The sequence below is a fragment of the Pipistrellus kuhlii genome, unplaced genomic scaffold (assembly GCF_014108245.1).
Source record: "Pipistrellus kuhlii isolate mPipKuh1 unplaced genomic scaffold, mPipKuh1.p scaffold_m20_p_11, whole genome shotgun sequence".
NCBI lineage: Eukaryota > Metazoa > Chordata > Mammalia > Chiroptera > Vespertilionidae > Pipistrellus > Pipistrellus kuhlii.
This window is the reverse complement of record NW_023425416.1, coordinates 30,408,795-30,549,468: the sequence shown is the minus strand read 5'-3', so window position 1 is coordinate 30,549,468 and position 140,674 is coordinate 30,408,795. Positions and strand designations below refer to the sequence as shown.

Genomic DNA, 140,674 nt, shown 5'->3' with positions numbered 1-140,674 from the left:
TCAAATGAATTCTGAAACACAAATAAACCTCCCAATCCTAACATTTTTAAGGTTTCTGATAACTAACAAATGCGAAATAAATTTTGACTCTTAAATAAAAACTTTATATCCATGGTGTTAAGTCATTATTCTCAAATGCTTTCCCACACTCCTTATAAGCTTTCCCACACTCCGTATTTGTTTCTGTTTTACTATAGAAGTTTCAGATGTCAATTAACCTCTGAACCTTCCCACATCTTCATTCACTCCTCTGTCCTGTATGAATTCTTTGATGTTGACTAAGTTCTGAGCCACAACCACAGGCCTTTCACGTTCTTTATACTCTTAGGTTTTTTCACCATTGTGACTTCTCTTGTGATAAGCCTGACCTTCTCACATTCCTTACATGTATGGAGTCTCTCACCAGTGTGACTTTTTTGATATAGATAAGTTCTGTGCTACAAATAAAGGCCACTCCACATTCTCTCCATTAACAGGGATTCTCACCAGTGTAAGCTCTCTGATGTTGAGTACGGTCTGCCCCACATTCCTTATATTTAAATGATTTCTTACCAATATGAACACTCTGACATCAAATAAGATGTGAATCAGAGATAAAGGCCTTCCCACATTCCTTACATGTATGAGGTTTCCCACCTGGATGAATTCTTTGATGTAGACTTAGTTGTGAGGCACAACTGTATGCCTTCCCTTGTGCCTTACATTCATAGCATCTTTCACTAGCACGAATTACTCGATGAAGACAGTTGTGTATCATAATGAAAAGCCTGACCACATCCTTACATTTATGGGGTTTCTCACCAGTGTGGATTCTCTGATATTGAAAACGGTGCCAGGGACACATGAAGGATTATTCACACTCCTTTCATTCATGGTAATCCTCATCCGTATGAATTCTCGGGTTTAAATGAAGTTGGGAGGTAGCTAGAAAGGCCTGCTCACACTCCTTACATGAACAATGTTTCTCTGCTGAAACTGGTTTGGCTCAGTGGATAGAGCATCAGCCTGCGGACTGAAGGGTCCCGGATTTGATTCTGGTCGAGGGCATGTGCCATGGTTGTGGGCACATCCCCAGTGGGGGAAGTGCAGGAGGCAGCTGATTGATGTCTCTCTCTTATCAATGTTTCTAGCTCTCTATCTCTTTCCCTTCCTCTCTGTAAAAAATACATATATATATATATATATATATATATATATATATATATATATATATTTATTTTTTAAATGTTTCTCACCAATATGAATCTTTTGATGTTTAATGAGTTGTGAGCTAGAATGAAAAGCTTTCCCACATTTATTAGGTTTCACACTGGTATTAATGCTCTGATGTTTAGTCAGGTCAAAGTCACAGATAAAGGCATGTTTCTTCTGCTAATCTTTCTCTCATGAATTCTCTGAGGCCTAATGAAGCCTGTTAAAGGCTTTCCCACATTCTCCACATTTGGAGTCTTTTTCCTTATTATGGTTGCTTTCATGTTGAATTTGGAGTGATTGGTACCCGAAAGCATCCTTGCATTCACATAATTTCACTCCAGTATGAATTATTGAGGTGCTCTGTGAATTGTGCCCTGATGGAAGTGGACCTTTTTCCAGAGCTGGTCTGAAATGTCCACCCTGTTGTCTCTGACCCGAGTGCACTCAATTTTAGAACTTATTGGCCTCTTGGTCATTTCCAGTTGCAATGATTTAATTTTATACCTGTCTTCCTTTGGAGATAAATTCTTGATTTCTCTTCTGAACTCGCAATCTGTGCATCATTCTTTTGTCTTCTTCTTTTTAACAACCCAGGGCTCCTGCCCCTGCATCACTAAGGAGACCACATCTGGCTTAGAATCAGGAAGTCCCAATGAGATCAGGTTGCTATAATTCTCCATCATTATATCTTCGTACAAGTCCTTCTGAGCAGAGTGCAAGCAAACCCACTCCTTCTGAGAGACGTAAAGGGCCACATCTTTGAACTTCAAGCCCTGGGCTTTCTTATTTCCCCAGGACCGAGGAACCTACCCACAGAGGAGAAGGCAGTCTAGCTCCACCATGGAATCAGCGACAACTATGGGTTGTATATTTCAAAGCAGGGCCGGTCTCAGAGTAAGAAGTAATAGGTTGTAAACAAGAGGTCAGGGGATTAGTAGTTTGGGGCTCAGATCTGCCACCAGCTGCTGTATGACCTTGCACGCCCTCCCTGCATCTCCATTACTTCGGGTGGAAAAAGGAAGAGGTTGAATTTGATAAACTTAAAGATGTGTTGTTGTTTTTTAAGTTAATTATCTGTGATTCTGAGCACCACTATAGGAAAAGCTTCACTCTTGGAAACATGGAAATAATACCATGACTTATACTTCTGATGCTAATTAATATTGTCCCCTCTTAAATGATCCCCTCTTCAAAAAGTTAGCGTGAGAACCATGGATTTTCCCACCTTTGCATGATATTCCCTCAGCAACAATAGCAACAGAAACTGCTATGAACCTTAGTAGCGATAAATAAAGAGACACGCCTTAGAATTCTTTCTCACGGACAGAAAATGACTCCCAGCTTGGGATTCATGAGTCCACGCTTTCACCAGGAAAATGCAAGTATATCATTTCCTCCTCGCTCCCGAATTTTTAGCTTGAAGAGATCAGCTAAAAAGGTGAGAAGGACATAGTGTGTGTGTGGGAGGAGAATTCTGCAAGCAAATTCTGTTCCCAAGGAGGCTCTGCTGTCAGGAAAATGCCGACCAGATAAAACCCAAGCTTATGTCATAGGAGATAAATCTCTGAACCTTGGATGCATTTAATGAGTATCCATTCCCTTAGGAAATGTTTTTAAATTTTATTTTATTTATTTTATTTTATTCCATCACCATTTGTCCACTCTATGTTCTCTTACATGTAGAACTTTTTTTGTTTCATGCATGGCCATATTTTTTCCCCCCATCACTCCTGCCACTACTGTACAGAGGCATTCTGGATTTTGTCTCCAGAAACTGCAGCCTCAGCAAACTGGAAGAATGTATATATGAATCTCTGCATGGTGTGGGCGGACATGTAACGTGTGTCCGTGCGTGTGTATGAACATGTGTAATTCTGCACCGTGGATCCTAGGGGATAGATGATTAACAGCAATAAATCTAAAACTCTTCAAGGTTTTGAGAGAAAAGAGTGGGAGAAGAATACCATATTCAAGAACATTCTATCACACGTCGACCCAGGCACGCGATGCTTAGCAACGAAGTCCAAGACAAGAGATCTTGAAATAGAAATAATATCCAAGACAGAGTTCATTTTGTGAGATTTTTTGGGGGGGTGTGGTAGGGAGGTTTTACAAATTATTCCTTAAAAGGGCTTTCCTGAAATAAATAATATATTTACCCATATTTTTCAATAATCTTTCTTACAGAAAAAAAAAAATACCATTTGGAGTAAAGTTAATTACTCTTGCTTCCATAAAAAAGTTCAGTAAAGTTTTCAATTTATTTTTTTAAAGTATTGGAAATCTCTACATTGGCATCATTCATCTTTTATTTATTTTTTAAAGATATATTTTATTGATTATTTATTTATTTATTTTTTACAGAAAGGAAGGGAGGGGGATAGAGAGTTAAAAACATCGATGAGAGGGAAACATCGACCAGCTGCCTCTTGCACACACCCTACTGGGGATGTGCCCGCAACCAAGGTGCATGCCCTTGACCAGAATCAAACCTGGGACCCTTCAGTTCGCAGGTCTGCGCTCTATCCACTGAGCCAAACTGGTTAGGGCAAGTTTTCAATTGATTAACTTCCTTCTTGGTCTTATTCTGATCTATTACTAGAGTATTCAAAGCTGCTAAAAACATAGATTTGCTATTTATACTTTACACCAAAAGACTCAACATTTACACCAAAAGGCTGTAGCTAACTGCTCTTAAGAGGAAGAATCACTCTTCTGAAAATCCTGACTTACTGTATTTTTACAACAGAGACTGGCTGCTTCTCCAGATGCCTAAATAGGCTTTTGTTCAGGCAGTTGAAATAAGGGGCTCTGTTCTGGCTGAAGACAAGCTCAGTGTAGGGCTTCAGAGTAGGGTGTCCACCCCTGGTTCCATGAAAAAGAACAACACCAAGACAATGTTTTAGTAAACCTTATCTGAACTCTTTTTACTACCTACCTACCACAATAAGAGTCCTTCCAAATTTAACATTGTTCTTTAGATGCCTCTTTACAAAACGCATGGTGAGTGTGACTGGCCATGGGGACACAGCTTGCCAATACATCAGCAGTGCTGCCTACACCCCGTATTCCAGCCGCCGTCCTACCGTTCCCTTAAATTAGGGGTGTCGAACTCAATCAGAGAAGGGGCCAAAATCTAAAATCCAGCCTAAATCACGGGCCGAATGGTTTACTGAACAGTCATAAACTGTCATTGTGATGGAAACGCAGCGGAGTGCAGTGATGACAGCGCGGTGCGGGCCACATTGCAAGGCCTGGCGGGACGGATTTGGCCCGCGGGCCTTGTGTTTGACACATGTGCCTTAAATAATGGCTCAAAGGCATGCCTGCAGACTGAGAAATTGCGCTTCTGGGCTAGTCAGTATTTTAAGTCTGAACTTTAAAACTTATGACTGCTATGAAACCGTGGATGCATTTGAACTGGAATGCCTTGGAAAATTCAATATTTGAAACTGAGATTCAATATTTGAAATTCAACATTTGTGGCTCACTTTACAAAAACACAGCCTGCCTTAGCTTTAAACTCATGATTGAAAAGGGATAAGAAACATCACATGAAGTTTGCCTCCTAAGAGTATCATGCATCTTATGGAGGGATTTCTTCATAGACTGTTGAGGACCTCAAAATCCTGTCATAAAACTTAAATAGAACAAAATTATTGGTGTTTTCATTTCAAAACTGACAAACTTCGCCCAATGCACTAGGATAGATAACTAACTCTTTGGGGAAAGAAAATATATACATGTTAAGGTACTCAAAGTATGAGTTTATTTATTTAAAAATTTTTTTTTAATATTTTATTGATTTTTTTTCAAAGTATGAGTTTAGATCTTTCTCAAAGCTTTTAGGTAATTTCCAATATGGAGAGATTAGGCTACCAATTGAATTATTTTATACGTAGTAAAAAAAGAACAATTATTGTCAGATAAAGGGAAATCATATTATTATTAGCTTTAGATATGTGCTTTTCCTTTAAAAAAATGTTTTTTGCCCTAATTGGTTTGGCTCAGTGGATAGAGCATGGGCCTGCAGACCAAAGAGTCACAGGTTAGATTCCAGTCAAGGGCAAGTAACTAGATTGCAGGCTCCTCCCAGCCCAGGGCCCTGGTCAGGGCTTATGCAGGAGGCAACCAATCCATGTGTTTCTGTCACATCGATGTTTCTGCCTTTCCATTCTTTCTTCCACTCTCCCTAAAAATCAATAGAAACATATCCTTGGATGATGGTTAACAACAACATGAAAAGTTTTTTTTTTTTATTGATTTTTAGAGAGAGAGGAAGGGAGAGAGAATGGGATCATGGGTATGGCAGCATGCCTGCACACAACCTCAGAGGAGTTGACATTGTGTTTGAATTGGGTAACGTGAGCCTTCAACACAGCGTGATTTTCTTTGCTGTTGCTGTTCTTCTCTTTTCTGAGTTCATACGCTGATCTGGACACACAAACTCAAAAGGCCCCTCTGGGAAATGTCAGTGTCCCTCCCCTCGCTTCCCCTCTCTGCACTCAATCCATATGCTGACGGCTGTTCTGCCAATTCTGAAGGAGAGCCAGAGAGTTCATCTTCTGAGAGCACCTTTCAGCCAGTAAGACAGGGATTTGTGGGATAAATAACCGAGGCTGATCTGCACTGTTTCCCAGCATTTCCCTCTGGGACTGAGCCCCAGATGTCCACGGGGCCACTTGCTAGATAACATTCCTTTCATTGGCAGCCTTCCCTTTCCTGCCTCACTTCTTAGAAGTGTTTTCAAGGATCACCTCCCAAATAAGCTACTTGCACATGGATCTTTGTCTTGGGGGTCCGCTTGTGAGTGAGAGTGGGAGAGCACACTAGGAAACTTTCCATACTAGCCCAGAAAAGACAATGAAATCATGTGTAATCACATTGCAGGGACAGAAGCACGGGTCTTGCTATAAACGTTTTTAGAAATACATTCTAGCACCCTTACCTGTGTCAGATTGCTTGGTTGTTTGTGTATAACCCCACATTCACTGCATGGTTCATTTCCTGAGTTTTGATCTTGACATCAATAATTAGTAGCTTGGGCAGACTGCTTAAGTTTCTGGGCCTGTTCCCTCATTTGTGAAAGATACCTATCCTATGTGGCTAACTAATTTCTGTTGTTACTGCTACTGCTGCTGCTATTGTTATTATTACTTCTCTGTTATTTTTCCTGAATCTTTAGTCAGTTCATTAGGGCTACCTTGTCCTTTCGTGATGGCAAACAAAAAAAATTTTGAGGGAAAGCTTGAGAGCCTCCTCTGGGACCAAAGGGTTAAGGTGGTATTCTTGGGAGTGATAACAAGATCTATGAGGAACAGTTCCCACAAACAATATCAATCTTGGGGTTAGAGGTCAGATTCATAAAGTCCAGTTGCCCCTCCCTTGCCATCCTTGGAGGATTATGTGTTGGCTTGATTAGTGGGACTAGTGGATTTTCTTATGGAAGATGAAAGATATTTCATGCCATATGGGTTTCATTTGTTTTCTGTGCCTTTAAAGACAGTACATACCATTTAGTCTTCGGAAGAGGTTTTTGAAAATTTCTGCTAAATCCTAATTACACCCTAATGACCTATTAAGAGTGAATCAACCTCTCACAGAATTGTACCAGAGGAGTAAATCTCACAATGAGAAAATCTAGTTCAATGTATCCAGCTTCTCAACATGTATTTCACTGAATGAGGGTGGGGGTGAGGGGTCTTTCTCTACCCTGACTTCACAGCTGATTCAAAACCTGAGGGCTTAAAGAAAGATATCTCTTGATTTAATACATACCCTAAGAAAGTAATTGTACCAGTAAATGCCTGCCATAATATGGTAAGAGGGGTCTGAAAATCTATTCTGGGTTGTGTTATTGCAAGATTAATGAAAAGTAATATTTCTGGACATTCTTTAAGGTCTTAGAGGACACAAAAGCAAAGGCAGTGAAATTTACACTGTTTGCAACTGACCATGTAACTGACAAGTTCCCGAGTAACAACAAGATAGTCATTTCCCAACTGGCCTCTCCCTCCCTACCATCCATGGCAAGAACTTGAATCTGCCCTTGTCTGCAAATGAAAATGGGTGGGGGATAAGAGCCAAATTTACCTACCCAGCTTGGGGTTTTATATATATATACTAGAGGCCTGGTGCATAAAATTCATGCGGCCAGGAGTGGGGAGTGGGAAAGTTTCCCCTCAGCCCAGCCTGAAGCCTCTCCAATCCTGGACCCCTTGGGGGATGTCTGATTGCTCGTAGTCACACATCCCTCTCTCCCGGACCACTGATTCCAAACTGCTCACTTGTCTGCCTGCCTGATGGCCCCTAACTGCTCCCCCACTTTATCCTCTTCCCCCCTACCCCTTCCGCCCACCTACCTCTTTCCCTCCTTCCCCCCCATGGGCCTAGTCACTCCACTCAGCCTGCTGCTTGGTCATTTGATTGCTCCTCACAGACCCCCCTGCCAACCTCGTTGCCCCATGCAGCCTATTTGGTTGTCCATTCAGTTGCGATGGTTGCTTAGGGTTTTATATAGCTATAGATATATAGATATTTCAGAGAGAGAGAAACATCAGTTATTTCAGAGAGATAATCATGCCTCCTGCACACCCTAGTGGAGATTGAGTCTGCAACCAGGGCATGTGTCCTGACTGCGAATTGAACTGTGACTTCCTGATTCATAGGTTGACACTGAGCCTCTGAGACACACTGTACTACTTTAGAATACCTGAGGCACAATTAGAGATTGTCCTATAATTCTCCCCACTTCCCAACTGTTGTCTATAAGCCTATTTAGTGTGTCCTTGTAAAGTACAGACTTAGAACTCCTATAATACGGACATCTGCATGCTTCTTTTCCCATTTCTCATCTATCAGCACAAAAATTCACCTCTACTTGTCTCTAAGAAAAGAAAAAAAGCTCTGCTCTTCTATCATCAATGAGGTGAACATCTCCTCTCTTGGAGAAGTTATTTATCTACCATATTTCTTGAAAGAGCCTGCTCTCCTGTAATTCTTTTGTCTCCTATTCACTCAATGGGCCCCTAAGTTCTGGCTCCCAACCCCACCCACCCATTCCTCCAGCAGCCATCCCAGAGCTCTCTGCACTGCCAAATCCAAAAGATACTCTCCAAGCCTCATCCTTCCTGACTTTTCTGTGACCCGTGGCTTCATCCTCAAGTCTCTTCCTACACAGCTGTCCTCCCCTGGCTTCAAGACGGGGTTTTTCCCAGGTCTCCTCTTGCCTTGCTGGCCATTCTTTCACAACTAATCACCATGTCCTGGAGCGTCTTAAGTTCACCTGGTTATGACCCTTCAGCAATATTCCCACTGCCCCGAACAGCCCTTTCTTCTGCTCATCCCTTAAATGTCAGCTATTTACTACGACACTGCTCTCAATCTCTGTCCCCATATAGTTTTATTATCCTTTTAAACAGGAATCATATCATGTCACTCCTCGGCTCAAAACAAAACAAAAACCTTCATTGCTCTCACTAAAAATATAGAGATGGAACTGCCTTTTGACCCAGCAATCCGACTTCTGGGAATATACCCCGAGAATCCTGCACTACCAATCAGGAAGAATATATATACATCCTATGTTCATAGCAGCATTATTTACAATAGCCAAGAACATTAGCTACTTACCCTTCATTTCTCTGGTCCAGAAATGAAAAATTGCATAATGAGAAAAACTGGGGTCACTTTAGGCAACCATCTGTATTTATAAGATACTAGAGGCCTGGTGCATGAATTTGTGAATGGTTGGGATCTGGCCACCCACCCTGATGGGGGCCAATAAGGGCTGATGGGTGGGATGGGGGGGAGGGATGCAGGAGCTTGGCTGGCTGGCCCCGTTCCTGATTTGGGTCACAAAAGGGTGATGCAGGATGCTGAGCTGGCTGGGGGGAGGGGCCATGGGAGGTTGGTGGGGGCCTATCGAGGCTCTGATCAGGCTGGTTGGCCCTGTAGTGTGCGTCACTGTTCGTTCCGTCATTCCAGTCACTTGGCTTTATATGTATAGATAAGGACCCTTCTTTCTCTGCTTTTTTGCTTTAGTATAAGTGGAAGAAAGTCTTTTTTGAGCACTGGTCAAAGTTTGATCCAGTTGTGAAAAATGGTTTGAACAGCAAAAGATCCAGGTCATAAGATAGAGTGTTTTGAGATGCCTAAAACAATATGTCAAGGGGACTTGGCTTGTAGTTAAGGCCATGCTATCAAGCCTGCCAATAGAACTGACATGATTGTTGGTGCTGGCTGTTCCATGGATCACAGGCTTATGACTCCCAGAAACCCTCCTATCAGACTGGTATTTCCTATGGGACTGTGGAACAAATGGGCATTGTGAGTATGTGTGCTACATTTGTAAAGCTAGTTTTGGGTGAGCTAGAAACCCTGCTACCAGGAATCCAACTGCCTCTTTCAATAATGACCTGGGGATGAGGAAAGTATACTTGTGTTTTGTTTTTTTAATCTTTATTGTTCACAGTATTATATATGCTCCTTTTCTCCCCCCACTTTGTTCATTATTTTATTTTGTTAATTTATACTTATGTTTTAAAGTATTTTCTTTAAAATCCCGTACAGCCGAAAATGGTTTGGCTCAGTGGATAGAGCGTTGGCTTGGGAACTGAAAGGTCCCAGGTTCGATTCTGGACAAGGGCATGTACCTTGGTTGTGGGCACATCCCCAGTAGGGGGTGTGCAAGGGGCAGCTGATCAATGATTCTCTCTCATCGATGTTTCTAATTCTCTATCCCTCTATCTTCCTCTCTATATAAAATCAATAATATATATTTTTAAATTCTTGTACTATATGAAACTATGAAAACATGATTACTTCTTTTAATTATTTTAGGCAAAAGCAATAATAATTTGAGATGTTCCAGTGTTTGCTTTGTTATTGTTCCAATATTTTCCCAACCTCCCTTGCACCCAAACTGAAGGGCCTATGGAGATGTCACCATTTTGAAGCCACCTGTCCTGGGGCCGCTCTGCCAAGTCTATGAACATTAAATCTCATGATTCAAAACACTCAAAGAGGGATGTGAGAAAGTGGCTTTCTTAGTTACATTCCACTTGGGGAGGAACTGAGGAATCCCCATTCCATGGGAACCATCTCTGGTTTGAGTTTGTCCTATGCCAAGTTGACCTTCTGTGCTATAAAAGCGTGCTCCAGGGCTAACCTCTTGCATTTAATCCCAGCTCTACCACTTACAAGTTTGTCTTTCTTCATATTAAAAAAAATTTTTTTTCATTACTTAGGACGACAGTAAATAGCAAATTCTAAAAAAAAACAAAAACAAAAAAACACAAGCACGTTGGATTCCACTGAAAAGGGATAGTGCCACCTCTGACTTCTCAGACTTCGCAGCTACTGTTCCATGTGTCTGAAACCTTCCTTTTCCTGCTTTTATGCCTTGCTTATTCTTTAGATCTCAGTTTGGACTTCATTTCCTCTGGGACGCGTCTTTTGGAGTCCAAGTCCGAGTTAGAATCCCTTCCCTAATGTCCCCATCGCTGTGTTTACCCAGTCCAGCAGTGGCCACCTGTTTCCATCTGTCTCTCCCTAGTGAGACTGCAAGCGAGAGCCCGACTTGGTTTTGGATCTCAAGCATCTAATAGTACTAGTAGCACATAGTAGGTGCTCAAATATTTGTGAAAGGAATAAATGTATAGGTTTGTGAGTGGACAGGGAGAAAAATGTCAGTTAAAAAAAAAGAGTCAAGGATATTTCCCTAGGACCCCTGACCCCCATAGCGCTGGACAGCAGTCCTGGCGGCACGTAGTGGGTGGTCGCCTAGAGGAAGGAGTTCCCACCATCCCAAGACTATGGAGCTCCCTTGCTAGCCCCTGCCTTCCGCAGGAAGACCCTGGAGCACAGACAGAGCTGTTAAGCAGCAGCAGCAGTTCCAACCCTCCCTTTGGGTCGAGCATCCCCGAGAGTCTGCTGGACGCAAATCAGGTGCGCACCCGGAGCGCCCACAGTGTGCCAAATGCCCAGTGTCTGGAGGGTAGCCTCCTTGGTGGGAGCCTCCCGTGGTCTGGAGCTGAGGGTAGACGTTGGCGTAGGGGAGAAGCCAGCGGGGCAGTGACAGCCCGGTAATCCCTCCAACTCCCACTTGCATCGCCTCGCTGCTGCTGTGCTGCGCCCCCTTCCTGGGAGTGCACTGGGCCCAGGCCGCCAGGGCGCCAGGGCGGGGAGGGGTCGGGCTGGGGCGGGGAGAGCCGTTATATAGCTTCTAGGAGTGGCGTGGTTGCTGCGGCCAGCCCAGAGACACGGAGGAGCGAAAGGCTGCCCCCTTTTGCCTCGCAGCCTCCGGTCCCTTCCAGGCTCCGAGGTCCCCAAGGTCTGGGCGCAGTCCCTGCGTTCTGCGCCTCCAGCTGCGCGCTCTGTCACTCAGCGGGGGAGTCTGGAGGATACTGGTCCAGGGCTTGGGAAGCGCGGGTGGAAGTTTTCCCTAGGTAAGTCCTGCGCTAGAGTTTGCTGGCAAACTAGGCTTGCAAGTGGTCAGGAGTTGCATGAGTGGGACAGGCCAGATAGAGGGGGTTGTGTGAGGACTGCCAGGAAGGAAAGAAGGGAATTTCAGAAGTTCACAATCAACCCGTCTCTCACCTCCCAAGCTGTTAGCTGTCCTCACCCATCCATCCTTCTTTCCGTTTTCTGCATTCCTCTGTTGGAGAACCTATAGCACACTCTGTCTTCTCTCTGCTCCTGGCTCCTTGTCTCCCACTGCTCACATGAGTGCGTCCAAAACTGAGAGGAGGTGTCTTACCCAATAGTGTGTCACAGGGACTGATATATGGCAGGCACTCGGAAATAAGCAGGCAACAGAACAACAGAACGGATGAATGAATTGAACCAGCGTGGGTAAGGAAAAGTCACTCCCAAGTCTGTACAGACCAGCCTGTACTTTTTGCTCCTGCACCTCACCCAAATTTATTAAAGACAGATTGAGGTTTTTATTGTTGTCTGGAAGAAGGGAAGAAGACAAGGGGGGAAAATGCACCTTTTTATGAATGCCCAGTGACATTCTGCAATGAGTGGAACTCCAGCTACCTGGCTCAATATCAGCTGTGCAAATTATTTTGAAGAGGGGAGGAGGCAGGCTGGAAGAGGGGAAAATGTGGAAACTAGGAAGTGATTTCTTTTCTTCTGTGTCCTTTTGTGATATTTCTCCTTTCTCTTTTTAGAAGTCTACTGTATGATGATATTTAAAGATGACTTTTGCCAGTGTGTGTGTATGTGGGGGTGGGGTGGGGGGAGGAGTATTTAGATGCGAGAGATGGTGGCAATATTGATTAGGATTATCTGAGATGTCGGTGGAAAATCATAAGACTCGAGATAAAGGATATCAGAAGTCTTTTGTCAAGAATTTCTAAAGTTACAGAAGTAACAGTCACATTGCTGTTTCAAAACAGAGCTATTTGATGTATTTTTTAATATAAAAGTTTCAAGTATACCATTTTGAAGTTAAACTGTTCAACTTATTGTTTAGTGGCCCCATAGATGGGGTCACCTACATTAAAGTCCTGAAGAGTCTAAAGAAATTGTTTCAAAATACATGGCCTTAAAAGGTGTTTTTCTTTCCTAATGAAAAAAGTTGTTCACTTCCTCCCTCCTCCCTCATTTTATTTCAAAATAGTATAAATGCAGAGGAGGACCTGAACAGAAAGCTTATCTTCCACTGAAAAGTATTTGACGTGAAGTCCAATTTTATGATGTTCTTAAAGACTCTATATTAAGCACTCACTGAAGAATCATTACCTTAGTTTTTTAAAAAAGTAACAAAAACCTTTTAATTTTACTTCTTGTACAACAATTCTCAGAAAAGATGTTGTTAAACATAATATATGTGCCATTTCTACTTTTCCCATTCCCTTCAGATATTCTGAATTTCAGAAAAGTTTGAATAGTTGGAATGTTTATGAAGAAAATATCTATTTTTATAGAAAGTGTTAAGAGCAGTTAATTGGGTCACCAAATGAAGGTCGGTTCCAAGAATTGTGAATAAAAGTTGTTGGTTATTCATCTACATGCATAGTATTCTATGTAGTTCCACTAATATAGTGGTTTTTTAAATGACTGGGGCGGGGGGTGTGTGTGAGGATCCACTACCATTAGAATTTCTCAACAATATGCAACTGCTAGCTGCTTCTGCAAACAAATAAAAGTTGTCCAGACTAAGTGGATGTCTTTAAAAGCAAAGATCTCCACCGAAACCGGTTTGGCTCAGTGGATAGAGCGCTGGTCTGCAGACTGAAGGGTCCCAGGTTCGATTCCGGTCAAGGGCATGTACATTGGTTGTTTGCGTGCATATCCCCGGTGGGGGGTGTGCAAGAGGCAGCTGGTTGATGTTTCTCTCTCATCGACGTTTCTAGTTCTCTATCCCTCTTGCTTCCTCTCTGAGGAAAATCAATAAAATATTAAAAATAAAAATAAAAGCAAAGATCTCCTACAATCCCAAGAAATAAATATGAAGACTAGCTTTTCTATACTTCTACTTTTATAAGTAGCATGAATATAAGACCTTTGTATGGTGATCAAATGTTGGCCAGAATACTTTTCCTCTCTTCCTGACCTTTCTGCTGTTGTCATGTCATTTAAAGTAGAGAGTGGTTTAGCTTTGCTCTGAGATAGGTCTAGGTTCAAGTTATGTACTAGCTTGGGCATTCACTTAATCAGGTGGCTTCCAACATTTTTTGGTCATGCCCCACTTAAGCATCTCTAAAATTCTGAGCCCCCCCCCCCCCCGTGACATATAACTTTTATTATTCAAAAAGTAAACTCCAGTTCACATGGAGAAAGCCCCAAAGGCCATTAACTTGGTCTAAACAAGCTTCCATGAAAAATAAAAAGAAAAGAACAAAAAGACAGTTGAAGTACTGAGGAAGAAATCACTAAGAAATTGTTTTAAAATAATAACATGAAGTGATATGAAAAAATAGCAAATAGTTTCAAAACATAGTAGAGAACTAAAATGCATAAATATATCACAATATATATTTATATACTGTATATGAGGCCCCTAGAACCATAACAATGCAAAAAAATTCACTGTTAATAACTCATTCTTGAATTACACCTCCTTAAAAATCAAATTGCCCCCCTGTGGGGCATGTACCCCACATTGGGAACCACGGACTTAATCCCTCTGAATCTTTTCTCACCCGTCACATGGAGCAGTAATACCCCCCTACCTCACAGAGATGTGTGAGAAAGAATCAAAAGGTCCTTATAAAATGTGAGGCATAACTGCTCACTAAATGAGGGCAATGGTGATGATGGTGGTAAATTTTAAGCAGCAAGGCAAATAGAAGTATTCCCAAAGTTCAGTTAGTGTTGAGCCCAATTTTATTCTGTGTTTTGACCTCCCTAAGATACCTTCTTTCCATGCAGTATAACAGGTAATGCGTGACTCGCCAAACATTGTGATCTCCCTGTTTCCCTGGAAGTGCTCCACTTTGTAGAGAGCATTTAAGGAAAGACCCATCACTCAGGTGTCCTGCTGTTCTGGAAGAGATGTTTGGGAATTGTGGCTCTCCTGATTTCGCTATGCATTTCATATTTTACGCTTTACAGTTTGGGGCAACTCTTCCTAGAGAAGTCAAAAGTACACTGGATGGTTTTGTTTCTTCATATGATGGTTTTTGTGATACCAAAAGTGTCTATTTTCAGCAGAAAAGTATTATATTTGAATTTTCAGAATTTTAAAATAAATTCCCCCAAAGTAACCTTAAATTCTTCAAGGGAACAGAGAGTTAAAAAGTCAAACTAGATCCTTTACCAAACAATGACTAATTAAAGGCCAAACTTTTTAAATAAAGAAATCATCCTGAAAGAGACTTGGTCCAAACTTTTTCTTTTATTTCTTATTCCCCAAGGCCCTGGCAGGGAATTTGGAAGAGATTGCCATGAATAAAAATGGATTCTGTTGGGCTAACATAAACCATGTGCAGAAGAAATGATATCTGTGTCTCTCAGATCCCTGACACTTTCCCCAGTACCTGGTACTTAATAAAAAATTAAATTAATGAAAGACCTAAAATTTCAAATGTCTGGCTGAAGTATGCTTCTCATGTAAATTTGGAGCAGTTGCAATTAGAAAATCCACTAACATGCAAAATCTCAGGATGACAAAGAAGGCTGTATCACCTGTACTTGTGTCTCAGCTTCTGACCTTCACTTTTGCTTCTAAAGCAAGAAACAGCTGATCTACCATTACTGACCCCGAAGTCTTACCTTTATCTGTTGTCTTCATTGACTGGGGTAACCCTAAAAGCTAATACTTTTTATGGCTCCAAATAGCAAGTCCAAGGAAATGCGCTGATTTCATTTTGCCATGAACAGGAAGTTTCCCCCCACATGCTCTAACAATAGAGGGGATGTGAATGTAAACCTCAACATCCCCCTTAAGTCACAAAGACATAATAAATAGACATTTAACCATTCTTCAATCACTTAGAATTAAGGATTGGATATTGATTTGACTCTAAAATGTTTCTGTCACGCTCCAAATACCGTATCCTAGACTTTGGAGGGGAAAGATTTTGCCAGAGTTAGTTGGCAAAGGTATTTGCGTTGGCTTGAAAAACTATAAGCTAATCACTGAACAAGTCCTTAAAAACAACTTGATTAATGCTTGGAAAGAAATTCTGACTGAAAATCTCCAGTACATGAGTCCAAATACAATAAAAGTTTGAGGATCACGAGCAAGTCCTAGTCACTTTTGGCAATTATTGTTTGGTGGACAAGACCCCAGAGTGTCAAATGGTCCATGTGCTATCTTTTGGTACCCCCTACCCCACCGTAAACCAGCATATGTAGTTAAATCCATAATTACACATACTTCCACATTTCTCTGGGACAGTTAACATCTATAATACTAAGAAGATGACGTTATACATTGCAGCAGATTTCCCTAATGTCTAAGCTTTCCTCTTCTCTGCTGGCTAGCAGATGATGTCAGAGCCCTGCCCAAATTCCCTCTGAAATTACTTTTTAGTGCTGGTTGGAAGCTTCTTCCTTCAAGCACCTGTGAAGGTCACAGGACTTTCTCTGGCCTGAGTCATGTGAAGTGGGCCAGAAAGGTCTGGGAGTTAACCCCCCGCCCCCCAGGAGAAACCCACGCCCACTAAGAGATGAAAGTTGGTGGTTGAGAGGATTTTATGAAATTATGGATTTTTGGTTCCTAGCTCATAGTTGGTGCTCAATTCCTATGGATTCAGGAAGATAAGTACTATGCTTGATATGATACTTTAATATGGGGACTTTGGGTGGGACCCAGATAAAGGAAATTGTCATTTAGCTAAAAAGCATCCTGCTTTCCTAATGTCCTTTCAAACCGTGCAGAGGGCGTGTCTGGGGAGATGTAAGTGACATAATGACATATAACGGCATCTGATTCCCTCACACAGTTTCTCCCAAACAGTCCTTCTTTTTAAGCTTCAACATCTGCATTCTCTGGATTAGTGCCACCATTCTAGTTTCTCCACGGAGGTGCATTTTCCAAGAGTTTTTCCATAATGAATTATTCTCCAACTGCCATTCCTCCTTGACTTCTCCCTTCTTCCATGATTATGGCTGTCATCCTAAACCAGCAGCCTTAGCACCTAATCACTGGGTCTCCTGGGACCTGTCATGTAAATGCTCACAAACTCTGATGTACACTTGTTGATTTGACTGAGTAGAGTCAAGCATTGAGCAAATTAACAAACGTGCCTGGGTCAATGATTAAGGCAAGGAACGTTTCAGATGTTAGTGGTAGGGAGTGAGTTAAGTACATAATGGGATGGATATTAGGACATTACCATCTGAGAGAGCTGTATGAGACTTTAAAGACTTGTGGGTATTATTTGTTGAGTTACTGCCGTGGTCTCTTTACCTAAGTCGATGGCAATTCAGTTGTCAAGTTCGCAGAGCAGGGCTGCCCTGTCCCACTTCAACACACAACATTTTTTAATGTCCTTTTTTCCCCCTATATACCCCAACTATTTGGGCACATATAGTCATTTATGATCAACAGCCATTATGTAAAGAAAATTCTATAAGTAAGTTGATGGTTGATGGTATTGTCTGTGTTAGAGATCCACCTCGTAAGTCCACAAAAATGTATTATATTTAATCCTAGATGCAAAATACTTGATAGATGTCCATTTTCTCCTAAAGCATGAGGGTTTCATTTATTTGTTCCTTTATTTTATTTCTCAGTGCTCCATCATTTCCATTTCTTCATGGAGATCGTTGCAATTAGGCACAGATGTTCCATTGTCATCTTGATCCACAGCTGTGTATGTTATTGATTTGGGTAGGGCACTGGCCACTGAAAGAGGTGGTGATTACATCCATTGTGTGTCCGCTAAACTTCCCACTCTGAAAAAGGAGACGTGTACTCTGCTTTCAGAGCTGTGGCCATGCCACTAGCAACAGCCAGTGTACATGACCAGGCTGGAACCACCCCAGGCAGGAAATGGCTGACCCCCAGTTTAGTCTGTAAGTGTAGTGATCCCGGCAAGATCACTGGTGCAGGGACAAGAGTGGGAGATGGTGAGAAGTGATTGAATTTGAAATATATTTTGAAAGCACTGTTGACCAGACTTACTGACAGATTGGCTGTGGAGTCTTAGAAGAACCTCTTCTTTACAGTATAGAACATTTTAAAAATATATATTTTTATTGATTTCAGAGAGGAAGGAAGAGGGAGACAGATAGAAACATCAATGATGAGAGAGAATCATCGATTGGCTGCCTCCTGCATGCCCCCCACTGGGGATGTGCCCGAAACCAAGGTTCATGCCCTTGATGGGAATCGAACCTGGGACCCTTCAGTCCGCAGGCTGATGCTCTATCCACTGAGCCAAACTGGCTAAGGCAGAACATATTTGTTTTTATATAATTGTTTCAAAATATCTTGCTTCCTCAATGAAGACTGCCCTATCCAGTTTGGCTCTGTGGATAGATTCTGGTCAAGAGCATGTACCTTGGTTGTGGGCACATCCCCAGTAGGTCATGTGCAGGAGGCAGCTGATCGATGATTCTCTCTCATCAATGTTTCTAACTCTCTATTCCTCTCCCTTCCTCTCTGTAAAAAATCAATGAAATATATATTAAAAAAAAAAAAAGAAAAAGATCCATGAAGACCAAGGGCATAGTCTGGTTTTACTCTTCTATTGCCTGCCTGTTGCCTAGAACAAAGGAATGAGCAGAGTAGAAAGTACTAAAATCACCTCATTTTACAGATGAGGAAAATGAGTCATGGAGAGTTTAAGTTAAAGGATTGGCCTCAGGCCTCTCAGCTCAAACTAGATCCCATGTCTCCTCATTCCTCATTTCTCTTTGACAGTAGAGCCCCTTCCAAACACTGGGCTCTTTTATTTGAGGAGGTGGGGCTACCAATATGTGCTTTAAATATTCCTGATAGGTGGCTTGACTGTTTAGCTAGGTACCCACAAATGGCAGCAAGCATTATTCTAGTCACCTCGAGTCTGAGACATTTCTTCTTTTCTTCTCTGACCTTGTTTTCTTCTCCAGCAAAATTGTTGATCTCATCTCACTGTTGGTGAGGAGGTTGGCCTAAGCCAGTGGTTGGCAAACTCATTAGTCAACAGAGCCAAATATCAACACTACAATGATTTAAATTTTTTTTTAGAGCCAAATTTTTTAAACTTAAATTTCTTCTACTGCCACTTCTTCAAAATAGACTTGTCCAGGCCGTGGTATTTTGTGGAAGAGCCCCACTCAAGGGGCCAAAAAGTCCCATGTGGCTCTTGAGCCGCAATTTGCCGACAACAGGCCTAAGCCATCTGACTTGTATTCTGTTTTGAAAGACGCCACAGCTTTTGACAAGAGCAGCTGGTGTGTTTAATCTTCATATGAGAAGTTAGCTATTCAAACATGCTCCCTCCCCAAAGGCATTTTGAATAAAACAACAACACACAAAAAACAGTTGAGGCAAGCTGTGATTAAGAGGGGGGAAAAGAATAAAAGGCAATTAAGAGTTTCCTGGTTCTCTTGGAAGAGAAAAGAGAGGCCGACATGTAACTTTCTGAAGCAATATCACATCCTTGGACCTCTGCCTTTCTAATTAAATTCCTGGTTTATACATATGGATAGTCCGCTTAATGAACAGCTGGTAAAATTGGCTCTCTGTTCTGCAGAGGGTTACCAAAGCGCTTCTGCGTTTCTGTGGGATTGAATACTATTTAAGCCTGAAATGCAAAAAGAGGCAATTAAATCTCAGCTCGCTGCTCATCCTCTAGGCTGCACCCTCCCTGGTCTGCATAGTAATTGGTTCTGTTCTTTCCCATCAAGTGACATCCAAGCTAACCTTTCCTGTTTCCCTGGCCCTCTCTTGGAAGCGCGCCCAGTGTGCTTTATACCCTTCTCGGACCCTGAGACCTGGTCTCCACCCTCCCGAGGCTTCCAGTCTAGTGGGAAGACAGACAGTAATGAAATAAACGCTCCAGTGGAGGCTTCATCACAGATTTGAGATGAGGTAGGGAGAGAAAGAATAAGGTGTCCTGAGAAAAATCATAAAGGAGATCTGATTTGTGAGGACAGCAGAGGAACTCGCTGAGGAAGTGGCATTGCAGTGAAGCCCTGAGCCAGGGTTTGAGGGGCAAACACGTGGTGGAAGAGGGTGGCGGTAGTCAGAGGGACACAGGCCAGGGCCCCTCAAACTTTGCTGTATGCACACACACCTTCTGGGGATGACATTTCCCTGCAGACTGACTCACTAAGGCCGGGCTTCTAAATTTCCATCCGGCTTCCACAGGTGCTGAGACAAGAACTGCACTGTGAGTAGCAACGGTGTAGGGCAAGGGTGGGCAAAGCTTTTCTGGATAGAGCTAGATAAACATGTTAGAATACTTTCTCTGCTGCGACTAATCCACTATGCCACTGGGATGAAAAGGCAGCCTTCGATAGCAGGCGAATCAATGTGTGGGTGTGGCCGTGTTCCAGTAAAACCATACCAAGCAAAACAGGAATCAGGTTGGCTCCCAGGTGGTAATTTGCTGACTCCTGAGGTAGGATGAGATGGTACCAGTTCTCAGCCTTGACTGTGCAGTAGGATCACCTGGGTTTCAAAACAATACCACCAGGTCCCTACTCCAAATCAATAAAATCAGGATCTCAGGAATGGGGCCCAGGCATTGGTGCAATTGAAAAGCTCCCCAGGTGATGCTGAAGTGCAGCCTGGGCTAAGAGCCACGGTGGGTCTTGATTTCCTTTGATAGTCTCCTCTTCTCCTAGCCCCGTAGTCAGCAAACTGCTGCTCTAGTTTAGAGCCACATGCGGCTCTTAGGCCCCTGGAGTGTTCTAACGCCACTTCTTCAAAATAGACTCGCCCAGGCCGAAAACCGACTTCTGTGCCTGGGCCACGAAGTTTCAGTCGCACTGTACGTGTGCACCCACACGTGGTATTTTGTGGAAGAGCCACACTCAAGGAGCCAAAGAGCCGCAGTTTGCAGACCACTGTGAGATAGGTAAGGCTAAAACAACTCCACCTTTTTTTAATTCTGAGGCACCACCAGTTGCCCAATAGCTTAAAAAAAAAGCGGGGGGTGGAGGGGGGGGGGGGGGGGAGGGAAACCTAGCAGGAAATGTAACAAATCAATAGTAACACCCATCTTGATTTTATGAATGTTAAGATGGGGGGAGAAGGGAGCTTTAAATCCAGGAAATACGGTATTCTCATTCCTGCTTTACAAAGGAGGGAAAACGAGGCACAGGTTTATTATACAGATTGTATGATCATGTACCAAAGGAGATAGAAGGAGATATAAGCAAAATACAAGGACTTCCTTCCCCTCAGGGTGTCTGCAGATATATGCTAGTCTCCCTGCCATGGCCTCACCGTCTCCTTAGAATCCCCAGTCTGTTTCCTGCTTCTGTCTCTGGTCTCTGGTTAGCGTTCTGGGGTGTCCTCCCTGACCCCACACCCAGGGGAGGGGCCCCTGCAGGGGGTACCTCCTGCCCTTAGTGAGGTTCCCCATCCAAGCTTTTTCTGTAGACGCAGACTCATCCTCCAGGCACTAGAGAAGTTGTGAGGGTAGGGACCAGGACTGCCGTTCATCATTTTACCTCTCTCACCTGGTGTGTTATTAGGATTTATAATTTATAAAATCTTTTGGTCTTCCTCCAGAATTCCCGGCTCACAGCTCCCAAAACCATTGGAATTTCCTAAGCAGTCAGGGCAATGGGAGGATCTTTGGTTATATTTTGGCTCTTCAGTTCCTAAAATAGCTTCAAGGCCCTAAAGGTGAAATGGTGTCTTCTTATTCATAATGAGTTCCTTTCCACAGCACCTGGTTGTATGTTAATGAGGTGACTCTTGAAAACACCTAAGGATAGGGGCTGGTTAACAGGGGATCAACCATTTATAGAGGGTTGGAATGGTTAGTCCCACCCCCTGATTTCCGGGGGAGGGAAAAAGCTGGAGGTTGACTCAGTCTCCAATGGCCAAGGAGTTAATCAGTCATGCCCATTTAACAAAGCCTCCGTAAAAACCCAAAGGACAGGGTTTGGAGAGCTACCGATTGGTGAGTGCCTGGAGGTGCTGGGAGTGTGGTGTGCTGGGAGAGGTCATGGAAGCTCTGTGTCCTTTTCTCCTTGCCCAATGCATCTCTTCCATCTGGCTGTGCCTGAGTTGTATCCTTTTATAAAAAAGCCAGTAACAAGGTAAGTAAAACTTTTCTCTTGAGTTCTGTGAGCCACTCTGGTAAAACTACTAATTGAATCCAAGGAGAGGGCCGTGGAAACCTCTGGTTTACAGCCTGTAAGTTAGAAGCACAGGTGACCACCTGGACTTGTGATTGGTATCTGAAGTGGGGAGAGAGTGGGGCTATTGTGTGGCTGAGCCCTTAACCTGTGGGATTTGATGTCTCCAGGAAGCGCCAGAACTGAGTTGGATCCTAGGACACCCAGCTGGTGGTAGAGGATTTTTTGGAGGTGTGGCCTCCCCTAAACACTGTTCTCCCTCTCCTCCCATACATGAATTGATGACTAGACCCTCTACACTTGGTATACCACAAGGACTCAGGAATATTTGTGGAATGCATGCACTTTGGCCTAGATCTGCTTATTGTTACCTGTAGCAGAGTGATTTAGAGCTAGGGTTCTTACAGTGTGCTCCCAGGCCGGTCCCATTAGCATCACTTGGGAGATTGTTAGGAATGTAAATGTTTACCTCCAGCAACTCGTCTCAGCTAAGTCTCCTGGTGATTCTGTATGGGGACCACAGATTAGGGTGTGGGCTCTGGAGCTAAACCGCCTTGTTTTAAACCTTGGCTCTGTTCTTTAAAAAAACGTTCGGCATGGGTTAACTGTTAGTGGTATTAGCTGTGCAACAATGGGCAAATTCATTAATGTCTCTGAATTTAACTTCCTTTATCTTTAAAACAAGAATGAAATCTTGGCCTCACAGGGTTTTGCAGGTTACATGTGTGTGATGGTTAAATTTATGTGTCCCCTGGGCAAGGCTATAGTGCCTAGCTGTTTGGTCAAAGAGCAATCTAGATGTTGCTGTGAAGGAGTTTTTGGACATGACTAACTTTTAAATCAGAAGACCTTACATAAAGCAGATTGCCCTCTTTATGTGGATGGGCTCATCCATCAGTTGACTTTTAAAGAGATAAGACTAAGGCCTCTCAAGTCTTCAGGGAAAACTGCCTTCAGACTCAAAACTGCAACATCAGCTCCTGCTGGAATTTCTAGCCTGTCCTACAGAGTTGAGACTTGCCAGTTCTCACAACTCCTGCTCCTTACATCTATATAGATGCAGACAAAGATAGAGTTTATATAGAGATAGTATATATAGTATAGATCTCTATATATAGTTTAGATATAGTCTATACACAGATATAGTCTATAGATATATCTATATTTTGTTTATATATACAGAGACAAAGATATTGATATAGTCTATATATAGCTTCTATTTCACACCTCTAGAATATAGATACAGGTGTGTATATATAGTCTATATGTATAGGTATATCTATAGAAAAGTCTGTAGAGTATGTGTGTAGATATGGATATAGGCACACCCTGTTGGTTCTGTTTCTCTTGAGAGCCCTAATATAGTGTGTTAAAAATGTGCAGATCACTATTTCTCAACCTAATAGTTTCTCAACTATTGACATTTTAGCCAGATAATTCCTTGTTGTAGAGAACGGTCCTGTGTACTGTAGGGTGTTTAGCAGCATCTCTGGTCTCTACCCACTAGATGCCAGTAGTGCTGCCCTCTTCCCTCAGCAATAAAAATTAATTTTAAAAAATCTACTCAGGCATTGCCAAATGTCTCCTGGGAGAAAAAAATCTCCTCCAGTGAGAACTAGAGCCATCTCCCTAGTTCACTGCAGTTAAACCAGTGCTGCCCTCCTGTCCACACTTGCCTTCCCCCATCAAAATAAGTTTATCACTTTCTGCAGAATCTGGCTCAAAACCTACTGTCACCAAAGCTGGCCCCTAGAGTCCTCCCTCCTTCAGATCCCACTTCTCTGCCTGTGCCTATTTCACTGTTTTCCAGTGGGTTTTTTTTTTCCCCTCAGTTTCGTAGACATGAATTTTGTTTGCCCACTTCCACTGAACCTCCTTGAAGGAAAGGCAATCCTAGTAAGAACAGATCATTTTATTTGACTCTAAATTATTTTTACCAGCTTGTGACCTTAGGATAGTTACTCACTCCTCCTGAAATTCAGTATTAAAATCTATAAAATGGAAATAGTTGAATCTACTTCAGAGAGTAGTGATGAAGTACAAGCGCTTTTTAAACTATAAAAAATACAGGCTTTCCTCCCAAAAGCAAAGCCATGGCTTTTATATATTTTTGTGATAGGATAGCCAGTACAGGGGGTTTCGAATGAAATATAACCTTGAAAAATGCTAAACGAGCAAATGAATTTGCATATTCCATTTTGCATTTTGTTTTATTTTCTTGTGATAGCTTTTAAAGTAATGTAGGCAGGGTCCTTTCTAAGTTCTTCTGAGATTAATATATCAATTACCTAGTGGGGCAGTTGCCAAGGCAATGCAATTTGCTTAGCTATTGATTTCAGGTTCCCGGAAATGATGGCACTCATCCATGATTTTACCTACTCTCAGTGTCTATGCCTTTTATTTCCCTGGAAGCAGCCACGCTTGAGACTAAGCATTAGTCCTTCAAGTAGGTGAAGCAGTCCTCTTCCAGAAAAATGGTCTCTGATCACTTCCCCGCTGACACATCAAGACGCTGCTTTTCTGATTTCCTGCAGCCCTCTGGGTCCCATCACTGATCTTCCCTGCCCATTAGAGGAGTTCATGAGGTTGAGGGCTCTGTTTACTGGATTTTGTATTCCCAGGGGCTGGTGCACTATCTGGCGAAAGCAGGTGACGTCACTCATGAGGATGAGAATACATCAGTGGGCTCTAGTACCAGGTTTATCTGGCTGCAGGATGTTGCTACTTCCATGCCCTGTGGACACTTCAAACACAGCATTTCAAAAGATTAAGCCTGACCCTTCCTATACCAGTTATCTAATGTTGAAAAATAAGCTATTCTAAATGAGTGGCCTTAACACAGCAACTCATCTCTCATAGTTTTGTGGATTGTTTGAGTTTCTTTGGACAGTTCTTGGTCAAGATCTCAGTCACATGGTGGCCGGATGTGGAAGCTTCAGAAAGCTTTTCAGTCACATGTCTGGTACCTGGGCTGGGAAGGCAGGATCATCTGAAGGCTAGTCAGGCCTGCCCCCCCCCCTCCCCTCTCTCTCTGTGGGGCTATCTCTGGCTTTTTCATAACATGGAGGTCCTAGAATAGTGGAACTCATTATGTGGCGATTAGCTGCCACTGCTCATGCTCCAAGAGCTCCATGAGCCTGGGTGGAAACCACAAGGGCTTCTAATGACAACCTAAAGGTCTCAAAATATTGTTTCTGCAACATTCCATTGATCAAATAAGTCATAAGGCCAACCTGGGATCAAGGGAAAGGAAATTAGACCCCCCTCCCTCAGAATGGGAGCACTGGCAAAGAATTCCTGGCCATATTTGAACTACCACTTTTTCTAACAAGTTTCCTTCCTTCCTTCCTTCCTTCCTTCCTTCCTTCCTTCCTTCCTTCCTTCCTTCCTCCCTCCCTCCCTCCCTCCCTCCCTCCCTCCCTCCCTCCCTCCCTCCCCCCTCCCCCACCCCCCTCCCCCCCCCCTCTTTCTTTCTCTCTCTTTCTGTGTGATTCCAAAATAGAGATTTATTTATTAAGAATTATTTAGTGTTTGCATAAAAATCACCAATTGTTCCTCGTTGGGTTTTTAACACACATGAATTTTTTTTTTTTTGGGGGGGTCCCTCTATTCACCCCAACACTTTCAAACTACAGCTCTTGTTAGTGCCAGGAAGAATAGTTAAGGCAGTGAGGTGTTTCCTTGGGAAAGCCTATATTTTTATATTTTTATAAATGATGGCATTGGGAGGGCTTGTGACCTCCCCTCTGAGAGAACACACATGATAGGTTGTTTCTTAGGTGGGGTAGGCTGTATGCAAATTATTCAGAAGTATGCAAATTCAGTCCTTTGTAGTCAGTTACTCATACCTGATAGCTTTAAAACAAAGTCCCCTTGGTCAAGGTCATTAAGGGCTTGCTGGTTGTTTTCAACTATAAAAAACTGTGGAAAAAGACAGGAAAGTGCAGGGTCTATATGACAGCGCTGTGAGGCTGGGCTGTGCAATCACAGGAGAGCACACAACAGTCTGCTTTAAGCAGGTGTACTTCTTGACAGAGACAAGTTTGTATCTTTATATCTTAGGAATATTTTTGTAAAGAAAACGTATATTGGAATGAAATAGAAATTATTCACTTTTAAGTTACTTAATTTTCTTACCAGGTTGGTTTTCATTAGACATGAACATTCTCAGCTCAAGAGTTTCTGTTGGTTCCTCCTTTCTTCCTATTATACATTATATTGTCTAGCATTGTTTTGCCTTTCCTTATTCACGACTTCCTTGAATTATATAGAAAACCACAAAGAATAATGTAATAAATATCCCCTACCCAAATTGAACACTAATAACTTGCAATGTTTGTTTCAGAAATACATATTACAGATAGGGTTGAAGTCCCCTTTCTGATCTGATTTTCCATTTTGCCTTCCCAGAGGCGACCACTGTTCTTAGACTGATTTGTGTTATTCCCAGCTTTGCTTTAATATACTTATGCTTTAAAAAATAGTATCTTGGCCGAAACCGGTTTGGCTCTGAGGACTAAAGGGTCCCCGGTTCGATTCTGGTCAAGGGCATGTACCTTGATTGCGGGCACATCCCCAGTAGGGCATGTGCAAGAGGCAGCTGATTGATGATTCTCTCTCCTGATGTTTCTAACTCTATCCCTCTCTCTTCCTCTCTGTAAAAAAATCAATAAAATATATTTTAAAAAATAGTATCTTGGTATGTTTTAATAGTTTTATTGGTACATGGATGACGATATACCGTATTTTTTGGACCATAAGACACTCCGGACCGTAAGACGCACTAGTTTTTAGAGAAGGGAAATGAAGAAAAAAAGATTCTGAAACAAATAGTGTCCTAAAATATTTTATGTGCATTAAAACCCAACATCACAGTCATAAACACATGTAATCAACCCTGTAAAGTAAACAGCAGCATTTAGAACCATTTTAGAGCCGGGCAAGCACACAGAGACCACACAGAGCCGGGCAAGTAAAAAAACTTTTTTTTTAAAGTATATGTGTAGGCTATATTTGGACCATAAGACGCAGGGACTTTTTCCCCCCACTTCTGGGGGAAAAAGTGTGTCTTATGATCCGAAAAATACAGTACTTCTTCTGGAACATCCTCTCTGATCCTCTCATTCAGGGATGGGAGCACTAAGATGAATAAGTCATATCAATCTATAAGTAGTTTCCTCACTCTATTTTGAGATTTATTCCTGTTAAAGCAAGTAGAGCTAAATTATTCATATAATGCTTGAATAATATTCCAGTATATGAGTTTATGCCAGATTTAGTACTCCTATTTTTTCTCTTCAAGAACATTTAGGTGATTTGCAAGTTTATAAATGTCATAGAAGTCTTCTTACGCACATGTACCAGAGTTTCTCTGGGGCATTTACATTAGATGGAATTTCTGGGTCATCTTTAATTTTACTAGGTACTGCTAAATTGCTCTCCAAAGTGAATATATCAAATTATACTCCCACCAGCCATGTAGATGAGCTCTAATTTTCCTACATCCTTATCAACCATTGGCATCGTCAGTCTTTTTAAATTTGCCAGGCTAAGAAGAGGGAAATGGTATCATTGTTTTAATATGCATTTCCCTTCTTTACTGGTAATATTAGGGATCTTTTCCTATGTCTACTGACCATTCAGGTTATCTCTGCTATGTCTACTAACCATTCAGAATTGCCTGTCTGTATCCACTGTCCACTTTTCTATTGGGTTTAATAGTTTCTTATCGATCTGTATAAATACTTCACATATTCTGGGTGTTAATTTGTTGTTTGTTAAATATGTTTTACCTCTAGGCTATTTGCTTGTTTCTTATTTATGATGTCTTTTTCACAGCTAAGATTTTAATGCCCTTTATGGTTTGTACTTTATCCTATTTTCCTTAAGAATTTCTTCCAAAGTTACAATGATTTTGGTCTGTACATTTTTGGCATATTGCTTTTGGAGAGTCTTTTGTTTTATCAGAGTTTAACTTTAAGAAATACTATGTTTTCCTTAATATCTCCTTTCCATCTTCCATGTTGTTATTGAATAGTTTAGTTGCACTTTATCTTAAAACATCTCAAATTGTTTTCTTTTTTTTTCTCACAGCCAATATTTAATTGGGATGGGAGAAGTATGTAAGGTGAAATTATTTTTAACAGGGTATTAACCAAAGCCTAAGGAGGACGTGCTAGTTAAATAAACATCTAAGCAGAGTGAGGAAGCAGAAAACTCAAAGGAGCGTGCTTGTTCTAGTCAAGGAAAAGCAAGATGGGTGAAGTTGGAATGATTTGGGGAGAGGAGAGAGGAAAGAGATGAGGTCAGGGGGTTAATAGAAGCCAGACTATGTAGGGCCTTGATGCAGTTGGTAAGGAATTTTGAATAGATGTATGATATGACCTCATTTTTCAGTTTAAAATAAAGCCCTCTAGAATAATTTGTAGTTGGACGAGAGTGGGTGCAGGGAGTCCAATTAGTAAGCTTTGCTAAAATCCAGGTGAGATGATGGTGTCGTAGATTAGGGTAGAAGAAAAGAAGGTGCTGAGAAGTGGCTGGATCTGAAACCCACTTTTAAAAATAAAACCAACAGTATTTGCTCATGGTTGTGAAAAGCAAGAGAAGAGTCAATAATAACTCCTATGCCTCTAGCCTGGGCAACTTTGTACTAGTGGTACCATTGATTGAGATGGCAGCTATAGTTAGCTGTGCATAATTTAACAGTTGATTGCTCTTTCATTATTCGATACACAGGGGTTGGCAAAAGTATGTTTATAGTTGTGAATACACAAAACGGTTTATTCTTGTATTATTATTTATTAATCATTGTATTTACTTGTATTACTATTGTAAACCTACTTTTGCCCACCCATGTATGTGTTACAACTCAACAATTAGATAGTGGATCTGTGTTCCTCAATAGAGGCTAACATAGTTGGACACACTGCATGCACACTTGATTGATTAGTTGATTCCATGTCTATCAACTAATAGCTGTGTGACTTTTGGCAAGCTTCTTAACTCTTATGAATCAATCTCACTTGTAAATTGAGTTTAGTACTTATTGATACTTTCTGGGTTGTTGAGAAGATTACGTTTGCCCTTAGAACAATGCCTGGTACACCTGCTCAGCAAGTAACTCTTCTTATTGATTTCAGGAACTCTTCCTCCAAGCTACAGTCAGTCAAACCAGGGATCTTTATTTGGTTTGCTCAGTGCAAAGTTAGAATGTTTTTCAAAGATACCTAATATTTTTTCAAAGCTGATAGAGAAAACCCATGCCGACTTCATAATGCCACTCTGTGTCTGAATCTCTCTGCAACTTAGAAGATAAACAATTAGTATGTATTTGTTGCATGTCTACTTTGGGCTTAACTGCCAGGATATTGAAAAGAACCATTTAGATCTAATTCCTATTCCCTGTCATCCTAAGCCCTGTATGCTTTTTGGTTTAGCTGCAATAAATAAATATTTTATCAGCTACCCAACATATTTTATTACCATTCTGGTCCTTCTGGGTATTGCTGGACAGATCTCAGATTAGCTGAGGTCATTGTTGGCTTTGTAAATTGTGTCAGTATGGCTGTCTTCTTGTAGCTTTAGCCAAATAGAGAAAAACAGCATCTTGAAGATGAATTCAGACTTAATGGGGTCATCTGTAAGCAGCAATTCACATTTGATATTCATTGAAAAAGAAGACAATTTAAAGAAAATAATTTCCAATAAAAATAATTACAAATATAGATTATCTGTTAATTCTAACACATTAGGTCAGCGATTTTCAACCTTTTTCACTTCATGGTACACATAAGCTAATTACTAAAATTCTGTGGCACACTAAAAATATATATTTCTTTGCCGATTTGACCAAAGGATAAATAAAAGCATAATTTTGATTTATTCACACCGGATGGCTGTTGTGTTGGCTATTGTCCTTTTTCAATTTGACCACTTAAGGGAAAAGAGGTCAGTATCCCTGACTAAATAGGTGTATTGCCTGTTTTAAAAAATAAACACCAGTTGAAAATCATTGCATTAGATAAATCTCCATCTGTAGAGAACTGGATAACATGCAAGCCTTAACCTCACGGAAGGCAATATGATGTAGTTGAAAAAGAATGAACTCAGAACACTAGGGCTGGCTGTGCGCTGGAGAAATGCTTAACCTTGCTAAGCCTCAGATGTTTCCTTTCTAAGCTTCAGATGTTTCCTTTTGGAAAATGGGAATAATAATTCCTCCACAGAGGCACTATCAGAATTCATGGAGATAATGGCTATGAAAGGACTTATGGAAAGGTGCAAAATGTTATATCTAAGCAAAATGCTATACCTTGCTTCCCTATTTTTCAGCCCATTATTACAAAACTTATTAGAGATAAGTCTCAGGGGGACAAATTTCTCCCTGTAACTGTCCCATACCTGCCCTCAACATGTCATTGGGCTCTTAGGTTAATTGCCTAATTTTTTCTTTCCTCTAACTATACTTAATCAGAAAGTTGGTTATTCTTTTTCTATACATTTATTGGATCTCAAATACACAGAATTGGATTAATCATAATCCTTTATTCATTACACATTCTCATCCATGGCTCCTTGAAAGACTTTCCTAAATATGTATTTATATGCTTATTTATTAATAATAAACACATCAAACCGCCCATATGAGACTCAGAAGGTTAATAACATATCTATAATAGGTTCCCTCCTAATCCTATCCCCCTGCCTCCTACATCCTATGTAACCACTATCCTGGATCCTGTATTATTATTTCCTTGCTTTTTTTTTTTTTTTTTTAAAGACTATTTTTAGAGCAGTTCTGTCTTCACAGCAACACAGAGCAGAAAGTACAGAGATGTCCCATATACCCACTGCCCGTACACAAGTACAACCTCCTCCGTTATCAACATCTCCCAGTACAGTGGAACATTTATTACAATTGACATAGCATTACCCCCCAAAGTCTACAGGTTACATTAGGGTTCACTCTTGGTGTTGTACATTCAGTGGGTTTGGATAAATCTGTAATGACATGTATCCACCATTGCAGCATCATACGAAGTAGTTTCACTGCACACCAGTTGAAAATCATTGCATTAGATAAATCAATGCCCTCCAACTCATCTGTGCTCTGTCTGTTCATCCCTACTTCCCCCCAGCTCCTGGAAACCACAGATCTCTTCACTGTGTTTAGCTTTGCCTTTGCAGAATGATAAATGTTAGAATCATGTAGTAGAATCATATGGTAGCATCATAGAGCCTTTTCCGTTGGGCATCGTTTATTTGGTAATATGCACCTAAGTTTCCTCCATGTCTTTTCACGGTTTGATGCTCATTTTTTTCTGCTGAATATATCCCATTGTCTGGATGGCCTACCATTTATCCATCCACTAGCTGAAGGACATCTTGATAGCTCCCAGGTTTTGACAGTTATGAATAAAGCTGTTGAAAACACCTGTTTGCAGGTTTTTATGTAGACATAAGTTTTTAACTTTTTTTGGATAAGTACCAAGAAGCGTAGTTGTTAGTTCTGTCAGAAACCACCACACTGTTTTCCAACGTGACAGGCATTTTGCATTTCCACCAGCAATTTGTGAGAACTCTTGCTGCCGCACACGCTCACCATCATTTGGTAGTGCCAATATTTTGGCCATTCTAATAATATAAGTGTAGTGGTATCTAGTTGTTTTCATTTGCAATTCCACGATAACTTGTGATGTGGAATATGTTTTCATATGCTTATTTATCTGATGCAAATCTTATTTAAGTTGGCTATTAAGGTCTTTGGCCCGCTTTTGTTTATTTTTTTTAAATATATTTTTATTGATTTTTTACAGAAAGGAAGGGAGAGAGATAGAGAGTTAGAAACATCGATGAGAGAAAGTCATTGATCAGCTGCCTCTTGCACGCCCACCACTGGGGATGTGCCCACAGCCAAGGTACATGCCCTTGACGGGAATCGAACACGGGACCCTTCGGTCCACAGGCTGACTCTCTATCCACTGAGCCAAACGGCTTCAGCCTCTTTGGCCCACTTTTAAACCAGGCTATTGGTTTTCTTATTATTGAGTTTTCAGAGTTCTTTGTATATTTTAGATAACAGTCTTTTATCGGATGTTTCTTTTGCAAATATTTTCTAAGTCTGTGGCTTGTCTTTTCATCCTCTTGACATTGTCTTCACATATCACAAGTAGTAAATTTTAATGAAGTCCAGCTTATCCATTATTTCTTTCATTGATCAAGCCTTTGATGTTGTATCTAAAAAGTCATAAAACCCCAAAGTCATCTAGTTTTATGTTGTCTCCTAGTGTTTTATAATTTTTCATTTTAAATGTAAGTTTGTTATTCATTTTGAATTACTTTTTGTGCAGGTGCAAAGTCTATGTTTGGACTTATTTACTAGAAGCCCAGTGCACAAAATTGTGCAGTCCCGCCCACCTGTGCGTGCCCCACCCGCACTCGCAGCCTGCCCACCATGCCGGTCTTTGGTTGTTACTGCGTTATATATATAATTTTTTTTTAACATGTGAATGTCCAATTTTTCCAGAACCATTTGTTAAAAGATTATCTTGTTTCCATTGTATTTCTTTTGCTCCTTTGATAATTTCTTCTCTCAGCTCTGCTTTTGGCAACACCAATCTGTTCTCTGTATCTATGAGCCTGAGTTTTTCTGTTTGTTTTATAGATTCCACAAGTCAGAGAGATTATATGGTATTGATATTTGCTCCACTCCTATTCACTTAGCATAATGCCTTCAAAGTCAATCTATGTGCTTGCAAATGATAGAATTTCCTTGTGTTTTTTTTTTATGGTCAAATAACATTCCATTGTATCTATACACCACAATTTCTTTATCCATTCATCTATTGATGGACATTTGGATTGTTTCAATAACTTGGCTATTGTAAACGATGCTGCAATAAATATGAAGGTACCTATATCTTAAGTTAGTGTATTTGTTTTCTTCAGATAAAATACCCAGAAATAGAAATGCTGGATCATAATGGTATTTTTATTTTTCATCTTTTAGGAACCTCTGTAGTAACTTCACCAATTTACATTCCCACTAACACTAAACAATGGCTTCTTTTTCTCCGTATTGTTACCAACACTTACTTCTTGTCTTTTGATAATAGCCATTCGAACAGCTGAGAGGTAGGAACTCATTATGGTTTTGATTTGCATTTCTTTGATGATTAAATATGTTGAGCATGAACCTGATGGCCATCAGTATTATTATTATTTTGCTATTGAATTTTATGAGTTCTTTATATACGTTGGATGTTAACCCCTTATCTGACATGTGATTTGCAAATATTTCTTCCTATTTAGGAGGTTGCCTTTTTATTTTGTTGATAGTTTTCTTTGCTTTATGGAAGCTTTTTAAATTTGATGTAGTCCCATTTGTTTATTTTTACTTTTGTTGTTTCTGCTCTTGGCATCAGATTGCCAAGACCTATGTCAAGAAGCTTACCAACTCTGTTTACTTATAGGAGTTTTATGGTTTCAGGTCTTATGTTCAAGTCTTTAATCCATTTTGAGTTAATTTTTGTGTATGGTGTAAGATAGCAGTCCATTTTCATTCTTTGGCATGTGGCTTTCCAGTTTTCCCAAGACCATTTATTGAAGTACTGTCTTTTTCCCATTGTATATTCTTGGCTCCTTTGTTATAAATTAACCATATATGTGTGGGTTTATATCTGGGCTTTGTATTCTGTCCCATTGATCTGTGTTGTCTGTTTTTATGTCAATACGATACCACCTTAATTACTATAACTCTGTAATATTTTGAAATCAGCTTTGTTCTTTTTCTCCAGATTGCTTTAGCTGTTCAGGTCTTCTGTGGTTCCAGACAAATTTTACAATTCTTTGTTCTATTTCTGTGAAAAAAGGCCATTGGGATTTTGATAGGAGTTACATTGATACCACATACTTTTTTTTTTGTCTTATTGCATTAGCTAGGGCTTTCTATATGATGTTGAAAGACAGTGTTAGAGAGGAAATCCTTTGTTACTGACCTCAGTGGGAAATTTTTGAGTTTCCCACCATTATGTATGATGTTAGCTGTAGGGTTTTTGTTTTTTAGATATTTTTTATAAAGTTAAAGAACTATCCCTCTGTTCCTAGTTTACTGAGAGTTTTTATCACGAAGGGGTGTTAAATTTTGTCAAATGTGTTTTTCTACATTTATTGAGATGATCATGTGATTAAAAAAATTTTTTTTTTTTTGCCTGTTGATGTGATGGATTACATTAATTGATTTCCAATGTTGCACCAGCCTCACATAGTTGGAATAAAGCTCATTTGGTCATGGTGTGTGATTCTTTTCATGCATTGTTAGATTGGATTTACTAATATTTTATTGAAGATTTTTGTACCTATGAGTCATACTGCTTTATAGTTTTCTGGTAACATGTTTGTTAGGTTTGGTATTAAGGGAATGCTAGCCTCATAAAATGGGTTACAAATTTTTCTCTTTGCTTCTGTCTTCTTAAAGAAATTGTAGAGCATTTGGTATTATTTATTTTTTAAATGTTTGGTTGAAATCAATAGTGAACCTGTCTGGTCCTGGTGTTTTCTGAGAAGGATACTAATTATTGATTTAATTTCTTCATGAAATATAGGCCTATTCAAGCTGTCTATTTGTGTGTGTGTGTGTGTGTGTGTGTGTGTGTGTGTGTGAATTTGACAGATTGTGGTATTGAAGGAATTGGTCCATTTCATTTAGGTTATGGAATTTGAGGTTATAATGTTGTTCATAGTACTACTTGATCATCCTTTCAATGTCCATGGGAACTATAGTGATCTTCCCCCCTTTTATTTCTGATATTAGTAATTTGTGTCCTCTCTCTTTTTCCCCCTCAGTTAGCCTGGATAGAGGATTATCAATTTTATTGATCTTAAAGAACCAGCTTTGGGTTTTGTTGACTTTCTGAGTTGATTTCCTGTTTTTAATTCCATTGCTTTCTGTTCTGTTTTTCTTATGTCTTTTGTTTATTTTGGATTTAATTTACTCTTTTTCTTAGTTTCTTAAGATGTCTAAATGACCGATTTTAGATCTTCTTTTCTGATATATGCATTCAAAGATATAAATTTCCATTTAAACCCTTTTGTTTCATTCCACAAATTTTGATAGGTTGTGTGTTCATTTTCATTTAGTTCTAAATATATTTCAGGTTCTTTTGATGTAGTGTCTTGTTTACTCTTCAACAATTTAGTAGTGTCTTGTTTAATCTTCTAACAATTGAGATATATTACATGTATCTTTTCTGTTATTGATTTCTAGCTTAATTCCATTGTAGTCTGAAAGCAGACATTGTATGATTTCTATGCTTTTATTATTTTTTAATATGTATTTTTATTTACATCAGAGAGTGAAAGGGAGAGGAAGATAGAGCCATCAATGATGAGAGAGGATCATTGATTGGCTGCCTCCTGTACACCCCACGCTGGGGATGGAGCCCACAACCCAGGCATGCACCTTGACCGGGATTTGAATTGTGACCTTCTGGGTCGTAAGGCTGACGCTCAACCACTAAGCCCCACCAGCTGAGCATGATTTCTATGCTTTTAAATTTAAGGTGTGTTTTATGGCCAAGAATGTGGTCTATCTTGGTGAATGATCCATGTGATCTTGAGAAGAATGTGTATTCTGCTGTTGTTGAGTGAAGTAGTCTATTGATGCCCATTATATCCAGTTGATAGATAGTGGTGTTGAAGTCAACTATATTCTTATTGATTTTCTGCCTGCTGGATCTGTTGAATTCTCCAACTATAATAGTAGATTCATATATTTCTCCTTGCATTTCTATTAGTTATTCCCTTGTGAATGTTGAATTCCCTAAGCTCTGTTGATAGGTATATACATGTTGTGTTTTCTTAGAGCTGTGATCCATTTATCATTATGTAATGCCCCTCTTTATTCCTAATAAATTTCCTTGCTTTGAAGTCTGTTCTTTCTAAAATTAATATACCTGCTTTCTTTTGATTAGTGTTAGTCTGGTATATTTTTCTATATCAATTTACTTTTAATCCATGTGTATTAAAAGTCTATAGTTCAAATGGGTTTCTTGTAGACAACACAGAGTTGGGTCTAACAATCTCTGTCCTTTAACTAGTGCATTATGACTATCAATATCCTACTTTTGTCTTCAATCTTTTTATGGATTTCTAAGTTTTAATTTAGTATTTTATATGATTGCATTTTCTTTCCTTAGCAGATCAGTTATACTTCTTTTCTTTACATTTTTAGTGTTTACATTAGAGTTTGCAATATATGTTTACAACTAGTCCAAGTGCACTTTTTAAAAAATATATATTTTATTGATTTTTTACAGAGAGGAAGGGAGATAGAGATTTAGAAACATTGATGAGAGAGTCATCGATCAGCTGCCTCTTGCACATCCCCTATTGGGAATGTGCCTGCAACCAAGGTACATGCCCTTGGCCAGAATCAAACCCGGGACCCTTAAACCTGCAGGCTGACACTCTCAACTGAGCCAAACCGGTGGCCCAAGTGCACTTTTAAATAACATTATACCACTTCACAGCAGGGTTAGTACCTTATAATAAAATCTAATTTCTCCCTACCGTCCATTATAGCATTACTGTCACTCATTTCATGTATATAGAAGCATACATACATGTGTATATTTATAAATATGTACAATACATAATTGAATATATTGTTGCTGTTATTTTGAACAAACTGTCATCTGTTAGATTAATTAAGAATAATAAGTTTTATTTTACCTTTAGTTATTTCTTCTCCAGTTCTCTTCCATTCTTCATGAATGAGTGTCATACTATCATTTACCTTTTCTCTAAAGAATTTCTTTTAACATTTTTTGCAAGGCAACAAATTCCCTCAATTTTTATGAGTCTCAGAAAGTATTTCTCTTTCACTTTTAAAGAATAATTTATTAAGGTAAAACAGGTTGGTGAATTTCTCCCTCAGTACTCTAAATATTTCACTCCACTCTCTTCTTGCTTGCATGGTTTCTGAGATCAAATGTAATTCTTACCTTTGTTCTTCATAGATAAGCTATCTTGTTCTGGCTTATTTCAGGATTTCCCCCTTGATTTTCTGTAGTTTGAAAAATTATATGCCGAGGTTTAATTTTGTGTGTGTTGGAGTGTTTGTTTAATTTATCCTGCTTGGTGGTTTTTGAGCTTCCTGAATCTGCGGTTTGGTGGTCTGACATTAATGGGGAATTTCCCATTATTATTTCAAATATTTTCCCTTTTTCTCTTTTTCTTCAGGCATTCCCATTACACATATGTAGTTGTCCCGCAGTTCTTGAATTTTATAGGGTGTGTTTTTTTCCCGCATTTGTTTTTCAGTTTTGGAGGTTTCTGTTAAGAGACCCTCGAAGTCAGAGATTCTTTTTCAGTTGTGGCCTGAATACTAATAAGTCTATCAAAGACATTCTTCATCATCATTACAGTGCTTTTTATCTTTAATAATTTTCTGGTTCTTTCTTAGAATTTCCATCTCTCCATACATTGCATTTGGTTCCTATATGCTGTCTACTGTATCCAGTAGAACTCTTAGCATATTAATTATAGTTGTTTTTAAAATTATGGTCTGATAATTCCAACATTTCTGTCATATCTGGTCTACTTCTGTTTGCTGTCTCTTGAAACGCCGATTTTTGGCTTTTCAGCGTGTCTTGTCATTTTTCTTGATAACCAGACATGATGCACTGGGTGACAGAAACTGCTGTAAATAAGCCTTCAGCAATGTGATGGTTGGGTATGGGGGAGGGGAGGGGTCTCTGTGATTAGGGCTTAGTGAGTCTGAGTCTCTGGCCCCGAGTTTTACAATCTCCCATTCCTAGATGGAAGAGCATGGATGGTGGAGCTGGAATTTAGTATTTCCCTACTCCCACATGGAAGGCTAGAGTGGGCTGGAGTTGGATATTTCCTTTCCGGCAGGTTGGTTAGCCTCTGATAAAACCCCAGCTGGCTAGGCTGTGATTAAATAGTATCTCATGAGGGCAGACTTTGCTAAGAGCAGCGGAATGTTCTGGTGTATTTCAAAATGGTTCCCTTTCCTTTATCCCAGCTAGGAAAAAGATGGTATTTTTCTCAGATATTCACTGTGAGAACCAAGAAAGCTCCAAAGTGAAACTCACAAAAGTGTGTCCTGAGTTTCTATGTCTCAGACTTGTCCACAATGAGCCTGCAACAATTTGTCGATTACAGGTCAGGTCTACCGCAGCACTGGCTCCCCAGGGGGCTCAGCTCTTTGATTTCTGCCCAGGTAAGTTGTGATTCTCTGTATTTTTCTGTTCCTCTTTCACATTTTGGGGTGTGTGTGTGTGGGGGGGAGGGGGGATGTGTGTGTGTGAGCAGCAGCTTGCCTGGTGAGCTCACTTCTCTTATAGATATAAGAGTTGCTGATTTTTCAGTTTTCTCAGCTTTTTAACCAGTGGCAACTTTCAAGCTTCTTGCTTGTTGAATTGGAAACCATCTTTGGCTTTTTAAAATATAGTTCTGTCACAGTTCACTGAAATGATATAACTTAATTTTAGTTTTTAATGAAAAAGGAAATACTGCATGTAGTTTTTTGGAACTTAGTTTTCACTCATTCAATGAGTCATCCTTTTTCGTACCTAGCTGTAGTTAGTTCAACTGATGGATGTGTAATATGCTGCCTTTGTCAGTATGCTACATTGACTTACTCATTTTTTTCCTATCAGTAACAACCGCTTGGGTTGTTTGTAGGTTTGTGTTATTGCAATCAGTGTTGCTGTGAAAATTCTTGAACACCTCACCTGGCATATGCGTAAAAGATCTTCCCCAGAAGTAGAATCGCCAGGTCATGGGACATGAAAATATTCCATTTTATAAGATAGTGCCAAGCTGTTTTCCAAAGTGTCAGGATCAATTACACTTCCTCCAACAATAAATAGGAGCTCCTATCGATTCACACCCTCTCCAATACTTGATTGGGGGGGAAGGGGGAGCCTTTTAATTTTTGTCAAGGAAATGAATATATAAAATGAGATCTTGATGTGATTTTGATTTGTATTTCCCTGACCACAATTTAATTTGAATGTTTTGGTATTTTAGCATTTTTAGCATTTTAGCATCTCTTTATGTGTTTAGTGGCCAGATGTTTTTCAGTTCTATGAAACACCTGTTCGTGTTTTTGTCCATTATTTGGGGTTATTTAATCCCAGAAATTCTAGGAACATTTATATATTTTCGATACTAATCTTTTGTCAGTATGTGTATATCTTTTTCAAAATGTAACCTGTCTTTCCATTTTCTTTAAGATATCTTTGAACAGGAGTTCTCATTCTAATATAGTAAACTTTATTGATTTATTTTTGTACTTTCAATGTCTTGTTTAATAAATTTTTTCCTAACTCTAACCACAGTCAGAAATATACCAACCTATGTTTTTTACTTAATAGCTTAAAGTTTTGTTTTTCATATTAAAGAATTGTATCCATCTGTAGATGACTTTTGTGTACAGTGTAAAGGAGAGATCTGATTTCACCTGTTTCCATGTGAGTAGCCATCTCCTCACCCGCAGCCCAGTGACCTACCATGGCAACTATGCATAGTATGTCTCCGGGTATCTATTCCATTTCTTTGGTCACATTGTCCTTCAGTAAAGTTTTATAAATTCTACCATCCATCTTTTACATATTTTAATATGTATTTCTTGATATTTTATATAATAATGCTATTTTAACTTGACTCTTCTAAAAAGACTTTTTGAGTTGGCTTATTGCGAATATAATGTCACTCGTAACTTGATGTTATATGAAGATACTTCCCTTGTTATTTTTAATAATTTGTCTATAGATGTGAATAATTATGTCAGCTTCAAACAATAACTACTTTAATTTTTCTTGATCCTTTTCATCCTTGTGGCTTTAATTTTGCTAACACCTAAAAGTGAGAGAGCCACCTTTTCTGGCTTCTAGTTTTAAAGAGAGCGCTTTTAATACTTCCCCATTTGGATGATATGTATAATATTAGAGATTTTGAAAATACATTCTTTGTCAAGTTAAGTAACTAAACTTCTCGTTTACTAGGCTTTCTTTTTTAAATTATTAATTTATGGAGTGGTTTTCCTTTTGTGTTTATAATTTATCTCTTTTAGCCTGTTAATGTGGTAAGTTATATTTATATAGTTGCTAACTTTAAAACATCTTTGCACTCCTGAGATACTACACCATTACCAAGATGAATTTTTCTTTTTTTTATATATACTGAAGGAGTTGATTCTTCTAATGTTTTAGTTAGAAGTTTTTGTGTCTGTATTCATGAGTAAATGGGCCTTTAATTTTTCCCTTCTCATACTGTTCTTATCTGGTTTGCATATCAAGATTACACTGGTTCCATAAAACTGAAATGGCTAATTTTCATCTATTTCTAGTCTCTGATGTAATTCATAAGAGATTCAGATGATCTGCTTCTTGAAAGTTTCTTGGAACTTGCCAATAAAACCGTCTAGGCCTGGAGCTTTCTTTCTGTGATTGTTTTAAACTATTGCTTTAATTTTTAACTTATAAAAAGTACTTACCTTATCTACTCTTATATCTCTTTCATTCATACAATTATCTATTTGTGTCCTTTCTCTCTCCCTCATTGAACAGTTTATTGTGAGGTTGGTGTTTTAAAACCTAATTTTCTTTATCTTTGTTTCCTATTGAATAGTTTGCTAATCCGCGCACGTTTTTAGCATTTTAGCATCTCTCTGTTTCTTTTGGATGGATTCTGTACTTTTTCTAATTTCTAAGTTGGGCATTAATTCCTAGTGGGTCTGACTTGGAATTTTAGTCCCTTAAGTTTATGTAGTTGGATCTGGGAGGATTCCATCAAAGATTATGACCAAAGAGGTTTAATAGTCAAGACATGCTCTTTCTTTGGCTGTTGTTCACCCCTCCAAAGGAAGGCCTGCCCAGGTGGTGTCTGAGGGGCACTTTCCTTCATTGAACCGTTTCATAACATGTGCTCGGCATTTCAATGTGCTTTTGGCTTAATTGTTCATATATTTTTCTCTTAGAGCACTATCTGTTAGACAAAGAACTGTTCAGATGTGGTACTGTTAAAATTGAGAGAGAATGTCATCCCTGTGCTACAGGTGAAAAACTTATGGAAGTGAGGTGGTGGTGTCTAAAGTCATACAACATTTTCAGAAAGGAGTGACAGCCAGCCCATGATACTATATCCTGCACTCTTTCCACCAAGCCAAGCACACACTTCTCCACATAGAAGAGTGTTCATTTTATAATGTGGCAAGGTCACCTGCATGACCTGGTTCAATATGATCAACACATAACGGCCCCTGTCTGCTGATCCCAGAAAAAGCCACTGGGGAAAATGTGTTGTTGGGCTCACCATCATTGACTCAGGGTTTATTTGTTCCTACTGTGTGCCAGATATTCATCCTGCAGCATCTAAAGATGAACTAACATCTTACACTGAACATTTGTGTTTCTGCAATTTGACTTCCTGAGAAGTCGAAATGGGTCAAGGAAGGGAAATTGTGAGAGATTGGGGGTCAAAGCGAACATCCGTTTGCTTGAACTGTGGCACAGAGCCAGTGTAGTTGCTCCCAGTCCAATAGCTGACAATGTTCTTGTTTCTGAAGAAAAATAAGATCAGTATTTAGAAATGATGTATCCTGCATGCTCATTTCAAAGGAAAGAAACGTAATTGATTCTGCTGAAGTTTCTTTTGTATTTTTCTGGACTCTAAATACTTTTTCGAAGACATGTCCTAGCTCATGAATTGGCTTCTATGAAGCAGAGATCTCCATGAAACCCCCTGGTTTTTGATAACCTCAACTCAAGAGAGGTATTGCACAAGCTCTAAATATTCTGATTTGAAGCCAAGGGTTATTAGTTGGCCGTGTTGCTTCTGCAGCTGTAGTTTAAATTAGAAACATCCTAAGTTCTCAGCAGAAATTTTATAGACATGCAGATTGTGGGGGTTTTTTTTTTGTTTGTTTTTTGTTTTTTGTTAACCTCAATAACCAAGGATATTTTTTTCCATTCATTTTTTAGAGCAGAGGGAAGGGAGGGAAGTGGGGAGAGAGAGAGAGACAATTGATATGAGAGAGATACATTGATTGTTGTCTCCTATTGGGGTTGGGGATTGAATCTGCAATATAAGTACATGCCTTTGACTGGGAATCAAATGTATGAACCTTCAGTACCCTGGCTAATGCTCTAACCACTTAGCAAAACAGGCCATGGTGAGATCCAGATTTTTAAAAAGGCTTTTTCTCCCTCAGCAATATTTTTAGTACTCCTGATTATAGTAGTAGACAGAAGAACCTAATATTTATTGAGTACTATTATGTGCCATGCAATGGCCTTGGTCTTTTCTTTTAACTCTCACAACTATATGAAGGAAGTGTTTCCTTTATCTCTCATTTTATAAAAAGGCTTTTTATAGCATAAAATTTCTAAAGGAGGTGTATTACCCTCATCTTACTTGATGTAGAATAAATGCAGTACAACAAAATTGAGTTTAAAGAGACTTACACCTTTGAGAGTGTTTACATAATGAAAAGCAATCAATCTCATTGTTATTACATTAAAATGGAGTGTACCATGAATTGAAATTTTATGTTATTTTATGTAAATTTCTCCTGCATTCTCCCCTGGTGTCTTTGAATATTTTTAAAATTTATCTTAAATATTGAGATATTTAAAAAATGTAATGATGTAAATCCTGGTCAAGTCTCGTAGTAAAACAACATTCAGATTATAGGTGATTCATCTCTGGTTTGATGTGGTAATAATGAACCAAGCCCCCCAAGCATGAACTTGAAGGTTTAGTCCCACCACTGATCCCAGCACACACACAAAGCAGGGCCAAAAGCACCTCAAGATAACCTTTCACTGAGCTTCCACAATGTTGAATGGACTCACACAGCACACTAGATTGTGGGTTCCATTAAAATAGTGCAAGGAGATTGTGTTACTAAGTGCCATCTCAAAGAATTCAACTCTTAATGTACAACTTCTAATGTGTTGACCATCTGCATGGGGAAGTTCCTAGATGCTGCTCCATGCTGCTTTCAGAGTATTCTGGCCTCACCTAATCCTCACTTTTCTACCCAGGTTTTAACTCACACTCAGTACTCCTTTCCTCTTATCTTTGTCATTTATCCTGTGGACTCTTCCTGAAGCCTTTTCTGTTTTCTCCCTCCTCACTCTTCAAGATCGCACTTGTTTATAAAGCTTATCACATAAGCAGGAAAAAAAAGTGGCTAACAGGAAGCCCTGATTTTGAAAAGCAAAAGTAAGAAGGCAAGAAAAGAAATACCAATATTTCCTGATACTTTTTTTTTCTCTTTTCTTTTTTTAAAATCTTTATTGTTGAAGGTATTTAGAAAAAAAAAGACACAGAACGAAGAAACTTGAGGATACTTTTTGTATTCACAATACTGTAGGGTGCAGAGGAACTGAGTTTGAAAGTGCAGATTTTAGAGTCAGGCAGATGTGGGCTGGTAGTCTCCACTGTGGCCCATTTTATCAATGTGACCGTGGGTCAGTTACATCTCCTTCATCAGTCTCTGTTTCCTTATCTGTAAAATTGGAGCAATAATGTCACTTGCTACTAGATTTGTCATCGATATATAACAGGAGAACAAATGTGAAGCTGCTAGCACAGGCATGGCACGTACTAAAAGATCAGCAAAGGTAGAATTTGTTATTGTATACACATTAGAAACTGCACAGATGGTATGACTTGGTTTTTCCTTGGGGCGATCCACTTTGGGACTAAAACTCCTCTAAAGTGATAGGGTTGAACTAATAAACCAAAACCAACCACCAACAAGTCCCTTCCAGCTCATTGATTCCCCCTGGGAAAGGATTGATAAATTGACTAACAGCCTGAAAAGTTGATCTCATCTAGGCTTCTGATAAAGGAATAGAAAAGAGTCCCAAATTCCAGAATGTCAGAGGGACGATGAAGTAGGTGAGAAAATACGGTGGAATTTCTCATGGCAAAGGTTCCTTTTCTCAAGGGGGTGAACTATTAAGCACCAGGAGCCTGCCAGACAAGGAGTGAGGCAGCCATATAGAACCTCACAAATACATGTATGGGTGAAAATAAAGCAAGAAACAGACATTAGTTTATTAATATGGATCAATTAATTTTTCCATTCAATGGATAAATGAGTGTTATGAATGAGCCCAACACTTAATTAAAATATTTATTTTCAATATCTTTAATATCCTGTTTCATTCCATAACATGAATAACCTGAAGGCAACTAATTAGAATTGGGCAGATCTAGGCAGTTGGAAGCAAAATAGTACAAATTGAGTCATTTTGAGCAGCAAGACATCGTATAGGATATGGAGGGTCACTAGTTACCTTTTGTCTTCTTTCAAATTTAAGGATGAAGAGAAATTGTTACTTTTCTAATTATGTAGGGAAAGGCAAAAAAATGAATTGGCCACATCTAAAGACATTTACTGCCCAAATATGAAATACACCTACGTGTTTGTGATGGAGCAGTTGCAAAATCAGGCCCTTAGACTGTCCCAACCATGAACTCTGAATTGTTTTGGCAATGGATAGACAGCGGATGATACTAGGGTACAAAAAAAAAGTGACTAATAGGAACACGTATTATTGTTGGAACTATAATGCTTCTGGCTACCTCCATTGACAGTCTAAAATCTTGTGTTTGCGCAGGGTCCGGGGACCAGGAGAAACCTGGGATGCTGTAAATGGTGGTGGTCCACACTTCGCGGATCAGAAGGTCAGGAGGAAACCGCAAAAGTTCCTTATCCCCTGCTGCGCCCAATTTATTACATAATTTTGTGTATTCTTATACAATATGAGTGAGTCTTGTTTCCCCAAATAATATCCAAAACAGTCTTAGATGTTTTTCTTTTCGCCCTCTCAGATTTCACGTTGGAGATTTTTCCATTCAGAATATGAAAATGCTGCTGATTTTGTTCCTCCTAATAATTTGCTCCCATGTTTCTGTGAACCAGGATTCTGGTAAGGAAAAAAAAAAAATGGGAAGAATTCTTTAACTGATTGTGGAAAATATATGTGATTTTGACTTACTTAGAAGTTGAGTGTCCTTTCGCTTTGTCTTGATTTTGATAGTGGGAAGGGTGGGCTGGTAGCTCAGTTTCTTTTTGAAGCTCATTTGTCTCTGGAATTTGCTCATTGTTAGCGATAGGAAGATACAAGAGTTGCTATTTTGTCCTCAGTTTCAACCCCATGTAGGTCTTCTGGGAGGTTACGTAAAATCCTGTCTCTTACTATTGGGTTCAGACCTGAAAATCTTGGAATGTATCTTCCTAATTCATTTGTGCCAAAACATTATCTTGGTTACACATACAGCTTTTGCTCCAATTTAAGCGATTTAATCTGATATGTAAAGGAAATGCTTTTACTATGAAGAGAAAGCGCCATAGCTGTCTACTTTCTGTCAGCGATCTGTACCCAGTGGACTTGAACTCAAAATACTGGCCTACCCTTCTCTGCCTCTGCCAATTCTTTCAATAACTAGTTCGCACACTGGTCCCTTCATGTCCAGGTCCCTTCATGTTAGTTTGTGCTGTTTTCTCAAGGACTCTGACCTGAAGGTAAGTTTTCTGAGGAGATACACTAAGACTCTGCCCTGCAAGCATCTTCCTTTAATGTCTCACTGGGCCTGATATTAAACTGAATCTAGCTCATATGCCAGTTGTCTGCATTTCCTTTCTCCACACACAAGAAGTGATGGTTTATCCATGAATAGGAAGGTCGCTTTGGTCACAAGTCAAGCCATCCTGGGCAGGGCTTGGCCCGACAGTCCTTATTCGGATTCCAGCCTTCTCTTGGAGAAAGATATTAATGCATATAATTCTTCCCCTAAAATCCTACTGGCTAAGTGATCATCAACAGAAGCTCAAAGTGGTTGAAATTGGGTTATTAAAAAGACAAGAAAGAATGGTTTTATGTACTGTGCCTCATTAGACTACTATGAAGAGAATGAAATAAACCTATGAGTGCCTAAGCTGGTTTCCTACCAGTTGTAGATAGGAAAAGACTGATTTTATTTTAATCTGATTATAATATATCCAATAATCATATTAGATAACCAGAATCTGAGAGTGAGGAGGGGACCTTAGATATTTCCTTACTGAATCTTCTCATTTTAAAGGTGAGGAAACAGGCCCAAGGATATTGAATGGCTTGACAGAGCTGTTAGAGTTAGCTGATATCAAAGTCAGGACTTCTGTTACTTGTTGAGTTGCATCCTATCTTCATAAATATACACCATCAGGACAAACACACAGACATTTTCCTTCCTTCCCCGGATAAGAAATAGAGCCTATACTAAAGTGCTGAGAACTCTGGATTCAAACCAGAAGATCACCAATACACAGCATTTTGTGCTTGAATCCAGTGATTCTCTAGCATATAAAAATAGAATTCTGTATATCCAGCATTGAATCAAGCCTTAAATGTTCAACAAAGTATTATATTCCTCTATAAAAATTCCATTTTCATAGAAACTAAAACCATAATAATTTTCCTAGCTGAAGGTATACTGATTTTCATCACTTTTACACATGAATGAATAAATTTATCAATTGTAATGTCACTCATATGGTTTATAAAATATATTGTAAGTAATCTTAAAATAGATTAAGGCAATCTCATATTTTTATGATTTTAAGTACTTTTTAAACTTCATCAATTTGACACTGGCAAACAAAACTAACATTTTTATAAATTAATCACTTACTTTGTCACCGGGCTTAAATTGGAGTCACAATAAAAGATTATCTTTCAGATTTCTCTATTCAAACAAATTTGAAGCAGTTTAGTTATCATTTAAAATGTTTATCCTCTTGATATAAACTGAGGTCAAATTCTGAAAGCAAAAATTTAAAAAGGGCCGAGACTGGTTTGGCTCAATGGATAGAGCGTCGGCTTAGGGACTGAAGGGACCCAGGTTCGATTCCAGTCAAGGGCATGTACCTTGGTTGCGGGCATATCCCCAGTGAGGGCAACTGATCGATGACTCTCTCTCATCGATGTTTCGAACTCTCTATCTCTCTCCCTTCCTCTCTATCAATAAAATATATATTTTTTAAAAATTTAAAAAGGTATAAGGCGAAATTACCTACTACCAGTATAAAAACACAGGAGTTTTTACTCTAAATTTATCTATTTCTAATGAACCTATTCTTGCAAAAGTGATATTTAATTTTGCAATTGGTTTAAATAAGAGGATATATATATATATATATATATATATATATATATATATTCAATATATGAATGAATTGGCCCTAGAAACAAGTTTTTTTTCTTGAGAAGATGTGTAATTTCAGGCTGTTTTTAGTTCATTGGGAAGGTATTAAAAGTACAGATAAAAGAGGAAAGTGTGTTTTCCCCTGTATGGTTAGCATTAAGCATGGTAGTACCTTGCTAAAGTTCATGCTTTGTTGATTTGGTTGTGTGTGGGTTTGCAGGCCCTGAGTATGCAGACGTGGTGTTTCTGGTGGACAGCTCTGATCACCTGGGAATGAGGTCCTTCCCTCTGGTGAAAACATTCATCAACAAAATGATCAGCAGTCTCCCTATCGAGCCCAGCAAATACCGCGTGGCCCTGGCCCAGTACAGCGACAAGCTCCACAGTGAATTCCAGCTGAACACCTTCAAGAGCAGGAACCCCATGCTGAATCACCTCAAGAAGAACTTTGCGTTCATGGGCGGCGCCCTGCGGGTGGGGAACGCTCTGCGGGAGGCTCACAGGACCTATTTCTCTGGACCTGCGAATGGCAGGGACAGGAAGCTGTTTCCCCCGGTTCTGGTGGTGCTGGCTTCGGCCGAGTCCGAGGATGACGTGGAAGAGGCTGCCAGGGCTCTCCGGGAAGATGGGGTGAGGATCATCTCGGTGGGGCTGCAGAAAGCGTCCGAGGAGAACCTGAAGGCCATGGCCACGGCTCAGTTTCATGTCAATCTTCGGACCGTCAGAGACCTCAGCACGTTTTCCCAGAACATGACGCAGATCATCAAGGATGCAGCCCAGTACACGGCCGGAGCAGTGGACGCTGCTCTTATGGAAGGTGGGCTTAGGGTGCACGCATAGAAATGATGACAAAATGTTTTTGGGAAATCAATGTGGAGGGAGGATTGAGGCTCCATGGACATACCTTTCCCCCAAAGCTGGGCTGTATTTTTAGCTGCTAAATATCTGTGTGTTCCAAAGGGCCCACTGATTGTGGCCATTTTATTTTATTTTTTTTAAAAAATATTTTTACTAGAGGCCCCGGTGCATGAGATTTGTGTATTCCGAGAGGGGTGGGGGGATCTTCTCAGCCTGGCCTGCGCCCTCTTGCACCTCGGGAGCCCTTGGGGGATGTCCAACTGATGGCTTGGCAGTTGGACATCCTTAGAGCAGCTGCAGAGGCAGGGAAGGCTCCCCCCACCACCGCTGCACTCACCAGCTGTGATCCCGGCTTCTAGGCTTCCAACTGAGCAGTCTTCCCCCCTCTACCCCCCCTTCCCCCTGTAGTGCACTGACCACCCATGAGGGGGCAGCTCCTGTGTTGAGCTAATGAACATCATTCCAGTGAGGGGCGGGGGAGAGCCAGTAAGAAACAATTTGCTCCAAGTGTACAAGCAACATAGAAAACTCCCATTATTTCTAGCTAAATCCGTTGGAATGACATGACCTATAAAATTATCTGTTGTTCATAGAGAATGCTTTCCTTGTGGTCATCTATGAAAACATGAGTCCTATTATGAGTATCTTTCTCAGGTAAAATAATGGCAAAAAGTATCCTTGACATCTCAGTATTATCCCTTAGGAATATCTGGACAATGCTGATTTCAATAGCGATGTTGCTTCATGATTTCAATATGATAGGAGTAGCTGCTGTTCATTGAATGACTTGGGTCCCAGGCCACAGGTTAAACACCTTACCTCGTTTAATTTCCATAACAACTCTAGGAGGTAAATATTACTACTATCTCCAGTTTATGGAGGAGGACGTTGAAGCTGGGAGTTTAGCTGAGATCCAATATTGGAACCCAGGACCCTCTGATAGGAGCTTTATAATAATGTCATAATACCTCCTTCCTTCTTTAAGTGCATAGCCCAGCTCTGTAGATGCTCTCCAAGCCTTTGAATGCTGAACAGAGAAGCTGACCCACTAAAATTGTGCTCCTTCCATCCTTGCCCATGCAGTTTGCCAAGGCCCCTCCGTGGCCGACGTGGTGTTCCTGTTGGATATGTCCATCAACGGCAGCCAGGACAACTTGGACTATCTTAAAGAGTTCCTGGAAGAAAGCGTATCCGCTCTTGACATAAAGGAGAACTGCATGAGGGTTAGCCTCGTGGCCTACAGCAGTGAGACGCAGGTGATCAACTCGCTAAGCAGGGGCATCAATAAGTCGGAGGTCCTCCAGGCTATCCAGGGCCTCTCGCCCCTGGCTGGGAAGGCCTACACCGGGGCCGCCATCAGAAAGATCAGGAAGGAGGTCTTCAGTGTGCAGAATGGCAGTCGGAGGAACCAGGGGGTGCCCCAGATCACCGTGCTGGTGACCCACCGGCCGTCGGAAGACAACGTGACCGAGGCAGCCCTGAACCTCCGGCGCCAGGGCGTGACCGTCTTCACGATGGGCGTGGAGGGGGCCAGCGATAGCCAGCTGGAGAGGATCGCATCGCACCCCGCCGAGCTGTATGTCTCCAAGCTGAAGACCTTCTCCGACCTGGTCGCCCACAACCAGACGTTTCTGAAGAAGCTGCGGAAGCAAATAACGCACACGGTCTCTGTCTTCTCAGAGCGCACCGAAACGCTCAAATCCGGTAGGGTGTTTTTCTGAGGGAGGTATTATCCCAGCCTTTTCTCTTTTTTTTTCTTACCTTTTAAATATTCTGTGTACAAATGCGATTGGTGTGGGGTACTAGGTGGGGAGTGAGAATAAGTTCGTAATTTCTTACTTGACCTTGATTACATGGAGTGCCATTGGGAGGAAATAAAAGCTATTGAGGTGTTGGGATAGGTCGAAAGGGTTTTCCTTTCTACCTCCCATTTTGTGCAGCTTTAATTGGATTCTTTGTTACTTACAAACACCCCAGAATACCATCCTTTGCTGTTTTTCTCTCTTCCCTATACACCCCCCCTCCTTTACCTCTCATGTTCCCCTGCTCTTTCCTTTGTTCCTTTTTTCTTTTTTTGTAACTTTTCTCTCCTTTTCCCTCTTCCCTCATCCTCAAATTCCAATTTAGGGAATGAACAGGAAGCATGATTTGGATTGAGAACACTGTAATTAATTTGTTGTGAAGTACTAATCTCTAAACCCAGGAATTTGGAGAGACAGATAATTATTTTGTATATTTTATATATACACACATGTGTGCTATGTAAATACTTTGTGTGTGTATACACACACACAAGTATATATGTTTACATTCTTCAACAAATATTTATAGCATGGCTACTATAAAATTGCCCTTGTTGCCCTGACTGGTTTGGCTCAGTGGGTAGTGTTGGCCTGTGGACTGAGAGGTCACAGGTTCAATTCCAGTCAAGGACATGTATGTACCTTGGTTGCAGGCATATTCCCAGTAGGGGGTGTGCAGGAGGCAGCTGGTCGATGTTTTTTTCTCATCGATGTTTTTAACTCTCTATCCCTTTCTTCCTCTCCATAAAAAATCAATGAAACATATATATATATTTTTTAAATTGCCCTTGTCCTATACAAATAAGGCCAGTGGCAATACCTCTACATTTGTTAAATGACTAGAAGTGAATAAGGAGTAAATTATTTATACATGTTCTCAAGAAATAGAGCTCATATGTCCACAATGTTTAGTTCGAGGCCGTCTCCATGTCACAACACACCACTTGACTTTTCGCGAAGCCGTTACTTTACTAACTAGAGAAGTGGCTTGTGAAAAGCATTTTCAAGTTTTCTTTCTTACATTTCTCTGTGTCCCACTTGGCCTTGATTCATGGCAAAGAATTATCAGAATAATCTTAAACTGTCAAAAGAGACTCATTCGGCCCCATCAATGCTGAGTCTCCTGGGCTAAGCCAGCAGAGCATGTCTTTTACAGCTAGAAGCTGTTTCCCATTTGTCCCTCTGAAGATGCTCATACTTGTTCTTGCATTCTGCTCCCATTTCTTCCTCCCACATGTCCCAATGCCACACTCAGCCTCTCGGTTCCCCCTCAGGTTGTGTGGACACTGAAGAAGCAGACATCTATCTGCTTATCGACGGCTCCGGGACCATCCAGGCCACGGACTTCCAAGAAATGAAGACCTTCCTGTCAGAGGTCGTAAAGATGTTCAACATCGCCCCCCAGAAGGTGCGGGTCGGGGCCGTCCAGTACGCCGACAGCTGGGACTTGGAATTTGAGATCAATAAATACTCCAACAAGCAGGATTTGGGGAAGGCCATTGAGAACCTCCGGCAGGCGGGTGGGAGCACGAACACGGGCGCAGCCCTGAATTTCACGCTGGGGCTGCTGCAAAAAGCAAAGCAGCAGCGTGGAAACCGCGTGCCGTGCCACCTTGTTGTCCTGACAACGGGCAAGTCCCAGGATAGCGTCTTGGAGCCTGCGAACAGGCTGAGAAAGGAGCTCATCCATGTTTACGCCATCGGGGTCAAGGAGGCCAACCAAACACAGCTGCGGGAAATTGCAGGCGAGGAAAAGAGAGTGTACTACGTGAATGACTTCGACGCTTTGAAAGACATAAGAAACCAAGTGGTTCAAGAAATCTGCACCGAAGAAGGTAGGAGAAGGGCGACTTTCCCTCTGGACCCAGGCTCACAGGTGGCCCTCCTGCAATATTTGACATTGCAGGTTTGCAGAAACAGCATGAATTCCCTGGTTGAGATTAGTTGACTTAAGTGGCTGTGCTTGTTTCCAGAACAAAATGGGTGGCCCACTAGAGAGTGCGGTTCTGATTCATATCTGAGGCATAAAGATATTTGATGGAGTTCTCCTTATTAGCCTCTTCCCACAAATCCCTGCTGATATATATATATATATATATATATATATATATATATATATATATATATATGCTTAGATACTGCGTATGTGAATGGCAAGATGGTTTCTTATTTTAAGGAATATTTCAGGTTGATTTAACTTTAACAAAATTTTTATGGGCTATTTTAGAGCTCTATCAGTTTTCAAACGGGGGGAATTTTGCTTTCTTAGGGGACATTGGTAATGTCTAGAGACATTTCTGGTTGTCATAACTAAGGGATTGCTACTGGCATCTAACGGGTAGAGGTATGCTAAACATCCCTCAGTATCCTACAATGCATAGACTACCCTCCCCAATAAAAATCATCCGGCCCAAAATGTCAGTAGTCCTGAGGCTGAGTAATATACTCAATCAAATCATTAAATAACAAATAGAGCCGTCACTTAATGGCCTCCAGGGCTTTATTTACTGGCTAACCATCCTTACCAAGCACACCTTTGACTTCAATTTTTTCCCCCTTAATCTTTTTACATGGTAAACATTTCACTTTCTCCCATGCAGCCTGCAAAGAGATGAAAGCTGACATCATGTTTCTGGTGGACAGCTCCGGCAGTATAGGACAAGAGAATTTCATCAAAATGAAAACATTTATGAAAAACCTGGTGGGTAAATCCCAGATCGGGGCAGATCGGGTGCAAGTCGGCGTGGTCCAGTTCAGCGACGTCAACAAGGAGGAGTTTCCACTCGACAAATATGCCTCGCAGAGTGACATCTCAGACGCCATCGACCGGATGCTTCACATCGGACAGACCACGATGACGGGGAGCGCTCTGACCTTTGTGGCTCAGTACTTCAGCCCCGCCAAGGGGGCCCGGCCCAACGTCAGGAGGTTTCTCATCCTCATCACGGATGGCGAAGCTCACGACGTAGTCAAGGACCCCGCGGTGGCACTTCGGCAAGACGGCATCATTATCTACTCGGTGGGGGTGTTTGGGTCCAATGTCACCCAGCTGGAGGAGATCAGCGGGAGGCCAGACATGGTGTTTTATGTGGAGAGCTTTGACATTCTGCAGCGCATTGAAGATGAGCTTGTTTTTGGAATATGCAGCCCCCGGGAAGGTAGGCCTGGGTATACCTGCTAGTGGGATTACCCAAACACCGCATGTCCATGTTAGTCATGATTTCAACATATTGAACACTGTAACCTTCTTGTTTGAAATGTTCATTCTAATGGCTTTAGACCCACATAGGCAATGTGACTTTCTCCAACACAACTGCTGAATGAAAGAGTCAGTGAGGAACAATTTTGGTCCACCTAGATTCTCTCCCATTTGTAGACAAATAGCAGTATGGTGATGAGGCCTCCATTGAAGAAAAGGGATAACATCCTGGGTCTCAGATCAGGTTCCCCGAATTCTTGTGGAAAGTGACTTTATGAGGAGGTGTTCTCAGGAGGGAAGTAAGAGGGTGGTCTTAGCTAGAGTCTCACTTCAGCCTGACCCCCTGGAAAACTAGAGCATGAATTACACCATAGAGTCTGTTTCACCTGGAGCTATAGGGCCCAGCCTAAGTCCTTGGGCTGTGTGTGGGCTGCCACCACAGACCATAGAGGGGCATACCTCCCCCCCTTGCTGGGCAAGGTAGCTTCCCTTTGACCTAACATCTACTATCTGCCAGTTATTTTACAGTTTTTAAAATCCATTACTTATATAAAATGAGATGACATTTGTAAAAACACTCATATTTTTTAAATCCTATAAAGGAGGACTCTAGTTAGGGGAACTTGAGCAATAGATGCTTCAAAGGAAGTAAATAATAGAGTCCCAGTCTTCCTCTCATGAGACTACAGAAGAATGGAAGTGATAAAAAAAAAAAAACCCTACAAATATAAGAAACTTATTTATACTGTGATTCTAGGGGCTTGGTGACAAAAGCATTCTTGAAAAAAAAAATCTATATGATTGTCTCAGTGGAGTTTTGAGGAAAAGGAGAAACCTTGTACTGTTACTCAAATAACAGTTTTGCTCAGTTTCCACTAGCAGGTTGATCGTGGTCTGTTATTTGTGGTAAATGAGATACATCTAGTTTGTATTTCCTGGTAATTTTACTGCGAGCAAATCTGAACTCTTTGGAGGAGCAACCCTGAGTAAACTACCCCAGGCCCCTTGGGGAATCCAAGCCAGCTCTTCAGGGCAGAAGGACATCGCGTCCTCTTTGGTGGAACCAGCCCAAAAGATAAACTCATGTTTTTCCTTCCTATGTTGGCAAAAAAACAACAACCGTTCTTCCCTACTGTTTCATTCCTGTTGTCTTCTATACTAGTCACATGGCATGCTTCACTTCTGATTCTTCCAGTCACCCAATGTGTGGAGGTTTTTCCCATCTCAACAAGCAATTCTCGGATACCGGCAGGGTGTCCAAGAATTCAACCCAAGTCAGACCTTGTGTACCTGGAGGTAGCATCAGATCCCACAGATTGAGGGCTCACTCTTATAAGATTGCCCCATTCCCCACTTCAGACACAAGTCACAAGCCCAGGTTACCTGTGCTTCTGACCAACCTGTATAGATGGAAGTTTAACAACTGCCTTCTTGGTTTCAATTAACTTACTGGACTGGCTCATAGAACCCAGAAAAACACATTTACCAGTTTATTAAAGTCTATGATAAAGGGTCCAGATGAACATCCAGAATGAAGACATGCATAGGGCAAGTTATGAGGAAAGGGGTGCAGAACTTCCAAGTATATATAGAATATCCTATGCCATTCCCGAGCGCCTCACTTTCCTAGAATCTTCATGTGTCCATCAAACAGCTCTCTGAACCCTGTACTTTTGGGATGATCCATCATTAACTCCAGTCCCAGCCCTTCTTGCTTCTCAGGAAAATGGGGATGAGCCTGAAAAGTCCATGCTTGCTCTTCCTGGTGACTCGCCCTCACCCAGAAGCCATTCTTTCTAGCAGACAACAGGAAAGAAACACATAGTAGAGGCCCACCCAGAGACACCTCATTAGAACAAAAGACACTCCTGTCACCCAGGAAGTTACAAGGGTTTCAGGAGTTCTGTGTCAGAAACTGAGACAGAGACCAATGTATATTTTCTGTTACCTCACACAGCCTTTCTTGAAGTCACTGGGGAGGAAATATGTTGACCTCAGGGTTTTCTACAGCCCTACCACTTAGTGAGCAAGTGGCTGGCAAGACAAGGAAATGTGGTGAACCTCTGCTGAAAGGGTGGGGGGAATCCTTTCTCACAATTCCCATTTCTCCAGAACGGATGAGTTAACATTTGGAACATACCCTTGTAAAGCCTGCAGAAACATTGGGCGACATAAGGATTAAATCATTAAACATCTCACAATCCCACTTCTCCAGAATCAATGAGTTGGAGTTTAGACCTCTACACTATTACGTAGAATATGCTGCACACATGACTTGAAGTATTAATTGGGTCTTTACTGCTTTGCTTTCCATGGCATTGACCCAAGGCAGTGGTCGGCAAACTCATTAGTCAACAGAGCCAAATATCAACAGTACAACAATTGAAATTTCTTTTGAGAGACGAAAACCAATTTCTGCGCATGGGCCATGAAGTTTCACTTGCTCTGTATGTGCGTGCCCGCACGTGTTATTTTGTGAAAGAGCCACACGTAAGGGCCAAAGAGCCGCATGTGACTCACGAGCCGCAGTTTGCTGACCATGGACTCAAGGAATAAAAAATTGATGGGAGCATCACTGTAGTTGGAGCCAAGTGTGACATGGGCTTATTTCTATGATGAGACCCAATAATGAAAATAGATAGTGTTTCCAGAATGTCCAAAAGGGAGAAAATGTAACCCTGAAAAGTCAGCTGTCATATAGCCATGAAAAACTATACAGTTTTGCCAAATTAATTTTTTTTCTTTGGCCATTTCCCCAAGGCTTATCTTAAGAATAAAATTTAATACACCATATGGCTTAAGCAAATTCCTGTAAATGAAAGCACATATTAAAAGAACCCTTTATACAGGAAAATTTCCACAGAATTATACATTTTTTTTTCTAGTCCAAAAGCATGTCCCCCTCTCAACTCTTACAGATTTTACTTTATATTAGCTTTGTCCTAAAAACTCCACTAGTTGAATTTTATTATGTACTGCCAACACAAATATGTATGTACTAGAGGATCTCGGGGGGGAGGGGGGGATCCTCAGCCTGGCCTGCACCCTCTTGCAGTCTGGGAGCTTTGGGGGATGTCTGACTGATGGCTTAGGCCCGCTTCCCAGTCAGACATCCTTAGCACTGCCGGGGAGGTGGGAGGCTCCCACCATAGCCACTGTGCCTGCCAGCCATGAGCCCAGCTCAGGGCTTTTGGCTGAGTGGCACTCTCTCTATGGGAGTACACTAACCACCAGGGGGCAGCTCCTACATTGAGCATCTGCCCCCTCCTCTTACCCATCAGTGTGTGTCATAGTGACTGGTCGTTCCACCGTTCGGTCAATTTGCATATTAGCCTTTTATTGTATAAAGAATTGTGTATGTTATCTAAGGAATGGACATTCTAATATACTACTTGATCCAATGTGTGGGGGAGACATTGGCAATTAAAAAGTAGGCGAGGGGCGGTGAGTATCCCATGATATCCAAAGCTAACCTCATGGTTTTCCTTTCTCCTCCTCTTAGAATGCAAGCGAATTGAAGTATTAGATGTTGTGTTTGTAATTGACAGCTCTGGCAGCATTGACCAAAATGAGTATAATATCATGAAGGATTTCATGATAAACTTGGTGAAAAAATCTGATGTTGGCAAGAATCAGGTTCGGTTTGGGGCTATGAAGTATGCTGATGACCCAGAAGTGCTGTTTTATCTGGATGACCTTGGCACAAAGTCGGAGGTGATTTCAGCGCTCCAGAATGACCAGCCTATTGGGGGCAACACGTACACCGCCGAGGCCCTAGGCTTCTCGGACCACATGTTCACCGAAGCCCGTGGCAGCCGCCTGCTCCGAGGGGTCCCCCAAGTCCTCATCGTAATCACCGATGGGGAGTCCCATGATAATGCAAAGCTCAATGCCACAGCCAAGGCCTTGCGGGACAAAGGCATTCTTGTGCTGGCCGTGGGGATCGAGGGTGCTAACCCTGAGGAGCTGCTCGCCATGGCAGGATCAAGGGACAAGTATTACTTCGTGGAGACTTTTGGAGGCTTGAAGGGGATATTTTCAGACCTGTCAGCCAGTGTGTGTAACTCCTCACAAGTAGGTAAGGCTTGCCAATTGCCAAGTTTTTCTTCATTATCAGCAGAGGTCCAAATGAGGGAAGAAGCAATATCCCTCAAGAGTATGTTCTCCAAACAGGAGAGGAGCACTGATCGCTTTATAGGGCATCTCATTTGGCCCCCTCCCTAAAGAGGAATACATTCTACCACAGTACCGCTCCCTTCTGTCTAAATGCTTCTCATGACGGAGAATTCACCAGTTTTTGAATGAGCTTTATTGATTGGGGCACAAATTAGTTTCCATGTCATTTCGTCCATTAGTTCTTCCTGCTTTTTACACAAGAAATCAAATTCCATACCTTCCTAACCACTAGCAATCATTGCCTGGAGTCTTTGCTCTCCTCCAGGCTGGAAGTGCCTGGTTCCTTGTTCCCTCACCTGTTTCTATTATGACACAGGTTTTGGTTTAGACATGGTGCCCAATAATGAACGTTCTATTCCAGCCTCAGATGTTGCCAGAGCAGAGTACAGAAGGACTTCCTTTACCTTGGCTGCTGTTTCTATTCTGGCATCTGGAGATTGCATTGTCACCTTTATGTCTATGTGTCTGTGTGCCTGTGTGTATGTATGTAATTCATTCGGTTGTCCTTTTACATTTTTTGAAAGGGAGTTCATGGTCTATTTAAATTCCTTGTCTTTCTTAAGAGTGTTGTACTAAAAATACTTTTTATTAGATAAATTGCTGTTAATCTAGGATTCTAACATCTTGGTACAGTTCTTTTTAAAAATTAACTTTTCTGGTTTTCATAGATATTGCCTCCTAAGCATGCAACTACTGTCTCCTCCCCCTCCCCCCAAAAAAACTAACAAACTCTTTCTGGATCTTACTGAAAACTAGGACACATCTCTTATCTTCTGGTGTCCAATGCCTAAGATTCAATCTGTCCTTTTCAAATTCACTGTAGAAGTTGACATTGCACTTTTTAAAATACGTTTTATTAATCCTCACCCAAGGATATTTTTTCCATTGGTTTTTAGAAAGAGTGGAAGGGAGGGAGGGGGAGAGAAATGCACTGCTTCCCTGCGGAGGCCAGGAAGCTAACCCACAACCCAGGCATGTGCCCTTGCCCAGGAATCAAACCCATGACTGTTTGGTGCATAGGCCAATGCTCTGACCACTGACCCACACCAGCCAGAGTGACATTGCTTTTCTAATTTTATTTTTAAAATATATTTGTATTGATTTTAGAGTGGAAGGGAGAAGGAGAGATATATAGAAACATCAGTAATGAATCATTGATTGGCTGCCTCCTGCATGCCCCACACTGGGGATCAAGCTGGGAATCGAACTGTGAGCTCCTGGTTCATAGGTCAATACTCAACCACTGAGCCACACTGGTCGATCTGACATTGCATTTTTAAACAGAAAGTTATTCCTTGGGCAGAAAAAAAATACTTTGTTTCCTTTATTGAATCTAAGACAAAGAAATTTAGTAAGTTAACCAATTCCTGAAGGATCTATTTATCATATTTCTTTTTATCTCTTTTTGCATATTTCAACTGCGGGCTTCTTAAACTCCTTTTGTTTTTCACAAAGCTAAGTGAGTTAGGTCCATGGTGAGATCTCTGGGGAATTCAGTGAAAAGTTAATGCTTACCAGAAGGCTAAGGGATTCACATGAGCATGTGCCAAGCATAACTCATTCACTGGCAATTATCTTTCATATTCTTTTCGTTTTGTATTTTCTGTGTTAAAACCAAGGAAACATACTATACTATACTGAATTGTTTGCTCCGAGTATGAATTGTTTGCTCAAAAATAGTATTCTCAAGTAGATATTTTTGCCTATATGCATCAGAAAGGGGCTGACAAAGAGGAAAACTTCTGAGATATAGATCAGAATTTTATGATTTTAAAACTTCAATTTGTCTTAATAAACCAGGAAAGTACTCATTGGCTCAGCTGGCCAGGAAGGCCGAGCCAGTACTACAAACCATCTGTCTCTTTGTGTGATGCTCTGAATGGATGTGTGCTTTTTGTTTTTCTTGATGTGCTACTGTCCCCGGGTTTTCCAGAAGGGTTATGGCTAGATCACAGGTAAGAGCAAGTTCTCTGTAGCAACATCTTGGAAAAGAAAATGGCATAAGACCAAATGGAAAAGCCAAGAGAAGTATTAAAAAATATATGTATATATGAGTTCTTCACCCCTAGTCTCACCTTTGGAACTGATGGGTTTTATTTCTTCTCCAATGAATGTGACCACAGAGTGGCTTACGATAAGAAACCACTTTCAGGAAATACCATTTCTATATAGCTACAAACGTTTCACAGAATCAGGCCGGGTGAAAGAACGAAGAACAACCTAATTGTTGTTTTGCTCCCTTCCCTGTCCTCTGTAGATTGTGAAATTGAAAAAGTAGATCTTGTTTTCCTCATGGATGGTTCCACTAGCATTGGTCGAGATGACTTCGAGAAGATGAAGGTCTTTTTGGCATCGATTGTTCAAGAGTTTGATGTCAGTGCCGACAGAGTGCGTATAGGGGCGGCCCAGTTTAGCCATGCCTACCAGGCAGAGTTTCCGCTGGGAAGGTACGTCGGGAAAAAGGAGATATCACTTCAGCTCGAAAACATCCAACAGATCTGGGGAAACACACACATCGGCGCCGCGCTCCGGATGGTGGGGCGTTTCTTCCAGCCGAACATGGGCAGCCGGATAAGCACCGGCATCCCGCAGGTGCTGCTGGTCCTCACAGATGGCCAGTCCCAGGACGAGGTGGCTCAGGCTGCTGAGGACCTGAGACACAAAGGTATCGACATCTACAGCGTGGGCATCGGGAAGGATGTGGATGACCAGCAGCTCATTCAGATCACCGGCTCCGCAAGTAAGAAGCTGACGGTCCATAACTTCGATGAGCTGCAGAAGATCAAGAAAAGGATAAGTCGCAACATCTGCACTCCAAGGCGGGACAGCAGTAAGTATTCAGATGTGTCCGTCCCCTCGTGTGCACTGACCTTTTTCCTCAAGCTCTGTTGACGGCGGGTGGGAGAATTCAGATTTCCTGCCTCTGGATTTCAAATGGAACGTTTCACAGTTAGCCAAGTATTTTCTTGGGACTTGTGGATTGAGAAACGGGGCATCCGAGAGAGTTGTCTTTTCTCTCCCCCTTGCCTCTTTGTAAATGTGAATCCTTCAGGCGCTGTGAGGAAAAAGCCATTGAGTATAATCAGGTTGGTGTCAGAGGCTGGAGAATGTGTATCAAAGAAATAAACCATTTGACAGACTTGGGTTGCCTGGCAACAGGGCCTACAGAGCTGCGAAGTGCAGGCAATGTCTTTAGAGGGTCAGGTCTTTATCGTGAAACTTTACTGTGGACATTAGTAAATTACTTCTTTTTTAAAAAAAATATTTTTTTTATTGATTTTTTTTTTTTTTTTTTTTTTACAGAGTGGAAGGGAGAGGGGAGGAAAGGAGAGGGATAGAGAGTTAGAAACATCGATCAGCTGTCTCCTGCACACCCCCTACTGGGGATGTGCCCACAACCAAGGTACATGCCCTTGACCGGAATCGAACCTGGGACCCTTCAGTCCCCAAGCCGATGCTCTATCCACTGAGCCAAACCAGTTAAGGCAGTAAATTATTTCTTAAAACTCAGCACATTTTGACATTCCTCTCCACCCCTCCAACAGATGGAAAGGTAGCTTGTCCTATTTTTGTATAAAAAGTGCCTACTAGGTTGGCTGTGATTCTGTATAATGGTAAATATTAACTCTGGATTTCCACCAGGGAGAGAAAAGCCTACACCGTTGCTAAGAGCAGCTCTGAAGACAGGCAGCCTGGCTGCTCCATGGCCATTTTCTCTTGGACAGCTTCTTCTCTGAGTTTGATTTTCTCATCTGTAGAATGCGAACAATAGCAGCACCTAGTTCAAAAGATCATTGTGAAACTTAAATGGGAAAATGCATATTGAAGCTTTACTTTGATTAAGCATGACAGCGAGGATGTAATTATAAAGGGCTCTATTTTTGTCTCCCACCGACCCATGAAATTGATTCATGAGGGCCGGCTCCTCACTTTCAGGAGATAAGCGAACCTCTTCTTGGCGATTCAGCGTCCATCCCAGTGTAATGATTAAAACTTCAGACTTCATTCAAGGGCACTCTGCTTTCATAGCCAGCCACAGGCTGCTCCCTGGCCACAGAAGAGAGGCCACATGTGCTTGGCATTTTATCCACTGTTCTCACCTCTCCCTTCTACCCCCCTTCTCCCAGGCCCTGCCCTCTTCTTGCCAACCACGCTTTCTGGCCTTCCCGGAATGGGCTGGGGAAGGGAGAAGCGCTAAAGAGGTCCAGGGAAGTTGGCACCCAACGACACATGTCAGCAATTGGTTTTCTGTGACGATAGCCCTTGTCTAAAGCGGGGTCCATCCCTAGGTCCTTCAAAGATTTTCCCACCTTCCCAGATCATTACCCGCCCCCCACCATGGCACATTTGTCAGTGAATCTTAAGAGAGAAAGGGAGAGAGAGAATTAGAAACATCGATGAGAGAAAAACATCGATGAGAGAGAAACATCGATCAGCTGCTTCCTGCACACTCCCAACTGGGAATGTGCCTGCAACCAAGGTACATGCTCTTGACTGGAATCGAACCTGGGACCCTTGAGTCCACAGGCTGATGCTCTATCCACTGAGCAAAACCGGTTAGGGCATGAGTGGATCTTTCCACCATTGTTCCCTTGAGTAAGATATGCATGTCTCAATTCCAGACGTTCCCATGTCTTCCTCCATTTCTGAGTAGCTGGTGATGCCTCCAGCTTTATTGTGCTGCCATGTCTTTGCCCTTCCAGTAGCCTTGTTGGACAGGAGATCAGGGGAGCCCACAACAGCCCCTTCTTATAGGCAACCACAGCGACTCCATGGGAAACAGGAACATGTCAGTTTCCTGATAAACCCTGGAAGTTATGCGCCCCCGCCCACAGTGAGGCCATCTCTCCTCTGCGGAGAGAGCAGCGTGCCAACCGACATCTCATTCTTTAGAATTTCCAGGCTTGGGTAATCTCCAACTTAGCTCTTAAAGCTTCTCTCTCCTGACTTCAAGAAGAAACTACCTCCTTTTTTTATACATGTGTGTATGTGTATATGGGGTGGGAGAGCTCACCACATATCAATAGCTCTCTCCAAAAATGCTCTTCTGGACTCCCAAGGTCAAACCTTTTATAAGACCCATTGTGTAGGCTAAAGTGTAAAAGTCTGCGAATTGATCAGGGACTATTGTCTTTGTAAATCCTGCTTCATGATCTCCCCGTACTTTGGCATGTGTCTGATGATTTCAGCCAAACCTTCTACATTCACTCAGTGTTTCCTATGAAATACCCGTTTCCAGTTACTAGGCAGAAATTTTTCTTGGAACTATCTATTCCCTACTCAAGAGAGTAAAACCACGAGGAAAATCAAAGTCAGGAGTATATGCACCAAGTAGTGAGCGAGTTCTCTTTAAAGGAAACAATCCTGAGCGTGAAGACAAACAAATAAGGAAGGAGAGTACTCCAAGATAAACTTGGGAGTCATTATGGCAGCAAGCAAGAATGTGAGGCTGTTATAGCCAAGCTGTGGGCTGAGGACTGAGGAGGCTGGAATGAACACTGATAACGCTTCAAAGACATGTGCAGACATATCAGAGGATGCCTGTTCTTCTTGAACTATAAACTCTCAATTCAGGGAAATCAGACAGTAGCTTGGTGTGGCGCTAAGCAAGTCAAACTTACAATATGAACATCTAGCTTTGCTTCTTACTAGAATATGCATAACTTTGGAGACATCAGTATCCCTCCTTAGTTTTCTCATCTGTGAAGTTACATCATCTCCGTTTCTCTGATTGTACACTATGATTTCATATGTGTGAAAGGAAGGGCAGCTGCATGGAGATGAGAAGTGACTAAGGATCAATATTTCTGGAGCATCTATCGAGGTTCAAGTGTGGTGCTCTAAGCATTTTGAATGCATTAGCTCAATAAATTCTCCCCAAAACCTATATGGTTTATATTTTTACTAGGGACCCAGTGCATGAAATTCATGCACTGGTAGGGTCCCTAGTGGCTACTAGCTGCGACCCAGGGCCTCCCTCCCTTCCCCCGGCTGCCTGCTGCTGCTGCGGCTGCCTCCGTCAGCCGGGGTCTCCCTTCCTTTCCCAAGCCAGTCCCAGTCCCTGGTCAAACTCCTGGATAAATGCTTGGGTGGACAATTTGCATTCTATACTTTTATTACATAGGGTTTCCAATTATAAATGAGGAAAATGGGACTCAAAGGAATATTGCTAACTTAACCCAAAACATACAGGACATAACAGACTAAGCAAATTTTGAAACCGAGGTCTGACTCCAGCCCAGTATTTTGTTGTTGTTGTTGTTAAATTAAGCTGCCTGTTTTCTTGACCTAGTTGTTGTCTAGAGTATCTGATGCTGATGTTATAAAGAAATAGTGTCTAAGTATTCTGCCTCACCAGTTTCTATCTGGAACTGAAGACATCATGGGTTTGTACCTTGAAATTGTTTCCATAAGCTGCTGCTCCCTAGTGAAACCACTTACTGTTAAGTTGTCACTTTCAGCATCACAATCTAGTAGCAGAACTAGAAACCTACCTGACCTATAAACACTACCCAGAAAGTAGTAAAATAAGGTAGTTTGGCATACAGATCCCAAACAAGCATAGATTTGAATTCCGAGTGTGAGGTCCACTGTAGTAACTGTGAGACCATGGGTAAGCTGCTCTGTCACAGCTTCCTCTTCAGCAGAATGAATATCAGAAGAGTTCCTACTTAGTCTGTTTCATAAGGATAAGTGAGATCCTGAGTGGTAAATAGGTGGTAAATGTTCAGTGAGTGTTAATAACTATCACAGAATATTGCAGAAGGTATATTTATAGGAAATGATCCTATAAATGCAAAATACATGGAGTGATGAGTTGCTTCCCAGAAGGACAATTTACCAAGAGGTCCTTGGTTTAGGAACTTTAATATTTCAGCAATATTTTAGAGCCATGTTCAAATTTAATATCTCAACATATAACAGATTCCTCTAAGCAACTAAATTCCATAGTCTTTTTTTTTAACCTTAATTTGTATTTATTTTCCTTTGAGCCTGGCTATTCTGACTACCTAGAGAAGACCAGGCAGTTCTCAGGATAGGAAAGTCCTGCCTTTTTCTTTGGCATGGAACCATAATTAGGTAGCCAAAGCATCTTATCTATGTATCATCATGGATAGATGAATCAAAAAGGAGATTAAGCAAAAGGCCAGTCTGATTAAAATGAGGTAAGAGACACCTTCAGGATTTGATTCAAGGAATGTGGGAACTATAAGGAAAATTAAATGGTCATTTCCAACTTATCTTAATAAGGATCTCTGTATGTCCCTGTCTTTATTGGGCTCTTTAGAAAATAAGGATCTCTGTATGTCCCTGTCCTTATTAGCTCAAAGCAAAGTTTGTGCTAATAATTTATGTGCTAATATTTCAAAAAAGCAAGAGTGAGTGCAAGGGAAGTCATACAGGAAAGGAGGGAAAGTAAAACAAGATGTATGTTACCAAGCTAGCTACAGCGTCTTGAGAAAGCATCACCAGCATGTTGGTCATTCAGAACATTGAGGAAACCACACACAGCCACCATATAGATCTCCTGGGCATAAAAAAAGAGATTAATCTGCCAGTTACTTCCCATCAAGGACCTCTCATTGGACAGAGGTTACTGCATGGAAAGTCAATTCTCCCATCCTATGTGTTGTGTTATCCAGCCCTTTGGGGAAACCAGATACAGAACCACAGTGCTTTATATCTATGGCTAAGCATAGTGGAAGGAGCCAGAACTCTCATGAGTGTAATTGGGTTGGACATGGGCACTAGAATTATTGTGGCTCTACTGTAATGGGCATGATGGAAGCCATGTCAAAGTTTTCCCCACCCCCCCACACAACATTGGTAAACCAGACAATGGTGGCAGCCGAGGCTCTCCATTGGATAAATGTCCAAGTAATTGGGGGGGGGGGGGGGCGGGCAGTGAGAAGGGGGCAGGAAATCCAAGCAAAATCTGGAAGAAGTATATAAACTAAGTCTTTTACAGTAACTGTTTTCTTAATCTTTTATTTTTTTTGAAATCTCAGATAACCCTCTTTCAAAGGCCACACACAAATTTATACTTGCTATTAACTGCCAACAGTCTGACTTTCCCCTTTATTTTCTCAAGAATCTGTTTCCTAATCTTATTAATATATCATACCTCCTGCTGATGGCAGATTCTTTTAATTCTTAATAAGAATCTGCCATCATCAACTACGATTAAGGACTTTGTAAGTCAGATAATTAAAATCAGCTTTTGGGTCTGGCAAGGAACCATTAAGACTATAACTGTCACTCCAATCCATTCTTTTCTGTTCTTTTGTATTTTTATTTTGAAATGCATAATCTTATTTTTGTAGGCAAGAAAATGAATGCCCAGAGGGGTTAAGAGATTTGCCAAGTCATTTAGCAGTAACAGAGCCATGACTGGTACATGACTAACACTAAACTTTGTGCTTTCCCACTCAAAGACCTCCCCCTCCCACGCTTCCACATGCTATTTGTAAGGACTAGTCAAATGCTTAGGACATTAGTTTACTTCTCCATCTTGTCACCCTCTGTAGCCAGTCCTGTGAATTGCCATCTTAATTTCCCTGCACTTATGCCCCTCTTCTATTCTCCTCACTCTTGCTATCCTAATTGAACCCTACTTTTCTCTTTGGAAATCCAATTTTAACCTTCTCCCTAGCTCAATTCCTCAACCATCCCTACCTCTTATTAACTTTGAAGGCTCCCAATTTGAGTCTCCGTAGAGTTTTCAAGGCCATTACGTGAGAATCCACTCGTTCAGTATGGCCTAATTTCTCTAGTTGTATTTAAACTCCTAGCTGCTAGCTCTGTACTTGCTCCCCACATTCTCTTCCTTGGATCATATCATCATGGAATTGTTTGCCAGTTTGAATTAAAGAAACACAAGGAACTTATTAACTAGACTTTGTACTTTCAGTAATCTAGACCAAAAAAATAAAATACTCAATTTTTATAGGGGATAGTTCCCAGGATTCCTCAATGACATTTTGACATTTCTATGTTTTTTTTTATGTATTATTATATATATATATATTTTTTTTTTTTGGTGGGGGGTTTTCTCATAAGAGACTGGTTTCCTTGAATGCAGTAACATATTTTGGTTAATGAATTGTTTTCTAAAAATGTTCATCCAAGAGGGAAATTTTCAATCTCAAGATAGAAATGAAAGGATAGCCCTAGCTGGTTTGGCTCAGTGGATAAAGCGTCGGCCTGTGGACTGAAGGGTCCCAGATTCGATTCCAGTCAAGGGCATATGCCTGGTTATGGCTCAATCTCCAGTAGGGGGCATGCAGAAGGCAGCCAATTAATGATTCTCATCATGGGTGTTTCTATCTCTTTCTCCCTTCCTCTCCAAATCAATAAAAATATATTTAAAAAGCAAAAACAAAAACGAAAGGATATAGATTCAAGAGCAGTTTGGGAAAGGACAAATTCATATGCTTCCTTCTGACTAGTTTCTTTTCATTTCACTTTCTGACTATTGGGGAAGAGATTTTTCCAATAAAGTAAGTGCAGTAAAATTAGAAAACCCGCCTTTCAGGTTTTCTTAATAACATATTGATTCACTTCAAATGTCATAGTGATTTAAAATTATCAAGTAAGGCTTTTATGTTTTCCCTCACCTGACTCTTCTCATTAAAAATGAATCAAGTTACTGGCCCTTGTTTTAAGAATTGAAACTGACATTTTAGTTTGAAAGATTTACAAATGTTTAACTGACCAGTGTGTCTGAAGGTGGTGAAAGACAATTGTTCACACAGCAAATACCTGAAAAACTGCTTATCCAAACAAAGCAAATGGAGAATATACACTGCTCCCCTCTAACTTACCAAGCAAGCTGTGTATGTTGAATTTATTTTTTAAAAAAGGTTGAAGTTTTTTAGCCGAGCTAAAGTTCTTGAAAGAAGAGTGTATGTTACATGACTTTATTTTTCTCTAATTACCTTCCCTTTATGAGGCTCAGATGAAAATAGCATGCTCTTTCTAGTTTCTCCAGTGCTTAAATGCCCCTGGAGTTGATAAGAATAAGAGCGAAGCATTTTTAAAAATATGTTCTTATTGATTTTAGAGAGAGGAAGGGAGAGGGAGAGAGAGAAAGAAACTTCGAAGATGAGAATCATCGCTTGGCTGTCTCCTTACCCTCCACCCCGCACACTGGGGATTGAGAGGCAACCTGGGCATGTGTCCTGGGATTTGAACCTGTGACCTCCTGATGCATGGGATAACACACATTAGTGCAATACCTCTTAAATATTTCTTGAGCCCCAATATGGCATTGACTTTACCTTCCTGAATGGCTGAGCTCTGCAGGCAGCACCATCTTTGACATGGTTAAATGTGGGGAATTTGGTGCCCAGTATTTCATTGGTAGGACCTAAATCAAGCAAGATTTCAAAGGATCTCTTGGAGCATTTGTCTGCCATTTTACTTTTTCTTTTCTGAATGGATTTTAGAAGACAGAAAGGAAACATTCTTTTTGTGATGTTAAATCATCAAAATCATTCCTTTAGTTCTTTGTGATTTCTTTTTCTAAATTATTGCTCTATGCAAAGGTTTTTTATTTCCCTTATAATTTAGTCTCAGTTAAATGTTGATAAGTAGTGTGATGTGAATTTGTGATTTTTAGACTCTCAAATTTCCACAATATACTTTAGATATTTAAATGACTCTGCATAGCTTTTTAAATAGCCATGATAAAATTTTTCAGAACTTTGTTTCATAATCATCTAGATTTTATACCAGCTAAAAATCAATAATACTATATATTTTTGCAGCTTATGAAACAGTGATTCTGGGCCTCTTCCATTATTCCCTCATGTTCTTTCTCATTTTCCAACTTTGTAACTGGAATAGGAATAAGAATTCCAAGTCCCTTGGATCAGACATGGCATCCAAATCAAATAAGGGGGTTATTTGATCTAATAAGGTGTTTGTTTTTCCCCCCCTTAAATCCTAGACTGTTTTGTGGATGTTGTGGTTGGATTTGACATCTCCACTCAGCAGAAGGGGCAGACGTTGCTCGATGGCCAATCTTGGGTGGAAACCTACCTTCCAGACATCCTACATGCCATCAGCTCCCTTAATGGGGTTAGCTGTGAGGTGGGCAAAGAGACTCAGGTTAGTGTGGCTTTTCAAGTAACCCATGCCACGGAAAAGTACTCTCCCAAGTTTGAGATCTATAGTGAAGACATACTGAATAGCTTGAAGAATGTAACAGTTAAAGGACCATCCTTCCTCAACACAAACTTCTTGAGTTCCCTGTGGGATGCCTTTCAGAATAAATCAGCTGCTCGAGGCAAGGTAACTTGGTTTTATTTTATTTGTTGGTTTATGGTTCCAATGACCTCTTTTTTGCTCATGTTTCTTTCTTGAATACTTTCCCTAGGTGATGCTCTTATTTTCAGATGGATTGGATGATGACATTGAAAAACTTGAACAAAAATCTGATGAGCTTAGAAAAGAAGGTATTGAACATGGGGGAGGATTGGGGGAGGGATGATCTGCAGAAAGATTAAGATTTTATACTCTCAGAATTCAATCCTGGCTCTTAAGTTTCCAGGCACACAGCCCTGAATTTGACAACCTTTCTACTCTGTATGCACTTGGCAGAGCACATGAGTCCTCAGAACATTCTGGCATTGACTTTTTTTTTTTTTTTTTTAACTCATGCCCTATGTATATGAAAAAACACTGAATACAAAGTTCTATTTTTTTCTCTCTCACATATTACTCATATTACTCTATTTCTTCCTTTCAAACTTTCCAGGAAAGTGTTCCTGTCTAACTTTGCCTCACATTGTATAATATTGCTGCTACTTTGGTATCAGCGGAAATGACCATGTATTTCTTTTAGACCAAGTGATGGGAGAGGGGGGTTGTGTTCTTCAACACTCTTAACGTTTTCAGAGTTGCAAGCATTATTGCACAAGTTGACTCATGTTTGGGGACTCTCTAGTCAGTTCCTTTCTTCAGACCAGAGACAGATCAACCATGGTGTCTATGAATGGTTTAAAGCTTTGGTACCAGCTTTTGGCTTCAAGAACTAGTGCCCAATCTGGCTTCTTGTCAGTTCTTACCCGAAATATGGATCAGTGGAATGCATCCGAATGTTCTGGTTTGACTAAGAATAGGAAAACTTTCCTGATAGTGGATGCTGCTGGTGCCCCACCCAGATTCCATCTTCCAGCCAGCTTCCCTTCCCCCATTCTCCAGCTGTGAGTGTTGACTGCTAACTCCTCACAGGTCCCCTTTCTCTGAGGAATGGCCCTTGGTCAATGGGTGCCGCCTCACCTGGAAGGTTACTTCCTACCCCATCCCTGGGCAGCAGGTTGAGTACATAGAGTTGAATCTTTGCCTCAAAATAGCACCTTGTGATGTGATTTATGTCCTAGGTTCCTCAGGGGACCAGGCTGACACTAGACTCCAGCTGAAACACTGTCTTGCTCAGCTCCTTTCTCTGCCCTGCCCTGCTTCCCTTGTCCCTTCTGAGAATTCTTCCTCAGTAAATTGTGTGCAGCCAAATCGCTGTCTCAGGCTCTATTTCCAGATTATCTGACCTAAGACATTTGCTTCCCAGCTTAGTTATTAGAGATTTGTCTTTACTATTTTGGTTCTCTCTCTCTTCAGTCTTAAACAAACTGCAAAGTTCACTGAATTTGCAACTGGAGGATGACTTTTAATTTGCCCTTTATCCACTAAAACTACTTTCTCTATGTTCTGTCAAGTCTTAGCATTTCTTTCATGAGTTGTAATGGAAATGTTAATGAACAGGACCCTAGAGTTTTTAGTTTAGATGGGTAGGTGTTTTTTTTGTTTTATTTTAGCTTGTGTGTGAGTGTGTGTGTGTGTGTGTGTGTGTAAAGATGAATGGCTGAGCTCTGCAGCCCAGTGTTTCATTGGTAGGACCTAAAGAGTACAGACAACATCAGAATTTTCTCCAGGAAGTTTGTCTTGGAACACCCAGATTTCTTAGACCGATCATCATTCTTTCAACTCCCAAAGAAAAATTAGTAAATCAATTTCAACTTCAGAAGCTACTTTTTTTTTTCATATCTTGGAAAATTCAGAATCTTTGGGGGAGAGATGATGGCCATATGTTCTTTGAAAAGTGTCAAATGGATAAGGATATTTCTAGCTCTAACTTCCCATAGTTAAACACATGATTTCTGGTGATGCTTGGACCTATGTTCTATTGACCTTCCCATATTTAAACACAGACAATTTCTGGTTCATAGGTCGGCACTCAACTACTGAGCCACACTGGCCAGGCTCTGTGGATCCTTTTAAACTCACTATCTCACTGTTATAATTTCCCCTGTCTCCAATTTAATTAGTTCTGGAAAATGTAATTCCTTTCTGATTAGTCTTGTTACTTGTCAGGCTTTTATTTCTGGGAGAAGTAGACAATGAAATGAGTGTTCTTCTTGCAACTGTTTTCCTAGAATAACAGTTTAGACACACATGTGCAGAAATATTAAAATAACCCAACCCCCCTCACCTGAAGACCTGTACCTTGTGTTGCCCAGGCCTGAATGCCCTTATCACTGTTGCTGTGACCGGAGCCACCCATTCAAGTGACCTGGCTGATCTTCTCTACATTGAATTTGGAAAAGGATTTGACTACAAGACCCAGTTCACTATTGGAATGAGGGATCTGGGGAGCCAACTGTCAAAGCATCTGGTAAGTTATTCAGAAAAGGCAGGTGAGTTTAAATTTTCTTTTTGGTTTGTATACATGTTTAAAATTGATGCTTATGAATTTGAACTAGTTTTGTTCATTGGGGAGTACAGAAAGAATTTTCTGAATTAGTGGACAGTTGAAATAAGAGGATATTTGGAAAGAAAGCAATACAGAAGAGAGATGTCAAAGCATGTTTTGATTTACATTCTTGGCCAAAAAAAGAAGGAAAAAGAAGCAACTAAATAGCACTTATCGTCCCGCTCAAATTAAGTGAAGGAATGTAAGTGCCAAAGAGAGTGTGAGATCTGAGAGTCAATGAGTTGCTCCCTCAGACAGCCAGTTTGCACATTCCTTGTGGGTTCTAAGTGACACAGCTCATCATCACACTGAGTGTAATTCTAGTGCCTAAGATGTGTGTTTTCCCTGCAACATGGCCTGTCAATGAGAACCACTTACATTTAGGGTTTAACTGGAGAAGGAGCATCTGCTCCAATGTTGAGGAAAAACTAGTTGGATAATCTCCTATGTTGTACTTTATGAGCAATGGAAAGATTTGTGAAGGCTGCCTTCACTGACCGAGATTTTTGCCTTCTGACCTATTTTTAAAGCCTAATGTTTATGTGAGATGAGTCTCAATCATATTTCTTTCAGAAACGTATAGGATTTCAAACTAGAGTGATTAAGTGTTACCAAGTTCTGTGGCACTACTTTCGCCTTAATAAATGGCTAATAATTTATGATTTGCTTATAATTTATAAAAACCTATAATCAGCAAATTAGACACTCTTCAATAAAGTGAGAGGTCCAGCTATTTTATATCTATAGAATTGGTATATAAATAAATGTGTAAACACAATTTGTTCAGTGTAGTAATTGTGCAAAAAATAATTGCCTAAAGAATATGGAAGCTTTTTCCTAACCAGTTTGGCCCAGTGGATAGAGCGTTGGCCTACGGACTCACGGGTCCTAGGTTCGATTCCGATCAAGGGCATGTACCTTGGTTGCAGGCATATACCCAGTAGGAAGTGTGCAGGAGGCAGCTAATCAATGTTTCTCTCTCATTGATGTTTCTAACTCTCTATCCCTCTCCCTCTCTGTAAAAAATAATAAAATGTATTAAAGAAAAAGAATATGGAAGTTTTGTTGGAATTTCTTTCTACATGGGAAAATAATCTATTTTTAACAAATTGTATTTTGTATCTCTACTACTCTTAGAAATCTATAAGTGGTAATCCATAGTGGGAGGAAGTTATTCCTCAAAATAATTCTGTCAGTTTTCAAATATTACATAAATGCAATACATTACAAGGAAAACTTAATTTTAGACACAAAGATTGATTTTAATGTTAATAGTTGAAGTGTTAATGCGCTTAAAAACAGGGCTCAGGTATAGGGTTTGGGTGATCCAAAGAAAGTTGATATTATGTAATGAAATCAGAGTGTCTATTTTGTTATTATTATTTGATTTCATGTGTTTCAAGTGTTATTGGGTTTGATAGTTTCAGGGGGAAAAATACACAGAATTTTCTAATGTCAGAAAAGAAACATTATATAATAAGAGACAATGAGAGGAAATTGCTAAATAGTTATCACACTAGAATTTTGATGGGAAACTTCTCAATACAAAGGCTGATTCTGTCCCATTAAAGGCAAATCATGGCATTTACAGAATTTTCCTAAAAATAAGTTTTGTGGATTAATTGTAAAACTGCAGTGGAATATGTCTATTATTCAAGGTATAATTAAATGAGACCCAGGATGAGATTTACTTAGATATTTAAATATAGAATATAATTAGAATGAATTTTTGGCCAGAGTAGACAGAGGAATACTCTCCTCATGCTCCCCCAACCTCTCCAGCAAGTGCTTTTGAAACGTTGAACATGCAACTGGTGGTGTGGAGATCCTGTCACATACACTGTTTTAAAAGTATTTTCCAGTGGACTCGGTTCCAAACAATGGTCAATGCTGGGATGGGTGGGAACAGGAAATCACATAAATTGGTATACAATGAGTTGGCCATGCCTAAACTGATAGCATTTTGAGAACACAGAAGATCTTCCAGTTGAATTCGACTTCCTCATATGCTGGAGAATGCAGATCATAGAACAAAAGATGGATGGTAAAGAATGGCTCATTCGTTCTCTCTAGAGCACGGTCACTTTAATGGTGAACAGGCTTCTGAAATGGACAGATGCCTGGATCACACTGGTGAGCTTATATGTGTGTTTGGGAAGCAATGTCACCAAATGTCTTCCCTGCCTTCCCCCAAGGTCAATGTTGCTGAAAGGACTTGCTGCTGTTTGTTCTGCAAGTGCTCTGGAGGAGATGGAACAGTGGGAGATCCTGGACCACCCGGGAAAAAGGTAATTTTGACATGTATGGCTCACTTTATTTGAAAGTAGTATGTCTTTCAGACATGAGTTCAGGTAGACGTAAGGGGTCATTTTAACCTCTGGGTAGAGCCTCAAAGGCAACCTGTTATTCTCTTTTTTACATGTCAAACTAGATGGTCAGGGTTTTTTCTTGGCATTCTAAATTGGAGTGTTTCTAAAAAAAAAAACAACACAAAAAACCTTTTGTACAAGTCTCAAGAGAAACAATAGCCAAGATCGTTGATTATCCAATGATCTAGCATCGATGACAATGATGTAGGAAAATCAATCTCCATCTTTCATGTTGAATAATGAAAAGTTCCTGAATACCACTGTCATTTCAATTTTCATTTTTAATGACGGCAGAGCCATTTAAGTCAGGAATATTTTGTGTAGTCTGCTAAAATCAAGCTAGATCAGATCACCCTGTCATAGCAAAAGATGTTCAGATGTTTTATTCCGCTTTAGCCAGACCCAAATGTTATCACAGGTGTATAGACAAAAACAGACCAATTTTGAAAACAGTAACCAACAACAGACCAATCAAAAAATATTACATGCCCTGTGTAAAACTATGGCCTGCAAGTTTAGGAAATGTTCAAATATGTACAATTATATTAGGATGTATTTAATAATGATTTCAATACTGCTTGTTTATATGTGTGTTTGACTGTTGAATAATTTATAGATAGCACCGTAACTCCCAAATTGTCATGGTTATGTCTCTGAAGAAAGTGTTTGGACTAATTATTTCCTGATTGCTTCCATTTCATGTTTTAAAAAAAAAAGTGGTAGAATTTTCTTAAAATCAGGACTCAGAAAGAAATGTGGGTGGTCTGTTTTTTATATTTAGCATAAATCATAAAAAAGATTTTTTAATGAGAAGAGAATAATTCTAGTTTGTCAGGGGTACACACAATTGTGTTTATTTGAACACTTGTCTGGACAAAACTCTAGCACTATATATAACTTCAGAGAGACGTATGGACAATATTATGATTCACTCATATATACACCCTCTTGAATTATGTAGATACTTGCCTCAAAATTCCATTTATTTTTATGTATAAATGCCACCTAAGTTGTAGCAGAGAACTCAATTTTTTCTAACTCTTTTCTAAATAAAGAAAAACTGTGAAGTTGAAGAATTTTGCTTGATTACCTCTGGGTTTTGCTTTATGGAGTGTTAATGTGCTCTTCCTTTCCTTATTTCCAGGGACTCCCAGGTTTCAAAGGCAGTGCAGGCTACCTGGGAGAGGAGGGCATTGCTGTAAGTCAAGTTTGTTTTTTTCCCCCCAGCCTCATTTTTTCCAAAGGACATATCTACAACATGAAATCATTTGTGTCAAGTCAGAGGACGTGGGAAAAGTTGGAGGTCTTTCCTAATTCCCATAGGGCTTTGCTTCTGATTATCTTTAGTGGTGATTTGTTAACCTACTGTCTCCTCTTTCACCATCCACCAACATTGCATAGTGAACTCAATGCAGAACTTATCTTCCTCACGTGAGGAGTCAGATCACTGTTATTTCCTCCTTTCCTGATCAATTTTGCACCGGTAAACCAATGCAGCACAGTGTTTATCAAGGATCTCACTCTTCCTTGCATCTACCATACCTTCCTTTTCTTCCTCTCCCCTTTCTCCTACCCTCTTCCCTGTCTTCTCTCCCTCACATCTATCCATCCATGCATCCATTCACTTAACAATTATATATTAAGCATCTTTCCATTTGCCACATTATTTACCAAAGTTTTCTCTCACACGTGTATTCATTATGCTGCTAGGCCCTAGAAATTAAAGTTAATAAAAGACAAGTATGGTTCTTAGGTAATTTCTAGACTAGTAAAAAGGTAGATAAGACAACTGTGTTTTCAGCTGTTAACACACAAGGATCATACTAGAGCTACAGTGAGATGCAGTGTGACAGAGTATAGCAGAACAAACACCTAACCTCAACTAACAGCCTGGGTGGCAGTTGGGGCTTGGAAGAAAAAGACTAATGCTTGGGCAGTCATATGAAGTTCAAATAGAAACTTACCCGGGCAAAATTTTTGAGGGACAACATTCTATTACAGAGAGAACAGTGATTTCAAGGGCATGAGTCATAATTGTATGTATGCAGAACTGGACAGGGTCAACCTGGAAGGATCCCAGTTCATAGTGAGAGAGGTTATAAGTCAACGAAGGCTTAGATTATTGGGAGTCTTGAATATCCTGTGAAAAATTTAGGTGCCTTCCAGTTGGTGAGCAGTCATTGAATGATGTTACGCATAGAAGTAAAAATGTTGGGGCTGTGGATTTAGAAAGCATACCCAGGCAGTAATATGGATGGTAATAAGGCAGGGATTGCAGGTGGGAATCATGCAGTAGTAGGTGCAAGGCAAAGTGGTCTTAATCTTAGTATAAATGGGGACAGTGTGAATAGAAGTAGAATGAACATACCTCACTGACTACTACGGAGAGAGAAGCTGAAGATGACACCTTTGTTTCCAGCTCACAAGATGTACATTCTGGTGGGGTCACCATGACAAGGACTGCAGGAGTAGTATTAAGTAAAAGAGAGAAGGACAATGAATTTTGGTCTAGAAATCATGCCTCTTGTTAGTTCATATCTGACGCATCCTTCTCTGATGTCTCACCTAATTTTTGTTACCTATTTCTGGAATGCCTCCTGAAATCTTGAGACTGCATCTTAACTGCTGGTTGTTTTATACAGATACTACTCTACCCATGACAGTATCCTAATGAGATCTAAAGCAAAACCAAGTTGTCAACAGGGGAGGTCTGATTTACTTCCATGCTTAGTTTGTATAAACATGAATTCTGGATTGTAAACTATGAGCAGTCACACTTTTTTTTCCCCCGACACAAAACTTGTCAAATTTTCAAGACAGATTCCGGATTACAATATAAAAAGTTCACCTGGGTCTGTGCTCATTCTCAGGGAGAAAGAGGAGCCACTGGACCAGTGGGAGAGCAAGGTACTAAGGGATGCTACGGTGCCAAAGGGCCTAAGGTAAGGGTCAGACATTGTGAAGTCTTCCCAGCATTAATTCTTTCTTCTTACACTAACCACTACTTTCCTTTCTATTTTCAGGGACTCAGAGGAATATATGGACAGGAGGTATAGTACCAAACGTATTCATTTATCTTCTCATCTACTACCTAGAAATATTTTTAGTTTTGAGATTATTGACCAATAGATTGCATGCATGAAGTTTCTGTTGACCTTCCTTTCTTATTGTCAATGATTTAACTTTGTTTATCCCTGAATTTTATTGCAGGCAATGTATATTATTTGTTGACAGTTTTTATTACTGAGTAATCTTTTATATTATACAAGGCCAGCCTAACAAAGAGGCTGTCTATGGGACACAACATTAGCCTTTTTGTTTGGTGTCTAACCTCTTTGCACATAAATGTAACGCACTCTATTCTTATCACACCTGTATTTTTAGGGAGAAGTTGGGGAAAATGGAATTGATGGATTGAATGGTATACAGGTAAAGCTTTCTCTTTGTTCCATAAAGACCTTGCTGAGTTAATTTCTCATTAAGAAAATGGGAATTTGAATTTCTTCTTCTGTTTTTTAGGGTGACAATGGTCAACCTGGAAGAAAAGGAGAAAAGGGAGATGAAGGATCCCAGGTAGGGATTCAGTAAATAGACAACATGAAAACTATACTGGGGATTAAAGATGTGATTAACAGAGTAGAAGCTTTACCTTAGGTGTATAAGACATCCAGTGCCACAAAATTGCTTTGTGATAAAGAATCACAAAACCTCAATCACATGCAACAATAAACTTTTATTTCTTATGTGTCTGAGACATTCAACTGATCTGGGCTAACCTTAGCTGGGGACTTGGTTCCACATGTTTTCTATCTACTCCTGGGACCAGACAGCTGCCTGTCCAGGTTGACCAGGACCTTTTCCTGGTCTTGGTAGAAGCACGAGAGGAAGTAGAAACACACAAGATCTCTCAAGACTTCTCGTGGGCTAAGCTTGGAAATCTCACTGTCACGTTTCTATTTCTTTCTGTTGGCCAAATCACATCACAGCCAAAATCAGGGGTAGGGAATTTTTTTTATTAAATTATTATCTGTGTACATATTTTATTTACCATTCCCCCCAGGGGTAGGGAATTTTGCTCCCACCTCCCTCCCCCAATACACACACACAATTGAAAGGTCTACAGAGTTACATGGCAAAGAGCAAAGGTTCAGAGATGTGTGAAGAATTGAGGTCATTAATGAAAAGCAGCTACCACACCAAGAATGGTACAGAGTGTTGACAAGAGTGTGGTGCAGAGCAGCACTTTGAAGGTGTATGCTGTTCATTCCCATCTAGAACAAATACCAACAGCAGCCATACTTCCATCATTGACTTTATCTTTTATCTGTCTTTAGCATATGAACAGTTGAGTCAGAAACCCACTTTCTAGCTAATGCAACCACCTTGGGGAAATGGATAGTCTTTCTGAATCCTAGCTGCCTCATTAAAAGAAAGATAATAAACAATACTGGTTTATAAAATAGTTGTAAAAACTAAACAAGATGATAAAGGTGTCTGGAACAGAGTTCACCATTGTGGCAGATGATTGAGATCACTCTTAAATTATTCATATGATGCCTGAAACTATTTTTTATTTTGGTTGTTCCTCTTTCTAGTTTAAAAAATAATTTTGGGAAATATTCAATTATTCAAATCAAGGAGAAGATAAACTCCTTGTGAATATGAATGTTATTAAAACGTCTTGTTTTGTCCTTCTCCTGATTTTTAATAACTTTAGGGAAGCCCAGGAAAAAAAGGGCTTGCTGGTGACCGTGGAGCAAAGGGCCTGCGAGGAGACCCTGTAAGTGCTGGGGCTGTGTGGGCTGTGAACTAACATCAGGGCTCATTTCCCATCTGCTATGGATAAGAGAGTGGCATCCCCACTTTAAGGTGCTGCAGTAGCAATCCTGAATTCAAATCAGTACAAAAAAGGAGGTTTGTCTTGTTAGATCCATGTCATAAACAGGATGAGAATGGACAGTGAGAAGCCCTTGCCCTTCAGTGGCACATGTATTTTTTGAGAAGACACATTCAGAATTGTCCTTGTGCTTTGGAGCTGTGAAGGAATTATAGTCTACTTCATCATCTTCCTCTAGGTACCTCAATATGAGCAGAGAAGAAATAAAGCCACGTGTTTTTTTCATTCTCCAAGAGTCTTGAGATTAAGCGCATTGGCTTCATTGCTTTGAATCCAAGCCAACTAAGATTATGTTAGGCCAAACTTAAGACACAAGGTGCTTGCTCTCACAGGGATATAACCCAGTTAACAGTGTACAAAGTGTTGATTTTATACATTTATGTATTTCAGTATGGTTATCACCATAGCGTAGCTAACTCCTCTTATCATGGCACATAATTATTTCTTTTTTTGTGATCACAACATTTAATATGTAGGTTTTCAGAAACTTTGAAGTATATAACCTAATCACTACGCTATATATTACATTTCTGGAACTTATTGAACTATAAAATATATCAGAAAAGTACACAAATTATCAATGTATAGCTTGATGAATGTAAATACACATGTGTACTCACCACCCAGATACAGAGAGAAAACATTAGACAACAACAAAGCATCTGGAAAAAAAAACAACACCTCATATCTTCTCCAATCCATACCAGTCCTCCCTAACCTAGTCACCATCCTAGGATCATAAATTAGTTTTACCTGTTCTTGAGCTCTAAGCAAGTGAATTATTTATGATATACTCTTCGGTTTCTGGCTTCTTTTGCTTATGAGACTCATTAATGTTGCAGATAACAATAGTTCATTCTATCTCATTGCTGTATAGTATTCCACTGTATGACTATACTATGATTTACTTATCTATTCTGTTTATAGACATTTGTGTTGTTACTGGGTTTTGCTATTATAAATAGCACTTCTATGAACATCCTTGTACGTGTCTTTGGGTGCACTGTTGCACATATTTCTATTGGGTCAGTACTTTAGGAGTAGACTATCTGGATGATAATTTAAATGCCTATATTCTGTTTGCAAAAATGTTTGTACTAATTTGTACTCCCACCAGCAATGTGCCAGAGCAGAATGGCCAAAATTTATAGATTGACAATACCAAGTGTTGATAAGGATGTGGGATAACTGGAAATCTCACAAGCCCTTGTATTTAATAACTCTTCCTACATGAGTTGACCAGAGAAATAATTTGATGCAATATATATTAGCAAATGTAAATATTAAGTATGCTCTGAAGATAACTCTGTTTATAAAGTCGAGGAATTTACACTAGAACACTACAATGCTTGCTAAGTGACATCTCCTGACTATAGTCTGGTGACCTAAGAGTCAGCTATCTAATTAAAAACAAAAACTATCTACAAAAACAGATATTTAAGAAATAGCAGTTTAAATACAAAGACATTTCAGTATATGATGGCAAAAAAAATCCACTTGGGGCATTGTTATAAAATTTTCATTCACTTTGGTCAGAATTCCCCCTAATTGTCTGAATGATAATATAAAACGATTTCTATTTAAAAATAAATGTTCTGTGATTTTAAGATGACTGCAATTCAATCCACTAGAGCTTCTCCGTATTGTGCTGTTTGTCATTATACTAACTTTAGATGCTTCTCCAATGCATAAGAATTCTTCCCAGCCACTTACGGATATACTGCACATCTCAAATCGAAGACAACTCTGTGGTTTCTGTGGGTTGCCATTTCAGGGGGAAAAATAGAAAAAAGATATTTTAAAAGAAGATTGATAGAATACATAGAACACACACAGTCAAATTATTTATAGGGATACATGCAAATGATTCAAATTCCTGAAAAATTTATGCTTATTCAGAGAGAAGTCCAATCATACAAAAATCCAATCACAGTTTGGCTGTTTGGAATTTTCGGTTTTGACCAAAAAAAAAAATTATATATATATATATATATATATATATATATATATATATACACATACATATATATATATATACACACACACACACACACACACACACACATATATATATATATATATATATATACATACACAATATATATATATAATTTCATGTAACTCGAGAGGTAGAAGAGGGGGAGAACTCAAGCTAGGTCATTTGTCTGAGCTACAGAGTTCACCGTTCTAAAACACACCATGATTAGAAGCCCAAGTTTAATCATAAGTTTGTGTTATCTGGTGCTCTTTTGTCCACTTTCATAGAATTTGAAAGACTCGACAAGATCCCATTCAGACTAACCAAACAATTGATCCACATGAGAATCAGGATGTTCTAGTCAGTACAATGTACTGGAATATAATTTTTTAAATGTCATCTCCTTCAATCAAATAGTTCAGAGATGGACCACAATATGAAGCTTTATAGTAGTACACCCAGTGGAATAAATTCTGGACTTTCCATTACCTTCCTTTTCATTACATACCTTTCTCACCAAAATGTAATTCTCTAATATTGTAACTTAGGTATACCCTGCTTGGAGAACTTAACAGAAAAACTTAAGAATAAAACAGAAAATAAGAAAACAATCTTTGGCTTTGGTGTGTGGGGGAAAGAAATAATTTTTCATTTAAGTTTTAATAATATCAGTTATAAGTTATAAGCCCGTCTTTCCCCCTCTGTTAGCCTATCAACTCTGTGAGGGACAACTCTATGACCCTGTTGGTGATCACAAATTACTTATTGATTGATAAAGGTAATCTGGGCTGCTGTCAGCCGAAGAGCCTGGCAGCTGACACTCAGCAGGACCGGGTAATTGTTGTCCCCTTTCAGTTTATTGGAGCATTGACTGAGTTGACTGCCTCCATTAATTGTCTGGCATCATTGCGACACTGCTCTGTTTGTGGTCCTAAGTACCCAAGATAGAAAGCTTTCCGTTTGGCCCACGTAAGATAGTATCCTAAAGTGTGTGCCTGTTTTCAGTGAGTTTCTGCTGGAACATTTGTTTGCATATTGGGGAAAACTCCAGGATTTTCTGAGAACCAAAAAAGGAAGGCTGAGCATATGGGTAAGAAAGCAGCCAGGTGTCCAAGAGGAGAAAAAGAGAATGGATGGCAGATGCAGGCCCCAGCTCTGCTCAGTGTATGTATGTTCCTGGGCTGGGTGGAGCCCATTATGAAATTTGCCTTTTCCCAAGGGTAGGGGAGTGTAAAGTCTCCCAACCCTCAAGAATAAGCTTGCCTAGGCTCCCAGAAAAAAAGAAGTTAAGAGAAAGGATAGCAGTAGTTAAGAAGAGATACCTCCAGACCCAGGTTCAGAGTTGTCATAAACATGCCCTAGCCAGTTTGGCTCAGTGGATAGAGCATTGGCCTGAGGACTGAAGAGTCCCAGGTTCGATTCTGGTTAAGGGCACATGCCTGGGTTGCCAGTTTGATCCCAGTAGGAGGCGTGCAGGAGGCAGCCAATCAAATTCTCTCTCATCATTGATGTTTCCATCTCTCCCTCTTCCTTCTTCTCTGAAATCAATAAATATATTTTTATTTAAAAAAAAAAGAGTTGTCATAAAACACAAGTTATCTCACCCTTGCTTCCCTTGGCAAGCTCTAGATTCCCTCCCCTCCCCCACCCACTCTCACACATGCACAAACCTTGAGTTTCCATTCCCTTCTGATAATACAAAGCACAGGAAGGAAAGAACTCTCTTGTAACCATGTCTAGTCTTAACCTGTTTCTGCTTTCAATTGGGTTAGACTTCTGTCCACTTATTTGGTGGAGACTAAATATGTTATATACAAAAATCACATTTTTTAAGCTAAATATTCAAAGCCTATTGATTTTTCTTTTTCTTCTCTATGTTTTAGGGAGTTCCTGGATTTGACAACAACATAGAAGGACCTAAGGGCTTGAAAGGAGAACGTGGAAGAGACGTAAGTGTGTGGGCATTTGAGAGGAAACTTGTAATGATGTGGCTGCTGGGAGGCCCCAGTTCTTGGACATGAAATGCGCATAAAGAATTTGGAATCAGAGTGGATATTCTTCATGCAAAAAAAAATATTTTTAGGAACAAAAGGACCTCTTACTCCTTATCTGCTACTCTGGGACTCAAGAAACATTCTCCTTCTGAATTTGGGGTGACTTGCTTCACTGAGCCATACCCTTGGGGTCATCATTTATGAATGTAAACATCAAACTCTAACTTAACATGTAGGGCTAGCTAATTGAACTAGCAAGTGAGTTGTTGGCCTTGCTAGGATCCAGAGGACACACCTCTTCATAAGACATCATATTCTTCATAGTATATGATTTTTAAAAGTGCAAGATCTGATAGAGCTATACACATTCTCAAGGCAGGTTTCCTGGTATTAATCTCGTGAAATTTTCCAACTACCAATTTAATCATTTTAACTTCTGTGTTTCTTAGAGTTTTAAAAATTTTTTATCTGAATATGTGTCTCTGGATCTTCTTGCTATTAAGGAAGTTTTTTGGTGACTCCACCTGGAGGAGAGGTCTGATATGGTGGAAGGACTTTTGTTTTGGGGACTTTGTCTTGTACCATCTCTGTGGCCTTGGGGCCACTTCCTGTAAACCCCAAGTTTCTCACATGAAAAAGAAGAGGAAAAGCCTACTTTAGGCAGTTTTATGGTGGGAATTCAATGACCAACCCTGCCATCTCAGAAACCTTCAGGAAATGTTACCTGCCATTTTTTTTTGTTAAGTGACCAATATCTCAATGTAGATTCATAAATAGGCCTTCCTTTTCTGTCTTGGGAAGACTTGTGAGTATTGTGAGGTTTTATTCACACAAGGGTGTAATCTATGCAGGTTAACTAAACAGAACAAGAAGTCCAGAAGTAGAAATCCAAACCAGTGGTACCTGTACTGAACACGTGGCATGCTTCCATTGTCCACTCTGTGGGGATAGTTTGATTTAAAGACTCTTAACTACTCCCTAATTGCAAGTTATGCAGGGGTGATGAGCAGGTGAAGCCATGCTCTTAGCATTTTGTTCTGCAGTTCCTCGTTGCCCACTAAGCGATTTATGACCAGTGGGAGTGATGCTGCGTTCCAGAGGGAGAATAACTCTCTCAGTGGTGGGCGCTCTGCCTGCTTCCCTGGAACAAACAAACTGAGGTTGAAGAAGAATGTGTCCATGCTGTGTAATTGCTGATGCATGTCTGTCTGTTCATTTCACAGGGTAGTAGAGGCTGGCCAGGCCTCCCCGGAACACCAGGCTCCAGAAGACAGACAGTAAGAGCCTTTTTAGGCTGGTAGCCTGGATGGCAATGGAAATGGCTGATTGTGGGGAGTGCTGGGGCTGTTCTGTGGGGGATTGATACCTTGGGAAACTAACCTCGGATGTCTGTGAGAACTGAGCTGGAAAAGGACTTGGGAAGTTGCTGGCTGCAGGAGAAATGACCAATCAGGAGAAATGACCAATCAGGAGAAAGCTGGGCAAAGAGAACAAAGCCAGCTAGGGAAAGCAATTGTCAGAGTTTGGCTTACCCACTAGGCCAGCGATCTTCAACCTTTTTCATCTCACAGCACATATAAACTACTAAAATTCTGCAGCACACCAAAATATATGTGTGTGTAGGTGTGTGTTTGCCAATCTGACTATATATATATATATATATATATATATATATATATATATATATATATATAATGTTGATCCATTCACACTGGATGGTTGTTGTTGTGTTGGTTGTTGTCAGTTTTTAAACCTCCTAACCTGTGCATATGTTTTCGTTGATTTTTAGAGAGACAGGAAGGAAGAGCGAGAGAGAAATATCAGTCAGTTGCCTCCCTTATGTGTCTGGGATTGAACCTGCAATCTAGGTCCGTGCCCTGGCAAAGAATCAGACCTGTAACATTTTGGTGTAGAGGATGATGCTCCAACCAACTGAACTGCCCAGCCAGGGCTATTGTCATTTTTTAAATTTGATGATCTATGGGGAAAAAGGTCAGAGCCCTGACTAAATAGCCAGGTATTGCATGTTCTAAAAATTCTTGCAGGACACCAATTGAAAATCACTACACTAGGCTAGCAAAGATGCCCAGTGATGTTGTTTTAAAGTCAAAAACTCCATTCCTCTGCCTAATTTTATAACTATGTACTTAGCAAAATGAGTCCTGGTATAGGTCCTCTCTTTGTTCTTACTTCCATTTTTTTTCTACCTTATAAATATTTTCTTGATGGAATATAATAGCTGGTTCTGTGAACTTCTGCCCAGAAAATGCAATCCTATCTAATAAAAGGATAATATGCAAAATAACCATCACTCCATCACAAAGATGGCAGCATCCATAGCCACAAGATGGCAGTGTCCAGTCCTCTCAGCCCCACCAGAGTCCCCCAGTTCCAGGAGGGGTAGGGGGGAACAGCTGCTGAGAGTGGGCAACATGAGCGGCCTGGCAGAATGCTTGCCTCGTCGCCACATGGCGACGAGGCAAGCATTCCACACCAGGCCACAGATGGGTTTCTGGGCCGCAGAGAGCCTCTGAGCAGTGGGCTCAGAGCGGCCAGGCCCCACAGAAAGCTACTAGCACACGGATTCATGTGTAGGGCTACTAGTGAATAATAAATGTGATTTTGAACTAGTTTTTATTTGTGTTCAGTTTTTAAACATGATGCATGTTTATTGAGATATATTGTATTAGTTCTAGATGTTCAACATAATGATTGGATATGTGTATATATTGCAAAATGATCACCACAGTAAGTCTATTATAGTTAACATCCATCACTACATGTAGTTACACATTTTTTCTTGAAATGAAAACTTTTAAGATTTACTCTCTTAGCAACTTTCAAACATATAATGCAGAGTTATTAAGTTAGTCACCATACTGTACATCCTATCCGATAACTCATTTATTTCATAACTGGAAATGTGTACCTTCTGACCATCTTCACCCATCTCACTCATCCTCTACCCTCTGCCTCTGGCAACCACCAATCTGTTCTCTTATCTGAGTTGTTGTGTTTTGTTTTGTTTTCAAGATCCCACATAAAAGTGGGATCATACAGGATTTGTCTTTCTCTGAGCTATTTTATTTAACATAATGCCTTCAAGGTCAAGGTTTCATTCTTTTTTAGTGGCTGAATATTATTGTGTGAATAAATCCAATGTGTATATATTCCACATTTTTTTAAATTTACCCACTTGTCAGTGGACACTTACTAGTAGGTTGCTTCCATGTCTTGGCTATTGGAAATAATGCTGCAGTGAACATGGGGTTATATTTTTGAGGTAGTGTTTTAATTTTCTTTGATAAATACCCAGAAGTGGAATAGTTGGATCCTATGGTAGTTCTGTTTCTGTTTTGTTTGTGTGTGTTCTTGTGGTGGGTTGTGTTTTTTGTTGTTGTTGTTTTGAGGAACCTCTATACTTTTGAAAACATTATATATTTTTAGGGGTGTAAAAATATATACTTGGGAGTAAAATTAGGTAGGCCATGTGCTTACGGAACCTTTTGGGATCTTGTGTATTTGCTTCTTTGCTTTTCTGTTATTTTTTTTTTTCAATGAGTACTACTTAAACGAAAGATTCTGTGCTTGACTTATTGGAAGAGCACAGAGATTGTAAAAGAATCTTTACCCAATAAGGAGAGATAACTTTGATAAAATATACTTAAATGCCTGCATTGGATTCTAAATTAAACCTGCCTCTTCTCATTTTGCAACATTTTCTTTCATTCTTTATTACCTATCCAGCCTTTTCCAACTTCCTTCACCTCCCCACCTACAAAATATACAATGTTTTAAAACTGAACACAAATAAAAACTAGTTTAATATATTTCATTTATTATGCATTGTATTTCCTGAGCTGAAGTTCATAAAATCAGCTATTCTGCTCCATTGAGAAAACATTTTTCTATCTTGGAACACACTCCTTCTTTGCAAGGCAGAGAAATGGAATAAAAAATAGAGATTACGTTTAAAATGTGCAGAATTTGATCGCTGTTGGAAAGCACTTTACTACTGCTGTTTTAATGCATTGAAAGATAAAGAAATACATTTGCTATTCATTTCATCTTCCAAGAGGGTGTAGCCAGCTTACATACCCCGAGAAAATATTTTGAATGTCAAGAATTTCATCCCAGAAATTCTGGCAGGAGATGTACTTTTATTATTTTACAGAGGCTATAGTCTCTCTGGAGGCAAATGCAATATGACCATGTGTTATTTAAACAGCACAACTCATGAGAAATATGGCCCTATCTTGGGTTTTAGATTCAGCAGTGTCATCCATGAGAAATAGGGCTTCCAGCTAAAGATGGAAAAATCAAGGTAGTATTTTTTTTTTATCAGAGAGGTAGAGAGATGGAGAAAAAGAGAGAGAGAGAGAGAGAGAGAAACATCAATGATGAGAGAGAATCATTGATTGGCTTCCTCCTGCACACCCCTCATTAGGGATCAACCCTGCCACCTGGGCATGTGTCCTGACAAATCAAATCAGGGCCTCATAGGTGGGCGCTCAATTGCAGAGTCACTGCTGGGCCAAGGTGGTGTTCTAATACTATCCCCCTTTTGTGCAATTCACCAAGAACAACAAAAGAAATGTCAAATAGTTTAACAAAGAATGACCAGAACTTTAGGCTGCACATGACAACTATTGGCCAAATATTTAAAAATCTGTATTGTAATGAGGGAGGCTTTAGAGAGCTGACACATAGCAGCACCTCAGACCTCGAGCAGGGGTCAGATTTTTCTAAAAGTAGCTGCCATGTTCCTGAAAAAGCTGGTGGACAAAATCCAGGGCTACTATACATTTCGAGAAGATCAAGGAATATACTGATAGAAACACAGCTTAGCAGAGGAGACAAATATTGAGAAACGAGAATATTTGATTTTTAGCATTTACAGTGTAGCAGCCTAGGCCATTCAGGCTGCAAAGACAGGAGAAGAAACAGTGACTCTCACAGCACAGAGAAAACTATGGCTTCAGGGACTTGTGTGAGTTCATGAGTCTCTTAAATGCCAAAATTTGAAGGAAGAGGGAGCCATAAGGTAAAAGCAATAATTTATGATGAGAAAGTATTTGAGATAATATACCTATATCAAAGCTATTGACCAAGTCCAGCTATATCCCCTTAATAGTTTTTCAGTAAATAGGTGACCCTATTCAAAGATGATTAATAGTGAAAAATATTAATAACATTCATTGTTAATTAGATGATTACTATTCAGGACTTATGCATAGAAATCGGAAGAAAATAAGAGAAAAACTACATGAACCTAGGGCAGATAAACCCTCATGAGAAGATGAACTACTTAAGGAAAAGGTGAAACAACTCTGGCAAATAGTTCTCCAAAGTCTCAAAAAAAATTAAAACAGTATGACTGCTCTAAAGCAAGTCTAAAGAAGTGATAAAATGATAGAAAGTGAAAAAAAGCAAGCTGGTAATGCTTGGGGAACAATGGGAAGTGAAAAAATATAGAAGATAAGCTATATTAGAAGCAACAAAAATTAAAATAAGTATGGCTGAAAATATAGGCAGGCATCTATAATAAATGTATAATATGTTAATTAGACCAGACATGCTTCCTGATGAAGCCAGAGGGAAGCCCAGGTCCCAGGTGCTGGAGGGGAAGCCCATGCCGGCAGCGGGGGGAAGGAAGGTCTATTCTTGCATATATTTTGTGCATTGGGCCTCTAGTACGGAATAAAATAGAGATAGAATAGCAACAGTGGAGAGCCAACAAATGTAGAATCTGCATTACTAAATTAAACCAAAAAATTTCAGAAATGTAATAAAATATCACTTCTTGAAGCAAAAGCTCAAATAAGCAGAGAGAAAAGACATATCTGACTTAGAAAAAAAATGATATGAATATATCAATACTGAGCCACAGCCTATTGAAATTGCCAAACTTACTGTATAAAGAAAGAATGTTGAGACTTTCCAGGTGGAAAAAATGGAAAACTCTGTCTTTGGCCTTCTTCCCAGCATTCAGGGACAAAGGGAACAGGAGAATGGCTACCGAGTTCTGAAATAGAGTGTTTCAAGATTTGGATACTCATCCAAGTTGTCTTTAAGTGTATAAGTACTTAATATGTCAAGCCTTCAAAAACTCAAGACAACATAGCCCTAGTGTTCCTTTCTTTAAAACTTTATAATAAATTTGAATCCCTCTAAGTGTAGAAATAAGGCTAAACCTTAGAAACTGTGATTATAAAACAAATGTAAATTTTATACATTTGACAATCTAAAAATTATGTGAAAATAGGAAAGTGAGAGAGGTGTAGGGAAAGTGCTGGCATATGTGTCCTCATATTTCATTGTAGAGAGTCATTGTCTAAGCACCACTTCAAGCTAACATAACGTATTACCCTAAAGTCCTGAATTTTTTAAATATTTTTTTTAAAAGAATGTAGTATTTCTCATTGTCAAGAAATGTTACCACCTGACATTTCCAATTCTTTCAGTTTTATTTTTTTTACTCTATTAAATTCAAATAAAATTAAATGTACTATTTTAATTTTAAAATAGCAAGAAGAACATGATCCTTTTTTAAATCTAAAGAACCACTATTTAGAACGCTATCTGTAAACATGCATAAGAAGATACCAGGAATCATGATTACCAAATGTTAATGAAAGTTATTTTTAGGTGGAAGATGTGGGGTGGCTTTTAAATTTTTATTTTGTGTGTGTTCTTCATTTGAATATTTAAAAATCAGCATGAATCATTTTTATAATACCAGTAAAATCAGTATCCTTTAGGAAAGAATAAAAATCTGTATCACTCACTGAAAAACTCTAAAATGTAGGTAATGAACAGTCAGGACTCCTCAATGCTACAACATTCTGCTGAACTGATCAGTGATTGGAGGCTGGCTAGTGGTAGGGTGTGGCATGCAGGGAAATTTCATCAGTTGGCTAAATCTGACCTTCCTTCATTTGGTAAACTTTTATTGAACACCTACAATGTACCAGCAACTCTAATAACTGCTAGACCTACAAACTCAATAAGACATTTGAGGAAACTTATTATAGAATCATGTTGGAGAGCATGGTATCTCAACTTCTATTGACATTTGGGTTAATTCCTTGTTTTGGGAGGATGTCTTGTGCATTTTAGGATGTTTAGATGCCAGTATCACTCCTGACTTGTGAGAAAAAATATCTCCAGATATTGCCAGATGCTCCCAGGGAAGGAAGCAGGAGGTGGGGAGGTAGGGAGTGGGCTAAATCCCCCAATGTTGTCAAAAACCACTGTTATAGGGGACAGAGCTGTAGGTATGACAAGCACTGTGCCAGGAGTCTATAATGGATTGGATGGTTGGGAGGAGGAAGGACCAGGACCAGAAAGCTGAGGATGGGGTGGGGATTGGAATGGGATGTTGGCTCTTTCTGAGCCAGACTTTACTGAGAATAAGAATAGATCCTTGTGCCATGGCTAATGAGAAGCAACTGTAGCCTCCAACTAAAGCATGGTCTTCAGTCCTGTTAAGTCCTGAGGTTATGTTAGTTATGCTTTTCCCTTTTCCTCTCTCTTGGCGCTATTTTAGGGCAGCTTGAAGTGCTCTAGGACAGTCATTTATCATGGTGAATGTGTCTGCGGTTAAGATTCAATATTGCCCTGGCTGGGAAACTATTGGTTAGAGCGTCATCCTGATATGCGAAGGTTGCAGGTTCAATCCCTGATCAGGGCACATACAAAAATCAACCAATGAATGTATAACTAAGTGAAATAACAAATATCTGTTCTCGCTCTCTCTCTCTGTCTCTCTGTGTCTATATCTGTCCTTCTGCCTCCCCACCCCCTCTGTCAATTTTTTAAAAATTTTGGGAAAAGATTCAATATTAATGGAATGCTTTACCATTATGAATGTCCTTTATTTTTTGGGGGATTCTGTGTCCCACATCAGTTTACCATGACCCACTTCTGTGACCCACAGAAGTGGGTCATGGTAAACCACCAGTAAGCCGGGCTATGAGGGACCAATGGACTGGGGACTTTTCTGGGTCTTCTTACTCTCAAGTCTTCTTTGGGGAGATTTTCTTTCCACTGTGCCCATTCACATTCCCCTTCACAGATGAGTAAGGCTGTCTGGATGTGCTACCAGACAGCTATAAGCCTTTAGGCAAGTCATTCAGATGTATGGGGACTTAATTTTTCTCACCTAAACATTTTAAAATTTAAGGCACAGTTGTAAAAACCATCTCCCCTATTTCCTTGCATTGTTTTTTTTTTCTTGCTCTCACACCTACCCAGGGTATTTAAAACCATGACTTTCATAATGAAGGTGCCAGCTGATTACTTCTGGAGATGTTCCTATTAGTTGTGTGAATGGTAGATTGTAGTCTGTCTCCACCGCTAGGCTTATCAACAACCCCTGCCTAGGACAGGAATCTGGGTTTTCTCACTACTACGCACACTAGTGCCTCCAGGAAGCAGGAGCTCAATAAATATGTGTGAAGTAATTTAAATCAAGGTCAAGCCTTAAAGACAGAACAAATACTTATTGATGATCTTTCACATACTATGATAATGGACCAGATATTTGGATGTGGAGGCCTGTTTTTTATCATATAGGAAGCTCTTTATTTCGCCTAAAGATAAGGCTGAATTTCATTCAGTGTTCCTACCACAACCAGATGTATCCACCTAAACCCTGGGTCTGGCCATGTACATTTCTGCTCCAGGAACCCCAGTGTGTTCATTTAGCAGAAGCGAAATGAAGTATGAACACTTCATCTGGTATTTTCAGCTTTAGTAACCCTAATACTCACCTTTCTTCTCATATCTTAGACCCAGAATTGCCAGTATCAAATACACTTCCTATTTCCCTATTTTATTTTTACGTAGGCTGGTATCCTGTGCTAAAAAGAGGACTCCTTACATTTTCTCCCTGGGAGACTCCTACTTATCCTCCAGAACCCATCTTTAAAATCTTTTCTTCCAGGAAGGTTTTCCCCGATTCACCAACTAGAAATGATTGCTTTCTTCAAAGCCCATATTCCTACCATTCCCCTTTCCTGTAGCATGTGCCTACTCTGCCTTAGAAATATTCATCTCCTCCCGTCAAACCCAAAGAGTGAGGGTGCTCAGAGATCAAGGACTCTGTGTCTGTGGAAATGTGTTCCTGTGGTTTCCATCCAATGTGTGTTGTGGTAGTTAATCCTTGGAAGATATTTTTCTTAATGAAACTGAAGTGAACTGATTGTGAACAGTTAAACCTTTATGCTAGAGGAGGACAGACAGCTTCTTTCCCTCCCTCTGAGAGGACTGAGACTTTCATCAAAGCTGGCTCCTCAGGGTTTTCAAGAAGTAGATCTTCAACCATTTCCCCAGATGCAGTCTGTTTCCTAGATAATAATAAATTCTGACTGAAATAATATTAGTAGAATTTAAAGTCTGCAATCTTGGCCTCTCAGAATTTTGAGCTGAATATCTCAAGAAAGTTTCCATCAAGAAAATATTGTCTGATAAAGTGAATTTTCCAAATCCTAGATGTCAGTATTGCTCTTATCTCACCGAGAGATCCTAATGTAGGCAATAAAATGTCTTTGTATCTTGATATCCAGATCTATAAAGTATTGATCTGGCATCTACCCAAACCTAATCTTATATATGCGAGCAGTAGGAAAAACCCACTCGATTATAGAGCACCATTCTTTTGATTGGATATTTTAATAGCAAATGGAATTGAGAGACTTTTGAATGATTGTGGTGATTCTTTCATTTCTTGACAGGTACTTGGCTTTGTGGGGGATGGGTAAAATTAGTTTGGGTATCTTAAGCTTCTGCCATTAATCTATAATAAAGTTCATGAAGTCAGTTCTCCCAGTTTTCCCTCTGGCTTCCTGCCTGCTGGCCACTCTAGTCCTGATTTCTGGCTTACGTGGTCATACTTTGGAAAAATGAAAAGAAATAAAATTCAAACCAGTCAATTCTGGAGCTTCTGTAAGCAGCTCCAGTAACCATGTAGTGGAGGATGAATTATTGACCACAATCTGCTCTCATAAGTATTTATAGATTTCAATTGTCTATGATCTTAATTCCCTCTTGCCTTAGGAACGGAGTTCAGAGTTGGCAACATTTGGCTGTTGCAGAGGATAATTGAATGTTTTGAGCAATATGTGGAAACATTTTGTAATGTTAGTGCCTTAAGGTGCCGATTACTAATTTAAATGAAATATCAAAAGCATTTTTTCCAGAGTTACTGATATATACCTCTTCCTCCTATTTCAGGCAGCTCATGGCCGAAGGGGACTTACAGGCCCACAGGTACACTGGCTTTTTTTCTTAACTCCAAATGATAAATATTCTGTTCCACTCAAGGAGCTGAAACGAAGACTCTGGCACATCTCTTCCAGGCCAGAGGTTCTCTCCTTTTTAATGATATTGGTTGTGGAATAAAATGTTGGAAAACTTTAAGGCTATAATTTCAAACACTTAAATATTAAAAGAAAGTGAAAATGTGCGCACTTTGTTCAAAACCATAAAAGTTAATGATAAGAGACATTACTTGGCCCCATTACTGTTAAATTGAACTTTGAATTACACAAACTCTGGTAACTCAGTTGGGGACTTTTCTTTTAGACTTTTGCTTAATTATCTCTGAAACCTTATTTACAATTTACATAAACCCATTTTCAACCAAGAGAGTACAATAAAACCTTAATGTAAATGGTATTTCTGAATGCTTTGTTCAGAAATGGGCTACCAAATACAATCACATCCCCTTTGTACATGTTGGTGATACATTATACATGCTTTGTGAAGTTACAATATTTATGAGAGAGCAGTTGTGACTTCAAATTTTTCGAAATTGAGGAAACACACATCCTCATATTGAAAATACAGTGAGGATAAGTAATAAATCCACTCTGAATCACATCCCAGTGAACCCCCAGAATGTTAAAGAAAACATCTTAAACATCACCAGAAAAGGCAGTTTTACCCATGAAAGGAATAACTAATTAGGTTGTGGCAGACTTCTGTTCACTAATAATACATGCCAGAGACAACACATGAATATCTTGCATGTGTAGAGGCAAAATAACTGTTGACCTAGAATTTTGTAGGTGGCTATCCTATAAGTGAGGAAAACAGACATTTTCAGATCAGTTAAGATTAAGACTGTACCATCCACAGACTTGACCCCATCCACACACATGCCAAGGTTAGACTTCAACAACAACAAAGCAGATCCAGAAAAATGGCAAGAAACAAATGATAGGAGATTGGGGAGAGAAGATATTGAGAAATTTCCTCTTTCTGATTTCTAGGAAAAGGCATCAGGAAGGGGTATTTAATCACATCCAACTGTGCAACAACTGGGACATAAACTTCGGCTATCCCAGCTGTTGCCTAAAATAAACTTTCTTAATCCTTTTTTACTCTTCTTGGAATTCTTATCTGTGGCAGAGTTCAAGGGCAACATGAAGAGAATGCTCAGCTATTGATCCTTAGATATTTAAGCTACTTGAATAAAAATAGAATGTTGTAAGATGCCTGGAGGTTTTTGAAGAAAATGAAAAGCAAATTGTGAGATTTTTTTAGGCTAAATGTCCAAGTTAGAGATAGCAAATTACAAGCATTATAGGAAAATAAAGGAGTGTGTGTCCTCACATGCATGTGTGTGTGTGTGTGTGTGTGTGTGTGTTAAGACTGAAAGAGAACACACTAACATAATAGCTGTCATTATTTCTACTTAACGAGACTATAGAAATGTTTTATTTCCTCCTTTTTATTTCCCTTTATTATTCTTTTTTTTTTTTCAAAGATCCTGCACTGCCATGTGGTTGAAAAAGTATTTATAATCTTGCACATAAAGGAGACAAAATTCTCAGGAAACCGTGTTAACAGGTTGATTCTCTCTCACTATAGGGGATAACAGGCACCCCAGGCCTGGATGGACTTGAAGGCTCGCTAGGACTTAAAGGCCCTCAGGTAATTAAGACTAATCAACACACAATAGGTGGTAAAGGCCTGGGGGGTGGGCTAGAAGAGGTCCATGGGGAGAGAGGGAAGAGGACATATGTAATACTTTCAATATTAAAGTTTTTTTTAATAGAAAAAAAAGACTAATCATGATATGAGAACTTAAAGAATCAAAAGCCTTGATAGAATCCCTCAGCCCATCCCCGTGAGGAATTATAGTTGTTTAAAGTGTTTTCAGGACAATAAAGTACGGTATTTGGTCTCCCTTATCTAAGCTTTGTCCCATGAAGAACGAACATGCTGGGCAGCGGTCCCTGAGCATTTCTTATCTGTGGCAGAGCTCAAGGGTCACAGGAAGAGAATGCCCCGCTGTTGAGTTCAGGCGAACTAGGGTCTTCTAAAGAGATCCTGAGCCAAGGAAAACATTGAGCCTCAAATTGGGAATTTTGGCCAATTTAGCACAGTAAGTGCTCAGTGTTGCATATCTGGATGCTGTGCTGTGCTGTGGAAGAGTTGGCTCCACACTAGGAAACAATTATTCCAAATACAGCTGAGGTCTCCGGCGGGGTGATCTGTAGCATGGCACGCTGCCTGTGCTTTCTATCTCGCTTCTCCTGGGAGCTGCCTCCAGCACTTCTTTGCTTTACAAGGAACAAGCCATGGCTGGCTCTCACCCTGCTCACATGAGGGAAAAGGAAGCATGTGCCAGAGAGGGCAAGATGTAGCCTGAAATAATGAGAAGGGAAAGGAAGTCCTAGAAAAGGCTGAGATGAAAATAAAAAGGCAGACTACGGGAACATAAGAATATTCTCTCTCTCTCTCTCTCTCTCTCTCTCTCTCTCATCTTGAAATCTTGAGAAATTATTTTGCTGTTTGGCAAATGCAGGACAAGCAAGGGTTCTGCAATTTTTCAAAGTTTTAACCCACATAGTTAAAAAAACAAAACAAAAAAAATGCACACAACAACCCTAAAGTGACTATTAGATGTTGGCAGAACATGGAAGTTGGGCGAAACAAATATCCTTAGATCTCAGAAGAGAAACTTTGCTCACATTTACCAAGATTTTAGAGCAGCAAATGGTTTGCTCCTTGGACCTCTATCTCTTTCCAGCTTGATGGCTTTTCTGTGTCTTACTTGCCAGCCAAGGAAAGTTCCTTTTCCCACCTTCAAATGAGGAAGACTTGCCGTTGGGCTGTGGGGAAGCATTTCAGTAGATTGCCTGGCTTTATGTTATGCTAAACAAACCATATGACTCTAACATCCCTCCTTCCATTTTATAGATTCTTACTTTTTTTCATGACATAATTTTAAAATAGACAAGAAAACCGAACACAGCAGGGAGGTCTGTCTGCATAGCATATGGAAGCCACAGTTAATAAGCCACATAACATTCCCGAAGTAGAACTACCCAGATTTCATCTCACTGCATGCCGTATCTTGTTTATTATGACCGGTCTTCGGTGCGGTTATTGAATAAAAATTCCATTTAAATTTTTCAGTCTTGGGGCTTATACAGTTGAGGATTTTTTTTTCTTTTTAGGGTTATTTTCTTTTAACATAATATATGCAATTGGAGTATAAAGATGCTTAAGATAATTAGAAAGCAGTGCTGAAAATGAAAAACTCACCTGTTCTGTATTTCTTCATTTGGACTGCAAATGCCCAACTGTTCTGTCAGATTGGACATGTTCCCCCCACACACACATCCCGCCAGACACACACACACACACACACACACACACACACACACACACAGGGAGAGCTCCACAGATCAAGACAGAACCAAAGTCACGCATGATCTGCTCTTTCCAATTTCTTCTGTCTCTGCCACTGACTTAGCATGTCCATGTTAATATTCAAGTCAATATTCAAGTGTTCTCTTTTAGGGAGAAAATAATACTTTAATTCTCTGTATCTAGGGCCCAAGAGGAGAGGCCGGTATGGAAGGAGAAAAAGGAGGTCTGGGAAGTAGAGGTCCCCAGGTATGTAATGAGAGCATGTGACCGCCTCTGGCTTTGCTCTTGCCTTTAATGTCCATGTCTTTGTGGTTTCTTTCCTGCAGCTGGATGACTTAATTGCCTGTGAACCAGCAAAAGTGCATTCGGTTTGACCTCATTGCTCAATATGGCCACACCACACCTTGGCCCCAGCTTGCTGTGCAGGCTATCATTCTGTCCAACACAGAGCTGGTTTCTAGCTCTACGCCTTATCAGCACAACCAGTATTGTGAGGTTCTCCTTAGGCAAATCGGGTCACCTCACTCCCTTTATTTCAATCCTCGGGAGCTTTCCAGACATCCCAAATACAACCTATTCCATGGTAGTCCTCAGCCTAACTACGTCCGAGAATCTCCTGGATAGACTATGAAACTCCCCACCACTTGGGACCCCTCCCCATATCACTGACAGCAGAATCTTGAGGTGAGGCCAGGGTCTCAGTAACTTGAATTCTCCCTGGCGATTCAAACATACACGCCAGCGTTGGGAATGACTGTCCCACATCACCATTCTCAAACGTTGAAGTGTGTAAGAATCACCTGCAGAACTTGTTAAAATGCAGATTCTAATTCAGGAGGTCTGGGGTGGGCTTGAGATTCTGTACTTCTAATAATCCCTCAGAGGAGGGTGCTGGTCCCTCGACCACACATGGAGTAGCCAGACCCTCCATGATTTGGCCCTTGCCTACTTGCTATCATAGTATACACTTGTTTGCTTAGCTGTTTTTGTCTCTCGTCTAGATTGTAAGCTCTGTGACAGCCAGGACTTTATCTTGCTTACACTGTATTCCAGAGTCCAGAACAACAGTGCTGCTGCACTGTGGAGCTCAATGCATATTTGAATAATGAATCAATTAGTAAATGAATGAATGAGACATAGTTGGGACTTAGACTCTAGGCTAGCAGGAGGATAAAGGGAATCAATCCATTACTTTGTGTCCATTCATTTCAACTGGGCAGCGGTCCAACAGTGTAAGTGGATGTAGTCATCATCAAAATGTTTAAGAGGCTATTTGCATAAACTTATATCTCATGGCACAATATTTTAGAACATATTAATTACTACTCATGACCCCATCTTTTGATGAATATGCTTCTTTAAAAAGAATGAAAAATTTTAAATTTTACAGTAGGTTTAAAGTGATGAAAACTAACTATTTTGCCTTCACATCTTTGAATCATTAAAAGCTGGCTGGCACCACAAATTGGGATTTAAAAAAAAAAAATAAGGGAAACATATATTGGGTGGTTATCTCATCTGTTTATATAAAATATTGAGATGTAGATGGGTTGAAATTCAAAGAGCTTAGTAATTCCCTTGCTCTAGAATCCAAAATTGTATCCAAGTGGCTGTTACTTTAATAAGTTATTCCATTTTCCCTGTGATGTACTTCTGAGTCCCCTTTAATCTTGCCTTGGCACGATTGGTCATAGTCATAAATCATTCAACGTCTTGGCATTGCCAGAGGTAGCAAAAGGCACCACTTGTCCCTGGTCTAGCTCCTCCATTTATCTAGCTGGAAAGCATGGTTTTCTTTCTTTGCTTGCTTTCCTTTAAATGCCCTTGTCAACACAGCGAAAGCTGTGTAAAATTTTCTATGTTCAGGACACGATGAATGAGATCTCCTAATTGTTGTTCCCAAAGGAAAGCCACAGAGACAAACACAATCAGGTGGACAAGAGGGTGTTATTCTGACTGGCTCTAAATCCACTGACATGAGCTTCATATTCCCTTATAACACACAAGGACCAGCCTCTCGGGTGAAATCACATGAGTGTTTTCTAATTGCAGGCTTGAAAGTTGCTCTTAGGGTATACACTTAGAAAAAAGGGGTGTGATTTCTGCTGACAGTGTTCTGAAGGCTTGTTAATTTATGGAGTGTGGGAGCGTTTTGCATAAATCAAACATATGCTTACCCAGCCAAGTATATGGCTATGATATCAAAGAAATACAGTCCATGGCACAATGAAAAAGAAGAAAGGACTTTGAAAGTCATGGCATATCTCATCATTGATATTTCTATCTCTTCTCTCTCCCTCTCAACTTTCTCTATGAAATTGATAAAAATATATTTTAAAAAGAAAAGAAAGCCCTGGCATATCCATTTGTGCCTTTCTTTGTTCCTTTCTTGTTTGGTTTAGCTAAAGGTCCAAGAGTCACATAACCATGGGGGTTCAATGTAGAGGAAATGTAGGATAGACTGACACTGTCAAGATCAATATTTACTCAGGTGTCTTGGTGGTTTGTTCCTGCATTAGCTCTCCCTCGCTGTCCTTCTGATTTATAAAAAATATATATTTTTATTGATTTCAGAGAGGAAGGGAATGGGAGAGGGAAAGAGAGAAAAACATCAATGATGAGAGAAAATCATTGATTAGCTGCCTCCTGCATACTCCACACTGGGGATCTAGCCCCGCCCACGCATGTGCGCTGACTGGGAATCGAACTGTGACCTTCTGGTTCATAGGTCGATGCTCAATCACAAAACCATGCCAGTCAAGCAGACCTCTTAATTTTTTCTCTCAGACTTACAAAAGCTGAGCATTTAATCTCACTGGGTTGTTTCCCAGCCTGATATTTGATGGTAGTGAGCATAGGCATGTGAGTATGCCCCCATGAGTATAGTAACAAACAGAATTCATTTTAAAGTTGAAAAGAACCTGCACCTTTTATCCCATTCAAAATCGAGGTGTCCTTGTCAGTGCCCCAGCCATGAATCTCTAACTCCAGTGCAATGTCCTCTGATAAAGATGCTTTCTAAGGACAATTTTAATAAGACATTTAAATTCTAAAATTCTTCTATCCTCACTTAACACTAAAGCAGTAGCAACTGCCAAGGACTGCAACAGAGTCTCAACATGAACAAAAGTCACCTTATTGGAGGTTAGATCTGGCCCCAGACTCCTGCATCAGGTTTGGAGATTCACATTTTTGAAACTCCAGTCTTAAAGGCTGCACAGATGGTAAGAGTTTGGGAATCCCACCCAAGACACAGACCTCAAGAGAGAAAACAGAGTGGCTGGGAGTTTCACTTCAGAGTCAGAATCATCCCTAAGCTTCTCTTCTCATTCACCGCTACCCTTGATCTCAGATCAAGGCAGCTTTTTGACTCCTTGATATCTGGGGGGTAGCAGGGAATTTTTCTCCTTTCCTTTAGAAACATGGCCCCTTATACAACCAGTATTTGAGAAGGTGATTTATTTTGGTAATAACTCACTGAAGCTTGAGCCCATTCACATAGTTGCAATCCCTACTTTGGTACTTTGCATGGTGCTTCACAGGAAATAGAATTAGGTTTTCTAATGTTCTAATGAAAACGCTCTTTCTGCATCCATCCATCCATCCATCCATCCATCCATCCATCCATCCATCCATCCAAGAAATATTTTATTTTGGCAAGCTTTAAAACAGAATAATCTCTCATTGTGTTGTGTGTGGTTAAGGTGACTACACCAGAAGTAATCTCCCAGAAATATTCTTCATCTCACAGAGCCCATTATGCCTGAAGGAAGCACATAAAATGGGCTCCTACACAAGACTTCCAGTTTATCCCTTATTGTCAAAAAACACTTAAAATCCCTCTACTTCCTCCTTCTGTGATATACATGAAAAGCCCCAATGGAAAACCAACAAAGTAAACACATGATTTTCTCTCTCCTGAGAGCCATTCCTAGGTAGGCAGTTGGATAAGTAAATGAAAAGATGGATGGAGTGATGGGTTCTACACAAAGTTCTGGAGACATGAAGGCAATAGGACATGCCCCTTTAAGGAGTGTGCAGGCTTTTATCTATTGGATGAGAGAGAAATAAGTGAACAGTTGCATACAGAATAGAATAATCTGTGGAACAATTGTGAGATCCAACACAAGTACAGTGTTCTGCTATTCTTCTAGGGACAGTGATGCTAAAAATAAGATTTTCAGGAAAGGGAGATTATTTTTCTTCCTAGATCAGGGGTGGGGAACATCTGGCCTGAGGGGCATATAAGGCCTGTGAAATCATTTGACCTGGCCCTGCCAAGGAAACCACAGATGGGACTCAAAATTCAATAAATCTTAGATTTTTTTTTCATAGCAACATAAATTTATACTGAGTGAATTATAATAAGCGAATGATGTTATAGATATTCACATGGCCCTTGGCAGCAAAAAGGTTCCACACCCCTAACCTAGATTTAAAAAATGGACCAAAGCTAAGGGAACAACTTGCACAAGTGTGGAGCTATAAGACACAAGAAGTATTTGATGACTTCATGTGGTCTGATGAGCATGAACATAGAATGATTGAAATAATCACAGATGACTACAGAGGCATGCAATACCAACAGTTTTAGGGATTTTTACATATTAATACAGTACTAACACTTTATTCTGAAAGTTACTCAGAATTTCAGACAAAGTGACAGCAGCAGCCTGACATTTTAAATCAAAAGGAGAAAGGAGTGGGGAATAAATTAGAAGCCAGGCCTTGGGAAGCCAGGAATTTGGCAGAAAGCAAGAAGGGCCAGAAGGCAGGTGATGGCAATGGGAATGGAAGAGAGATGGATACAGAGAGGGGGTACAGTCAGTATGAATTGTAGCAATAGCTGCTTGGTTTTGAGAGATGAGCTAGAGAGGAGGGAAGGGTCTGGGTGATTCTTAGGTTTCTGGCTTGGGTTTCAGGGTGAGTAAAAATGGCACCATTTCTTAATGGAAAAAAAAATGAAACTAAGCAGGACTTATGGTAAATATGATTAACTTTGTAATCAATTCCTGTTCGATGGTCCGTAGACATTTTAGTGTATGAGTCTGGTGTTGAGTTGAGTGGTTTGGACTGGAGATGTATATATAAAAGAGTCATTTTGTAGAAGTGGTGTATGAATCCATGGGGCTGTCCCTCAGGAAGAGGGGACAAAGTGAGAAAATAAGGTCAGAAGATGGGGCCCATGGAGATGTAAGAAGCAAACAAGAAGGGGTGTTTCCTGAGAAGTTTCCTGAGAAGAGATGAGAGAGGGACCAGGAAGATTGTGGTTAACTGGATGGTACAGAATTAATGGAAAGTTTCAAAGAATGCATCATCAAACTCAAATAAGGTAAGAATAAAAAGGTTAACTGGATTGGACATGAACGTCATGGGATGTAGTTCCATGCAGCAGTGCACCTGGAAGAAGGAAAAAGGTTGAGAGCTATGAAGAATGACAAAATTGAGACTCTTTTAAGACAAAGAAGGGAAAAGGAAAGATGGAGAGCTGTGGGAATATTACGTTATCTTTCTTAGTAACAAGTTCATTGTTCAACAATCTTCCCTATTAGGAAAATTGTTTTATGTCCAACTTACTACAGTTTAGTTTTTTTAAGATGAAAAGAATAATGTCATTTTTTTCTTCTGAACAAAATGAATTTGCCAAGTATCATGCTGATTGCACAGATTTTGTTTATTTTAAATTATAGTAACCATGGTAAAAAAAAAAATAATTGTGGAAGTGATTTCAATTCACTGGGATTGTTTAAAAGTACCTTTAAACAGTTTAACCAAGTGATATTACTGTTGCCATATGTTTTGAAAACCCAAAGGAAAAATCTGATCAACAGTGTCAATAACATACGAAGACGTTTGGGCTGTCTCAGAATTGGGATTTTTAAATGTTCACCTCTAAAGCTATTCCTATAAAACATTCTTTTAGAATGTTGGAGAGACTTCTATTATATCAAATAGATTTTCCATATAGATGTGTGGTATGTTTATCCATCAGTTTGTTTTGTTACATTCGTCAGTAAGAACTTAAAGCTTTCTTCATGTAGGTCTTTTTATACTTCTTGTTAAGTTTATTCTAAGAATTCTACAATATTTTTCCCATTGCTAAGTGGAAATTCATTTGCTTTTCTAACTTACTGCTAGGAAAGAAAACTATTTCAGAATATTATACTACATTTACATGTCTTATTACTGCAAATTATTTTCAGTCAAGTTTCTTGATCTTTCTATTGTACAAATGTTTGCCAGTAAAGATGTTTACCTTACAGCACACCCTCATTGCTTCTTGGCCTTTTGATCAAGGGTAGAGATCTGTTCTTATCCCATTACAGCACACATTTAACATGCTTTCTACCAAAGCAAGGAACCAGGAAGACTATAGTTCAAGGCAAATGTCATTGTGAATGCCCACTTGAAATGGTTGACATTGTAGCAACATCTGCTTAACATCTACAATCTTTTTGGAAGGAAGCTCAGTCATTTAGGCAACATCTGGCACGAATTACTTTATTAATTTCCCTTTATTTACCAGTCTTTTCTTGACAGCTATGATACTTTTTTTTTTTTCCAAAGTAGGAATCAATAAAGCCACAAGTCTTTTTGCATCTGTGGTTCATTTTCCTCCTAGCAGAGACACACACGGTTTAAAGGAAAGTTGCTTTATGTTCTGCTATATTTGCAATTCTTGGTTTTGTTTCAGGGGCCTCCAGGACCAGGAGGAGTGGCAGGGAGTCGAGGCCATTCGGGAAGCCACGGAAACAAAGTAGGTCACATGCTTTATACCCACCAAAGTTAAGGTTTTCTCCTCAAGGGAAATGTGTCTGGTTGCATTAGCCAGAGCCTTTTCAACAGAAAGGAGAACAGATCCCATTGCCCCTATTCCCTGGCTTGATTCTTAGAGAGCCAGGAACATCTAAGGATGTGGACCAGAATGATGTCAGGGATTCCAGCCCAGCATAATCTCAACAGGGGCTCCTCCCAATCTGAGCTGAGGGACCTCAGAGAATGGGGCCTCTTCTGGGGGTATGCTTTCCTTTCTCTCTTCTTTCCTCCCTTTCTCCCTCCCTCCCTCCTTCCCTTTTTATTCCTTCCTTCTTCTCTTCTCCGTTCATACACACTTTTATTTCTTCCATTATTTTTTCCTCCATTCAAACCAACCTTTGCTGAACACCTTTTAAGACAAAGGCACTGGCCAGGACCGGTTTGGCTCAGTGGATAGAGCATCGGCTTGGGGACTGAAAGGTCCCGGGTTTGATTCGGTCAGGGGCATGTACCTTGGTTGCGGGCACATCCCCGGTGGAGGGTGTGCAAGAGGCAACTGATCGATGATTCTCTCTCATCGATGTTTCTAACTCTCTATCCCTCTCTCTTCCTCTCTGTGAAAAATCAATAAAATATATTTAAAATAAAAACACAAAAAAACAAAAAAACAAAGGCACTGACTGGACTCTAGCATGCAGCGGGACTAGAAAATCAGCACCAGGAGAGCAGAGATCTTGTCTGTTTTGCTCACTGATGCATTCCTAGTGCTTAGAATAGTAACTGGTACATAATAAGTGCTTAGTAAATACTGGATTCCTGGGAGAGTTTGTGTACTGTACAATGATAAATATGATATGGAATCAACCCCACAGAATTTAGAATATTTTCAGGACAATAATCTCTGTCATCAAGTAGTCAGGAATGTGGGACTAAAATAGTGTTCATGGAAGTATTTTTGAACTGGGAAAAGAGGCATCATAGTGGCTATAGACTTTGAATGGACCTTAGAAAATAAGAAGGACTTTGGCAAACAGAGCTGGGCACTAGGAAATTTCAGGTAAAAGAAATAGGGCAAACCTTAGCCAGTTTGGTTCAGTGGATGGAGCATTGATCTACAGACCAAAGGGTCCTGGATTTGATTCTGGTCAAAGGCAGAAATATTTTGTAGGCCTCTTCCTGGCCTGGGCCCTGGTTGGGGCTTGTACAGGAAGCAACCAGTTTAACGTGTTTCTGTCTTTCCCTCTCTCTTTTACCCTCTCTAAAAATCAGTGGAAAAAACCCTCAAGTGAGGATGAAGAAAAAAATAACAAAAAATAAAAAAGAATACCATTATCATTAAAAAAGGAAATAGAGTGAAGGAAAGCACAGTTGGAAAATCCTGGGAGTGGGTAGTTGGGGAATGAACAATGATCCTGTCTGGTGAGCACATAAAGAATAAGAATGTCCATGGTTTCTGACTTTATTGTATAGTGGGTACAGTGCTATTTACAATTTTTGAATGGAGTGTATGAACACAGCCAGACTTGGAAGATTTGAATAGGCAACACAGTGTAGAAATATTTTGAAGGCTGGGAGATTGGAAGCTAGGAGATGAGTTGGTATGTTCACAGTTTTCAAGACAAGCAATAATCGTGTGATTTAGCAGGGTGAGAACAGGAGCTGCTCATGGTGATTTTATGGGACTCTTTTAGTCAGAAACTGAATCAGAGGGAAAAGGACTAGATGATTCATGGGCTTCCAACATGTGTGGTAACACATCATAAAAGGAAAGGGATTAGGGCTAATGGGAGATGATTTCAGAGTCATTTGGACTCTTGGAAATATCTATTTGTAAGAAGGGGAAGAAAAGACAGACAATGACTTACTAGAAAGGATGGGAAAGATACAGAAAAGCACACGATGCTGTGGAGCTGTTTAAGAGCGAGAGGTCAAGGGTATCAGCAGGTGCACACTTTGAGAGCCACTGTCCAGAAGGAAGGGCCTCGGGGCAGGTGATCTGTTTTCCTTTCATGTAATGGTCAAAAGGAGCATATAGGAACTCTAGGTACTGTCTTCATGTTTCAGTAAATCTAAAATCTAAAATCTAAAATCTAGAACTTTGAAAGTGTTTTAGTTGTTGTTTTCCAGAAAAGGAATTAACCTTCTTTTATAAACCTTTGCCAACTTTCCCAAGTAGCTGGAATTTCCTCGATATAATACTGGGATTCAGAAGTTAGAAACAATTGCGAGGGACACTGCTATTTAGGCTGTATTGATTGAGACATCAAACCTTCAAACTAGATTCATAAGTCTGTCGTCTTTGCAGCAGCCAGTTGATTTGCATGGATCATCATGGATCACAGTTTTGTTACTTTCCTTAAATTGTACAGTTTCCTCCCTGACTAATGGTATGACACTTCCAAGGGTGCATTCCATGGCACTGAGCAGCTAACATGGCAATTTGCACTAAACAATACATCAGACTTGTTAAGGCTTCATTGATCAATAGAGGAGACCTCCATAGCCAGTTCCTCTGGTATTGGTTGCACAATTCCCAGTCCTGGCCACACACCCCTGTGGATGTGTGATACCCATGGGTACAGTTAAAAAGTGTCCTGGTGCCATCGTTTTAAGTTTCGTTTACAAAGACAACCTAACAAGGATCCATGTCATTGTTCTGTTTCACAGGGGGAACCTGGAGACCCGGGAGAAAAAGGAGCTATCGGCCTTCCTGGTCCTCGGGGCTTGCCGGTTTGTAGCTTAGCATCACTTTTTATCTTTTAGGTAAAACGATTGCCCTTGCAATGTCCAATGGATATCAGGTGTGGTTCTCTGGAGAGAGTGCGAGAGCTACCACCCCAGTCTAGCCTTACTGCTTTCTAGAAATTGAGATGTTATCCTCATCTTGGATTTGCTCCTTGGCCAGCTTTTCCAAGGTGGCAGCTTCCCAGGTACCAACCAGCCTGGCCAGTGTGCTCTTGAAGCTAGATCATAAGATGGACAGAACTTGTCGTCAGCATCCCCATAGCCCTTCCTCTATGCTTTCCTCCCATCAGAACCCAGTGATCAGAAACCCAGCCCATGCCTGGGGGACTTCTCACGAAGGCCTTCCATAAGGGTCCAGCAGTGGCCAGTGCCCGGCATTTGGGTCTTATTTTTATTTGGCAAAGTGAAGATGGATTGGTGTTACGGTATTAAAATACAAGTGTTCCCTGGAAGGGAGAACACCACTACTTCCTTTTTTTGAGATTACTACATGCCTGAATTGTTTAATCCTCATAATAATACCAGGACTAGGTACAATTATTATTTCTACTTTCTAGTTGAGACTAAGGGACAGTGCTGTATATGTTATTGAGAGACGTCTTTAGTGCCACTTATCACCAAATGTCAGCGGCCTTCCCCAGAGAATCCTGCTTCCCAATTTCTCCTCATCACACCCCAGCACTGCCTGTCCTAGTTCTTTTGTGAACAAGCCTGCCTGTGCCTGGCTGTATCCTGGGATGGGTGTGATTAATCTCTTTGTTTACAGGGTGATGATGGCAACCCAGGTTATGGCAGCATTGGAAGAAAAGGAGCCAAGGTAAGGCTTGTGGACAGCAAGCTGGGTGTTTTCTGTGTATCTTTTGTTGTGTGGTTTGCATTTGTGTTGCCACACGTGAGAGAGAAAAGAAAGCAGAGAGCAAGGCAGCTTGGGACTTTTAGAGAGACATTTTGATAATTCATTTGCTGATATCCGATGGGGAATGGAGCAGAAATAAAAAAACAATTCATAACAACCTGGTGGTTTAAGGTGCAGGCAACAATTGAAACTTGGAAGTCGGTGTTCTGGTCCTTGCCTGACTGGTTCTGGCCTGAACAATGTGTTGAATGGGAGCAGCTCTGGCTCAAGTGCACGCAGGGAGGATTCCAAAGTGTGTCCTCCTCCTCTTAGGTTTACGCTAGCCATTAGTGAGAGGTTCCACGGGGCCTTTATAAGAGCATTGGGCCAAGTAGTAACTAAAAACATTTCAACTACATCAGAATGATAGCCCTATTTGTCACTGAATATTTAAATGTCTGGAAGTAAGCTAGATAAGTTTCTTGAAACCAGTAATTTATTATATATTTATAGTAACTACTTAGAAATCTTCATAACTTTAATAAAAAACAATAGAGTGAAAAATATCCTTTATGCCTAGCTGATGTGGCTCAGTGGTTGAGCATCAACCCATGAACCAAGAGGCCACCTGTGCAATTCCCAGTCGGGGTACATGCCCAGGTTGCAGGCTTGCTTCCAAGTTAGAGGAGGGCAGGAGGTAGCCAATCAATGATTCTCTCTCATTGATATTTCTCTATCCCTCTCCCTTCTTCTCTCTCTAAAATCAACAAAAACATATATCTTTTTTAGAGAGACTTGTATGCATGCATATAAGCATAACCAATGGATGCAGACAACAAAGGGTGAGAGTGAGGGCAGGATTGGGGGTGAAGGGGAAATGAGGGAATAACCACACTTTTGTAATACCTTAATCGATCAATAAAAAATACAGAATATCCTTTATATAAAATGTTTGGGACCTATGACAAAGAATTACTGAAATGTGAATGAGAAACTTCAATGAATAAAGGCTAAAACATCATAAAGGATCAGTATAATTCCAAATGAAATCCCAGTGAAAATGATGCGACCTTAGTATCTCATCAAAAGGAAAATATTAAATAGCCTACAGCATTGGAACATTTGCTACTCTTTATAATGAATGTATATAGTTTATTATATAAAGGCATCATTATGTGACATATCAAGTAAAAAAAAAAAAATCAGAGTACAGTCAGGAAAAAAAGCCAAACACCATTTATGCCAATGGTGCTCAAATGCATTTTAAATAGCTAAAAGAAAATATAGCCTAGTGTTTATAATGAGGAATGAGATGCTGCATGATGATAAGTGGGTGACTTTTCTTGTTTCTATTCTTTTGTATTTTATATATGTTTGAGGAGATACTACATATATTTAATAATGAGAAAACAAACTTTAAATAAAAAAATTTTTTCAGCAAATGGGGATTATCATATGTCTTCAACTATAGTCAGTGACCAAGGTAAGCAAGCAGAGAAGCAAAAAATGAAAGAGCGAGTTTAGGCTCCAGGCTTTCCCAGTTTCTCCACTGAAATTGGTTTTCAGAGGACTGTCTCAGACACCTGGCCCAATAACCAGCTATCCTGTGACAGGCTACGGGAGGAGAGCTGATGTGTAATTCCTCCACAGGATACATTTACCACTTATTTCATGTTGCTACAATATTGTAATGAAACCAGTAAATACTGGTCCCAACATAGAAGTTGAAGTCAGTTTCTCAAATAGTGCTGTACAGTTTGTTTTCAACCTTCCCTTGGTTCAGGGGCACAAAAGCAAAACAAAACAGCGCGTAAAATTAAACTCAGTCTAAGCTACCGTGGTGATATATGCATATGCTAATGTCCATACTGTCCATTCTAGGGACAAGAAGGATTCCCTGGAGAAGGTGGACCTAAGGTACTGTGTGCCTCGTACTAACTAGGGATGGATCAGAAACACTTCCGGGTTGTGAGATACGCCAGGGACCATAGGAGGACCGTTCATTAGAAATGAATTTAAAAATCTCCACAGGGGAAAGGAGGAAAGACAGCAGGTTTTTTTTAATTTAAAAAAATTATTTTTAGTTTTTTAATTCATAGGCAAAGGAAGAAGTTACCCTTATTTATTTGCCTCTGCACCTGTGCTTCTCCTGTCATATCTAGTTTCTTCTTTGTTCAAAGGAAAGAAAGTAAAATGTAAGGAAAACCAAGATTATCTGATATCACCTGCCCCAGTTTTCCCAATGTGTTTATGAATCACCTTCAGATAATCAGTTAGCGATGCTGTCCTCTACCTTAAGGCTTTTGCTTTTGCCAGAAACGTTGACTGAGCTCAGTAAAGGCCAGGTCCCATCATAGGATCAGGGGACAAGGTCAAGGGCACAGTTCATGCCTCCAAAGAGACTGTGTTCTGATGGGATAGACAGAAGTAAAACAATGAGCACCCGTGTGCTGGGCAGACAGCCATGAAAATGGGGAAGACTCCTCAAAGAAGACGGTTAAAGATAAAAATCTATATGAAAATGCCTTCATGTTGGAATTAGTTTTTATAACACATTGAGAGCTCTCTCTGACTTTACTATTTTATTTTTCTGAACGTATTTAGGGTGAGATCGGGGACCCTGGTGGTCCAGGAGAACCTGGACCCCAGGGAGCTAGAGGCCAGAGGGTAAGTTTCTTCGATGCTTACAACCGCGGCTGCTTTGGGAAGTCCTCTTCAATGATTTCCCCATCATTTGAGTTGTTCCCAAAGACTTGTAAAGTGTGTGTATTTGGTCAAGGCAAGCCTGGGGGAGGGAATACTGCTCATCCTTCAATGCCAGCAAGAAGGTGGATGGCGGTTTGCTTTTCGTGAGCCAGGTCACCCCTTCTGGCTGCCAAGGTGCCCTCCTGAACCCTGGACATGAGGTTGGTGGTGGTGGCTTTTAAAGTGGTCCAGTGTTCTAAAATATGTTTTGCGCTGCCAAAATATGGCCAGTTGGGTCACGTCTCCCTGGCAGATTTAGTACAACCCCATGCCTGCTGGCACGTTGTCTTCACTAGAAAGGTTTTGTTGAGCTGCTCTAATGAGATGTGTGCCCTGAAAGACCCTCTCTTTATTGCGCTCAAGAGGGTATCTCTCGAGCTTGGAGAGAAAGTCTCCGTTGATTATGTAACTGAATGTGTCTTTATTATTCCATGGAGGGAGCTAGATATTGCCTAATGCTCTGAATCATTCAGAATGAACACGAGTCTGCAGTAATTCTCGTCAGCATCCTTGGGCTCCTGTGGCTCAAGAATGGATTTCTGCATTTGCTGACTCTTGCCGCGTCCTAGGCTTGGTAGGAGATGGCTGCTTTAGGGAAGAGACAAGCTCATGACAATTGTCTCCAGATACGTTCTTTGTCTCTCTTGTTTAGAACATTACTGATGAGGGCCGAAACCAGTTTGGCTCAGTGGTAGAGCGTCGGTCTGTGGACTGAAAGGTCCCAGGTTTGATTCTGGTCAAGGGCATGTACCTTGGTTGCGGGCACATCCCCAGTAGGGGGTGTGCAAGAGGCAGCTGGTCGATGTTTCTCTCTCATCGACGTTTCTAGCTCTCTATCTCTCTCCCTTCCTCTCTGTAAAAAATCAATAAAATATATTTTAAAAAAAAAAAAGAACATTACTGATGAGGTAAACTGCTCTTGAAAAACACAAAACACTAAATCTGATAGACTTTGAGACTAGAGGTGGTTTTCCAGTTTTGTCATCAGAGTTCATTTGCTTCTGGCTAGTTTTTTGGTTTTTTGGTTTCATGGCTGTCTTTTTGTTGTTTTTTTTTTTACAAAGTATAGTAAGAACTTTAGGGATTGTTTATGTGGGGTTTTGAGTCAAAATAAAGAATCTGCTCTTGCCCTAACCAATTTGGCTCAGTGGATGAAGCATTGGCCTGTGGACTCAAGGGTCCCAGGTTCGATTCCGGTCAAGGGCATGTACCTATTAGGCATGTGCAGGAGGCAGCTGATAGATGTTTCTCTCCCATCGATGTTTCTAACTCTTTAACCTTCTCCCTTACTCTCTGTAAAAAAATCAATAAAATATATTAAAAAGAGTCTGCTCTTTTTCTCTATCCTGCTTCTCCCCCAAGAACTGCTTCCCAGCTCTAAATCTTTTCCTCATATATATTTTTGGATGACTATCCTTTAACATTATGCTCTTTATAAAAAATGAAGACAGCAATAATTAGAAATATAATTGGGAAAGACTTTCAAATTAATCTAGTTGCCATCTGCATTGGAGTATCTCTGGAACCTCTTTCCCTTGGCTTGTTAATGAAATCGTTTACCCTTGAACAGTGGAAACCTGCTAACTAGTTCAGCTGCTTGTTGGACTCCCTCACCCCACCCCTCCTACCCCCCAATGGCACATTAATCATTTTTAAAAATAAACAAACTAGTGGGTAATACATAAACTTTTTCTCTTGGCCTTTGGTTCCTTGAATTTCTTCTTTTTCCCCACATTGGGCAATTTATCACTGTTTGTAACTTGCTTATTTCACCTGTCACGCTGCTTTTCATCTCTGTGAGTATTGTTGAAGTGGAAGTTGAAACACTGAAAACTTCCAGGTTTTCCCTCACAGAGTTGATGTTTCTATTGGAGGATTTTGGCAAAGCGTTGCCTTAAACGTTGAGTGCCTCCTTAGTTCTCTTGGGATGCTTACATCCCCAGTTTAAGTTTTCTAAAATCTTCTATGTACTTATATTTTTTTATTAACTTTGCACATGTACATACTTGAAGGCAGGTTTTTTCAAACTCAGTAGTGACATTTGGGCTGGATAACTCCTTGTTGTGAGGGGATGTCCTGAGTACTCCAGCGTATTTGGCAGCTTCTTGTCCTCTATCCACTCGATGCCAACAGCCACCACGACTGTCTCCCACCCCCTTATGACAGCCAACGATGTCTCCAGACATGTCCAATGGCCCCTGTGGGAGGTCTTCAAAATTCTCTCTAGGTGAGAACCATTGGTTGAAAGAATCGAGTAATTTCACAAGATCCTGTTTAAAAAAAAAAAAAGGCAATCCCTTGACCCCCATCTCTTCTCTCCTATTTTTCTGGTGGTCTCTTTGCTCTACTTTCTGGGAGATTTCTTTGACTTTATCTCACAATGTTCTTCTTATATTTTAATTTCAAGAGTTCATTTTATCTCTCTGAATATTCCTTTTTTTATACTCTTCTGTTCTTGTTTCATGGCTGAAATGACTCCTCTTACCTCTCTTGAAGATATAAATTAGTATTTTTTAAGTTTCTTTTGTTCCAATCATGTGTTTCCTAGAGGGTTTTCTTTCCCCGTTTTTCTCTGGATTTATCATATGTCTGGAGAATGGGATTTCTCTTCCTCTTGAGGACAAAAAGGCAGATTGGCCACAAGTGTTCCTGGGAAGTGAGTTGTCTCAGTCCTTAGCAAAACTCTGGTACCAGCATCTTAGGTCTTTCTTCTTTGTCTATTGAGATTCTCCTGAGAAGATTCTTGCAATTGCCTACCTGAGGGCGGAGGTCTGGCTGCCACTTTCCCAGAACCACGTGGAAAAGAAGAGCTGAGGGGCCTCATCTATTCCACGTACCTTCCTTTGATCTCTCTGTTCTCAGGATGGTGCCATTGGCCAACTCTTCCTGGAGGTTCCTGGCGTAGACAACTCAGTTTTACTGTGAGGGGCGGGAGAAGGAACATTCACCCAGAGAAATAGAGACTGATGGGTTCCTAAGATGATTTTCAACCAACCCTTGATTTAGCCTCTCCCTTTTGCCTCTATGTCTAGAGGTACCCGGTGCTGACAATTTCTGAGCATTCTGGGAATGTTATAAAACACACAAATTCTTGGCTTTTCCTGCTGTTGGCTTAGGATTCAGCTTTTTCGGATCTGCAAAATCATTTAACACTTAAACATCTGCTTTCCAGCCTCCAAAATTTTATGGCTATTATCTCCTTTCTCATTCTCTACATGCTTGTCGGTTTTTTGAGGGGGTGGTTTTGACTTTTAAAAAACCCACTTACTATTATTGTAGTAAGGCATTGGGAGGGTTCAAAATTAAATGCATATGCCCAGTCTACTATTTTCCCCTGAGAGGTTCATCTATAGCTTCTAAAACAAACGAACGAACAAATATAAGATCAGTAAGTTTTGTTGTTGTTTTCCACATAACCCAGCAAACTGTGAATATCATTGGAATACCCAAAGGGCATCCATAACTATTTGCTATTCCATGGGCCATTGCTTTTACAAATTAAGTTGATTTTTAGACAACTTTGTTTTTTTATTCCTATAAATGTTACACATTCTGTGGCATTTTGGATGAACAAAGGAATATTGTTCAAATTTTTAAACTAAATTCTAGCTTACCTTATGATAAATTATACTGTTGTGTGAACATGGGAAAATTCCTGGCATATAGTGTCAACAACTGTTGTTTTTATGACCATTGCTGTTCCCCATTTTGCTACAGATATTTTCAGCCAACTGTGAAATGTTTTCTTATTGTTGTTTCAAGGGTTTTTGTATTAAATTTTTTGTTTTTCTGGGGGTTTTGTTCATTTGTTTTCCACTTTAGTCACTAAATAAACTTAGATACAAATTCATTTAGATAAAAATTTCTCTCTTAGCCCAACAATTCCAGTTCTAGGAATCTTCCCAAGGAAATCATCAGAATTGCACTTATAACTTTATGGGAGCATTGCTTATTACAACAGCAGCAAACTTAAGTGCCAGTGGTAAGGGATTGGTTAAGTAAATCATAGTATATCTAGATGATGGAATACTATGCAGCCAGGAAAAATAATTTTGCAAAAGAATATTTAGTAACACAAATGTGTCCAGAGATATACATTTAGTTTAAAAGGCAATAGGGAAAAAAGTATTAAATTGGAGCAAAGAATATATAGATTAATACCAAGAAAATAAATAAAAACTAGAAGAAAAAACACAAAAATGTTAGCAAGCATTATTTGGGGGAGAAGATATTACTGAGGACTTTTTTCCTTTCCATGTGCTTTGTGTACATCTCTTTCTAAAATGAAAGTGAATTGCCTTTGAAACTTAAAATGCCCAAACACACACACATGTGTAAATACAATTTTAAAGTAAATAAATTCTACTTTGAGGTATCCGCTGGACTTCCAGGAGAGCCAGGATCCCCTGGGGAGCTGGGACCTCCTGGACGCAAGGTAAGTTGAAAAGCCATAAAGTAGACCAGATCCTTTTCTAAATGAAAAGTCAGTGCATGGAGTCTTCTTTGTCCAGATGTACATACTTTCTGTCTCTGACAACTGTTTTCCACCTTGATATGCTCAGAAAGAGGAAGCAAAAAGATGCCAGTTAAATATCAGTTGCCATTTCTTGGGAGGTGGAGAGAGCTGAGGGCGTAAATGAACAGCGTAAAGACTAAAATGAGATTTCTCAACTATCAGCACATTTTATTTATCTGTCCAATCCTTGTCCTCTTCTTACATTCAATAAATGACCAGCAAATGAAGGAAGGTAAGAGGAAACTAATAAGTAATGAATAAAATGGTCCAAGTCTCGTTGACATGAAATTTGCTTTCTTCAGGAGTTTGGGTGGGCTCCATTACATTTTTCTTTGAGTGTCTCTCTTAGCCAAATTCTTCCCGTTTCAAAGATGGGATTAGCACATGAAATTCGAGCCACTTTGTTCTTTCAGTCCTCTCTCAGGTAGATTTACGTATATAGGTAAGTATATTCATTTATGAAAGATGATTGGGATTACCTTTCCAGGTGTCAGATTGAGTCTGGTCCTCCAGCTGATGATGGATGATGGGGACAGATTAAGAGTCAGCTCAGCTCCTATTCAGTGGCCAAGACAAAGCATGGAATTGAGGAGCTCCCAACCTCTGTCTTAAGGAGAGGCAGGCATCTGGATGGTCCAGCCTTACCTAGTTGTAAGCCATAGGCCTGCTCCAAAGCTTTCCATGTCAGTGACCATGGTCGGCTCCACCCTTAGGCTCTGGACAACCCTTAACCAGACAGGGTTGGAGGAAAGTAGCCTTTGGAAGTTTGTGTTCATCAAACTTGCTGCTTATTGGTTATTCCCCTTAGAATGTTGTTGCACATCAGATGAGGAATATCCACGTGTATTCTTCCCCCCCCCCCTCTAATGTAATAAGAATAAAAGCTTTAAAAAATTATCATTTTCTTAGAGTAACGTTGGTGCATATTCTGGCTACTGAGATGTATGTGCCCAGAGCGGTAAAACCACATTTTTTGTTTGTTTGTCTCCTTAGGGTGTGAAAGGAGCCAAAGGAATGGCTTCATTTTCCGTATGTATCTCCTGACTCCAGCAGAGTGTTCCCAGCACTCCATGCATGAAACGCGTTTTATTTTTAAACTTCAGGACCTGGCAGTCGGTTGGTTAATTCTTTCTGTTTTATTTTTGAACCGTAGATGTGTGAGCTCATTCAGTATGTGCGGGACCACAGTCGTAAGTACCCTGCTTCAAATGATCACCCAAGTTGTCAGCATCCGTAGAAGAAAAGCAGCAATTTCTCACTCAAAATTGAGACAATTTACCAGCCAATTTCTTAAAATTAGAAATGTCACTGCATATATTTTGAGTCAGCATAGACTGGTGACTATTAACCAACTCCCTCTCTTGCTGCCAGCATGTCTAATGGAACCTCTTTCAAGCACTAAGTAATGATATATCTAGTGCTGCTAGGGAAAATTGAGATATGAGGTCAGAACTCTCTGGATGGTGAAATCAATCAATCAATGGGCAATCACAGTGAACACTTTAAAATGGTTATTAACACCTGACCCTAGCTGACGAGATGGAATTCACCTGGTGTGAAAGAGACCACTGTGATATGGTGTCCTGGTGCTTGGGAGCCCAGATTGTGCTTTATAGGATTGTACAACTTTCTGCAAGAATGGGAATGTTCCGATGCGCTGTCCAATATGGTGGCCATTAGCCACGTGACTTTGAGTACTTGAAAAGCTGAATTTTATATTTAATTTCATTTTAACTAATTAAAATTTAAAGTCACATGTGGCTAATGGCTTCCCTGTTGGACAGTACAGACCTAAACCTTAAGCTTCATTTGCTTCAGAATAAATCTGTGTCTGATGTTTCTACACACATTATTGAGAGCAATAGAAACCTACATGAGGAAATTAGAGTAAAGAGAGGAGAGAACCTTTTGACTTGCCAAATTCTGAACACCTCCCTGCAACAGAATGCTCCCTCCCAAGCCAACGTTCTTTTCCTTGACAGCTGGCTACAGGCCGCTGATTTATGGCTGTTTATTGTCCCACCTCTCCATTCCCATTCCCTGTGGAAGGCGCAGAGCTTGTGCCAAGATGCTGGGATGCATCTGCGTTTTCTCCAAACCCTATCTGTTGCTTTGATTTCTGAGTCATCTACAAAAAGCATGCAGTGCAGAATCTCAGCTGCCCTGATTTCCCCACACAGTACAGAATTCTGTTCTCCTACCAAATAATAACCTAATCTTCTTTGTTCTTCTTCCCTAGCTTGCAGACATGGTGAGTAATCTTTATTTACAGCATATTATATAATCAAGCCCAAAATGTCATCTATCTGGAGAGATGAGTTAGAATAATGGGTTGCCTATCAAATTATATAAATTTCGCCTAGGCTGTCTTTGCTTCTACATACTGGTAGCATAGACCTGCCTTCAATAAATCACTCAGTTTTAGCCGAGGCTTAAAGCTATTTCTCAACCAACTGGTTTGACTTTTTTATTAAAAATTTAATGACTAGCATTACCACTTATCTTACTCTTGGTTTTTTTGTTATATCCCTTCCTCCTTCATTTTTTCTCTCTCGATTTGTCATATTGTCTGTGGTTTAGAGGTTAGTAATTAAGATGCAGAAGGGAAAAAAATGGAAACTAAAAGTAGAGATAGTCAGATAGCAAGTAAGCTGCATGTACAATTCAGATCATGCTAAAATCTATGGAGTTCATGCCTGATGGTAAGTACCAACTTGGTTGATTATCTTTCAGTGCTGATTTTTAAGTCTTTTACAAATGCTTATTACATATGTTTGTATAAATCCATCATCCTTCTTATATCTTTATACCCTTATACTAGTACCTTTTAAAAAATATATATTTTTATTGATTTCTGAGAAGAAGGGAAAGGGAGAGATAGAAACATCAATGATGAGAGAGAATCATTGATCAGCTGCCTCCTGCACACCACACATTGCAATCAAGCCTGCAACCTGGGCATGTGCCCTTTCCGGGAATCGAACCATGACCTTCTGTTTCACAGGTTGATGCTCAACCACTGAGCCATGCCAGGCAGGCCCTTATACCTTTTATGTAAACCCACCAATCCGTGTCCTCTGATTGCTTGTTCACTCATTCAACAGATAGTTATTGAAAGCCTATTATGTGCCAATCTGCCCCAGGAACCAGAGACACAGGGTGACTAAGATGGATGTGATTTCTGTCTTCAGAAGTTTCCATCCTAGTAGCAGATCCAGATAATAATCAAAAGGAAGAATTAAACAGTCCTATAGTTGCTATGAAAGGCGTAAAGAATACGATATTCTGTCACAGAATAATAGGGGAGGGCTTATGGATGGAGGGCTCCTCTTTAAGGCAGAGACGCTGAAGTTTGGCCTGAAGAATAAAAACCAGCAAGCTCTGGAACAGCCGGGCACAGAGAAGTGCAAGTGCAAAGGCCATGAGCCATGACTGAGACACAGAGGGAGAGGAGATGGGCATTTGAAAAAAAGTAAGCCAAGGCGGGGTCAAACTGAACTTCCCAGGTTACAACGAGGCAGCTGGATTTTATTTGAATTAGAATGGAAGATTAAAGAATTTACTGAAAGTAGGAAGTGGGGAGAACATGAGCTGATAACAAGTTTTTGAAGCTTATTTGGAATAAGGGTCAAAGCCGGAGGACTACTAGTTGGGAGGCTGTTTTGCCATTTCAGGCAAAGATGGTGGTGGCCTGGATGAGGGCCACCAGTTATGTTAGTTGAATGGCCTTGGTTTGGTTTGCCTCCTTCTATCCTCATCATCACCTGCTCAGTGCCGAGCAGCAGCCATAAGTATACAGTGTGTGGCCACAGGGCCATGTTGGTCTCCGTGTGGCAATCCATGCCTTGAGGAGGCCTCCTTGATGCCACCACAATCCAACCCGGTATCCTTCAGTGTCCTCGGGTTCCTGCAGCTTGCTGGGTTTTGGAGGAGATGTGTTTGGCAAGTTGAATTAGCCCTTTGGTGTTTTTCCAGAAACTTGAATTTGTTTGTGTCTTCAGCCAGTACTGCGAATCCTTTTTCCCTTTACCACTCAATTACGTCGGAAGCTGTGTTGTGGTCGTTCCCATATGCAAGTAACAGCCCCAATACAAAGCTGGTAGAACCACTTTTGTGTTTGGTCATAGTTCCACTCATTTTTTATTATAAAATTGAGATGACCTTAATTTTATTTTATTTTATTTATTTATTTTTTTACAGAGAGGAAGGGAGAGGGATAGAGAGTTATAAACATTAATGAGAGAGGAACATCAATCGACTGCCTCCTGCACACCCCCTACTGGGGATGTGCCCGCAACCAAGGTACATGCCCTTGACCGGAATCGAACCTGGGACCCTTCAGTCGACAGGCCGATGCTCTACCCACTGAGCCAAACCAGTCAGGGCTGACCTTAATTTTAAAAAATCTTTAAAATCCATTAAATTATATTCAGAGGCTAATACATTCTGTCCTGTCTCCATTGAGATGCACAGTGGAATTTGGAGTTGAATGTTTATTCTTAGTTGTCCTTTTGCCTGTGAAGGTCAGAGTCAGGGTCCAGAAGGAGATCATAATCTAGCACTGAGAGGGGTTGAGACCCAGCTGGCCATAGCAGAGGCCTCCCTCCTTGGCCAGCCTGGGCCGGACCCAGCAGGTCTGAGTTCCTGAGCTCCTTATGAACAGCTGGTGGTCTCATGTGCTTATTATCTCTGAGTCTGACTTGCTGGCATTTGAAGGAGAGGAGATACTCCTCCAAGAAAAGCATGTTAAGATTTTCAGACATCTTCCCATTGTTAAAGTTTTGTTCTTCCTCTAGCTATTGCAAAGAACTGTCCTTTGGTTCTTTTTCATTCAGGCAACATTTATTAGATTCCTGATATATGGCAGGGACTAATAACTTGGCAGATCAAGAGAAACATAAGCCCTGTCTCCACACATCCTAAATTAGTAGGAGAGGCAAACATTAATCACATATTCAGACAAGTGGAAATTGCCAACTGTGATAATTACAGGGAACTGGGATTAGAATGAATGAATTGGGATCGTTGACTAAATCTGAAAGTAATGCTTACATTTGAGTTTAATATTCATAATTCAAAGATTCTCTAAGTGGTAAGATATTTATTGATTAAACTTGCATTTTAGCTGTCACATAAAACATCATTTTTTTTTCTTATTCTTTTAAGTGACAGAGTTCTCTCTCACAGTGGAAAAGTCTGTAATAATAATTGTAATAGAAATGGCTAACATTAATTGAAAACCTACTATGTGCCAGGCACTGTTATTCTAAGTGCTTTACCTGTGTTGATTCATTTAATCTTCAGCATAGGCCTATGTACTGGGTTAAAATGTTAGGACTGACATTTTACAGATGAGCAAACTGAAGCATAAAGAGGATAAGTCCCTTGGTCAAGGTCACTTGGCCAGTCAGTAGTTGGGCCAGGACTGTCCGGTAGTGCCTGCTGCCTTTACATCTGTCTATTCTGAATAGATTTGTCAGTTCTCTTCCAATCTTTATGAACTTATCAGCAGAGCTCTCACACCCATTCATTTTTGTCTCATTACAGTTCCTAAGTAAAAAACAACAACACAGGTTTTAGTTTATTTAACTGAGTGAATTTCCAGCAACAAACATGATGCCATTGTTCCAATCTCTGTAGGTAAAAGGAAGGGCATGTCCATGAGTGCTTTACCACTTAGAAGGAATTTGGAAATTAACCTACAAATGTCTTTAAAGCTCAAATTGAAGTAGACTTTTTCTTGTGTTTTATTTAAAAAGAGCAAATTCAGATTTTTAGAGTAGCATTTTAAGTATTCAATTTAAATATTTAATATTCCAAATTTTTGCAATATTTAAGTTGTTAATGCTTATTTAACGTTTCAATATTTGAACATTTAAAATTACTTTGCCGCCGAAACCGGTTTGGCTCAGTGGATAGAGCATTGGTCAAGGGCATGTACCTTGGTTGCGGGCACATCCCCAGTAGGGGGTGTGGAAGAGGCAGCTGATTCATGTTTCTCTCTCATCAATGTTTCTCTCTATCCCTTTCTCTTCCTCTCTGTAAAAAAATTAATAAAATATATATATTTTAAAAATTACTTTGCCTTCTGTGTGTCCTTTTTTTTAAAAAACACTGATCCTGGGCGTGTTCTTTCCTTTTAGGAAAACCCGAATGCCCCGTGCATCCCACCGAGCTGGTGTTCGCCTTGGACCAGTCTCGGGATGTGACGGAGCAGGAATTTGAGCAGATGAAGCAGGCGATGTCCTCCCTGGTGAGCGGCGTCCAGGTCCGGGAGAACAGCTGCCCCGTGGGGGCGCGCGTCGCCGTGGTCTCCTACGACGCCCACGCCAGGCACCTCATCCGCTTCTCGGACACCCGCAGGAAGAACCAGCTCCTCAGGGAAATCAGAGCCATCCCTTACGAGAGGTCCTCCGACAGCAGGGAGATCGGCAAAGCAATGAGGTTTATTGCCAGGAACGTCTTCAAGCGCACCCTCCCGGGGGCTCACACAAGGAGAATCGCCACGCTTTTCAGCAGCGGCCAGTCCGCCGATGCCCAGTCCATTGCCACTGCCGCGATGGAATTCAGTGCCCTTGACATCGTTCCCGTGGTGATCGCTTTCAGCAACGTGCCCTCCATCAGGCGTGCATTTTCGGTGAGAGGGTTAAGCCTTGTATGTGACTTTTTTGGGGGAGGGAAGTGGGGATTATATTCAGAAGTGTCTATAAGAAAGAATTATAATTCTATAACTAGAATTATAATTCTATAAGTAGAATTATACAATTGAGACCAGGAGCATGCTAAGCCCTTTACATACAGTATCCTGTTTAATTCTAAAAGGTATTATGTATGACATAAGTATAATTGTTATTCCAGTGATATTATGAGAAAACCCAGTCTGAGAAGTTAGCCTAAATGCCCAGGGTCACACAGCTAAGAAGTGGCCAAGCCAGGACTTGAACCCAAGTTTCCTACGGACTCTGAGTTGTCTCTGGGTGTCAGGATACTCAGTCAGGAAGACCAATAAACATTCCTGGACGTCACTTTATGGCCAGAATAAGTAATTGTTACTCTACAATGATAACCAATTGACTGATTTTATGGCTTCACCAATCATGTAACTATCTAGATGTTATAAAGGAAAAGCCATTCTAGTGATAGCTTCTTAGGCTGAGGATTAAATTCTTACTGTGTAGCGTTCCTAAAGAAATCTGGGATCGAGGTGACCTTTTTTTTTTTTTTGAATGGTGGTATAATTGACATATAACATTATATTAGTTTCAGGTGCACAACATAACGATTCAATATCTGTATATATTACCAGATGGTCACCACAAAAAAATCTAGTAACATCTGTCACCGCACAGTTATAAAATTTGTTTTTTCCTTGCGATGAGAAGAACTTTTAAGATTTACTGTCTTGGCGGCTTTCAAATGTGCTATACAGCATTAACTATAATCGTGCTGTACATCACATCCCCATGATGTATTTATTTTAAAACTGGAAATTTTTACCTTTTTACTCCCTTCACCCTTTTCACCCATCCACCCCACACCTTTGGCAACTATCAAACTTGTTCCCTGTGTGAGTTAAGGTTTTGTTTTTAGTTTCCACACATAAGTGAGATAATATGATGTTGTCTTTCTCTGTCTGATTTGTTTCCTGTATATAATGACCTTGAATTCCATCTCTGTTGTCACAAATGGCAAACTTCTATTCCTCAGTAATATTCCATTGTACACATACATATATGTCTTTATCCATTTATCCATTGGCAGGCACAAGTCCTTTCCACGTCTTGGCTGCTATAAATAATGCTGCAGTGAACATAAGGTGCAGAGAGAGACCTTTCTGAGTTAGTGATTTTGGTGGTTTTTTGTTTGTTTTTTTCTATAAATAGCCAGAACAAGAATTGCTAGATCAAATGATGGTTCTATTTTTAGTATTTTGAGGAATGCTGTTTTTCATAATGACTGAACCAATTTATACTCCACAAAGAGTGCACAAGGGTTCCATTTTCTTCACATCCTCACTAGTTCTTGTTACTTCTTGTTTGTTTTTTTGTTGTTTGTTTTTTTAAGAAAGCCGTTCTAACCTTTAAAACACCTGCCCATAGTGGCTCGGTGGCAGGGCTCTCTTACAAAAGACCTGCTGAACCCAACCAAGTGTCCTTCCTGTCCTCTATGTTGGCCCAATATGGTGTTTTGTTCTGCACTTGTGTGGAGCCATGGAGAGGGGCCCCCACACAGCAGCCAAAGGCCTTGGAAGATACAACCTGAATAAAAGGCCACACACTGGAAAACTATTTCATTTGGAGGAATGAAAGTCAGAGGCAACTGGATCGCTGTCTTCAAGAGTGTAAAAAATTATAACTGGAGAAAATTAGCCAGCTGAATGGCAAGTTAGCAAAATTTCATATTAGAGAAACTGGGATTGATAGCGGAAGGAAACTCCAGGTTATAGTTAAGAAAGAATTTTCTCAAGGCAAGATTGATGTACCGTTGGCATGGACTAGCTGGCTCAGTGTAGGTGGTAAGGAATCACCTTTGCCTGAAAGCCTTTCATAGGGCAGTCACTCACCCTCTGAAGTGACTTCTAACTCAATGACTTCTAACCTATCTTTCCCAGAGACTGGAGGCTAGGATTAATGGGTCTTTGACCTTTCCCACTTTGTAATTTTCTGTGAAGGTGATCAAACAAGCAGGACTGAGTTAAGACGAAGCACTAGACCACATGTGTCAAACACAAGGCCCGCGGGCCAAATCCGTCCCGCCAGGCCTTGCAATGTGGCCCGCACCGCGCTGTCATCACTGCACTCCGCTGCGTTTCCATCACAATGACAGTTTATGACTGTTCAGTAAACCATTCGGCCCGCGACTTAGGCTGGATTTTAGATTTTGGCCCCTTCTCTGATTGAGTTCGACACCCCTACACTAGACTGTAAAACAGAGCCAGCAGCACCTGTTTCCTCGAGTTGTTGTGAAGATGAAAGGATGCGCTGCTGAGCATCAGAGCTTAGTACATAGCAAACACTCAAGAAGGTAGCTTTTGCTTTATTATCATTTCCTTGCTTGATATTGAACTAAAATCTGTCTAACAATATTGAAGTTTAGGTTGTAGAGTAACTAAAACTGCTATTGGCCTCACTGAACTAAGAATTATGCAAATGATCAGACTGATAATGTCAGCCTCAGAGAAGAAAATGCACATAAATTAGAAAAGACAGGAGCCAGCAAATGAAGCTGCTATGAGATGCAGGAGCTCCAATTTCTGTAAGTGGATTTAGTTACTCCCAGAATCCTCATTGTGTTTATTGAGAACCCATGTTGGCCGTTGGCTTTATTTAGCCACAAAACAAGGGATAACTTAATACTTAAGGCAAATAAATAGAGGGCATTTGGGATATAAACTTAAACTGACACAATTCCATCACTTGTGCAGAGGTATATGCACATCATATAACTTAAGGAAACCTATTTTGTTGGTTTATTTTAAGCCTTTTGCATGTTAACATGCCACCTATACATTCTACCCAAATCACCTAGAGACTCTGCTCCTTTCTTGAGAAAGTTCATCTCTAAAAGGCACCAATGAAAGTACAAATTCTTGACAAAGACCTGCACAGAATTGGCTCCGAACACGCCTTGTACAGAAGAGTGAGAGATGCAGACACAAGTCAGAATTGGTCCCAAGGTTCATTCATCCAACAAATGTTTGTGTGCACCTCATATATACCAGGTGCTATCCTAGGCTCAGGGGATACAGCACATCCCAAGGGCTCCTGGACTGCAAGAGGGCGCACACCAGGTTAAGGGAACTCCCCCACCCCCAAGTGCATGAATTTTGTGCATCGGGCCTCTAGTTTAAGAAGAAGAACATTTAGTAAGAACTGCCCAGACCCTGCGACCCTTGTCCTACTACTTTAAACTTTCTTTGAGGTTCAGTTTCCTCATCTGTAAAACAGAGATGGTGAACATAAGAAAAAAAAACTCTAATGGATAGAAAGTGCTTGGTGGTCTCTCATGACCCAAGTGGCACCCACCCTGTGCCAATAAATGCTTTTCTTTTCTTTTTAAAATATATTTTATTGATTTTTTTTACAGAGAGGGAGAGGGATAGAGAGTCAATGAGAGAGAAACATCAATCAGCTGCCTCCTGCACACCCCTTACTGGGGATGTGCCCGCAACCAAGGTACATACCCTTGACCAGAATCGAACCTGGGACTCTTCAGTCTGCAGGCTGACTCTCCATCCACTGAGCCAAATCGGCCAGGGCCAGAAAGTGCTTTTCAATGTTGAATCACTCAGTAGCCTTGTTTGCTAGGCGTATGGTTATTCCATTTGACAGAGGAGGAAACAGGCAGAATAACTTGTCATACAGCTAAAGGGAGCTTCAGGGCTCACACCCAGGCAGTGCTCTCACCACCCTGACCGGCAGTGCTTCCCCTCGGCCTTCTTAGAAGCAGCAGCAGCATTGCTCTCGCCACATCCCAGTTCTCCGAACAGTCCTGGGAAGTTCTGGTAGCCCCACCCACGAAGCTGTTCTTTCTCTCACGTCTCCTCACAGATCGACGACACGGGCACGTTCCAAGTAATAGTGGTTCCATCCGGGACCGACTACATGCCAGCACTAGAGACACTGCAGAGGTGCACGTTCTGCTACGGTAAGACCCAGAGAAAGACCAGCTTTTGATTGGGCCCGTTAAGCACGTTAAGTCATCCTTGGCAGGACCGGCTGGAAGTTGGCAGCGAGGACATGGGTGGCCTTGGGAGAGTGTCCCTGGGGCCCTGGGCTCACCTCATCACACGGCATCATCCACAGATGGGGCCTCTCAGCTCCGAGCAGGGGCTCCTCCTGGGTACCACAGCAGGAGAATTACATTCCCAGGCCTCTCTGCCTCATGCAGCTTCCAGGAACCGGCAAGGATTTTTTAGAAAAATGTAGCCCATCTTGTTGCCAAGTTTTTCATTCTATAAAGCAGAGGCAGGAAAAGTGTGACCTTTAGGCCATACAAGGCTCACAAAATCATTTGGTCTGCCAAGGCATTAGGGGTGAGTTAATTAAATGTTTGACCAAATATAGCAGGCTAATTTTGAAGGTGATTATTCTGTATGGCCCATGAATGATGTTATAAAGATCCAAATGGTCGTTGGCAGAAAAAAGGTTCCCCACCCCTGCTATAAAAGTATATTTATGTGTTTCTAAATCCCAAATGTTCACACCCCAAAGAAATGTTTTACAGTATAAGTGGAAATTAGCAGAAATCCGTGAGTTTCTCAGTCGAAAGATGCTTCATGGGCTTCCAAATATGAAGCACTATGATTTACAGGCCTGGCTTGTGTGTGGTTGTGTTTTTACAGTCTACAGGTCTAGCTGGGGAACTGGCTAACCTGTATTTGAGTATTCTAGGAATTATGAAATGCGTGAAATCTGCTGAGATCACTGGTGGGTGTGATGGCTGAGTTATCAAGCATTTATTAGAAACTGTGCCTGGTCTAACTGCTTTACAGAGCACTGATGATAATGGTGATGATCATTAACACCTAAGCTATGGTGTTTATTGTGTTTCAAGCATTTTTCTGTTTCATTCAATCGATAGAAATCACCCTAAAATGTTTGAACTGTTATTACCGCCATTGTACAAACAACGACTAGAGAGATGAAATCATTTGCTCAGGGCTAGCAGCCAGATCCAACCCAAGAAAACTAGCTTTAAAACACCTGCAAATTTATGATAGCAGAGATCCCATTATTCTACCCCTTGAAACTGTACTTGGCCTCGAAGAAAATGTTTAATTCCTCTCCTTTTCCACGTTTCCCAATGGGATGCTAATGCTCGCTGTATAACTGACCTCACAGGGAGGTAGTAACTCAGAGGCAGAAGCAGAACTTTTCCTAATAATCCTCCCTTCTTCCTGTCTTTCCCTCTTCTTTCCTCTAATCAATCTCTCTCCTTCCCTCCCCACCTCTTTCCCCCTCCTTCCCCTTGCCCTCTCTAGCTCTTTCCTTTTCTCCATCTTTCCCTCTCTTCCTCTCTCCCACTCTCTCCTCTATCCCCACCTCTTTCAATTGCACAGAGTGTTAGGCACTGGCATTCTTACTCAGAGCACTTAAAGTGCTAACCATACTGTGGGGAGCTACATCCCACCCTCTGTGCTCTCAGTTCGCTCTCAAACATGTCAGTTACCACAGTATGCTGTATGTTGAACAGTCAGAAGTTGCACATGTGTGACTGGGGATAGATTTTGGCTTCATTTCTTGGCTCGAACGCTTGTTTTGTCTCCTAGGCATTTAAGGGAAGATATTTTGGCTCTCATTTCCCGCAATTAAAAAACCCCACAAAATTGAGCAAATGGGCAGCCTGCTGTCCCTGGTTTTAGAAACTGCCTTGCACACAGGTGACTGTTCAGTCATCTGACTATTAAATATGGTCATAACATTTTACTGAATGTTAGTAAGGGAAATGTAACTTGTCCAGAGCCACAGGGAGTCCATGAACAAGAATGAAGCTAGGAAGTTTGCTACATCCCCTAGGATCTGCATTCTGGTTATTAACCTTTCATCGAATGGCTTTCATTTGCAGCCTGGGCTCATTTCTAAGCACCAGCTGTCCACACACATGTTATTCCATTCGCATTCTTCTTCCCTTTGGTTTTTAAAGAGGCCATTCCCACCCTTAACCAACCTAGGACTACAGAATGTCAGTCCTGGAAGGGCTCTCTGGGTGGATCTAATCCAATGACCTGGTTGTGCAGAATCGGGGCCCAGTGGTGTCTTGGATAGAGGCACAGAGAGTGTTCCTGGGTACAGGGAGACCGAAAACCAGGAATCCTGCTTCTCAAGCCAAGGGCCTCCTCACCATTATACCACATGGCCCTGTCTCTATCAATACAACACTGACTTCATACGTAGAAACTTCTAGAAATACTGCTATCCTTTGACGAAATTGTTTTACTTGCCTGCCCTCAGTGTCACCTCTAAAATTAGAAGATTAGGTGACCTTTAGAATATTTCCTTTTTTTTTAATTTCTCTGAATATTCATATGGCAGAGTCAAAAGAATTTACTGTTTTTATTACTACACATTTTTTGTTAAATGAGTTATACATATTTATTAAAATGATCACATGCTATGAAAGTTTCTTAACATGCATTATTTATATTCATTTATTTAACAAATATATATTGAGCTTTCAACTAATAATCACTATGAAAATACAAAAATAAGGAATAGCATTGTCCTTAATGTCTACACAGAGAGACACCGAATTATAACCCTTTATTCAAATTAAAATAGAAGATTCGTTGATTTCTTCATTCCACCTTTTAAACAGATTACTTTTCATAGAACAGTGTGAGCATAAGGATAAAGGTCATTGGTTTAACCTGTATATTGTCAAGTAGATAGATCATTTTGTGTTATAATACAGTGTACTTTTTTTTTCATCCTCACCTAAGGATGTTTATTGATTTTTTAGAGAGTGAGATATTATACATTGATGTGAAAAACACCAATTGGTTGCCTCCTGTACACACCCAGACCGGGGATTGGGTCATGACCAGGAATCAAACCTGCAACCTTTTGGTGTATGGGATGACGCTCCAACAGACTGGGCCAGTATACTCTTAACAGCATGAGATACATTGTCCACTCTGATCTTTATAAACTTAAAAAACAGCTAAGAAGAAACTCATGTTGAAAACAGCTTAAGTTTTAAAAGTTATAGATAAATGGACCAGACTGACAAATATCAGAAGGAAGAGTGGATTGGAGGACTGGATAAAAGAAAGTGGGAGATTAGCCAAAGAATATATATGCATAGCCCATGGGCACAGACAACAGTGTGGTAAAGGCCAGGGGAGTGGGGGAAGAGGCTAGGTGGAAGTGAGCCAAGGTGGGGGAAATGAGGGACATCTGTAATAGTGTCAACAATGAAAAATGAAAATAAAAATCAGATCGTGTTAGTGAGTGTAATAAAGAGCCAGGCTGGGTATAAAAATCTGTACTTTTGGACACAGATGCAAACCATGTACTAGGAAATCCTCCAGGTGTTTATGTCAGAGTCATTTAGTAAACTATTTTAAAATCAAAGATCGTACAGTTTACAGATGTTGAAATCTTTGAGATGCTGTCTTTCCTGTTCTGCCCACTTCTGTTCAGTAACCGTAGGTGCCTTTTGGTCTGCAGATTTCTGCAAGCCAGATGCTTCTTGTGATCAAGCCAGACCACCCCCCGTGCAGTCTTACATGGATGCGGCTTTCCTGCTGGATGCCTCCCGACACGTGGGGAGTGCTGAATTTGAGGACATGAGAGACCTCCTGGGAGCGCTGTTAGATCACTTTGAAATCACCTCAGAGCCCGAGACCTCTGTCACTGGAGACCGGGTCGCCCTGTTAAGCCATGCTCCCCCCAACTTCCTACCCAACACTCAGGAGAGTCCCGTTAGGACTGAGTTCAACCTTACCACCTACAACAGCAGACGCCGCATGAAGAGGCACGTACAGGAATCGGTTCAACAGCTAAACGGAGAAGCTTTTATCGGCCATGCCTTACAGTGGACCCTGGACAATGTCTTTTTCGGTGTGCCGAACCTGAGAAGAAACAAGGTCATATTTGTGATATCTGCTGGGGAAACGAGTCACTTGGACAGAGAAACCCTAAAGAAAGAATCTCTGAAAGCCAAATGTCAGGGCTATGCCCTGTTTGTGTTTTCCTTGGGCCCTACTTGGAATGACAAGGAACTGGAAGATCTCGCCAGCCACCCTCTGGATCACCACTTGGTCCAGCTTGGTCGAATCCATAAACCTGACCACAGATACGGTGTGAAGTTTGTGAAGTCCTTTATCAATTCAATCAGGCGTAAGTCATAAAATCTGTTGTTCCTTGCATGCTTGGAGTGCACTTGATAACGAAGGGTCGACAAGCTGACATAGATTTTTTGGAAACCTCGTGCATGTCTTCCAGGGCACTGCAGGGTCAGAAAGGAAAACATGTAATGATGAATAGTGGCGGGAGGGAGCCTCTGATCCCTAAGCTTTTCATTTGCTGGCTCATCTTTCTTAAGTCTCTGGCTCCTATGGAGAAACGGGTATAGCAAGCAGTTGCTCACGTATCTGTCTGCGTGAGGCAATAGCCTGGGGCTGTGGAGCCTCGTGCTGGACTTCAGCTATAATGTAGAAGCCCTTTTGCCATGTGACATTAACATGCTGACCTTTGATGGAAAGTGTCATCTATTACAGTGGTCGGTAAACTGCGGCTCTGTTGACTAATGAGTTTGCTGACCACTGGAATAGGGGCTTCATCACAAGGAACAACAACAGCCTGTAATTATTGGAATCGGAGTCTAGGTCAGTGGTCGGCAAGCTCATTAGTCAACAGAGCAGCAAACCACGGCTCTCGAGCCACAGTTTGCCAACCACTGCATTAACGCATCAGAAAAGAGCCGCAGAAAAATTCAACAATTCTTGGCTTGGCTTTTACAAGTTCAAAAGGCAGATTTTGTAGTATGAGGAGATAACCATTTGTACCTGTCAGGATGAAAGATAATCCTTGCCAAACTTTCTCAGTCTTGTTAATGACTTTTTATGATGCCAGTAATTAGTGCAACTGGTGCCCATAAAAAAATCTTTTTAAAATCATGGCTATATTTCTTGGAATGAGTTGCCTTGAAAATCTGAAGTTCATTTCGAATGCAAAGAGATGCATACAAAGAAGCCATGTGCTGATCATGTGTGATCCCGTAGGCTGAAAAGCCCTTGGTTGAGTTTCTGAATGTTTTCATGGTAAATGAGCCCTTGGAGTTCAGATAAATAAAAGTGAACATGCAGGCAAAAGAGCACCCTGCATAGGAAGGTTCTGATTGTATCTCAAACTTGCCACTGGCATTATATAGTGACAGCCATTAGGGCTGCAAAGACACCGACCAGTCAGCACCCGTGAGGTCTGAGAAGTCCTGAGCAATTGTCCCTGAGACTCTGCCATTCAAGTGTGAGTCTAGGGCCAACAGTATCAGATCATCTGGGAGCTTGTGAAAAAATGCAGAATCCCGGGCTCCATCCTACACATTCTGAGCCAGAGTCTGCCTTTTATCAAGATCCCCAGATGATGCACATGTGCATGTGGTTTGAGAAACACTGATGTGGGAGCAGTAAGCTCCCAGAATGAAAGCGACGTGGGTGTGATCCAGAACAGGAACTGGAGAGAGGAGCTAGAACAAATGGGGGCTAGGAGTCATGCTGAGAGAAGTAACTGAAGGCACCTGTAAGGGTAAGACAAAAGAACATCTTTAAAGGCTCTGAGAAACTTAGTAAGAAACACTTCATATGAGAAGTTTAAGATGGAATTTCCTCCCCAGACCCACCAAATTCTCAGAGGTGTTTCATGGTAATTAGTCACACTACAGGCAAACCCCAGAGATATGCGGGTTTGGTTCCAGACTACTGCAATAATTATGTTTATCATAATCTTTCTGCTGGTGGAAGGTCATGCCTTTAGTTTATAAAATAAACAAAATCTGTGAAGCACAATAAACAAGTCTGCCTGTATATGATTAGATAAATGACACCTACCACCACCAGAGAAAGGGAAAGAGATGTTTTTAAGAATTGCTTGGGAGTAGGTGAGATATAGAAAGTACTTTTTGGAAGACTATATCCATGACAATGTTATACACTACTTTTCTAGAAATTAAGTATCTAGAGATCTTCAATTTTAAAATCTAGCTGTGAAAAGACAAGAAGCTGAAAAAGGCTCTGACATAATCATACTCAAGCCTGCATACTTAATTCCACAGCAGGCACACAGACTCACACTCACCCACACAACATTCTCATGCATTTATTACGTGTGCGCCACTCACTCACTGTTCAGGTGCAGAGTATCAGAAGTGACAAAACCAGACATGGTCCCTGCCCTCCCTAATTCTAGCCCAGCGCCCTCTCTAGGTTGTGACTCTTATTTAACACACTGCTGTGATACAGTTGGCTGTTAAGCACAGTCCATATCAGCATCAACACGTTTTCTAAAAGGAACAAAGTGACTAGCAAACAGCCTGATGCTTACAGTTAAGATCAATAAACAATTAAAATTCAGATGCACAATAAGGGGAATGTCACAGTCTGGGGCCATCCAGCCCAGCAGCCCCAGCCCATTCTACAAACAGTGCTGCCTCGCAGCCCAGACGAATGTGTTACATAGGATGACCCTGAGTCACCAGGAAGAGATTTAACGGTGTGTTTTTTTGTTTGTTTGTTTGTTTGTTTGTTTTTAACAAATCTGTTCAATTTAATGCTTCAAGGAAATAAATAATACATTTTTTTTAAGTTAAGATGGTTTTAGAATGTTTAAATTATGTGGAAAGAGGCATGCTTTATTATCCTGAGAAATTAATACACTTCCAAATGAAATGAGGCACTGCTGAATTAAACCCAAGATGGCGCTATTGTTTCTGTTGTTAATGATACAGAGACCATAGAGGGAATATTGCTTTCCCTTTGCACTTTGTTATTTCAAAGGAGCAAATGAAAATAACTTCTTTTTTTCTTTATTGATTAAAGTATTACATATGTGTCCTTATCCCCTCTTTGCCCTCCTTCCCCCCTGGAAAAAAAACAAAACACTTTTGATTAATTTGTGTCAATTAGAGGCCGGACTCTTAGGACTGGCTCAGGATAGCTCCTCTAATATTTGACCAACTTTAGAAGCTTTTACTTTTATTGAAAAGTAAGCCGAACTCTCCACCTATAAATTTGGCAGAGATGCATTTCTATTTTATTTATTTTTTATTTCAGAGAGGAAGGGAGAAAGATAGAAACATCAATGATGAGAGGAGTCATTCATTGGCTGCCTCCTGCACACCTCCTACTGAGGATCAAGCCTGTAACCTGGGCATGTGCCCTTGACTGGAATCGAACCCAGGACTATTCTGTCCGCAGGCTAATGCTCTGTCCACTGAGCCAAACCGCTAGGGCCAGAGATGTATTTTTAAACCCCAGTTTCAGAGACTCCTCTGAGAAATAGACTCCCATCTTCTGTGGCAGCCCTAATCAGTATCTTCCTTTGGTGAATACTGAAAACTATGATGTGAACACTTTGCATGTAGAGCATTTTTGCTATAATGTTAATAGCCATACATAAGAGACTCATCACAATTTTTTCTCTTTCTAGGTTCACTCAACAAATATCCACCAATAAATTTCAAAACGAAGTGCAACAGGCTCAGCTCCGCAAACCTGAAGCAGCCCCCACAGCAGTTGAGAAGGTATTATCTGCTTGGCATCACTTGATAAATGGAGGTACCCTCCTGCCTCCCCCTTCCTTTCTTCCTCCTACTCCATCCTATTTGGATAAAATCTATTGCTAACCATATGAAAATATAATCTGAGGGGACGAGATAATTAAAAGGGACCAGGTTGATTTGAAAAACAACAAATAGAGGTGTGGGTTTTTTTTAAAGTGGAAAATCTAATTGTTGAAATAAAACAGTCATTGGGACTCCCCAGTAGCAGTGAGCATAACTAATGACTAGATCTTGGTTACTAAACAGCATTCCCTACTAAAAGGAACTGGGGGCTGAAACCGGTTTGGCTCAGTGGTAGAGTGTCAGTCTGCGGACTGAAAGGTCCCAGGTTTGATTCAGGTCAAGGGCATGTACCTGGGTTGCGGGCACATCCCCAGTAGGGTGTGTGCAAGAGGCAGCTGATCGATGTTTCTCTCTCATCGACGTTTCTAGCTCTCTATCTCTCTCCCTTCCTCTCTGTAAAAAATCAATAAAATATATTTTTAAAAAATAAAAATAAAAAAATAAAAGGAACTAGGGGTTTTGGTGCGACAGCTAATTCTAGGCTACAATGGAGAGAGTGCAGTGTGAGCCTGGAATATTTGTTATGCCAGAAAGCAAGAAAGTAGTCAAAAACTCACAGCAACGTATCAAAAGGACAATGAAGCTATCTTGAAAGGATTTTCACTGGCCCAATTTGGGAAAATTTGAATATTAAAAAGAATAATGAGTGTAATGGGTGAAAACATACTGGTTTTTTAAAATCCACAACTCTGTAGAGAAATCCAAAAAAGGAGGAAGGAAGAAAAAACTTCTTTATAGAAGTATGCCGTTTAATGTGGAAGAAACGGTAGAATTAGAAAAACACCAATTTGTAATCCCAAATGTCACAACTGAGTCAGCAGGGCTCAAGGAACAATGGGATGACAGGTTGTGGGGGAAGAGGCTAATCACACAGTCTCCGGAAACCACTCCCATGTTACTTGGTAATACAAAGCGGGAGGTGTGCCTTTAGGTGGTGAGATCTGGCAGTAAGATCAGGCAGCACCCACTTGAACCAAGGACTGATATGATGTGCCTTCCACGATGATGCAGGAGACACCACACCTTTGTGAGATAGCTGCTGGAAATGTTTGAGCCAAGTCTAATATTGAGGAAACCACTGGGCAGTTCCAGAATGTGGACTATTCTTCAGAAAGCTGGCCTGTACTCTCCATGGGTTTCATTGTCACGAGCTGCAGAGATGTGGGGCACTCATTGCTCTGGGATGGGGAAGACTAGAGACATAGTAGTCAGATGTAATATTGTAAATCTTGATTTGATTCTAGTTCAAAAGGAAAAGCTTGTACAAATGACAGTTGGAGAAGTTGAGTATGAACAATTTGCTGGATGATATTATTGATTCATTGGATTTCCTTATGTGTGGTAATGGTATCATGTCAGTGGAAGAATGGCTTTGCTTTTGAGACAGGTGTGGTAAAGTATTTAAGAGTAACATGCCTGATGGCTGCAGCCTACCGTCAGATGGTTTTCTGAAGAGGAAGTAGGATGGTGTGTATGTGTGTGTATGCATATATGTGTGTATATAGATATACGTGTGTGTACATACACACAGAGTAGCAAGACGGGAACAGTTGAAGAATCATTTAGGTGAAAAAGTATAAAGGTATTTATTCATAAGTCTGTTCTTCCCAGTATTCCTGTGCATTTAACCATTTTAAAAATAAATAACTTGTAAAACTCAATGGATGGATTCAGGTAACAGACACATCTGAAGCGAAACAATGGACTGGAAAATATATATGAAGAAATTATCCAGAATGCAGAGAAGATAAATATAATTTACATGCAGTACAGAATGAAAAGACTTATCAAATTGGGCTTCTAGAAAGATAAAATAGAAAAAAATAAATGAGAGAATATTTAAAGATACAAAGAGATGACCACTTTTAAGAAATTATGAAAGATGAATTTAAAGATGAAGGAAAGACGAGGTGTAACAGGCAGAATAAATAAAAAGAAAACAAGCATGGGGTAGGGTAGTGGTCAGCAAACTCATTAGTCAACAAAGCCAAATATCAACAGTACGACAATTGAAATTTCTTTTGAGAGCCAAAATTTTTAAACTTCTTCTAATGCCACTTCTTCAAATTAGACTTGCCCAGGCCGTAGTATTTTGTGGAAGAGCCACACTCAAGGGGCCAAAGAGCCGCATGTGGCTCGTGAGTCACAGTTTGCAAACCACAGGGTTAGGAGAATGCAGAATACCATGACAAGAAAACTGGAAGTCGCTGGAAAGCTCAGCTACACAGAAACTATGAGACTGGCAGCTGAGGTATCAGTAGTGACAGTGCTATTGAGAACCTTAAGGGAATTTTTGTCAACTTAGAAAAACTGTGTTTCAAAAATAATGGTTGTGCATAGTGTGCATTTCTGTGTGGTGGTTAGGACCAGAGAAGCACTCCTGATCCAGAAGCTCCAGCTCCAAAAAGAAGTGAGGAAGCCCCAGCCTGGAATGGCTCCTTTCACCTTGCTGAGGCAGGGAACTGTCCAGCAGCGAATGCTTCCTGAAGTCAGGCCTGGAACATGCCTGTGCTGTCAGTCCACCAAGAGCAGAGCTCCCCCTGCTGCAGGTGCCTGGAAGTGTGGGAAGGGCTTAGTACTAGCCTTGGGCTCCACTCAATATGCATTGGGCCACAACTGTGAAGGCAAATGCACTAGTCAGCTTATGCAAATTCAGAGGCATTTTCGGAAATGACTCTCCGATCCTTTGAAGAACAATATGAGTTGAGGCCAGTATTCACGGTGCTTTTGGAAGGGAAATTTATTTGCCCCCCTCCCATTTGCCTTAGATATATATATCTGGAGGCTCAGCTTCCCTTTTGTAAACAAAATGGTGAAATGCTAGGAACTGACTGGGACATCAGAAATTGAGACATGAAGCCCATACCTCGCTTGGGGAGCTCCCTGATGGTGTGTTAGGCTGGGCCACACGAGGCCTCTTCCAAGTGACCAAAGACTATAATGAAAGGTAACAAGGCGTATAGCTGCTCCTGAAACTTCCTGCCTGAGCCTTTCGAGGGAAGTGAGGCAGAACTGAGCACAGATTGAAGAAGATGAGAGTGCCTGCGAGGCAAGTGGCCTCAGAATGACCTGCATAAGAATTAGATCATTCTGTTGTGAGATTTAAAGAAATGTAGGTAGAAGCTGGTTCTTATCAGATGGAAAAAAGAAAGGAACTAAACCCAAACACAATCAAGCAAGGACACAGATGGCCAGTGAGGGCAAGATTGCAGGGAAGCCTCTTTGTAAGCACTCAGATCTGCTCAGAGGCAATAAAAACTAGAGAGCCGCCTGCATATTGTTTGATTCAGTCAGCCAGGGAAGGACTTGGCCAGACTTGAAAGCACTGACAGACCAGAGCCAGAACTGAATTGTAAAAATGGACAGTCACCAATGCCATATGAATAATACATCTGTTGTAATTTTGCTTTCCAACATATGTTTGTTGAGACACAAAATGTATGTTAAAATAAAAAGGATTCTCAAAATAGAAGCAATCTTGTCTGCATTTTCTACTCCAATGAACCCAGTTGACTAGTAAATGCAGTATGGCTGAGTCCTGATTATCTGTGTAGATGAGGAATCTGTGATCACAGAGAACTGAAACCTACAGTCAGTCCCTTCCACCTCACTCTATCCAGCTTTGCAAGATGAATTGACTGTTTTATCTTGACTACCTAGTGTTGGTCTTACCAATCAGTAAAGAAGTATCTGAGCAACATAGAGCAGGATAACTATATAAACTCTTTATGGTTCTCAAATAAGATAATCAAATGATTATCTACACCAGTGTTTCCCAAACTTTTGACATATATGTACCCCTTCTATAATTTTCGTAACGCTGAGTACCCCCCATACTCATGAGAATGTAGAATTAGGTGCAGCTAAACACGGTGTAGTGCATATCCCCACCAAACTCCGGTGCAACGCGTACCCCCACCAAACTCTTCTTTTACCCCTGGGGGTATGCATTACCACACTTTGGGAAACACTGACCTATACTAATAAAAGAGAAACATGCAAATTAACCATCACTTTGCTATACCAAGCAATGTCCGCCAGCCAATCAGGAGTGAGTATGCAAATTAACCCAAACAAGATGGCGGCCAGGAGCTGGAGCACACAGGAGGCTTGGGTTGCCCCGGCAATGGAGGAGGCCAAGCCCTTCCACTCAGGGCTACAGAATTTCAATTATAGAAGATAAATAAATCCTAGATACTTTTGTTTCCAGCTGGCCCTGGCCTCCGCTCAAGGAGGCGCTGGGGAAAAAATAAAAAAGGAGGGGCTGGGACCTTGGGTCACTGGAGGGTGATCAGGCCAGGATGGAATGGCAGGGGCCGTTGGGGCTAAGCAGACCGCCAATTGTAATTTTACTACTGTTAATGAATCGTAATGTAAATATCTGTGTTATCTAATGGAATTAGGCTCTACAGTAGTTCTCAACCTGAGGGTTGTGACTTATTGCTCACAACAGCATAGGTTGTTTTTTTATCCTCATTTTATACCTGAAGAAACAAGGACCACTCTACGTAAATGATTTTCTTAGAGCTGCTCAACTCTGAGCAAAACATTAAGTAGAGGAAATGGAATATAAAAATGTTTTTTAAACCCAAAGTCTTTCCACTACTTCCTGTAAGTATAAAACAATGCTAGCCGTATGGCTCCCTTCCTGAGCTATCCAATATAGGATCCCACTAGCTTTCTATTACATGAAATTAAAAAATTCAGTTTCTTGGTCACATTAAGCACATTTCATGTGCTCAATAGCCACATGTGACCAGTGAAGATAGGACATTTTCTGCAGCAGAGGATTTTATTGGACAGGCTAGGACTTCTGGTCAGCACTTGGCTTCTAGGATTCCTTGATTTCTCAGTTTGACACTCAAGGCATTTCAAGACTCCAGCTCTCATCATGGATGGGTTACTTACCACTTCCAATCAACTTCTTTGTGTACCTGCCAGACAGGACACTGTTTCTATGTCCCTCACTATACCTACCACAGTGCTTTCATAGAGCAGGTAGTAAACATTTGGATGGGTGGGTGGATGGATGGATGGATGGATGGATAGGTGAAAGGGAGAGATGGATAGGTGGGTGGGTGGGTAGATGGATGGATGGATAGGATAGGTGAAAGGGGGGGAGGGAGGAAAGGACATGGCATTCACTTATGTTTTCATTACACAAATATTAAGTGTCTGCTAGGTGCTGAGCACTCTTCTTGGTTCCTGGGATTACTATGGGGACCAGACATGGTCTTGGGAAACTTAATTTCATCTGAGAGGGGAGAAGAATGGAGAACAGATCACCAAGAAGTTTACAAGTAAATAATTCAGCTAGGATTAAGTATTATGAATAAAATAAGAGCATGCTGTACAGAGTGACCAGAAGCGGGAGTGGGACTGGGAAAAGTACAGATAGGGTGGTCTCTAACAAGGTACTATTTGCACCTAAATATGAATAAGCAGGAGCCAACTATGTAAAGTTTTGGGTGTAACTGGTTCCATGAAGAAGAAATCTTGCTGCTGAAATTAGTTTTGCACATTTGACAAGATGTCTTACCAACTTCTGATACATCTGCCCAGTTTAATAATGCCTAGTTTAGTCATCTTCATGAAATCACCCTGAAGAAAGGATGCAATAAGAAATGGGTGCAACAATTAATTTAGGAAGAAAGATTAATATAGTCTATTAACGTTGAAATGGCATCTATCTTCTATGATGTTTTACTTCTTTTGTTGTATAGCTTTGTTCCTGGACCACACAAAGCAGCCCTTAAAGAAGATGTATTACAAAAGGCGAAATTCTTTCAAGATAAAAAATATGTTTCAAGAGCAGTAAGAAACAGCAGAGGTAATACTGTTCAAAATTTCACCAGAAACGTATTCCATACCTTTAAAAATGGAAGAAAGATGATAAAAACTGTTCCCAAATAACATATAAAGGAAGTGCTTGAAGAATTTAACCTTGGGAAGCATGGTAAGACTCTGGACTTATGTAACTAAACTCACTGCCAAAATCATGGATCACTTTTACTTAGATTCTGCCTAGACTGGAGGTCCACTATATTGGACAAACCACAGGTTGGAGATTGAGGTTACTTGACCCCTTGCGCTCACTGGTATTAAAGATATATCTTGTCCACTTACAGTATTTGACCACTCCTGATAATTCCAGCATGCTAAGACTGATATATTCAAGAACTGTTATTAAAAGATGGCAGAATGAAGAAGTATTTTTGAAAAGCCTAATGGCGATTATAATCTGCAGGTGAATTTTATATAGTGTATCCATGTGTGTATATGAGCCAGTGCTAATTCTTATTAATATTGGTCTCTGTCCAGTCAATTTTCTGCAAACCAAACCATTCTTCTCAATTTAGTACTGTTTAATGCTGACCTGTTTAATCAACAGTTGTTTTGAAAGATCCCAACATTTACCTTAGAAATTGATGCTTTTGTTTTGTCATAATTTCAAAAATCTGGCCTTCCATAAGTTCACTTGAACACATCACTGTCTCTGGATGGATTGAGTAGTCCTCCGACGGGGATGTACTGGAAGGTTCCTCCCATCTTCTGCAGTTGTTAGCTTGGACAAGTGAGAAGCAGAGGGTAGTTTTCCATATTTCCACCTTACCCCTCAAATCCTCCCTAATTCACTGAGAAACTAGTTAATAACCCCAGAATATAAATTACTGCCTTTGAGCTGAAAGTTCCCTCTTCATGATGTAGAGCCTCCTACCTGGCCTTTTTTTTGGGGTCTCTTATTCTTTCCCATTATTGTCATTTATTATTTTTTTAGACAATGAGAGTAAGGACACACTTGTCAATGGGTGAAGCTGAGTTCCTTTTACCCATCAGGTAGCTACTTAAGTCAGTGAATTGCACCAAACCGGACTGGCAGAATCTAAAGAGAGTCTTAAATGCACACTGAGTTTGGAAAATATAAAGTTGTGAATGTTTTAATCTTCAAATACATATGGGGTTAGGCCTCCACCAGCATTCTCTGACAGCTCTCTCCTTACCCCCAGCCAGGTCATAAAATTAATGACTAATCTCATGATGGTGCTGATATTTTCAACTAAACACCAATGCAGCCTTATTTAATTTAGATGCAATGTTCAGCCTTTACCTCAAATTGTAAGAGAAGGCTCCACAGTTGGTAGCAGTGGCCCTGCTGGGAAGACCATCACTCTCTTCAGGAATGAGAGAGGACCTGCTTGGAAGTATGGGCCAGATGGTTACAGACACCTACCACCAGTAGGTATGGTCTGATTTGCATTTCTATACCTCTGTGCATAAAACCTGAAAAAGAAGAGCTATCTGCAGTATTTTTTTTAAACAATGCTTCTGCCATCCTTACTCAGGCAACTCCATACAGAGCGCTCCCAATGTCTTCTGGCCAAGGCAAGGAGTTTAAATGCCATAGTCATACTCAGGTAATAGAGAAAAATAGAACACATCAGGTTTCTGTATATCCTAAGTGGTCATAGAGATTCAGGAAAAAAAAAAAAAAAATATGTTCCAAGTACAGGAAATTGATGAGCAATATTTAAGAGGTATTTTAATAAAAGGAATTTTTCTAGTTAACTTTGGAATAAACAAGTACTCCTTTCTCCTCGTTATTGCTGGAAATATGTTTTTAAATACTTTTGAAATGTATCTGTCATTTGTTTTGCATTGACAAGTAAAATACACCAAACATTTCCTTGGTGATTGAGATTATTTTAGCATTTTGTGTCATTTTATTTGAAAGAGAAAAACATCAGTGTAAGAGAGACACATCAACTGGCTGCCCTGACCGGGGTCAGGGATTGAACTGGATCCCAGGTACGTGTCCCTGTTCAGGAATTGAACCCAGGATCCTTTGGTACACAGGGCGATGCTCTAACCACTGAACAACACTGGCCAAGCCGGATCACCTTTTTAATCATTAATAGGTGAAAGATTAGAAACATAACTGCAAATATGAAGTTCTTTTAAAAACAAAATTTTTAACATTAGTATTGTCCATGATTTACCTCCTCTACATGGGGACCATTGCAAAACATACTAGTAAGTGTAAATTCGATAAAACCCTAGTTAAACCAAGAATCACACAAATAAGTGATTTTTTTTTATTTTAAAAATATAAATTAATTGACTATAAAGAACATGCCTTCTATTTTGTCTGCACTGAGTTGTAAGTCAAACATGTAGAAAAAAATAATATCGAGGTTGAAAAGAGATGCAACTCAACATAGCATCATATTGTAGTACTTAGTATCAATTCAACAAAATGACCCCTATGAAAAAGGGGGGAGGATAGCCAAAACTGGTTTGGCTCAGTGGATAGAGTGTCAGCCTATGGACTGAAGGGTCCCGGGTTTGATTCTGGTCAAGGGCATGTACCTAGGTTGCGGGCACATCCCCAGTAGGGGGTGTGTAAGAGGCAGCTGATCAATGATTCTATCTCATTGATCTTTCTAACTCTCTATCCCTCTCTCTTCCTCTCATAAAAAATCAATAAAATATATTTTTTAAAAAGGGGGGGGGGGGAGGGAGATATAATGGGGAGAATAGATAGTAGGAGGATAAGGTAAGGAAAAAATTCTATTTCCATCAGCTCAGTCCATTTTTCCCTCAGCATTTTCCATGGTTACCAGTCCTGGGTTATCTAATGGCTCCAGGGTTGAAGCCCAGTCTCAACCTAACAGTTTATGTCTCAAAAAAATTCTCCCCAAACTCTGCAGAATCTAGGTATAACTCAGTAGCTAGAAGCTCGAAATGACATTAAGGGAAACAAAGGCAATGCAGCATAGTGTAAAAGCTTTTCCTTTTGATGTAGTCCCATTTGTTTATTCTTTGTTGCCCTTGCCCAGGAAAACATCCTTAAAAATGTTGCTAAGGCCGATATCAAAGGGTTTACTGCCCGTTTCCTTCCAGTTGAATGGTT

General features: G+C 40.4%; 1 protein-coding gene across 1 annotated transcript; it reads left to right on the top strand.

Moving 5' to 3' along the window:
* The first annotated feature begins 44,549 nt into the window (after positions 1-44,549).
* Positions 44,550-139,443, top strand: COL6A6 (collagen type VI alpha 6 chain). The gene is made up of 37 exons (XM_036431509.2): positions 44,550-44,625; positions 44,773-44,870; positions 47,348-47,944; positions 49,069-49,689; positions 51,062-51,622; positions 52,388-52,945; positions 56,489-57,064; positions 59,420-59,992; positions 68,114-68,457; positions 68,543-68,621; positions 70,683-70,837; positions 73,111-73,203; positions 74,429-74,482; positions 76,155-76,226; positions 76,308-76,334; positions 76,669-76,713; positions 76,804-76,857; positions 78,002-78,064; positions 82,043-82,108; positions 83,377-83,430; positions 92,390-92,425; positions 94,031-94,093; positions 96,005-96,067; positions 102,516-102,578; positions 105,245-105,307; positions 106,089-106,139; positions 108,039-108,074; positions 108,762-108,824; positions 113,275-113,337; positions 114,412-114,447; positions 114,572-114,608; positions 115,658-115,669; positions 119,562-120,055; positions 123,969-124,065; positions 127,590-128,261; positions 131,568-131,661; positions 137,487-139,443. Exons 1-37 carry the CDS (start codon positions 44,594-44,596, stop codon positions 137,674-137,676), a joined length of 6,855 nt encoding a protein of 2,284 aa, XP_036287402.1. The 5' UTR covers positions 44,550-44,593; the 3' UTR covers positions 137,677-139,443.
* Positions 139,444-140,674: the final 1,231 nt, after the last annotated feature.

Excerpts from the sequence above, each read along its gene's own strand:
- COL6A6 (XM_036431509.2), top strand. The coding sequence starts at position 44,594 with ATGGTGGTGGTCCACACTTCGCGGATCAGAAG. Across the intron at positions 47,945-49,068 it reads GGACGCTGCTCTTATGGAAG|TTTGCCAAGGCCCCTCCGTG; the intron begins GTGGGCTTAGGG and ends TTGCCCATGCAG. Across the intron at positions 82,109-83,376 it reads AAGGAGAACGTGGAAGAGAC|GGTAGTAGAGGCTGGCCAGG; the intron begins GTAAGTGTGTGG and ends TTCATTTCACAG.